At 41.7% G+C, this 144,179-nt stretch overlaps 1 protein-coding gene across 21 annotated transcripts; it reads left to right on the top strand.

Annotated features, from left to right (window-relative positions):
- Nucleotides 1–69,607: 69,607 nt before the first annotated feature.
- Nucleotides 69,608–143,825, top strand: IGF1 (insulin like growth factor 1). Of its 21 annotated transcripts, none has more exons than XM_069585181.1 (6): nucleotides 69,692–69,869; nucleotides 70,340–70,421; nucleotides 74,890–75,049; nucleotides 128,133–128,314; nucleotides 129,785–129,978; nucleotides 143,605–143,825. In XM_069585181.1, exons 2-5 carry the CDS (start codon nucleotides 70,359–70,361, stop codon nucleotides 129,932–129,934), a joined length of 555 nt encoding a protein of 184 aa, XP_069441282.1. In that variant the 5' UTR covers nucleotides 69,692–69,869; nucleotides 70,340–70,358; the 3' UTR covers nucleotides 129,935–129,978; nucleotides 143,605–143,825. The 21 variants fall into 21 exon arrangements, with proteins under 21 accessions (XP_069441300.1, XP_069441295.1, XP_069441281.1 ...); XM_069585185.1 differs by having other exon boundaries at nucleotides 69,723–69,869; nucleotides 74,893–75,049; XM_069585194.1 differs by lacking the exon at nucleotides 129,785–129,978 and having other exon boundaries at nucleotides 69,626–69,869.
- The last annotated feature ends 354 nt before the right edge of the window (nucleotides 143,826–144,179 follow it).

Genomic DNA, 144,179 nt, shown 5'->3' with positions numbered 1-144,179 from the left:
CTTATCACCACTATCCAGGAGAAAAGCTTGGCCATGCTACCAGGCCAGTCTGTTCCCTTCCTTAGTTAGGTTAACCAACTGTCCTGATTTATCTGGAAATTTCAGGATTTTAACACTGAAAGTCCCAAGTTCCAGGAACCCCCTCATCCAGGGAAAACCAGGTCAGTTAGTCACCCTGCCTTCTGATTCCTATCACTGTTAATATGAATCTCTGAGCCGGTCAACTGCTGCCCCCAGAAAGCTCTAGGCTGGAAAAGTACTCATTACCTCTAAGACCAATTTCCTCACAGGCCAAAGAATCACCCTGTAGTCCATTACCCATCTCCAGTCATGCCCAGACACTGGATCCCATGGAGCCCTTCAGAGCTCATACAATGAACCTAGCTAATACAATGAGGACTATTCCAATGTTATGTAAGAGAGACTGTCTCTAATTATTCAATTCCTAGTGAAATAAGAAACCTAAAAGTTAAAGCCCAAATGAAGTCCCCTTTTAAAGCTCATAGTGCATAAAACCAAAAATCCTCTCCTCTCCAATTTCTGTCTCTGTTTAGATTCAGCCTAATGGCATTTGGGTTCCTTGGGCATCTCCTGTATTATCTACCAAAGAATTAATAAACTCTTCTGCCTCCTAAGGTGCACAGCTTCAACTCTGCCCCCACCACCTCCAGGTGAAACCACCCCAAGCAAACCTGAACCCTGGAGCATGGGGGTCTTCTCAGCACCCATCATGTAGGTAATTCGTACCTGTGATGCTGTTGTTGGCCGTGAACCAACACAGAGACGTGATGTTGTCTAAGAGAAGGGAATTCAGAGAAAAAACAGAAACACTCAGACAGAAACTTGAAAAGTAGTTCTTCTCATCCAACCCAAAGCAAGACAGAAGGAATTATTCCAGGGGTCTTTTCTCAGTTTGTGACTCACCATTCCCAGTGTCCAGGTGCAATGATTTAACTCATTTCCTATCTTTGAAGGTTCATCCAATTTCTCCTTATATTTGAACTTGTTTCTGTGCATTCTGAGAACCTTGATTGAAGCACCTTTCTTAAGAAATTGCCTACTAGGGAAGGTACTTTTCCCTACACCAAAGAGTCCATTCATTTGGTTCCCTGAAATTAGCATCTCACACAGATGGAAGCAGCTTTCAACAAAGCCCACATTAAATACAATGTGAAAATGAGTTCTGAGGACATAACTGGGTAGATAAGAAGCCCGAGCAGAATTCCTTAAATTTTAATGACTAAATTGCATTTTTACTCATTTATCAACTTTTTAAAATATGAATGCTGTGAGATCTCTAACAGCATTTCTATTTTAGGGGGAAGCGTCCTCAGACATGGATCATGGTGTGATTTAAGATTTATGGAATTCCATATATCTGCCCAGAAATATAGCCCTTATTATGATTCCAAAACTGCAAAAAGGTGGTAGATGAACACACAACGGATGGATCCAAGCACATTAGATATCTTTTCTAAATAAAATACTTCCCCCCCCACAAAAATAAAATAAAACCCTAAATGATTCAAGGATGACAGTGAAATGACAATCTCTACATTTGAGTGTGAGTACGGAAGTTGGATTTTGTAACCACGATGCTTATATCCAAAATTCACCATGGCCATGAACTTCTCTGTCACTAAGAACAATTGCCACCACTGTGCTCGCCTAAGGAGGTGGAAAGGGGTGCTTCTTCCCCATTTCACTTTTGGTCCAAGTGCAGACACAGGAGCCTCCCTTCTAGTCGTACTGCCACTTGAAACCATGCTGGAATGTTTAAACAAGACTTTTCTAAAGGCTCGGGAATAACAAAAGGAAAGAAAATGCAGATGTAAGCTGAAGTTCTCCCTATCCTCTTGTTCTAGAAGAAATTCCTTTAAACTGCTTGCTCTGCCTGCTCCATCGCCAATTACCACAACCTGGGGAAGTCCAGAAACTTGTCAGGACCCTACTGCCCCAGGTCTCTTCTGCCCCAGGTGTCCTGCTCACAGATGCTGCTTCTGGTTTTGCATTGAATCAGACAAAACACAGAAATCAGCATCTATTCACATTCCCCAAAGAGCGTGCACACTCACACAAACGCACAGCACAGCATTGCCCAGACTACTAAAGATTCTGTACAGGAGTCCAGGGGAAATGAGGGCTTACATCACATTTTCAAGCAAGTGTAAAAACCCCTTCTTGAACATTGTTTTATCCCCGAGTTGCCTACCCACTTTGGCGCCAGCAGGCATCTCTCTATGTTGCCCTGGAGCCGTGCCCAGGCTCCTTCACTCACCTCTCTTTCCTTGCTCCTTCGTGCGGTCTCTCAACCCTTCATCCCCTCGGGGGCTGAATAAGTTCCTTTCCATGTATTATGCAGAGCACTTTAGCAATCACCTTCTGCTATTTGAACTCTCCTTGGAATCTCATCCTCCACCTCTGTGTATTTATTGAAGGGTTCCTTTCACATGGTACAGTGTATTTCTAAGGATAATTCTGCTGAATAACACTTTTGATGCATTGTACAGAAATAAACCTAGAAAATAATGTAAAGTTAGAGAATCTACTTTGCAAATATTACCTGCCTTCAGTCGTCATAGACCTGATTCTATCCCAGCTTCTGGCCTGCCTGTATTTGGGGGAAAGTGTGTAGAAACCATCCGCTTCCAGTGGCACAAATCCCTTGACATTTAGACCCAGGGGACTGCAAACAGGACGAAGAAGCTCAGGAGGTGGTGATGGTAGTTTTGTTGCTAAGTTGTGTCTCTCACGACCCCACAGTCTGTAGCCCTCCAGGCTCCTCTGTCCATGGGACTTTCCAGGCAAGAATACCAGAGTGGGTTGCCATTTCCTTCTCCATGGGGATCCTCCCGCCCCAGGGATCGAACCTATGTCTCCTCCAGGCAGTCTCCTGCATTCTTTACCACTGAACCACCAGGGATTCCCAGCTTAAGAGGTATCTTTTAGTTATCTGGCTTTCTATCTGATGATTCTCTTGACTGACTCAGGAAATCCCTCCTTCTGAGAAAACCAGGCCTTCTCAAGTGGATTCTTAAGTGGGCATGACTGTCCCCAGTAATCTATATATGGTCCCATGGTAGCGGCAGTGTCAGGACCAGGTTTCTGTGCATGTGACCTGGGCAGTCACACCGGCTCCCAGCTCAGAAGAGCACCATGCTTCGTTTAATGTTCGACAGTTCCCATCTTCAAATTCTTAATAGTCAGGACTTCCCTGGTGGTCCAATGGTTAAGAATTTGCCTTGCGATGCAGGGGGATTGGGTTTGATCCCTCGTCAGGGAGGAAAGATCCCACATGCCTCATGGCCATAGAAACCAGAACGTAAAACAGAAACAATATTGTAACAAATTCAATAATTGAAAAAAATATGGTCCACATCAAAAGAAATCTTTAAAAATATCCTTAATAGTCATTGAACATTTTATTTTGCATTGCACCCCACAAATTATGCAGCTGTTTCTGCCCAATATTTAGATAAGAGGTACACACACAGGGAACAGAGAGTTGGTCTTTCCCTTACAATGGGCTTGGAAACAGCAGCAGCAATGACCTTAGTAATCACTACATATAAAGTTTCTTTATCAGATGAGAAAATGGAACCCCAAAGATGAGAAGTAAATGGTCCCAGTTCTCAGAGCTCATTGGTGGGAAGGCCATTGCCTTGTTCAACCTCAGGAGGCCAGCTTCATTACCTTAGAGCCACAGAAGTCAATACCCACCTTATTTTCTCTCTGAATAGTGATCCCTTGGAGAAGGAAATGGAAACCCACGGCAGTACACTTGCCTGGAGAATTCAGTGGACAGAGGAGCAGGACAGGCTGTAGTCCATGGAATCGCAAAGAGTCGGACACGACTGTGCAACTAACTTTCAGTGGTCCTTAGTGATGAGGACCTAATAACTCAGAACCAGGTCTCCAAACCAATTTGCTCTCCCCCAGCACCACTCCAGCTCTGGAACACATCCTGCCTTCTGAAGCTTTTGTTCTCTTTCCTGTGTCTGCAAGAAAGAGTACTCGGGCAGAGCAAATGTCATATTGGACATCTGTAGGTACAGGTACCCAGAGTACTGGGGAGGATTCTAAATGACGAGGGAAATCAGAAATCCATAAAGAAAAGGAGGCTCAGGGAAAATTTTCTTTGTGCTGAATTAAATTTCCTAATGCTGGCAGGGAAATGAAAACACTAGAAAGGCAGAGTCAGAGTGGGTGGCTGACAGCTGTAGGCAGCTGGAATGGAGGAAAAGAATAGGAAGACCGTAACTGTGCAGCAGCGGGAAAGAACCTGGAAATAATGAATGGAAAACCCCACTGAGGAGCGAGGTGACACAATTAGAGACACATAATGGGCCAGTAACACCGTTACTTAGTGCCTTTATGCTCTGCTAAGGGGGTTTTAATTTGCTACTAAGAATTTCGATGTGCTAACTTGTGCTGCCCCAAGAAAGGAACATGCTGTTCAAATCTCAAGGCCATTGGAACCAGGTTTTGAGGCTTCTCCAAATAGGGCATATCTGAGTCCACCTCTGGCAGGAGGTTGGATGGAGAAAAAACTTGCCTCGGGGAACAATCTTCCTGTATTCAAGTGTAGTCATTGTCTGGCCCATGGGATGCCTCTGGTGTTTGGGAATTCTCTTTCTATTGGGAGATTCAAAGACAAGTTTTAAAACTTACAACCCAAATTAAAGCTTAGCCCCAGGGGTAGTATCAGATGGGAAATATGATTTAGTGAAAGAGCATCTCAACATTTGGAGTAAATTTGAAAACAGAACCATCTGTTGAATAATCGGATCCAGTAGACTCCACACTTCGTACCACCAGCTGCCGTCAAATAGGAGATTATGAAACCTCGTAATAAGTGCTCTACTAAGCCTGTTTTCTTGTTTCAGGGTTAACTTGGGGCAGAGCTGCAAGGCTGGAGGGATGAATTTCTGGGGTCTTTTCATGTCAGCATTTCTTCTAGGTGCATCTCTACTTTCAAATTGGTCATCCGTTGTAGATGTAAGAGTAATCTCAAGCCGGATATGTGAAGTTGGAAGAGCATAAAGAAATCAATATCCTCTCTCCTCTGCTCTCTCTTGAGTGTGAATTCTGGCTTCCTCTCCTACTTGCCCTTGTGTTTCTCCACCATCTTCCATTCTCTGCTCCTCCACGACCCCGCATGGTTGGGGGACACTCTCAGAAATGACCAGGGAAGGGAAGTTGAAATGGATGTAAAGAACTATATTTCAGTGCTTTTTTCTTTACTTCTGGCTTTGCCTAAAGATATGAAAAGGAGATATCAGTAATCATCTCAATGAAAAGACAAGAGGAAGAGAAGCCAGAACAGTCTCCCCACTTTGACTCCACAACTTTTATTTCCTTGGTCCATCTTTACTTCTCCAAGCCCCTGATCTGAGTAGGTCTTGCTGATGTTGATGGCTGAACTACTCAATAACTTTCCTTATTTCTTTGGTCCATCTTTAGCTGCCCAAACCCCTGATCTGAATACGTCTTGCTGATGTTGATGCTGAACTACACTGGAGTGGACACGTGAAAGGTCCCTGTGGATTTTAGTTTCACAAGACAACTCAGACTTGTGAGAATCTGAAGCAGAGAGCTTATTTCATGTAAGAGCTTTCTTATATCTGGTCAAAATGTAGGTTTGTCCTCAAAGGGTATCTCAAACTTCTCTCTGCCTCCTCTGCATTTCTGGCCTGGATGACAGTCTTCTAACTGGTCTTGCCCTCCCCGAGCTTGCTCCACCTCAACTCTGTTTTTAGCCAGTAACAAGGGGGATCGTCAGGAAGTAAATTCAAATGATGTAATCCTCTGCTTCAAAGCCTCCCATGGCTTCTTTGCACCTGGAATAAAGTTAAACTCTACATGTCGTATATGATCTGGTCTATATATGATCACTCATTTATTATCATTCTTCTGCTTGCTCACAGCAGTTGAGACACTAGCCTTCTTATTTCCTGGATAGGGTATTTTGGTTCCTAGTTCACTAATGAGGAAACCAAGGTACAAGGACATTAGCTAACTTCCCGCAAGTCTTCAAACACACAGAATGGAACTTCAACCTAAGCCTTCTGGCTTCCCAGTCTGCCAGGATGTCTCTCATTATCTCATTTGATGTTCACAATATCCCTGGGAGGTCAGAAGGGTAGGGTCATAATCCCTGTGACATTCCAGGGAAATCTTAATGTTACAGAGATGTGTGCCAACCCTGGCTGGGAAACCGTGATCTGCATGGATCAAACTGGGAAGCAAGATTTCCAGGGGTTCTCTCAATGCCACACAAGTGGTAGGATGGGCCTTTCTAAGTTGCTGGCCTGTCTGCAGCACAGACAAAAGATGAATTCATGCTTTCTCTAGCACCACGTTCCCCAGTGTCCAAGTCACCACCTTTACCTTTCTGCTACTGCTGCTAAGTCGCTTCAGTGGTGTCCAACTCTGTGCAACCCCACAGACAGCAGCCCACCAGGCTCCCCCGTCCCTGCGATTCTCCGGGCAAGAACACTGGAGTGGGTTGCCATTTCCTTCTCCAGTACATGAAAGTGAAAAGTGAAAGAGAAGTCGCTCAGTCGTGTCCGACTCTTAGTGACCCCATGGACTGCAGCCCACCAGGCTCCTCTGTCCATGGGATTTTCCAGGCAAGAGTACTGGAGTGGGGTGCCATCGCCTTACCACTGACCACCCACTTCCCACTAAGTCTCTGCACAGGCTCGGTGCTCCCTCCAACCATCATCCTCTCTCACTCCTCCACTCTTCTGCCCTGAGCTGTGAGCCAGGCTGCCACATTCATATCTCTACTCTAAAAGTACTAAGTGGTGTTGGACCTCGGCAAGTTTATTTAACTTCTCTGTGCCCCCGTTTTCTAGTCTGTAAAATGGAGGTCTTAAGGAAAGCTGATCTCGCAGGAGCATTACGAAGATGAAATCTGCCAGTATCTACAGCGTACTCGGCACGGGGCACAGAGCAAGTGCTGTGCACCTGTGGGCTGTACTCATCACCATTCGTCTTTCTAGGTCAACACTCCTCTGGATTCTCCTTTCAGCCTCCTAATAGGTCTCCTAACTTCCATCTTGCCCATGCCCTCCACTCACCACAGAGCTTCTTAACATATAAAATGGGCCATGTCACTCCTTGCTTCAGGACTCTCAAGGGTGTCCTACTGAACTTAGGATGAAATCCCGCTGCTTTGCCCCAGCCTGCAAGGTCACCACCTGGCCACTTCATCTTTCCCTCACCTCACCTTATGCCACGTCCGTTATGGTCATTTGGCTACAGCCTTACTGGCTTTCTGCCAAGTTCTAGACCATACTAAGCTCTTTTATACCCTGGGCCCTTTGCACATGCTGTTCCTGAGTCTTCAACTCTCTTCCTCTTGTTCTTCATGTCTTTCTGGCCTCAGCTCACAGCAGCCTTCCGTCTATCTTATTTCTGTCTTGGTCCTCAAATAATTTTACATAGCACTTATCACACTTCCTAATTATTGGCTGTATTTGTTTCTTTGTGTATTTCTGTTTTTGCAAATAATTTTTTCTCTTCACAAAATGAAAATATAGTGAATCCAATGACTGTGTCTACCTTATCACAGCAGTAGAACATAGTAACGCCCAGAACATAGAATGTTGAAACTGTATGATCATGAGATAGGCAATATTTTCTACTCACTTTTGGATAGATGGATTTGAATGCCAGCATGAGAACTGCTATAAACATTCAAATCCATTTGAGCTTGTCTTGAGACATGACTTATAGAAATGACAGCATGTGCTTACATCTAACACTATTTCTAATCCCAAGGATTTTATTTCTCTTGCAGTTTTTGACCACAGCTTCTATGTTCGAAAATAAATAACCAGGGAAAAGTTTCAAAGATGCTTTAAGAAACCACTTTTGAAAAAAGTCATTATTTCTTTATGCTACACACACATATGCACAGCTTTTAAGCACAAAAGCCAAATCTTCCCAGAGGAGGAAACAACAAGAGAGGAGTGATGGTTATACACATATAAATTGGCCTGAATAACGGAAATGTCACCCATTAGATTTGATAAAGAGAAATTAAAAGGGAATTTCATTAAATTTCTGTAAGTTTTGATGGGAAGGAAAATGAGACCTATTGAAATTGATCATGTTACTCAGAGTTGAAGCTTTAGCAATGTGTGTGTATACGTTTGTGTGTGTGTGACAGAAATGTCAGGCAGATTGTTAAGGCCAGAAAAACCTCATCAGACCATGATGCAGTCCTGCTGACTGGCACAGGGATTTTGAAGATTTCCTTTGTTTGTAACTCAGAAAAAGCCAGTAGGTTGGATTCCTTCCCTCCTTCTTCCCCCTAATCTTGATTGAGTGTCTGCTATACACCAGTTTTTTTTACCGCATACTATTTAATTGAAAGTGATAAAGACCTACTCCCTGCACTCAGGAGGTGGACATCTTGGTAGAGAAGGTAAATCCTTGAACAAGATGAACCCAAAACATCACAACTATAAAAGCAAGTACAAACTACAATAGTGGCATGATGAATTTCACTTAGGGGAAGCTAAAGCGCAAGGGTTGTGGTTAGGAAGGCTTCTCAGCAGTGGTGACAACCTGCATTGGGTGTTGAAGTTTCCATAGGAATTGGTGCCTGATCAGGTGAGAACAGGCCAGATGGACAGAGGCAAGAGCCAGGCAGAGACTCCGTACTACCACCCTGGATCCTGTAGTGCTCCCTTTGCCCTGGTTTCTGACCCCCTCTCTCCCTCTCTCTTGGCTCTGCAAAATTGACTCGCATCTCTGCAGTGCAAGGGAAGAGCACAGTCCTCCAAGTTCAAGGCTCTGCTGCTTCCTAGCTAGGTGATGATGCAAGCTACCTGACTTCTCAGAATCAAGATATCAATCAGTTTCTTGATTGAGTAAGGATATTATCCACCCACTTTGCAAGATTCTGTGAGCATAGTAGTAGAGATGGCAGTATGTGTAAAGCTGCATTTGCACTTGATGGGACTCTTAAAAATCTGTACTCACTACCAGAAGGCAGAAACAAGGAGAAAGGCCCATGCTGCTGCAGATGGATGACAAGGCCTGCGCTGTTCCATCCTCAATGCTAGAAGGTTGAACACCCAGAGCATGCCCTTCCAAAGGTGCCTGTCGAGCCTGTCAGCCCACGTGTCCACGCTTCTCTCTGACGCAGACTTTCTGTGGCCTGGTGGTCATGCTGCCCTGCCCTGGACGTGGATCTGCCCAGGATCACAGAGATGTCAGAGGAAGCTGCTCTGACTCTGTCCAGGCGCAACCTGACACTGGAGCTCTCTATCACCAGCCAGGGAAGAAACATGTGGGATGAATTAACGAAGCCAACCCTGGAAATCAACAGCAAGCAGACTCCAGTCAACTCCCAGATGATGCAGCGAGATGGCCCCATCTCTGCCCAGTGCTGTGGGGGCCTCAGAGCACAGCCAGCCTCCCCTCTTTGGTCAACCCTCAGGCCTCGGGATGTGGGATTTGAACCCAGGTTGTCTGGCCCCTGGCTAAGGAACTGATGGCAGGGAGAGAGAGTAACAGGGCAAGGCAGAGTCAGGACCTCATGGGAAGAGCAGTCTTGGAACTCGGCTCCATGTCTACATGTCAGAAGTACGAGGGAGCCCAAGCAGGAGAACTGTCGAAGGCCCATCGTTCATCCTCGTGGTCCAGGCAGAGTCAGGGCTGGGAGTCCCTGCATAGTCAGGGGACAGAACGCTTGTAGCTGTAACCACTCCGTCACGCTCAGAAGTGGCTCTTTGCCACCTGCCCTGGCCCACAGGTGAGTCTTTCCTCTAAGTCCTTGGGGTCTCTATAGTCAGGTATGACTTAGCAACTGAACTGCGACCACAGGTGAAGCAGTAGCTTCTTTCCAGCCACACAGTTCTCCAGGGGGAATGGAACCGAGTTTGGACGTGATACTGCTTCTTCCTCCCATCAGCCTGGATCCTCAGCACCAACTCCTCTCCTCCATTGGTTGCCCTGACAGAGGACAGGTTCCCTGCGGAGACATGTTGGTCTCCACAGGTGAAGTCCAGTGTGCAGAGTATAGTCAGTGCTACCAGGTGTCTGCCAAATGCTCACACACGCCACCCACGGGACTCCCTCTATTTTTAAGGGACATGATGGAAGAGGCTGGTTAAGGAGAAAGGATGAGTAAGAAAAAGGGTGCCCCGTGCCTAATAAAGCACTTGAAATGAAACCAGGAAAGATTTTGGCGGCTGTTTCTCCTAACCGAAGACCATGGTCTCAGACCAGGTTGGCAGACAACTGCAGCTCAGGTGCTTTGGTGACGTGCTGCTACTTTTGGTCAAGTGAGATGAGTGTCTTTCCTTCTTGGGGAGACAGATTTATCTCAAACAGACTTAAGAAAGGAAGGCGAAAAGTTTTAAAAAAGGTTCAATGCAACTGGCATTGGAGTGGAGTCTTGGATAACTTTTGGAAATTCCAGTGGGATTATTGCCTTTGCGCTCATCAGACTTCGTCACCTCTCTTTCTGCCAGAGTATGCTTCTAGCATTTTCCTGGCTCTGCCGGTTTCCCTCTGAAGGTGATGCTTCACAGTGAGGCCATCTTCATGTCCTTGTCTCTGTGCCCAATGGCCACCACCACCCATCCTGCCCTGGGAGCTTCCACATCTGGGCACACTTAATTTGGTTGTGAGATCAGGATGGTGGAGGGAACACCAGGGTAACCGAAGTGGTGAGAGATGGACCACTTTGAGTAAGGGTTCCAAGAGAGGCAGCCATACGCTTGGGCAATTTCTCCCAGACGTCTTCATGGACCCCCGACCACTGTTAACAGTGGATTTACAGTCACGCAGGGCTTCCTTTCTTTTCTTTCCCCTTTCATTTGTGGTGAGATTCACCATTTTAACCATTTTTAAATATATATAGCTCGATGACATTACATACATTCACATTGACCTACTGTGTGTTGTTGTTGTTTTTTTTTCCCACTGAAGTACAGTTGATTTACAAAGTTTCGCAGTTTCAGGTATACAGCAAAGTGATTCAGTTTTGTATACGTATATATGTATATATTCTTTTTCAGATTCTTTTCCATTATAGGTTATTACAAGATATTGAATATAGTTCCCCATGCTTTACAGTAGGTCCATGTTGTTTGCTTTATGTGTTGTACATACTGTTTTTTAAAAACACACATCTTTTTAACTTGGCATCCCCCTTCCTATTCTCTCCCTTGCAAATATCACCCTCTTAACTGCATAGCCCCTGTGAACAATCTAATGTGTATCTCCTGTCATTTCCTCCATGCATCCATAATTGTATTGAGAAATGTATGTTCATATTGCATATGGAAAGTGGTGAAAGCCTTACAAAAATAGGATGTTGTGCATGCTTTCTTGCTTTTTGGCTTTTTCACTCAGCATTGCCTCGTTGGAATTCCCTCCAAATCAAGCGGCAAGCTCTAAGTCAATCTCTGTAATGGCTTAATCCGTGGTTTGACTGTACTATAATTTATTCAACCACTCCCTCTTGGTGAGCATTCGGTTTTCCTGTGCTCCACATGGCAGCTGAAATGCTACTCACAGATTGTGACTCAACTGCTGAACGCCCTCCAGAGGCACCCTCTCACTTAAAATGAGATGCAAAGGCCTCATGACATCCTTTGAGGCCCTAAACGATCCCTCCAGCCACACTTCCCCACTGTCCTTTCTGTCCTAGCATTCTCTGTCTCACTCAATCTGCTGTGGCCACACTGGCTTCCTTGATACTCCTCAAGCATGACACTCTCACCCCGACCACTGTACCTTTGCACATGGTTCTCCGCTCACAAGTACCAGCACAGTTCACCTCCTTACCTTCTCAAGACTCTGTCTCTAGCTTCCCAGTCCAAATAAGCAACTCCCCTTCCCCTTTAATTCTGTCTCCCTTCCCTCCTTAACTATTATTCCTAGCACTTATCACTCATTTATTTGTTGGTATAGAGGAAAACAATACAATGGGAAAGACTAGAGATCTCTTAAAGAAAATTAGAGATACCAAGGGAACATTTCATGCAAAGATGGGCTTGATAAAGGACAGAAATGGTATGGACCTAACAGAAGCAGAAGATATGAAGAGGTGGCAAGAATACACAGAAGAAATGTACAAAAAAGATCTTCATGACCCAGATAATCATGATGGTGTGATCGTTCACACCTAGAGCCAGACATCCTGGAATGTGAAGTCAAGTGGGTCTTAGGAAGCATCACTATAAAAAAGCTAATGGAGGTGATGGAATTCCAGTTGAGCTATTTCAGATCCTGGAAGATGATGCTGTGAAAGTGCTGCACTCAATATGTCAGCAAATTTGGAAAACTCAGCAGGGGCCACAGGACTGGAAAAGGTCAGTTTTCATTCCAATCCCAAAGAAAGGCAACGCCAAAGAATGCTCAAACTACCGTACAATTGCACTCATCTCACATGCTAGTAAGGTAATGCTCAAAATTCTCCAAGCCAGGCTTCAGCAATACATGAACTGTGAACTTCCAGATGTTCAAGCTGGTTTTAGAAGAGGCAGAGGAACCAGAGATCAAATTGTCAACATCCACTGGATCATCAACAAAGCAAGAGAGTTCCAGAAAAACATCTCTTTCTGCTTTATTGACTATGCCAAAGCCTTTGACTGTGTGGATCACAAGAAACTGTGGAAAATTCTGAAAGAGATGGGAATACCGGACCACCTGACCTGCTTTTTGAGAAACCTGTATGCAAGTCAGGAAGCAACAGTTAGAACTGGACATGGAACAACAGACTGGTTCCAAATAAGAAAAGGAGTACGTCAAGGCTGTATATTGTCACCCTACTTATTTAACTTATATGCAGAGTACATCATGAGAAACACTGGGCCTGAGGAAGCACAATCTGGAATCAAGATTGCCAGGAGAAATATCAATAACCTCAGATGTGCAGATGACACCACCCTTATGGCAGAAAGTGAAGAGGAACTAAAAAGCCTCTTGATGAAAGTGAAAGAGGAGAGTAAAAAAGTTGGCTTAAAGCTCAACATTCAGAAAACTAAGATCATGGCATCCGGTCCCATCACTTCATGGGAAATAGATGGGGAAGCGGTGGAAACAATGGCTGACTTTATTTTGGGGGGCTCCAAAATCCCTGCAGATGGTAATTGCAGCCATGAAATTAAAAGATGCTTACTCCTTGGAAGGAAAGTTATGACCAACCTAGACAGCATATTAAAAAGCAGAGATATTGCTTTGTTTACAAAGGTCCGTCTAGTCAAGGCTATGACTTTTCCAGTAGTCATGTATGGATGTGAGAGTTGGACTATAAAAAAAGCTGAGTGCTGAAGAATTGATGCTTTTGAGCTGTGGTGTTGGAGAAGACACTTGAGAGTCCCTTGGCCTGCAAGGAGATCCAACCAGTCCATCCTGAAAGAGATCAGTTCTGGGTGTTCATTGGAAGGACTGATGTTGAAGCTGAAACTCCAATACTTTGGTCACCTGATGCGAAGAGATGACTCATTTGAAAAGACCCTGATGCTGGGAAAGATTGAGGGCAGGAAGAGAAGGGGATGACAGAGAATGAGATGGTTCGATGACAACACCGACTCAATGGACATGGGTTTGGGTGGACTCTGGGAGTTGGTGATGGACAGGGAGGCCTGGTGTGCTGCAGTTCATGGGATCGCAAAGAGTCGGACACGACTGAGCAACTAAACTGAACTATCTGACTCTCCCCATTACAATGTAGACTCTACAGGGCAAGAATCTAGTTGCTCTGCTCCTGGGTATCTACAACTGTGCCTGGTACTTAATAGGGTTTAATAAATAAGTGTGAACTAATCTACTCACTGAACTATACAGAGCTTATTCCATGGGATAAAAGAACCAGTGTTGTCCTTGTTCAATCCAGACTTATACCTCTCTGGTCCCATTATAGAGAGCTCTGTGTCCAGTAGGTTATATGAACCAATACTGTGATAATACTGCACGGTACCTGAGAGTGCTGGCTCTGGAGTCTGACTTCCTGAGCTTAGACCTCTAGCTCTTCCAATTACCTCTGTGTGAACTTGGACAAGTTACTTAATCTCTGTGGCTCAGCTTCCTTTGTGTCCAATGCAAATAAGAATACCTGCATCAAATGTCTCTTATATGTGGAATCTAAAATAAAGTGATAAAAATGAACTTAAACAGAAACAGACTCACAGACTTAGAGAAAAAACTTATGGTTACTAGCGGGAAAGTTGAGGGGGGAGAGGGATAGATTGGGAGTTGAGGATTGACATATACACACTGATATATTTAAAATAGATAGCCAATAGAGATCTACCATATATCACAGGGAACTCTGCTTGATGCTCTGTAGTAATCTAAATGGGAAAATAATTTGTAAAAGAATATCCTGGGTGTTCATTGGAAGGACTGATGTTGAAGCTGAAACTCCAATACTTTGGTCACCTGATGTGAAGAGCTGACTCATTTGAAAAGACCCTGATGCTGGGAAAGATTGAGGGCAGGAGGAGAAGGAGACGACAGAGGATAAGATGGTTGGATGGCATCACCGACTCAATGGACATGGGTTTGGGTGGACTCAGGGAGTTGGTGATGGACAGGGAGGCCTGGCGTGCTGCGGTTCATGGGATCGCAAAGAGTCGGACACGACTGAGCAACTGAACTGAACTGAACTGATATATATATGTGTGTGTGTGTGTAACTGAATCACTTTGCTGTAAACCTGAAAATAACAATACTCCAATATATTAATAAAATACATCTGAAAGTTGCTTGTTGCATATGGCAAATGGGTTAATACATGTAAAACACTTAGAACAGAACTTGGCCCATAGCAAGCACTCATAATTGTTATAGAAGTTGAGTGTAAACTTCAGAGACAGACTATCTGGGATCAGACCCAGGCTCTGCTACTTACGAGCTATGTCACCTTGAGTAAGTCGCAAGTTAACCTCTATGATTCAGTTTCATTATCTGTAAAGTAGGCGTAATCATAGTATTTCCTATCAAGAGTGCTGTGAGAATTAAATGTGTTGATATGTACAGAACTAAAAACGGCATCTGACCCATATATATAATTGCCATAAATCACGTGGATGGTTGCTGTCATCACCATCATATGTGCAGCCCAGATTCTGAGTTACAAAGAAGGAAGAGCAGACAAAAAGCACCTCCCATATAAAAGCACTTAAGGAACACCTGTCCCTTCCTGGGCCTGCCTACAGGTAGTTCTATGCTTTTCCCAGCAAATTTGTTCCTGGCACAAATCCAAAAGAAGAGGACAGAGGGAAGAATTTAGAGATAACTAATAATCTCTCTACCTCAGTGTTTTTCTCTGTAAAATGGGGTTGATAACCACACTGAGTCCATAAAGTCACTTTGAAGATTGAATGACAGGATGGGAAACATTTAGCCTGGAACCTGGTAGATAGACTGATCACCAGGAAGAGGACAAATAGGAGAATACCAGTGTGTTAGGGGCACTGAAGGGGCACAGAACACAAGTTCCACAGGGCTGAGGTGCATGCGTGTGTTGGGGCAGGGGGTGTGGTGGTGCTATAGTAAACTGTGTTACCTGCTTCTCCCTAAGGAGGATTATATCTTTTCCTGCTCCATGGAGGCAGTCTTGGCTATGTGACTCTTTTTGGCCAATAGCATGTAATACGTGGTAATACAAGTAATGTGGTACCTCTGGGCAGCAGCTTTAAAACTCTGGATTCATGGTTTGCTGGTCTCTCTTTCACTGTCTCAGCCACCATGAAGAATGTTTTGAGATGGAACCTTGATCTTTCTGGAGGGCTGAATCACTGATCAGAGTCTTTTTGCTGGCTTGCAACCAACACGTGACATGCATTAGAAATGAATTTTGCTTTAATCCACTAAAACATGGAATTATGAGTTGCATCAACCTGATAGAACCCTGGTGTCGCTGGGGTCCGAAATCAAGGAAGAGAATGTCAAGGGATGTGTCTGGTAGGTGGGAGTCAGGTCAGAGCCCTGGAGTACTCAGGTTCTGGAGCTCTGGACTGCAAATTGTTGGGAAGATGCCTCTGCCAACTCCTCTTGTGCTTAACGGGCCCAGAGTCCTGTGACATATTCTTTGTGTGGAGCCTGATCAAGAGTCACATAACAATAACCAGCTCCAAAATCCTACGTGGCTCCATCTTTGCCAAAAGAAAGACTCACAGTCCTTCCATCTAGTATTTAAAAACCCATATACATGGCCCTGCTTTTCCCACTCCTTAGCAACATGAATCGCCCACTGTAACCACAACCATCTACTTAAATGTCTGCGGAACATGTTTTGGCAATCCTATATTTTAGCCTTTGTTACCATCTTTCTCGCCCACCTGGGTTGACCCTTTTCTCTTCCCAATGTATCAAAGTCCCAGTGGGAAGTTGCAGACCTTGGAGGGACTAGAGCTCTGGTCCTGGTTTGTTTCATGGCATGCTGCTACCAATTTGTAAAAAATTCTCCTCTAACAAAAAATTAAAAAAAAAATGTCTCCCACAAAAAGAAATAAATAAAATGGTAATAGATAAAGCAAAAAAGTTTCTCTTAACCACTCTGGTCCTCATCAGTAGAATGAAGATTATTGGACCGGAGGCTGTCTCGAAGGTGCTGTTCATAATGCTTAGGATTTTACATCCCATTCAGCCAAAGTAACTCTTCCTGCCTTCAAACTCCTTTTCTCCTTATTTTGCACACATAAGGTGTTGTCTTATGTTATCTAGTATAAATGCCTTTCCCATCTCCACCCTCTTCCTGAACCTCTCCCCGCTGACCTGCAGAATTTGCAATCTAAAATGTATTTCTCTTTCCTGGATTCAGGAGAGCCTGTCTTCTCTCAGTCTCATATTTCTATGTAGAGGAGCTTCTTCAGTTAACATTCTTGGTCTCTCTGGGTGCCTCTGGTCATTTCTCCCCTGGGATAGACTACCAATCTGATTAGTGTTTGGAAGAAGGAACAGGATATCGGTGGCTCAGCCCCCTTGGAGTGTTCTCTTTTGGCATGTGTCTGCAGAGGATGCCTCTGTCCTTATCTCTAAGGGAGAGACCTGTCAGTTAAGTTCAAGTTTGGCTGAAAATGACAGAAAACCCCAAACGACTGCAGTTTAAGTTAACTAGAAGTTGATCCTTTATTTTAAGTCAATGAAATACAGAGGTAAACAGCTTAGGACTAGCATGGCACTCTTTACTGTCTTTGTCAGCTCAAGCTGTTTATAACAAAATATCATAGGCTGAGTGGTTTAAACAACAGAATTGCATTTCTCACAGTTTTGGAGGCTGGGAAGTTCAAGATCAAGATCCAGTTCAATTTCTGTGGAAGGCTCTCTTCCTGATTTACAGAGCTTGCCTTCCATCTATGTTCTCCCAGGTCAGAGAGAGAGCACCTCTCTCACGTCTCTTCTTATAAGGGCACTAATCTAATTCATGAGGGACTCCACCCTCATCATCTAATTACCTCCCCAAAACCCCATCTCCAAATACCATGGAGGTGGGAGATTAGGGCTTCAGCATGTGAATATGGAGAGGACTCAAACACTCAGTCCTCTGTCCCCTGAAATTCATGCCTTTCTCACATGTAAAATAAATTCATTCCATCCTTTAAGAACCTCCAAAGTCTTTACTTATTCCAGCATCAACTACAAAGTCTAATATCCAAAGCCTCAACTAAATATCACTCCTGTCAGACATGGACGAGACTTGGGGCACATTTCATCCTGAGGCAAAATTCCTCTCTAACTGTGAATGTGTGAAACCAAACAAATTATGTGCTTCCAAAATCCAGTGGTGGGACAGACATGAGATACACATTTCCATTCCAAGAGAAATGGGAAAGGAGGGAGGGATGATGGGTCTCAAGCAAGACCAAAGCTTAGGGCAAAATCCATGAGTTCTTATACGCTCAAGAATAATCACCTTCAGCTTGATGCTCTGCCTTACAGACCCACTGGGGCAGCAGTCTTGACTTCTAGATCATTCTCAGTATAAAAATCTGTTTTAGTTTGGGCTCTCCAGAGACAAAGAGCCATAGAAGGAAAGCGAGAAAGAGAGAACATTGGCTGAGAAGTTATCTGCAAGCTGGAGATATAGGGAAGCCAACGATGTAGTCCCAGATTGAGTTCCAAGGCCAGAAAACCAAGGAAACCAATGGTGTAAATCCCAGCTGGAGTCTGAAGACAGATGTTCCAGCCCTATCAATCAGGCAGGGATATCAAATTCTCCTTTATTCTGCCTTTTTGCTCTATTCAGGCCCTCAACAGATTCGATAATGCCCACCTATATTTGGGAGGGCAAGCTGCTTTACTAAGTCCATCAATTCAAGTGTTAATCTCATCTGGAAACACCCTCACAAACACATCCAGAAATAATGTTTGGCCAAATATGTGGGCACTTCATGGACTGGTAAAATTGACACATAAAACTAACAAGTAAAATAGCAGACTCTTTTTCTTGCTGTTTCATTGTTTTTCATTGTCAGCAGGTCTAACTACCTTCTAACTAACCTAAGGATGCAATATGGCTTTTTGAATTCCAGCCAACACCTCCACTTTTTAGTCATCAGGAAGAACAAAAGGATTAAAGAAAGACTTTCCTTTAAGGACACTTCCTAACACATATCACTTAAGGGTAAACACTGTTTAAATTGCATTGAACTACATTTAGTCATATGGCCATACTGAGCTGCAAAGGAGGCTGGGAAATATGGTTTTATTCCGGGTGACTATGTGCCCCACTAAAGTAAGGGTTTCCCTCATGGCTCAGTTGGTAGACTCATCACCTGCAATATAAGAGACTGCCTGAAATGCATGAGATGTGGGTTCAATCCATGGGTCAGGAAGATTCCCTGGAGAAGGAAATGGCAACCCACTCCAGTATTCTTGCCTCAGAAATCCCATAGACAAAGGAGGCTGGCAGGCTAAGGTCCATGTGGTCCCAAAGAGTCAGACACAACTTAGTGACAAAACCACAGGGCTCCTAAGAGTACAAAAGTGGAAGAGTCCAAGCCTTCTGAATGTTAGTCTTAGAACTGTCACAGTATCATTTCTAAAGTATGGGGATTCTTTTACTAAAGAAAGATGAATTTATATTAGAGCACTAGCAGTCTTGGCTACCTCATTTATAAGAGAAATCGTGACAGACACTTGGCCATGGTTTAAAGCCATGTTCTTGGTTTATCAATCATGGAGGAAACATCTGGACCTTCTAGACCTGTCTCTTATGAGGTGCTCCCAGTTGCTTCAAAATTATATGTGGAAGAAGAGATTTATTTATTGAAACACAATACCTTCAACATACCTTAGCATATCAATAGAGATGGCAAACTAAGTATATATACCTCAATGTTGTTCCAGAAGCAGGGTACCAATACACCAAAGAAACACCTTCCATTCCCCCTCTCAATAAAAATATTAGAAAAATGACAGATAATATGAGTATTAAAATATAAACATTTTGCTGTATAACACAAGCAGCTATATATGAGACTGCTGCTGCTGCTGCTGCTGCTGCTGCTAAGTTGCTTCAGTCGTGTCCAACTCTGTGCGACCCCATAGATGGCAGCCCACCAGGCTCCCCCATCCCTCGGATTCTCCAGGCAAGAACACTGGACTAGCATATCACAATAATGAGAGGCTGCTTTAGAAGATAAGTGGAAAAATATGTTCTTCTTATTCCCATCCATCCAATTCTAAAGTCAAAGAAAGATGCTAACCACATATTCCTAAAGAGAAAGGGGCTGATCAATACATGCAAACTTACTTAAGGGTCTTGTAGCTTTTTTTTTTTCATTATTAATGTGGTGCTAGAGCCAGCTTAATACTGAATTATCATGATATTTTTACAGAAAGAATTCTATTTTATATTAGATATGTTATTTTATATATATGACACATACTAGGTAAAGATGTATTAGATACATATTTTATGTTGGATACAGACAAATCCATTACTTCTGACAAAGCACATAAAATAAGTAAGATTGCTTCTCTTATTCACCATTCATTTCATGATTCACTTCATGTCACAAACACTTCATTTTTGACTCATAAAGTACGTCGCAACAGGGTTTGCAAGACTTATAATTATTGAGGCTATTTCTGTGCTGCTATTCACTGCCTTTTCCCAGCTTCTCTGCATTAATAGCCAGTTTTTTCCTCTTCATTATTCAGTATTCGACCAAAGAGAACTGGTGTCAGCCAATCAGCATGTTGGGTGATGACTCATTTGCATTCAAAAGCTTAAAAATATTGGGTCCTTATCAATAAAAACAAAGCCTGCTGTTACACACTAGGCTCTGAGCTAGGTCAGGGGATATGGCGGCAAATAAGACATGTTTCTGCCCCAGCAGCCTTTCACTGAAAACTGAAATGTTAGATTACCAGAGAGATTTGTGTGTTGATGCAAAATAATTACTGCTACTGACGTCACAGCTAACAAACTGCCTTGTTTTGCACTGAGCTCATTTGAGCTGCAAGACAACCTCAAGAGAGAAATGTCTCTATGATTAACTTTATTTACAGACCAGGATACTGAGCCCATGGTGAAAAAAAAAAAAACTAGTCCCCACATCAGAATTGTTTTTAGAAGTCCCACTCCGTATGTTCCTCAATTTTGCGAATGCTTTCAAAAAGTCTGAATAAAATAGCATGGAGCATTTTTCAAACTATGCCTGAATTTTCAACATCTGGATCATTTAGGGTGCTTGTCTCCAGGCAGGCTCCTGGGTCCCATCCCAGGCTGATTGAGTCAGAATCCCAGGAGGGAGCAGAGAAGTGGCAGCTTAACAAACACCTCCAGGTGATTCTCCAGCCCTCAGGAATTTGAGATCCACCAGCGAAGGCCCTTTACAGACAGAAAAGGGAAAGAAGAACATTCCAGGCAGGGAGAAGTGTGCAAGCCAAGGTGTGGGGTTATGGACGTTCATGGCTAACTCAGAACCCGCAACAGGCCAAAATTACCCATAAGTTTCTGGATGATATCATGCACTGACCACTGAGTTGAAAATCTTAAACAAGAGGCTGAAATAATTTCTCAGTCCTCGATACCCTGAGTTTCTGTGACATATTTAATTCCTTCAATCACACACAGGCTGAAGCAGCTGGAAGGTCAAAGTCTGTCTCTTTTGAAACCAGCAACATTTAATTTGATCTCAGACCCAATCTGCTGCTGGTTGCAAGGGTCTGCTTTCATCCTCTGGGAGACTTTTCTTACTGAGTTACATCCAGGTCTTAAACAAACTGCATATGAGAATAATCAGAGGACAGGACTAGAAACCGGAAGACTAAGGTTCAAATCCTGCCTCAGCCACTGTACTCATTCTGTCTCTTAGTTTGTAAGTCATTGAGCTAGTTTAAGTTAATAGGGGAATTTATCAGAGAGACACGGGTGTCTCATGGGTCCCAAAGACAGATTTGGGCCTCTGGAAAGACTATTCTTTCTCTATTTTTCTTCTCTACCTTGCTAGACACATCTATTTATCTTTCTTTGCTTTGCCAGAGTAGTTTTATCCGCTGCCCTGTTTAAGGGAGGGAACATAGCTGCCCCTCCCAGCAACAGCCAATAGTTGCTCCAGTATTCTTGCCTGGATAATCCCATGAACAGAGGAGCCTGGCAGGCTACAGTCCATGGGTCACAAAAAAGCTGGACATGATGGAATTGACTTAGCATGCATGCCTGCGTGTGCTATTCACTTACTTGGGTCAGACACTATTCTAAGCTCATTGTAAGTATTATTTTATTGAATCATTACCACCATACTTAATAGTAAGGAGAAGGCAATGGCAACCCACTCCAGTACTCTTGGCTGGAAAATCCCATGGATGAAGGAGCCTGGAGGACTGCAGTCCATGGGGTCACTAAGTTGGACATGACTGAGTGACTTCACTTTCACTTTTCGCTTTCATGCATTGGAGAAGGAAATGGCAACCCACTCCAGTGTTCTTGCCTGGATTATCCCGGGGACGGGGGAGCCTGGTGGGCTGCTGTCTATGGGGTCACACAGAGTCGGACACAACTGAAGTGACTTAGCAATAGCAATACTTTATAGTAAGAATGCCGTAACTTCTCCCTTTATACAGATGAAGAACTGAGACATAGAGAAGTCAAGTTAACTTTCTCCAGAACACATAGCTAGTTCTGTTATGGACTCCAGGCAGGTTGAACTCAGAGCCGATAGATTCAAGCCCTGCCTTGTATCCTTGCATTTCGCTTATCAAAGTTTAATGGCATCTGTCTATCTCATATTTTCAAGTAGAATCAGAGTGTCCCAGTATGGCAGTGGGTCCTGGTCTCACAGTACCATCATGAATGAGAGGGCTGTGCTCACAGAAGTGGAAGCCTAGGGAGTTCCCTGTGCACACATCCCATGTGCCTACTCATCCAGCCAAGAGATTTTCTACAAGTCTGTTCCCATCTTTGGGTTTTAAGCTCTTCTATCATAAAATGAAGGCACTGATTCTGGTCAGTGTTTTCTAGAACGTTTCATGAGGTACTGTGCACATAAAAATCTCTGTGGTCCAGTGGAAAATGCTGTTTATTCTCCTCTTGGACACTCACAGTGAAAATGGCCCTGAAAAGTCCATTGGTGAAGATAATTGCCTGACCTTTAGACAACATTTACCCAATATAGTTAACTGCAGAAAATCTCCCCCATCCTTTGTACAGATCCCGAATTTCCTGCTTTACGATAACTATGTGGTATACAATGTGCTCAGTCACTGAGTTGTGTCCAACTCTTTGCAACGCCTGGGACCATAGCCCACCAAGCTCCTCTGTCCATGGGATTCTCCAGGCAAGAATACTAGAGTGGGTTGCCATTTCCTCCTCCAGGTGATCTTCCCAACCCAGGGACTGAACCCTTGTCTCTTGCATCTTGAGCACTGGCAGGCCTGGGAAGCCCTCACAGTAACTATGAAGGATTCAAACAGGAATGCTATCAACTTCCTGCCACAGCCCCTCAAGTCCACCTACACGCATGTCCCTCCTGCTCTTCTCTGGTTACAACAGCAGAGGGGCCCTCCTCCTTTCTGAGGCTCATGGGCCTGGCTTCCATGCCCTCCTGCTTCTTCAGGAACCTTACACTATCCATTTCTAATTTCTTTCTCTCTCTACCTCCATCTTCATCTCTCCTGTGTTTCTTAAACTCTGCTCCCTTCCCCCGTAAACCGTGTAAACACACCGAAGTGTCTCTCAATCCAAAGAACTCTCCTTGGTCCTCATTTCCCCCTTCAGTTATCTTTTCCTTCCTCCACAGCCAGATGTGTCCAGGAGGAACAACTCTGTACCATGTCTTCCCCATAAGCTCTCCAGGCCTTTCCAACCTGTCTTCTGACCCCAAAACAAAGCACTTCTAAAACGGTTCTTGCTAAGGTCACCAATGGCCTCCATATTACCAGATACAACAGACAATCTTTAGGTTCTCATCTTCCATCTTCTCCCAACAGCGTATATCACTGCTTATCCAGCCCTCAGCCCTCTCTCTCAAAAAGTCCTGCTGGGAGCTAAGGAACAGAGCCCTCTCTTGGAATCCTCCCGACCCTGACTCAAGGATCTCAATCCTACCAGTGAGTGTCAGAGTCCCTCAAGGTAAGCCTATCACACCCATGGCTCCAGTTATTATCTCCAACCCTGTCTTCTCCCCTAAGCACCATACTTGTACCTCTTTCTGTCCACTTGACATTTCAACTTGGATAACTGACATGGGCCTCAAACATATTGGAACCTGATCCTTCCTTTACAATCTGATACTTTTCCAATGCTCCCCAATTCCTGAGAGGTAATATCATACACTGAAGCAAGCAAATCAGAAACCTGAATCGGCCTGTATCTTCCTTTCCTCACCCCCATATCTACTCCAGCACTACATTCTATCTAGTTTAACACTTCAAGTAATGCTCACACACATCCATTTCTATCTGCTTCTACCTCTACCACCCCAGCTGAAACATCATACTTTATCACCTGCTTTACTGCAATAACTGGTGCCCATGTTTTTCCTCCTAGGCATCTCCTTTTGTTTTTGCAGATCACAGCTAAGACTAACCTCTACTTGATGATGGCGGAGCCTGGTGGGCTGCCGTCTATGGGGTCGCACAGAGTCAGACACGACTAAAGTGACTTAGCAGCAGCAGCAATGCCTTTTGGTAGCTTCCTGGCACTTTCAGGGTATAAGTTGAAATCCTTAATATGCCCTGAAAGATCCTGCCTCATCTAGTCCCTGACCTCCTCCCAGCCTCACCTCTATCCACTCTACCCCTTTTTCTTGGCACTGTGTGGATAGAGATGAGGAACGCTGAAAACATTCGACAGTGCACAAGATAGCTCCTGCAATGAAGAATTATCCTTAGATGTCAATAGAGCAGTGCTGAAAACCCTGCTCTAACTCATCATTTCATCCCCCTTCCTCATGATCGGTTTAAAATTCCTGCAGCACGCGACGTTCTCCTGGCCACTATGATAGGTTCATGTGTATCCTGAACTGGCTCAATCTGATTGCGCAGGTGGACTTTTCTTTCCATGGCTGGAGGGAAGTGTCTCTCTCTCCCACTTTTTTCCTTACTCCATCCCTCGCCATTGGCTGGAAACAAGAAAGCATGGTGCTCTACCTACCACTGACAACACCTTATGACCACATGAAGAAAGCAGTCCAAAAACACAGCTCACACAGCAATGGTGGCATGGCAGAGAGAGAGAGAATGAACCTGAACTATATGATTGAGCCACTGGATCAACCAAACCTGAAGCCCATCTTTACTGTTAACTTCTTAATGTGTGTGTATGCTCAGTCACGTCCAACTCTTCTTATTACGTGAGATAAATAAATGTCTTAGTCCTAGAAGTTCATTTGAAATGTGTTTTCTGTTGCTTGATGCTTGAGACTTTCAGTTCATCTGTATGGTCCCTTTCAGTCCTTAAGGATTCAATGACTTTATGATTCTAAAGTCATAAGACCTAAAGTAGCTAAGATCCTTCTAGCCCTGGACATAGTAAGAGAAAAGGTAAATAATTTTAAGGAGTGCTGGTAGAAGATGGCGGGGAAGAGTACCTTTTCATCACATTAAAGAATACTTCTTTTCTTGTTTACCAGTTGGGTCTCTCCACAATTTCTATTCCTGTCAGATTTATCTCAGATATATTCAGGGCATGGCAAAAGGCAGACAATTTATTTCACTAAGATGCTGACAGGTGTGTTTGTGATCCCATCAACCTTGCCTTCTGCTTGTTCTTACAGCTCCAGCTCCAAATAGCTGCTTCTTCCCCCACTTCTGATGTGCTAGACATTCAGAAAACATCTATCACCCATCACCACCACCACCACCACCACCATCATTATCATCACTGTCATCACCCATCACAGCCACAGCTGTCTTAGTCACTTGTCATGACCACTGGGTACTTTCTTTAGGACAAACTAACCCAGATTGCAGACAGAATTTGAACAATACTAATGATAGTCAAGATGACTGGGTGCTTGTGATACCCAGGGCTTAGCATTTTATACACCTTCTAGCAGTGAACTCTCACAGCCACTCTATGATGCAGACACTATTATTAAGCCTATTTTCCAGATAGGTAATGGACCACAGAAAGGCTGAATAAATTGCCTAAGTCTGCACATCTGACGTCCCCGGTGGCTCAGAAGGTAAAGAATCCACCTGCAATGCAGGAGACCTGAGTTCGATCCCTGGGTTGAGAAGATTCCCTGGAGAAGGGAATGGCAACCCACTCCAGTATTCTTGCCTGGAAAATTATTCCAGGGACAGAGGAGCCTGGAGAGCTACAGTCCATGTACTTGAACAGAGTCAGACACAACTAACACACACACACGTCTGGTAAATGAGGCCCTTTTTCCCTGGATCATAGTAAATAAAGGTAGGATAGACAAAGCCCCTATGGTTTAGTTTGTTTGGATTATTCTTTTCTAAAGACTTGGATTAATAAACAGTAGATACATAAGATAACCTAACCAGACAATGTGGAGAATGATAAAATGAAAGTCAGAAGTCTTTTCTCCCTCACTTGCTTGTCCCTTTCTAGATGTCCTGTCCAGCTCTGTAAGGTTAACAATTGCTAAAATTTTCTGGAAATTTTTTGCTTTAATTCCCTTTGCATATGAAAAAAAGGAGTTTTTCCCTTAAGTCATATTTTCCGACTCCTTCCCCGCTTTCAGGGCAACACTCTCTTGACACATACCATCCTTTGCCCCTCTCTGAGTCTCTCCCGCCTCCCCTCAACCCCCAGGCTTTTTTGCCCGTTCCTTGAAGGCAGTAAGTGCTTGTTGCCAGCTTCAATACAGTCAGGTCATCTCAAGCACAATCATGAATGAGAAGATGAGAGCTTGGAGACAAGCACCTTGTGATGAGAGAAAGAAAAAAAGAAAGATCAAAAAAGAAAACATCCTAAAAAGCAGAAATTTCCTGAAGAATCTCCCTGCAGCCCTATTGAGCAGTTTTCTCTTTCTCCTCTCTGAGTGGTCACCCAAAATCCATGGACTCGGCCTCATTGCTGAAATGTCAGAGTGAAACTTTAGCTGGACAGTTAAATAAACACGAGGTCGCTGGCAAAGAAAGACCCTGCCAAGGATCTAAGCTCTCCAAAAGATCCCTGGTGAACGCAGCCCCAGTTTGGGAGACTACCCATTCTGCTTTCACCCTGAGCTTGTTTATATTTTTGTTGCTATTGAAATTCAAGTGAAGCTCTCCCAGAAAAACTTTAGGAAGTAACCTTTCTGACAGGGCCCTCCAAATACACTTGCTTCCAAATGCTTGCTCTGGCTAGAGATGGCACATAACCTCACCCACTGCTAATCTTAGCTCACTTTCCCTCTCTCTACAATCTTTTTCAATAGCATCAGTCTAAGTATTCATCCTTAGAAAGCCAAATGGAACTTGGGCGGTGGACAGTGGATCTCTCCAGAGCTCAATCAGTGATGCTCATGTTTGAGAAAAATGCACAGCAATAGCTCAGATAGGTGGAAGACCTCTAAGCTCACACCTGGAACACTCCATGAATTTGTGTTGACTGGACAGTGACTTTGAGAGGTTTCTTTGGCTCACAAGTAAGAGACTCAATAAGCTGGTGCAAAACAAGTACAAATAAAGTGGCCTCATAATTATATACATTGCCTGAGCCCAGAGTTTGACATGAGTTTGAGCAAGCTCCAGGAGATGGTAAAGGACAGGGAAGCCTGGCGTGCTGCAGTCCATAGGGAAGCAAAGAGTCAGACAGAACTGAGCAACTTAACAACAAAAATGAACCCAGAAGCCACTCTTCGGTTTTGATTCAGGTAACTAAGGCATCTCCTTCCTTTATTCCATACGGTAGAAAATGTTAAAGTCCAATCTTGTTTTGGACACAGCAGCTCTTTGTCTCTTTCAGTGTCCATCACCTCCACTTTGGTGCCATCTACTTCCTTAGTCTGGAGAAGGCAATGGCACCCCACTCCAGTACTCTTGCCTGGAAAATCCCATGGATGGAGGAGCCTGGTGGGCTACAGTCCATGGGGTCGCTAAGAGTCAGACACGGCTGAGCGACTTCACTCATACTCAACCCCCCAACTGCCACCAGCATCACCAGACAAGGTACCTGGTCCTCTACATTTGTATCACACCTGGACTGACATCCCAAGTTCCATCTTGTGTTTTTCTAGTCTCCAGACACCCTTCATTGATTGATAGTGCCTGACTGGTAAGTCTTGTTCATATTCAAGAGAAAACACTGATGTTTCTGACATGGGTACATAACTGGGGAGTTGGGTTCTGTGTACTTGCAACCCTAGCAAATCTTTCTTCTCCTATCAAATTAATGTGATATTTAGCTCCTCTCAGGAACTGTATTAGGTTCATTTATTCATTCATTCACTCATTCCACACATATTTATTGAGCACATATTATGTGCTTGACACTATTGTTGGCTTTGAGATAATTTAGTGAGTGATACAAAGACCTTGGCCCTTACACAGCTGACATAATACTGGGCTAGAGCATGGGGAAGAGTGAAGATAGATACAGAGAGTAAACAATAAACATGAAAAATAAGCTAAATTATACAGTATGAGAAGTACTATGAAAAAATGAGAAAAGAATAGATCAGAATAAAAGAAATCAGAAGTGATGGAGGAGGAGTCAGATTGCTATCAAAATAAAGCGTCTAGGATAGGTCTCAGGGAGAGACCAAACAGGTGGCACAAGAGTCCTTAAGACAGTGACTCTTAAATGCTTCTGCAAGAGTGAGTACAGCTGAAGCCGAATGAAACGGAGGCCAGCAGTGGGAGATGAGGTAATGAGATGTGGGGAGGGCAGATGGTACAGGTTCTTGTACTCTAAGGACAACAAGGAGCCACTGGACAGAGATAACTGTTGCTTTGCTACCTGCCCAGCATATTTTCCATCTGTCATGACTCTTCAACTTTCCCACTTCTCCCCCACTCTCAGTCCACATGACTTAGGTGGTGCCGATCAAACCTCATGATCCAGGTTTAGACACTCATGTCTGGCAAATCACTATCCTGGTCACAGTGACTGGCTCAGAGGTGAGCACTGCATCCATGTTAAGCCTGAAACTCAATTCCAAGATTTCACTGAACTAAAGGAAAAGAGGTATGGTTTTTCTATCTGGGTTGCTAAGTTGATAGAGTAAATTCAGCGCTTTCAGCACCCATTGTAGCATCATGAAGCAGCAGCTTGCCTCAGAATGATGCCAGCACAGAGCCTAAGAACGGAGAAACACAGATTCCTGTTGACATCATATGAGCACCTGGATCCAAACCTGCCTGAATCTAGTCTTTCCAGCCTTTTTAGTTATTTTACCCTTTTCAGGGAAATTACTGAGCTAATTCAAGTTGGGTTTCTCCTACTTGAATGGAAAAAACACTGACCACAAACTAGTACTGATAGAAGCAAATTAAAATTGTCATTTTATAATGGCCTCAGTGTCTTGCCTCTTCAACCAAAGAAGTAATTAATGGTGGGCATGATGGCAAGGAATACATATGAGTCATGGATAAAATTTAAGAGAACATCAAACTATACTCCTGTCCTCTAACTTTCACAGCTGAGATCATTAAATCTCCGCTTTATGCATGAAAACTTTTGGTGGCAAACATGGAAATATTGGAATCACGGGGTCAAATTAAAAATCAAATAACCCTAGAATCTGGATCCCTGTGACTTTTGTAGCCCAGCTCCCCAGATTTTTGACTTTGGCTCCTCCTCCCCTTGTGTCTTGGAGAAGGAAATGGCACCCCACTCCAGTATTCTTGCCTGGAGAATCCCATGGACGGAGGAGCTTGGTGGGCTACAGTCCACAGGTCGCAAAGAGTCAGACACAACTGAGTGACTTCACTTTCCCCTTATGTCTGAGTCCTTTCTGGGTTTGAAGGTGACAGGGGCTTCATCTCTTTCTTTTAAACCTCAGTTTCACTGTGCTTGTCTATAGTAAATAGAATTGTTCACCCCAATTCTTCACACTTCCTTCACTCACAACCTTGCCATGCTTCCTTCATGGGTGCGCTGTACTCCCCTACATTTTGACCTTGATTTTAGCTCTGTGACTTGCTTTGCCAACAGCATGTAGGCAGAAATAACAGTGTGCTAGTTCCAAGCTGGGGCCTTAAGAGGACTCATGTTTCCATTCACTCTCTTATGGCTTTGTTATCATCAGAAGTTATCCTACTGGTCCCCTGAGATGGGTGAGACATTTGTGTCAGTCCCCTCTCCTGTACCTGCAATAGCCTGAGGCTGAGCTAACACAGTCTGACTACAGACCTTCAGTTAGAGATGGAGTTACTCACCCAAGTCCAGTCTAGGAGGATAAATCACAGCTAACCTGCAAAAGCATTAGCAATTATAAATGATTATTTTAAGCCATGTAATTCTGGAGTGACTTGTTATGCAGCAGTTGTTAACTGATACACTGACTTCCTGACTTCTTTAAACTGGCTTCCAATATCACCCTCCCGGCCCATATTCTTGGATGTTCCTTGATTACCTGTACCTCCAAAACATCCTGGGCATCCTTGAATAAAATATTTAGATTCAGTATGTCTAAGAAGACCTCTCTTTTCTTCTCTGTAAAAGTATAGGATAAAATACAGGATGTCTAGTTTAATTTGCATTTCAAATTTAAAAAGAAAAAAACATTTAAGCATAAGCACATTCCAAGCAATAGTTGCAAACTTTTGTCTGAATTCAAATTTAATTGACATTGTGCCTTTTTATTTGCTTAATCTAACAATCCTACTCCTCTATTTACCCTGGTGGGCTTTGACAAAATAAAAAGATGAGCCCTCCACTCCCAAGCACACACACTGTATACACACACACTGAAGACTTCGGATCATTTATTCTATCATTTCATGAATGTTACCAGCAATGAAAGTTTAGAGCTAATTTTTTGGTAAGTCTGTTTGAACAGTTTGCCCTGTAAATATTCTCTCCAAATCCCAAGGTGCAGAGGTAAGGGAAGGCAAGAACTGTTTCCACCACATTCAGTTAACTGAATCAGTGGAAGATCTCCATTTGTTTCTGCATAACTCTCTCTAGTGAAAATCTGTCCATTCTCAACCCATCAGAGGTGAAACACAGAGTTAAATACCAGCAGCCACACATTGGGATCACAAATGCTGCTTATCATTCCTTGGTTCATAGAAGGACCCTATCTTTAATGTCAATTTGATTAAAGGCTTCAGCTTCAAAATAAAATTTGTGTCCAAGGGGCTTTCATTTTCCCTTTGATAAACGGGCAGAATTCACTTTTCTTTAATGTTATTCCAAAGAGCATTGTGTTACAATGGGGGTTTTGTGATGCCCCAAAAAACATTTTTGAAACTGTTCTTATCTTTCCAGGCTCTTGCTAACAGCCACCACAATACTGTCTTGGGTATCAGTGTCCCTACTCTAGTAGACAATCAGGAAACAAGCATCTAGCCTCTGGAAGTTGGATCTCCTGGGTGAGAGGGAGAAAAGTTTGTATATAAATTCTTTTCTGTAAAAGGCTTTTTCAAATGACTGAAACATGTAATACCAGGTAACTAGCTCCATATTCATTTTCCATCAGCATTTTGTGAGCACCAACTAGGTACCAGGTGGTTTATAGACCAGGGGTTCTTCACCTTGACTGCACATTAGAATCACCTAGGGAGCGTTTTTAAAAACACTGTTCCCTGGAGCCCACCCTTGAAGAGTCTACCTCAATTAGTTTGGGATGGAGGCTGAGCATTAGGATTTTTAAAAGCTCCCTAATGACTCTAAGGTGGAGGCAGCAGGAAGCAACACTGATATATCTAATTGTGCTTATTCTTCCTGGCAATCTGACCAGAGTGGCAGGAATATCATGCATAACACAAGAGGATCACTCACTAAAAAGCCATCTCCATCACCGCCTCCTCGAGCTTGGGTCTATTTCATGCTCAATTTCATACCACAACAGCTTAGGATAATGGGGTTTTTTTCTCTGTGTTCTTAAAATATGTATAATGCTCAGAACATCTCAGAAAATTAAACTCACCATTCTAAAACATGATAGATATATTTTAAACTTTGTATTAAATATCTAACATACAAAAAAAGGAAAAGAGCAGTATAATGAGCCCCCATTATCCATCACCCAACTTAACAATTACACATGTTTTCTTAGTCCTATTTCCTCTCTGTTTTCCAGGGTTTCTGTTTATTTTGTTTTACTCAATTGTTTCAACGTATATCCCAATCATTATATTATTTATGTGTAACTACTCTAGCATTTATCTCTAACACCTGAGGACTTACTTTGTTCTGGTAAAATAAATATAGCATAACATTTACTATTTTAACCATTTAAGTGTACAGTTTAGTGGCATTAAGTATATTCACTTTTTTATGCAACCATTACCACCATCCATCTCTAGAAATTTTTTCATCTTCTCCAGTTGAAACTCTGTACCACTTAAAGAACAACTCCTCAACCCCTCCTCTTCAAGTTTGTGGCAACCGCTATTCTACTTTTTGTCTCTGGGAATTTCACTACACTGGTGTTGCTGCTGCTGCTAAGTCGCTTCAGTCGTGTCTGACTCTGTGCGACCCTATAGATGGCAGCCCACCAGGCTCCCCCGTTCCTGGGATTCTCCGGGCAAGAACACTGGAGTGGGTTGCCATTTCCTTCTCCAGGCATGAAAGTGAAAAGTGAAAGTGAAGTCGCTCAGTCGTGTCCAACTCTCTGTGACCCCATGGACTGCAGCCTACCAGGCTCCTCAGTCCATGGGATTTTCCAGGCAAGAGTACTGGAGTGGACTACACTAGGTACCCAGAATAAGTGGACTCATACAACATTTGTCCTCTTGCATGCCTGGCTTCTTTCGCTTAGCAGAATGTCATCAAACTTCATCCATGTTGTAGCATAAAATGCCTGACGACTTTTGCCTATAGCAAAACCCAATACTATTTTCACCCTTTACAAAATTAATATGACATTAACATGATGTTTCCCTTAAAAGAGCAGTGCCTTCTCACCCCAAACCTAGCACTTTTTTGTGCCATTTGTTTGTTAAAGAAAGAAACCAGGTCATTTGTCCTATAGAATTGCCTGCATTTAATTTGTATGGCTGTATACTTGTTTCCTGGGGAGCACCAGGGCCTTCCTGGTGGCTCAGATGGTGAAGAATCTGCTTGTAATGTGGGAGACCTGGGTTCGATACTTGGATAGGGAAGATCCACTCCAGTATCATTGCTTGGAGAATTCTATGGACACAGAAGCCTGGAGGGTTACAGTCCATGGGGTCACAAAGAGTCAGACATGGCTGAGCAATTAACACCTTCACTTTCATACTTGTTCCCTGGGGAGCACTAAACATGTTCCTCCATCCCACTATTTCTGGAAAGCTGGTGGGTAGACGGAGATGCTTAACTAGACTAGTGTCCAGTTTGTTGGCAAGATGACTTCATGGGGAGTATAACACAGATCTTATTGTGCCCACTCAGGAGGCCAGTAATGTCTGTTCTACTCTTAGTAATGTTATGATTGCTCAGGTGATGTCACGCAATCTTTCTATCCAGGTTCTACGTGATAGGAATTCAACACTGAGTGAAGCCACTCTGAGTGTATGACCCCCTACCCAGGTTTTCTAATCTGTTCAAAGGGAGAAACAGGATCAAGGAAGTTTAATGATTTCTTCAACATCATCTGTTTGTCAACAAATATTCATCAAGTTCCCACTCCTGGAAGAACTCAAGTCTCTTTCCATGTAAAATTCCATCAGTCCTCCCCATGTTTCCACATGAATCAGTTCTCTAAGAACTTGGAAACTATGAAAGTTACCTAAGAGCAGACCACATGCCTCAGGAAGGTAGGTATCTTCTCTATTAATTCTCCACTGAACTCCCTGGATAGAGCATATCTCCTGGCACAGAACAGACAGCTGACAAAGATTTGTTTTATGAAAGGAAGAGGGAGTGAATGAAATGAATGTTTAATTAACCTCATCAAAAGATGCATGGATTTTGGGCACTTTTCCAAACATATGTTTCTCCATCTCCTTTACATATATACATCTTCATATAAGAGTGTCCAAATAGTTCTTATTTGATTCTGTCCATGATTCCATCCCAATATGAATCCTAGATATTCATGAAGAGCAGTGTGATCTTTTGCCAAGTGCCTTTTCTGGGATATCTCACAAGAAGTTGAGGAATGGCTTTGATTTCCCCAAAAAGCTTTGAAGTCTCTTACCTGGATGCTCTGTTGCCCCTCTACAGTTTCCAGACAGCAGCCAGGCTTAAATTTGTCAAGTGAAATTCTGATCATGCCATTCTATCACAGAAAACTTTTTAAATGTCCTTCCATTGTTCTTAAAATACAGCCGAAACTCTGAACTGGGATCCTCAAGTTCCTGCCCATCCCACCTCATGGACATCTCTCCAGCCTCATCTCTTAGCCTCCCTCTTCCCTCAAAGGTCTCCTTTCATTCCCCTGACCCCAGAACCTGCAGCCCAGTCCCATCTGAGGCCCTTATACCTGCTACTTCCTCTGCCTGGCCTCCTCCTTCGCAGCTTTTCCTAAGGTTTGTGTATCTTCACCCTTCAACTTTCTGATCTACTGCTCTGGGACAATCTTGTTTAAAATGGCCCTGCCCTGGTTACACTCCGTTCCATCAACCTGGGTATTTGCTTTATAATACTGTCACCATCTGTCACCACTGCCCAGGGGTTAACTCCCAAGGCTGTGACTTATTATTGGACCTAAATATTCATATTATTTCTCAGGTCATACATGGACTCTGCTTTGTTCTCCCTGCTTCTCCATCTGCTTTATTCTTATCCACATTCCTCCCACCCCAGAAGTTAGAGTCCTGTGCCTTATCCCAGGCCCTGTTCTAGGACCATGCTGCTGCTGCAACCTGGTGAGCTTCTTCTGGATCTATCCCATGTCTCCCATCAAAGTCTTGCCCATCCGTCTCCCCAGTCCTTTGTCCAAAGCGACCAATGCCTGGAAGACGGGTCACGTTAAAGGCTGTTACACCAAGAACAAGCAAATTTGTTCTGCTCCTCCTCCATGGAAACAGGGTAGGGTGTCCCCAAGACCTTAAAAAGGAAGAGGAAGTGGGTCTGTTGCTCACATAAACACTCCAAATGAAAAGAAATGTCAGCATTTTAGCTTTGAACTATTAAGTTAACCACATGAAACTGCTGGTTTGCTACCTACCAAAAATAGAAGATTTATGTCACTCAGCCCCACCTCTCTCGGCTCGCTTCTCCCACCCAGACATGGCACGCGAAACTATTGTCAGCTGTCCTGAACTAATTTGGAGTGAAGAAAATATGGACCATAATTAAAGGGTGAAGGCTGGGACAAAACTCGATGGAAGAGAAAGCCTTCCCAATCATTTTGCTATTGCTTAGGACACTTGAAACCAAGGATCAGAAGGAAATATTGGTCATTCATTCACTCCCTCAGCACAAATGCATTAAAGTCCTACTGTCCTATATACAGTCCTACTGTGCATAACACAGTCCTACTGTGTTATGCTTTTAACCTCACATTCTCTTTACACTTTCTTTTAAATCTCAGTCTTAGTCTTCCTTTCAAGGAAGGCCTTTGTGTTATAAGAGGAATAGCACTTGTTTAGAGTTAAAAAAAAAAAAACAAACCATGGCTCAGCTCCCAGGGGAGTTCTTAATTAGCTGGATGACTGTAGGAGAAGTTTCAGGCTTTCTCTGAGTTCTCCAGTCCCTCACTAATATGTGTTCTCAATCGCTCAGTCGTGTCTGACTCTTTGCGTCCCTAAGGATGGTAGCTCGCCAGGCTCCTCTGCCCATAGAATTTTCCAGGCAAGAAGACTGGAGTGGGGTGACACTTCCTACTCCGGGGGATCTTCCCAACCCAGGGATATAACCCGGGTCTTTTCCATCTCCTGCATTGACAGGCAGATTCTTTACCACTGCACCACCTGGGAAGCCCCTGCTCATTGATAGAATGATGTCTATTCCAACTTGAACAAACTGGTGGCTTTTAAATCAGAGGCCATAGCTGCTCTGAGGAGACTTGAAGATAAATAAAAGGTTTATGAGGAAAGGAGTGAGGGGAAGTTGTCCACAGTGAGTGTACTTGCCCTGTGGATCAACTTATTTCATCCTGAAAGTATGATGTGGGTATTTTTTTAGACCCATTTTGTCAATGAGGTCTAAAAAAAATTGATTAAATGGGTCTAAAAATATATCCACATCATACTTTCAGGATGAAATAAGTTGATCCACAGGGCAAGTACACTCACTATGGGCAAGTTCCCCTCACTCCTTTTCTCATAAACCGTTTATTTATTTTCAAGTTTCCTCAGAGCAGTTATGCCCTCTGGTTTAAAGGCCATCAGTTTGTTCAAGCTGAAACAGACATATTAAGTTGGATAAATGTCTGGGGTAAGGTTCATCGACTCCAGGTTAAGAGCTCCTGATGTATGTTTAGACGCTTCAATACTAGGTGGATGACTCTGACCCCAAATGATCAATGTCTCTGTTTGCTTTCTTGTTCTATTTTTGGATGTTGTATAAACACACCAATATCAAAGAGCAGTGTCAGAGTTGTGCTGTAACACTGGACTTTGCCACTGCCCAAAGCCCTTGGCTGGTGTTATCACTGATCATGACTAATTGTTGGCAAAGCTGCAAGGAAGAGTCCCTCTCATATCCAGCCTGAGGAAGTGTAACTTAAGAACACTTTTTGGAAGACAATTTAAAAGTCCCATTAAAAACTCAGAAATGTATATAACTTGTATATTAGAAATTCTCCATTAAGAATATCTGGTGAGATGGACTTAGAGAAGAAACTTATGGTTGCCAGGGAGGTGGAGAGGGGAAGGGATAGTTAGGGAGTCTGGGATCAATGTGTACTCACTGCTATGTTTAAAATGGATAGCCAACGAGGACCTGCTTTACAGCACAGGGAACTCTGCTCCATGTTATGCGGCAGCCTGGATGAGAGGGGAGTTTAGGGGAGAATTGATACATATGTTTGTCTGAGTCCATGTGCTGTCCACCTGAAACTATCACAGCATTGTTGGGCTTCATAAGCTATATTCCAATATAAAATTAAAAGCTTACAAAAATGAATACCTGGTGAGAAAGTAATTTATTAGATGTTTGTTTATAAAAACTTGAGAAAGAAAGTGAAGTTGCTCAGTCATGTCCGACTCTTTGCGACCCCATGGACAGTAGCCTGCACCAGGCTCTTCTGTCCATGGGATTTTCGAGGCAAGAGTACTAGAGTGGGTTGCCATTTCCTTCTCCAGGGAATCTTCCAGACCCGGGGATTGAATCCAGGTCTCCCACATTGCAGACAGATGCTTTACCGTCTGAGCCACCAGGGAAGTAGGAACCCTCAATATCCAGTCAGAGGCTTAATTAAATCAGTGATTACCTATAAAAAGTAATACAATTGGGCCCTCAGAAATCTCACAATAAAATGAGAAAGTGCAATCCATTGCTAAGTGAAGAAAGCTGATTATAAAAAAGCACAGCACAGTGGGTTTGTGTGTGTGTGTGTGGGTTTTTTTTTAAATACCAAATACACCAAAAGTTTACCAGTCTTTATGTCCATGCTGCTGCTGCTGCTGCTAAGTCGCTTCAGTTGTATCCAACTCTGTGTGACCCTGTAGATGGCAGCCCACCAGGCTCCCCCATCCCTGGGATTCTCTGGGCAAGAACACTGGAGTAGGTTGCCATTTCCTTCTCCAATGCATGAGAGTGAAAAGTGAAAGTGAAGTCCCTCAGTCGTGTCCGACTCTTAGCGACCCCGTGGACTACAGCCTACCAGGCTCCTCTGTCCATGGGATTTTCCAGGCAAGAGTACTGGAGTGGGCAATGGCCTTCTCCACCTTATGTCCCTAGGGGAGGATTATTGGTGATTTTTGTCATACTGTGTGCTTTTCTATATTTTCCAAATTTCTTGCAATCTATATAAAGTCCTTACAAAACTTTTGAAGTTAGAGGGTTGGGGGAGGGATGTATCTTTTTGTTTCTAAGTAGTTAGTTCAAAAACAACTCTTTAAATAGCACTTTAGGGGGTCCACCAGCTTCCCTGGTGGCTCAAAGGGTAAAGCGTCTGCCTGCAATGCAGGAGACCCGGTTCAATCCCTGAGTCAGGAAAATCCCCTGCAGAAGGAAGTGACAACCCATTCTAGTATTCTTGCCTGGAAAATCCCATGGTCAGAGGAGCCTGTTAGGTTACAGTCCATGGAGTTGCAGAGTCGGACACGAATAAGCAACTTCACTTTAAGGGGTCCAGTGGTCCCGTAGTGGTACAGTTGTTAAGATTTCACCTTTCAATACAGGGCATGTAGGTTCTATCCCTGGTTGGGGAGCTAAGTTCCCACATGCCTCACAGCCATTAAAAAAGAAAAATAGCACTTTAGCGAGGGGGAACAGGGCAGGGAGCAGGAACTTCTGAACTGATGGAGACAAAATGGCCACTGTTACATCATCGTTATGAAAGATTTAAGAAACAGCCTTGTTGGTATTTCCATGTTCTACATTAGTACATGTTTAAAGGATGTTGTAGTGAGATTTCCAGGCTACATGTAAAAAAGGTCATGACCAGTTGCATTCAACTCAGTGAAGTGGCTCAGATGATTAGGAATCTGCCTGCAAAGTAGGAGACCTGGGTTTGAATCCTCAGTTGGGAAGATCCCGTGGGGAAGGAAATGGCAACCCACTCTAATATTCTTACCTGGAGAATCCCACAGACAGAGGAGCCTGGTGGACTACCGTCAGACACAACAGAGTCAGACATAACTGAGCGACTAACACATACACACACACACACACACATCACACACACATCACACACACACCACACACACACACACACACACACAGTGAAGAGAACACTGCAATGTCAGGGCAGGAGGAATCTTAGAAATCAGTTAGTTTTACTTCATTTTCTAGGTGAGGCATCCAAGCTCAGAGGAGTCGAGTAACTGGTCTTAGGCTGAAGAGCTAGTCATGTTCTTATACATGGCACTATGTAGCAAGTACACTGGTGTTCATGTGATGAATGGGAAAAGATTATCACAAATTAGAAAGACCCTACACAAATCTATCCATTTGGAATAAGGTGAAATATAAAGAAGGAGTAACAGGACAAGATGAAACCGTGCTCACAGCCTTCCACTCACACAGTGTTTGTTTCAAGGAAAGGTATGAAAAGCTTGCTTGGACTAGAAACTGAAGCCTTGGGGCCATGAAATGGTTGGTGCTAGGGCTTCAAGAAAGTGGGTGCAATTCTTCTCTGTGCAAAAAGAGAATTGTATTTGTTCTTTATAAAGGGAAGGATGGGGAAAGAGGAAATGGATGAGAAAAGTTGGTCACAAATGGTGAGTAGACAGCTTTCTGTGAAGTCCATGGAACAGCTGAGTTCTGTATCCAAGTTGGGGCCACCAGTAGGCTGACTTGTCCTAGTTCAACCTAGTTTGCTTGCGACTTTCCCATTCTCGGAAAGGATGGTCTCATGTCCCAGGAACCCCTCAGTCCTGAGCAAACCAAGGTAATTAATCACGTGAGGGCAACACATGCATTATGGGAGCTGGATACTTCATCTGACTTCAGGTTACAAAATACATTTTTAAAATCCAAGAGACTGTCGAATTTTGCAAAACATTGTTGAGTTTTGTAACAGAGTAAATGAGCAAAATGAGAAAAAAAACACATTTATTCCCACATTTAAAGAATCTATAATTTCTCAAAAGCCACTTCCTAGGCTGTAACACAGCTTTATTATTTGTGAATGTGAAAACCTTCATTAGAAAGCTTTTCTCTTCCCCAAAGAACAAGGATTAAATCTCTGCCCTGCCAATTCTGTAACTCACCAGACCTGTAATATATATGTGGAAATCATATCTCTTGTAAATAAAACTCAACTTCCATGTGTAAAAATGGAGATACGCTTGTTATACTATTTCAAAGTAAGAAGCTTAAATGAGCACTTCTTTCCCATTTTTAGATCCCCTGCAAAGGTGCTAATATTAAAGTAGAAGAAAGATGCAGGTAAAAGCTCAACATCATAGTTTTTGGCTGGAAGCTGACCCTGGCTCCACGGAAGCTGCCAAGTTTTCCTCCCCCAAGTTTCCTCTTTACTTGAACAGACTAAGACAAGCTTTGTATTTTTAGCAGGCACTTGTGTTCTCAGCTACCCCCTCAGGTAATTCTGATGTATAGCCAGGGTCACGAACCTTCAGTTTAGGACATGTATGGTGCAATGAGTCACTGACTGGATGATTCTGATGCAAGGACGCAGTCTGCCCTCTGGGAAAGGTTGCGGTCATGGTTAACAAGTCTAAAGCCCAGAAGGCCTGGGTTGGAATTTCAGCTCTGCCACTATGTAATCAAACAAATTCCTTAACCTGAGTTCTCCCATTCCTTAGTCATAAATTGGGAATGAAAATCAACCCTTCCTGAGAGATGAGAGGAGAGAATGTATGTAAAAATGCTTAGAAACACAGTGAATAGTAAAAAACAATCAAAACTCTACTTTTGATTAGTCACTTAACGCTGTCTGAGCTTCAGCATCTTCATCCATAGAATGGAATTCACTCAAGATCATCTCTAAGGTGCCTCTCAGTTCCAGCTCTCTATGATTGAGTAGGGTGGAAAGCAGATATTGGGAAACTTTTTTTCTAAAAGAGCAAAGAGTGAATATTTTACTCTTTTCAGGCCATATGGTCTCTGCTGCATAAGACTCTGCCTTTGTAACGAGAAAGCAGCCAGAGTTAACACCTAAACAGATGAGTGTGGCTGTGGTCCAGGAAAACTTAATCAACAAAAATAGGTTGGGGGGTGGCAGTGGTGGGGTGGCTAGATGGACGTTGGGCTGCAGTTTGCAGAATCCTGGTATAAATGATAAAAGGAGGAACTTAGCCGGTGGTCCAGTCATTAAGATGTTGCCTTCCCCCATGCAGGGGGTGCGGGTTCAATCTCTGGTCAGGGAGCTAAGATCCCACATGCCTCGGGGACAAAAAGCCAAAATATAAAACAGGAGCAATATGCTAACAAATTCAATTAAGACTTTAAAAATGGTCCATATCCTAAAAGAAGAAAAAAAAAACTTTAAAAGAAAAAAGATAAGAGGAACAGGTAATTTCTTCTACTTACGCTAGTCAGAATTCTAGTAATGTGTCTTCTCCCAGGTCCTAAACTTTAGAAAATACCAAGGCACAGAACAGTTATATAACATGCCTTAGTAGGTTATATTTTTCAAATTGGCCATAACAATATCTCTCATTATCCTCACTCTTCATACAATGCGACTTTGACACTCTTCTCTTCAAGAGGTGGGGCCCACACTTTCTAACTTCAGCTCTGGGTAAAATTATGATTATGGTACAGTGAGTGACATTAGATCCCCTGGAGAAGGAAATGGCAACTCGCTGCAGTATTCTTGCCTGGGAAATCCCATGCACAGAGGAGCCTACAGTCCTTGGGATCACAAAAAGTCAGACACAGCTTAGCAACAGAGCACGCATGCAAAGTGACATTGGATGATTTTTGAGAAACAATAAACATTAAAAAAAAAAAATACAGCCTCCACCCGGTTCTCTTGGGATACTTGCCTTTGTAACATAGACACTGTGCTCTAAGGAAGCCCAGGTCATCCTGCAGAGAGGCCCATATGGAGAGAAACTGGAAGACTGCACCCAACTGCAAGTCATGTGAATAAGCCATCTTGGAAGTGGGTCATCCAAAACAGTTGAGCAACCCCAACCAGGAGGAGTAGAGATGAAATGGTCCTGCTGAGCACTGACCAGGTTGAAGATTCATGAATAAAATAAATAATTGTCTTTACTATAAGTCATAAGTTTGTGATGGTATGTTATGGAGCAATACATAAAGAAAGTTTGGTACTGAGAGTGGAAAAAAAAATGTGTGTATACGTATGTGTGTATATATGGCATTGACTTTAGGATTGGACAGTAGGCAGCAACCTAAAGGGTTTAGTGAAAGCCTAAAGAGTCTCATCTGAGTTAATTCACCCATTCCAGTCCATTTTAGTTTAGAAATGGAGTAGCCATCATGGTCAACAAAAGAGTCTGAAATGCAGTACTTGGATGCAATCTCAAAAACGACAGAATGATCTCTATTCTTTTCCAAGGCAAACCATTCAATATCATGGTAATCCAACCCTATGCCCCAAAGAGTAACGCTGAGAAGCTGAAGTTGAATGGTTCTATGAAGGCCTACAAGATCTTTTAGAACTAACACCCAAAAAAGATGTCCTTTTCATTATAGGGGGCTGGAATGCAAAAGTAGGAAGTCAAAACACCTGGAGTAATAGGCAAATTTGGCCTTGGAGTACGGAATGAAGCAGGGCAAAGGCTAATAGAGTTTTGCCAAGAGAACACACTGGTCATAGCAAACACCCTCTTCCAACAACACAAGAGAAGACTCTACACATGGACATCACCAGATGGTCGGTACTGAAATCATATTGATTATATTCTTTGCAGCCAAAGATGGAGAGGCTCTATACAGTCAGCAAAAACAAGACTGGCAGCTGACTGTGCCTCAGATCATGAACTCCTTATTATCAAATTCAGACTGAAATTGAAGAAAGTAGGGAAAACCACTAGACCATTCAGGTATGACCTAAATCAAATCCCTTATGATTATACAGGGGAAGTGAGAAATAGATTTAGCGGACTAGATCTAATAGATAGAGTGCCTGATGAACTATGGACAGAGGTTTGTGACATTGTACAGGAGACAGGGATCAAGACCATCCCCAATAAAAAGAAATGCAAAAAAGCAAAATGGCTGTCTGAGGAGGCTTTATAAATAGCTGTGAAAAGAAGAGAAGTGAAAAGCAAAGGAGAAAAGAAAAGATATAAGCATCTGAATGCAGAATTCCAAAGAACAGCAAGGAGAGATAAGAAAGCCTTCCTCAGCGATCAATGCAAAGAAATAGAGGGGGAAAAACAGAATGGGAAAGACTAGAGATCTCTTCAAGAAAATTAGAGATACCAAGGGAACATTTCATGCAAAGATGGGCTTGATAAAGGACAGAAATGGGATGGATCTAACAGAAGCAGAAGATATTAAGAAGAGGTGGCAAGAATACACAGAAGAAATGTACAAAAAAGATCTTCATGACCCAGATAATCACGATGGTGTGATCACTCACCTAGAGCCAGCCATCCTGGAATGTGAAGTCAAGTGGGCCTTAGAAAGCATCACTATGAACAAAGCTAGTGGAGGTGATGGGATTCCAGTTGAGCTATTTCAAATATTGGAAGATGATGCTGTGAAAGTGCTGCACTCAACATAGCAAATTTGGAAAACTCAGCAGTGGCCACAGGACTGGAAAAGGTCAGTTTTCATTCCAATCCCAAAGAAAGGCAATGCCAAAGAATGCTCAAACTACTGCACAGTTGTACTCATCTCACACACTAGTGAAGTAACACTCAAAATTCTCCAAGCCATGCTTCAGCAATATGTGAACCATGAACTTCCTGATGTTCAAGCTGGTTTTAGAAAAGGCAGAGGAACCAGAGATCAAATTGCCAACATCTGCTGGATCATCAACAAAGCAAGAGAGTTCCAGAAAAACATCTCTTTCTGCTTTATTGACTATGCCAAAGCCTTTGACTGTGGGGATCACAATAAATTGTGGAAAATTCTGAAAGAGATGGAAATACCAGAGCACCTGACCTGCCTCTTGAGAAACTTATATGCAGGTCAGGAAGCAGCAGTTGGAATTGGACATGGAAAAACAGACTGGTTCCAAATAGGAAAAGGAATATGTCAAGGCTGTATATTGTCACCCTACTTATTTAACTTATATGCAGAGTACATCATAAGAAACACTGGGCTGGAGGAAGCACAAGCTGGAATCAAGATTGCTGGGAGAAATATCAATAACCTCAGATAGGCAGATGACACCACTCTTATGGCAGAAAGTGAAGAGGAACTAAAAAGCCTTTTGTTGAAAGAGAAACTGATGTTGAGGCTGAAACTCCAGTACTTTGGCCACCTCATGTGAAGAGCTGACTCATTGGAAAAGACTACACTACACTGCTGCTGCTAAATCGCTCAGTCGTGTCCAACTCTTTGCAACCCCATGAATTGCAGTACGCCACGCCTCCCTGTCCATCACTTCCAGAGTTCGGTGATGCCATCCAGCCATCTCATCCTCTGTCGACACCTTCTCCTCCTGGCCCCAATCTCTCCCAGCATCAGGGTCTTTTCCAATGAACGTCCAGGACTGATCTCCTTTAGGATGGACTGGTTGGATCTCCTTGCAATCCAAGGGACTCACAAGAGTCTTCTCCAGCACTACCGTTCAAAAGCATCAATTCTTCGGTGCTCAGCTTTCTTCACAGTCCAACTCTCACATCCATACATGACCACTGGAAAAAGCATAGCCTTGACTAGACAGACCTTTGTTGACAAAGTAATGTCTCTGCTTTTGAATATGCTATCTAGGTTGGTCATAACTTTCCTTTCAAGGAGTAAGTATCTTTTAATTTCATGGCTGCAATCACCATCTGCAGTGATTTTGGAGCCCCCAAAAAATAAAGTCTGTTTCCCTATCTATTTGCCATGAAGTGATGGGACCAGATGTCATGATCTTAGTTTTCTGAATGTTAGAGGGAGCCAAAGATTGAGCACCTGTCTAAAATGGGTTTGTAGTGTAACTTTTGTCTAGTGGGTAAACATTAATGTGATTCATGGAAAATCCACAGTGTATTTATGATAAGTTTTCTGGTAGAAGCATTGCTAAAAAGGACAGTAACTATATAAAATTAAAAGACACATTTGGACTGGGATGTGGACTAAGAAAATGACTCAGTGATAAACATGGGCTACAGTTTATAGAAGATAAAGGGTAATTCAGAAGATGGAACCAAGAGTCAGAGGGTAGACCCAAGTGCTGTGGAAAATCACTCCAGGGAGAAGGATGAACCTTAATCAAGGATCTAAGAATATGACTCCAGAATTATTATGACCCCAAACAATTATGTCTCTTATTTTTCTCTCTCTTTGCATGGAAATGTCTATGAGGTTGTTCAATGCCTTCCAAAATCATGTGTTCAATGCCTGTCCCAAATTATACTTGCTTTAGTCACAGGTCTTCAGAATGGTACTCAGATGGTTGTACCCAATGCCATAATGGGATAAGACTTGGATTCTGAGTAAGGGGTATAAGTATATTCTGCATAAAGGATGAATATGAATTGTTGTACCTAAAAGGAAGATTATGGAAGATTGTATGTTCCAAAAATAGCCCTAAGAATAGCTCCAATTTCACTTTTTCTTTTACAATGTAGCATTGCCACCCTCTATCAAAATGTGATAATCTGTGGCTTCTGAAGCTAAGTTATTAAAGCTGATAGATCTTCTGCTTAGTTATTTTGAAATACTCCTCCTGGGTATCCAAGCACCATTCTATAAGGAAGCCCACACCTCCCAGTGGAGAGTTCCATGCTGAAATTGTTAGCCATGAAAGTGAGCCATTTTGGAAATGGCACTTTCAACCTTAGATGGGTCACCCCAGCTAACACCATGTACTGCAGAACCGAGCTGTCCCCACTGACAGCTACCAACCTGGCAGATATGCACTGTAAATAAATGATGGTTGCTTTTGAAGCCATTAAGTTTGGGAATAGTTTCAGGGAACTCAAAACTGGTTGCTCTGTGACAACCTAGGGAGGGGAATGGGTAGGGAGGTGGGAGGGAAGTTTAAGAGGGAGGGGACAATGTATATCTATGGCTGATTCATGTTTATGAAAGTAGAAACCATCACAATATAGTAAAGTAATTATCTTCCAATTAAAAATAAAATTAAAGAAAATTCAGAGGTGGTCTGTCATATAGCAACAGATCATTGGAACACTTAGCAAATGATGGAGCTCACATTTGAACCCAGGCTCAAATGGCTAACAAATACATGAAAAGATGCTCAACATTACTCATTATTAGAGAAATACAAATCAAAACTACAATGAGATATTGCCTCACACCAGTCAGAATGGCCATCATCAAAAAATCTACAAACAATAAATGCTGGAGAGGGTGTGGAGAAAAGGGACCGCTCTTGCACTGTTGGTGGGAATGTAAATTGATACAGTTACACCCTGCCCAGATCACCTGACAGGACTGAAAGGTATATTGACTCCAATGCTGGGAGTGTTTCCCACCAACAGCTCTCAGCTCTTAGGCCTCTAAAGGAATTGTCTTTGGTTAGAAATAGTCACCTTCCCCAAGGTCATGACTCCCTCCATGGGCAGCCTGCATGCAACATCTGGCTTATGCAGGGATATATGGATGAAACTGGAGCCGATTATACAGAGTGAAGTAAGCCAGAAAGAAAAACACCAATACAGTATACTAACACATATATGTGGAATTTAGGAAGATGGCAATGACAACCCTGTATGCAAGACAGGAAAAAAGACACAGATGTGTATAACGGACTTTTGGACTCAGAGGGAGAGGGAGAGGGTGGGATGATTTGGGAGAATGGCATTCTAACATGTATACTATCATGTAAGAATTGAATCGCCAGTCTATGTCTGACGCAGGATACAGCATGCTTGGGGCTGGTGCATGGGGATGACCCAGAGAGATGTTATGGGGAGGGAGGTGGGAGGGGGGTTCATGTTTGGGAACGCATGTAAGAATTAAAGATTTTAAAATTTAAAAAATAAAAAAATTAAAAATAATTAAAAATAAAAAGAAGTTAAAAAACAAACAAACAAACAAACCTCAGCCTCCTTCCCCCAACTTGGGCCAACTCTAAAGGGCCACCCCAGTTTCAGGACTCCCTGTGGGGTCATCTAAGGCCCTGTTGCTGCTGCACCACAGTCCAAATTCTCTCTTTTCCCCTTCTTCTCCTTAACACTATTCTAAACAGTCATTAAAATAGTAAGAGTAGAATTCAACATCTACAGAGGGGGTAAGCTTGAAGTATTCAAGTAGAGGCTCTTGAAGAGAGTAAGACATAAGGCAGTTAGTCTATGTAAACAACTTTTATTGAATGACTACTGCATGGAAACATAAAGATAAGGGACTGTCTATATCTAGAAATGTTTTACCATGTAATGAAGGCTATAGATAAGGAAATATGAAATTACAACATCACATAATAAATACTATAATAGAGTAGGATCCTAACTGGGCTACGGGAACTCAAAGGGCTGGGAAAGGTGTCTCTGGGCTTGGAAATACAGGAGAACCAGAGCAGCATATAAAGATCCATAGGCACTGCTGGAAATACAAACAGGTGAGAAATGGTAGGTGATGTAGGTGTGAAAGTTGGCAGGGGCTGGACCATGAAAGACTGAGCATCCTGGGTAGTAGATGTGTTTTACTTTATAGGAGTCCTGAAAAGGCTTCAAGAAATGAAATGTGGGTTATCTCCACATTCTAAAAAGATCACTATGACCACAGATGATTTTAAAAGTAGCAAGACTGGAGACAGGGAGAGCATTTAGGATTTGTTGTTGCTATGATCTTGATGAGAAATTATGACCTTTTCTATTATTATTCAATGGCTCCAACTAAGAGAAACGGGAATTTTGTACCTCTTCCCCAACTCCCTGCCAAAGACTAAACCATTTCATCTGGGCAGTCTATTCTGAATGTGGCTGCCTGTCACTGATTAAATTGAGCAATTAGCTGATTAATCCTCTTCTCCACCAGAGGCTGAGAAAACAGAAGAAACATCAGTGGTTCAGCAGTTTCATGGGGGCAAATTAGTTCCTCTATGCCACCCCACCCCAGTTCCTCTATCCCTCCAACACCCCACAGAAAAAGCACCAGTTCCTCAAAATGAAGACCTACGTTAATTAGACATTTCTGTGACATGGCACAGCCCAGCCAAATACTGAGACATTCTAGTGCCGCTAAGGACTGACTTCTCTGCCCAAGAGTGTCATGACCACTCAAAAGATTTTCCCAGAGATGATAACATTTCTGCTGGCAGTGTATTATCAAGAATATCTAGTCTGGTTTGTGCCAGAACTTATTTGTTGTTTGTGTTTGTCTTAAAAACATTCATCAACCACCATTTCTTTGGTTCCCAAGAATGGAGAGACCTGTGAAAAATGCAACAGAAAAATACCACCTGGTTAAGTCACTTTTATGACTGTCTTGAAATGGAATCATACCAGCATGAGGACATCTAAGAGCCCCAGGAAATTACTGGAATCCTTTGAGATTCAATTCCCTTGAGATTACAAGGTGGGAATGGAGGTAGGCAAAGAGGTTTCTATTTTATTAACTACTATCTACACAGGCATGCAAACTACAAGTTGCTTGAAAATTTAATTTCTTAAAATATGTTCTAGATGAACATATTTAAAAATTAGACAGGGAGTGCATGGTACGTGCTAAGTTGCTTCAGTCATGTTCGACACTTTGCAACCCTATGGACTGTAGCCTGCCAGGCTCCTCTGTCCATGGGATTCTCCATGCAAGAATACTGGAGTGGATTACCATGCTCTCCTCCAAGGGATCTTCCCAACCTAAGGATCAAACCCGAGTCTCTTATGTCTCCTGCATTGACAGGTAGGTTCTTTACCACTAGTGCCACCTGGGAAGCCCAGACAATACAAAAGATTATATTAAAAAGAAAAAAAAATATATATATATATATATATACACATTTCCCTTTCACCTTGTCTGCCTTTTATTTCATCCCAAATTTCCATGCCAGAGGAATCACTGTTCCAATTTCTTCTTCACCGTCCCAATGGTACTTTCTGCACACGTAAGTATGTATATTTCTTAGACCCACATCTCAAATCACTTACCCTCAAATCTTTGTCTCAGGGTTGACTTCTGAGGTAACTCCCTTAAAAGGTACCCTCTTCAAAGGTTGTGATAGTTTTCACTTCCAACAATTTTGTTGCCCGTCCTCACCTCAATTCCACCCCCACTCCAGCTCAACACTAGTTTTGTTGTTTATTTAATCACCTGTTCATTTATTTAGTAGAAACTTGTTGAGCATTTTCTGTGCCCAGCCCACCCATGGATGCAATACAGAGCCCTGGAGATCAGACATATCATCTCCATCACCTGCACCCCTCCTCTTTTAAAGTGTCATCTAAACATCTTTTTTAAAAGGTAAGTCCAGTATTCTTCCACAACTGGAGCAAAAGCATTAAATATGCGTAATCTTGACTAAAGCAACACACAAAGTGAAGGCTTCCAACAATCTGTAAAGGGCAACAAGCAGAGTGATGATCACATCCTTTCCAGGTTTGCTAGGGGATGGAGTTGAAGAGAATAGGAGATGTCAGACCCTTGAATTAGGTCAAGGGGACCTAGGACAGAAGATATTTTTCAGAGATTTCACATGTTGATCTAGACAAGGGTCTGGTCCAGGACAAAAAGAAGCTGTGTGCTGAGCAATTTTGTCATGAGGCTACAAATGTTCTGCCTTTGTGATTTATGGACATGTTTTTGTTTTTCAGACTGCCTGTTTTCATAGTAAAGAGCTTTATTCCCGGAGCACAAATTAATGGAGGTGTTATTGTTTTTAAAAGAACGAGAAGGAAAGTCACCCCTATCCTGGATGAATGCCACAGTCTGCCTCGTCTGCTCCTAAGCCAGGGCTGCCAAGCTCTGCTGGGAAGTCCCTCTATTCTATAATCATGGACTCCAAAAACAGCTGGGCCCCTGATGCTCTGAATAAAACTCCTATTTGTCCACAGTCAACTTTTTCTCATTTTTCTCAACAGTTCTTTTAAATCTTCTCCTTCCTCTTTAAACCTCCCGTTCTACTTTCCTCCTTGCTCTAAGCACATTAACCTCTTTTCTATTTTAGAAGGAAAACGAGGCAATCCAAACGGGGATCCTACATCCACAAACCTCTCCACATCTGCTCCCATCCCCTTTCCTCAGTTACTAGCCTCTCCACCTGAGGACCCCAGCTGTTTCCTCTGTTACTGCTGCTACTGCTAAGTCACTTCAGTCGTGTCCGACTCTGTTCGACCCCATGGAGTGCAGCCTACCAGGCTCCTCCGCCCATGGGATCTTCAAGGCAAGAGTTCTGGAGTGGGGTGCCATTGCCTTTTCCGGCTCTTTCCTCTGATCCTCTCCAATTCATCATTCTAGGGTTCACTCCCTGTATCTTCAGCTTGTTGAGGCTTCATTACAACCCTTTGTCCTCAGCAAATAAACACGCCTAAATCTCTCCTGTCTAAATAAAGAGGCTTCCCCCGTCACTCTCTCTAGCTGTTCCCTTCTCTCATTGCTTTAATAATTTAATGCCTTGAAAAAAACCATCTACTTCACTGCCTCCACTCCTTGCAATCCTTTCTAATTCCCCACACCTTCTAGTGCCTGCCACAACAGAGACACAGACACAGACAGTTTTCTCCCTTCCCCTTATCAAATCTTGCCTTACTCAAAATCTCTACAGCAGTGTTATTCAAAGGTGGTCCCTAGACCAGCAAAAATAATTACCTGGGAACTTGTTAAAGACTTGAACTCTTGGGCCCCACACAGACTTTACCCCTGAATTAGAAACTCAGGGGTGGTGTACTGCAATCTGTGCTTTAACAAGCCCTCTATGTGACTCTCGTTTATATGCTGAGTTTGAGCTCAATACTGCTAACCTCTTGTCTTCCTTAAAATTCTCTATTTGGTTTCTGTGAACTTAATACTGCTCTGACATTTCTTTTTAGCCTCCTTCTTCTGTTCATCCATAAATAAGGTGTTTTCAGCGCTCTGTTCTCACACTATCTATTCTGTCCATGTGATGTCATCTATTTACAACACTTCAGTTACAACCTGTATTCATCAGGACTCTTGGTTATAAGTGGCAGAAAATGCAATTCAACTTAAGCAAACCTGAACAAAATTAAACAAAAGACAGAATGTCTAGTCTCAGTGTAATGTGCTTGTCTTGACCCAGGATCTTAAGTAATGTCATCAGGATTTGGTCTCATTCATTTTGTCTCTTAGCACTGCTTCCTTCTGGGTTGACTTTGTAGTCCAGGTTCTTCCGTGAAGCCCCTTGAAGCTCCAAAAGCACATGCTTACAGTTCTGGGGCCATGGTGGTTTATGTGTCGATTCTAAACTAATCGTTGTCACCAATGAAGTAGAATATGACAGTTTTTCTTAAGCTTTAGCTACATTACCACACTTGAAGGCAGAAGTCAGGTCAACCTTGACCAAATTGGCACTGATTTATTTAACATACATGAAGACCTACTACTTGCCAAATGCTGCTTGGTTCTGGGAATGCAACAGTGGACAACAAAGTCCATAGGCTCATGGAGTTTATATTCCATAAGAAGACATAAGCAATAAGCAAATAAAACAAACAAATAGAGATAAGCATGGGAAGATGAAAGACATGGAAAATGATGAGGCTCCTGGGGTGGGAAAGGGGTAACTTTTCAGAGAAAATCAGAATGCTCTTAACAGGTGGATTAATGAATCCTAGGTGGGCAAAAACAATAGATACAACACATAGGTCTACATCTTTAATTATTATATCCAGTTGCCTATTAACTCTGTCACTTAATAGGGAAATTGAAATGTTCCAAATTGGAAGTAGCATATTCTCTAACTTCCTACTTAGTTTTATTTGAATTGATTTTCTTTCTAAATAAATAATTTTTTAACTAATAGAGGTTAATATCATCTCTCCACCCCTCACATTGAAGACAGTAAATAGTAAAGTGTAGTAGGATAAAAGTGAAAAAAATAGGAGTAGAGAGAAGCTACAAAGGCCTTTTTTGAGAAGTCTGAAGTAGGATGCTTATAGAATGATGGTTAGGGAAGAAAGAAGTGAATGGCCGTCCTAATAAGTTCCCTTCAGTCCCCCAGTGAAGCACTCTGAATAAAGTTCTTAAATTTAAAATGACTTCATTTGGGCATTGTTTCTAGTTTCTACCCAATGACTCATGATATGAACAAAGCTGATTACCTAACTGCCCAAGTTCAGTTTCACTCACCAAATCAGGCCAGTTCTACCTCCTAAATATTTCTGGAGAGTATGCTCTGACCTCCGTGCCTGTGACCACCTCCTTAGTCCACAGCCCATCATCTCTTCTGAATATCTCATCCAAATTCTACCCAGTTTTTTTGCATGTAGTCTTGTCCCTTCCCCCAATATTCTCCACATCATTTCTGGAAATGTCATGGTTTTCCAGGCAGTTCAGTTCTGAAGGTTGATTTGATGTTTGAGGTCAAAAACTCCAAGTGAGGCTATTCACCTGATTATGTGTTTTCTTTGGCCACGTTCAGCTGCCCAGGTGCAGGTATGGCGCAGCTGACAGAGATCTGGAGTTAGTATTTTGCCAGACAAGTACAATGGGAGGAGAGATGGACAAGGTATATGAACACAAGAGAATGGATTCAAGTGACATGTCGTGGAATTTAAGTTGCATAAAGAGGGAAGCAAAGGCATGAGGAGACAATAGACAGGAAAACATGGTAGAATGAAGGGACTAGAGATCCCAACGGGAGAAGTAATGGTGAGAGTAAGAGTACTGAAATAAGTGAGCTGGAAAGACAGAAGATGTCTTTCCATCTTCTGGAGTGAGGTACTTGGAATGAAGATTTTGGAGACAAATCTTTTTTCCTTCCCTGAGACCATGTTTATCTAGCGTATTCCAAAAACCAATGTAAAATTGAAGTGAACTTTGGTTTAAGGTAGAAGCGAGCACACTTCAGCATTGAGATTTTCATGAGACAATATTTGGTAACCTAAGGAAGGGGCAAAACCGCAACTGATTGCTAAACCAGGACTTGTGGACTGAGTTATCCAAGCTAGAAGAAATTCAGTTAACAATGGCTAAGGTATAAACCTGGAGAAGCAGATGATTGGATGCAAGGAAGTCAAGGACTTCAGAGGCCAAGTTGTCAAATAGTCTGTGCATATGAATACTAAATTCCTCAAGAATGGTGTCAGAACAGTGGTGGAAAGGAACTCAACAATATAGAGAATAAATCTTCAGCAAATGAAAGGGAATGATCAAGAAGTCAATGGATAATACCAACAAGGAGGGAGAGAAGGTGGCATATTCTGATAGACTGTGGTCCAGAAGAACTGGAAATGGAATAGCTTAGGGAACAGAGAGCAAAAATGAAGTAGCCATGTTGTGCTGTGCTAAGTCACTCCAGTCATGTCTCACTCTTTGAGATCCTATGGACTGTAGCCCTCCAGTGTCCTCAGTCCCTGGGATTCTCCAAGCGATAATACTGGAGTGGGTTGCCATGCCCTCCTCCAGGGGATCTTCCCAACCCTGGGATTGAACCTGAGTCTCATGTCTCCTGCATCGGCAGGCAGGTTCTTCACCACTAGTGCCACCTGGGAAGCCCAAGGGACATCCAAACCACCATGTCGTGTCCCTGTTGTTCATGAAATGCATGAAAAAAAAGAAAATGGTCCCAAGAGAAGGCTAGGGAAAAAAAAAAACACTGTCCTGGAGAGGCAGGTTGGAGTCTGTAGAACAAAAAGGGGAAGCAGAAGATGATGAAGAAATGGGGGATTTTACTGATGACATGTCATGAGTTCCAGAGGAAACAGCGGAAGAGGCTTAGAAGAGTAAGTCACATTAAGAGATGTATAGAGAAGTATAGAGACCCCCCACGGTGACGCGAGGCCTGGGATCAAAAGCATAGGGAAGTCAGTCCATGTGGTCTTTTAGAAGAAAGTAGCCTTCTTTCTGAAACTGGTCTCTGAAGCAGGCTTCAGTGATGACTTGGGAAGTGTTGAAAAGCAACAGTTGTTCTTGCCAAAAAGTATGAGGATCTCCATTAGCCTTATTTGGAACACCAAAGCAATTCCTATTAAGCTCTGGGTAAATGGTAATCTTTCCAGGGTTGTTTGTATTTTCAAGGGAAGTTGTTTTCCTCTAGCAGATGGGAAAAAGAGGTTTTGAGCCTCTGCACCTTGACTCCTCTGACCAACCTTTATGCATGCTCCCCACTTCACCTCAGTTAATCATCTAGAGAGGTAATACGGCAGAACAAAGATTATAACTGCAACTCTCCCATCATTAAATCACTAAAATCAGATAAATACTCATATTCGATGTCATGTTTCTCGAAATCACAGCTGGTAGATATGACAGAAAGATCAATGTAATTGCTTGTAGTTTGAATGAACTTTCAGAATCAGAAATTCTTCTGGGTAGCTATTTAGGTTGAGTTTTTAGATTTGGTTTCCACTATGGCTTGATGAAAGAGGTGGTAAATTTCATAGTAGGTGACACTTCCTAAGAACTTCGCATTATTCATGTTAGCTGGATTATTCCTCAAGTCTTAAATAAACTTGGGACTACCCAAAGCAGTTTGAAACAGGTCACCTTGACCTTCAGCCAACTTTTCTTCCAAGGAGAGGTCATTAGACAAACTGTGTGCAGATAACACAAAATATTTTCCAAGTTGGACAATTTTACAAGCCAATTGTTAATACTAAATATATACAAACATCCTCGCACTGATAACATCTAGTCTATTGGCACTTTTTGTGTGCTCAATCTGGGAAGTAGGTATTCATATCCCAATTTTATAAGTAAGTAGTATGCCAGAGAATGAATAATTTGCCCAAGGTCACACACACAATCAGTGATGCTTCTAGGATTCACATCCCAGTCTGTCTCATCCTGGGATTGTAGAAAAGGATGCTCAAGGGGAATGAATAACTTGCCAAGGACATAGAATTATTCAGTGATATTCCTATGATTTAAACCCGGGTCTTGTCTCAACTTTGATGACACTTACTTTGGGGGACGTTTATTTACTCTTTCTCACATGATGCTGCTACTCCCCATCTAGACCATCTTTAAGCTTGGCCTATCCATCCAAAAATATGTTTCTAAACTTCCTTTCTTTTAGTGTTGCCTTTCTTTTCTGAGGCACACAAATCCAGAAGAAATGCTTTTTCCAGGCAGGTGCCCAATGATATGTCCAAGAAGCCTTTCTATTTACCCTTTGACTTTTCTACAAAGTGCCATGCTAGTGAACATGTTTGTTGTTCAGTCACTCGGTCATGTCTGACTCTGTGACCCCGTGGGCTGCAGCACGCCAGGCTTCCGTGAGCATCTCCAACCTCTGGAGCTGCTCAAACGCATGCCCGTTGAGTTGGTGATGCCCTCCAACAACCCTGTCCTCTGTCATCCCCTTCTCCTCCTGCCTTCAATCTTTAGAAAAGACTGATGCCAGCACAAGGGACTTTTCTAATGAGTCAGCTCTTCACATCAGGTGGCCAATGTATTGGAGCTTCAGCTTCAGCATCAGTTCTTCCAATGAATATTCAGGGTTGATCTCCTTTAGGGTGGACTAGTTTGATCTTGCAGTCCAGGGGATTCCCAACAGTCTTCTCCAACACCACAGCTCAAAAGCATCGATTCTTCAGTGGTCAGCCTTCTTCTTGAAAAACCTTCTACTGGTTTCTCAGTAGTCATGTATGGGTGTGAGAGTTGGACATACTAGTGAACATATGTAGCAAAAATACACATTTTTTCATTCTTGTGCTCTTGCTCAGTTGGGACCACTCTACCTCATCATTCTGTACACTATCCCTTCTCAGATTTTCATTTCAATAAGATATTAAATGAATAAGCAGTTGGACCTGAGATGGTCTCTAAGGTCCCTCCCAATTCTAAAGTTCCATGAGTCTAGCAATACTGTACTCCTGATTCCTGTCTTGAAACATGGAACATAAAGCTCTAATGTTCTTATTGCTCCTCTCCTATCCCTCCCAGCAAAAATATGCATAGTGATTATTTTAAATGTTGGATTTTCATTTCTGTGGTTTCTTCTGTTAGTCAAGTAACAAGGTTTGATCTTGAAGGGAGAAGATGGTCATGGTTTTCTGTCGCTGGCCCTTCAAAGTTTTAAGTACTCAGTAGTAAGATGAAAAGATGACATTGATTGCCTTTGTCTTAGAGGCTGCTGATAGATATATATTTATCAAATAGTGCATGTTCATTTAGAAGTTTACAGATCAACTGTTTTAAAAATCGTCTTGACAGTTTACCAGTTGTCTACTGCAGCCTCTGATTTTCCATGAGTTTTCTCAAATAGCTATCTACCTACATATACCATAATTTTGGTTCAGTTCTACAGCATAAATTATTCCCTAAAAATAGACTAAAATTATTGTTATAAATCAGTTTCATAAGCACAGTACCTAATTTACCAATAATTTGTGTTCTCAATGTTCATCCACTCCAAGAAATCTGAGCTGAATGAACAAAGTTAAGTTTAGGGACACTAATCTATTTGCTAGACTATTGGCTGTGATGTCTCATTGTGGTACACAAGTCATTGATTTTATCTCAATTTTCCTTTTACTGTACCTAATTTTAAGAGCTGTCTTCTTTTTCCCTAAATGTTTTATTTCTATCCAGTTGGAACCAGACCTTTAGGAATCCTGAGTGCTAATAAACTGTGATTTCCCCTGCTCTCCATGACAATAATTTTTAAAAATTGAGTGGGAAAAAGTTCAACAAAATAATGCTTGTGGTAAAAAGGAGAGAAATGAGGTGGCAACTAGATGGGGAAGTAGAATCAAGATGGGAGAAGGGCCAGAATATTTATGTGATGATGAGAAGGATGCAGGAGAGAGAGAGAAAGAGCAGAAATACAGGAGGGGGCAGGGATTTCTAGAGTGAGGTCTTTGCATAGGCAAGAGGGGATGCAAGCAGTGGTTGGCCTCAACTAAAAGCATGGAACTTTATGTCTACTAACAGGAAAGAAAAGAATATATGACCAAAAAAAAAAAAAAAGGAATAGGTATTATGGGATGAGCTTGCCAAAAGTCTCTTATAATTGCTCCTATGCCTTTGATGAAACATGAAGTAAGGTCTTCAACTAAGAGTGAGGAGGTTGTAGAGAATTAGGGTAAGGAAAGACGATCTGAAACAATTATCTACAAAAGGAGGTGAGTGAACAGACAAGAGAAATGGAGTAAGCTCACCAGGGAGTGTCAAGGGTCCATTTTCTGCTCTCTGCCCACCACAGTAATACACATGTAACAACAATCACGTAATTTAGAAATTGATCATATGTTTAACACTTCATGGCTTTATCATCTCTGATTTGTGTGTGTGTGTGCACGTGTGTGTGTGTGTGTGTGTGTGTTTACTGTCTCTAAAGTAGATAGCAAGCTCCTCAAAGTCATTGACCATATCATGTATTTGTTCTTTATCGTGACTCCCAGGGGAGCTGGCACATAGCAGAGGTTTCATGAATACTCACCACATTCAATTAGAACCACATCTGCTACCTATATAGGATCAGAAACTGACATGGTGTGGTAAAGCTTACAATCCTGATGCCAACACAGAAAGGGAATGTGTTTTAGGATGCTTGATTTTGAGCTCCTTGACCTTTATAACATAAGAGATTTTGACTTGAGGTGGTCATTAACTAGGAGGGCACCAACTGGGATACAAATATCCACACTGGAGAGTCGTCTGCTTCACGTGGACTCAAACCACAGAGGTCACTTTGGAAGACTTACTTGTGTTTATTATAATGTTGCCAGGCAAGCATGATGAAACCTTAACTGGTTCAAGGCAAATATAGTAAAATCTTTATCTGTAGCATTTAGATGAGTTAACTGAGGTTTATTCTTAATCCATTTGCTTGCTCATTTTTCAAGAACATTTGGATATTTGTTTCCTACCTCTGTGCTTTCAATTTATAGAAACTACAGTTTCAAATGAGGAGAACATTTGATTCAGCTTATAACACTAAGCTTATTCTGCCAGCTAAGAGATTTGAAGCAACTTGAGATGTTAGTTTTTATTATTGCTGCTTTAAACCATGATTGCTGTAACAGGTAATTTTTGCATGCTCATTTTTTTTGAAAAGAACAGCCTCTAGATTCTTATATTTCTAGTCTTATGTCAACATTAAATTAACTACCATCTCTCAAGTCACCCTGCATTTAAAAAATTATTTTGGGCTCATGTTATATAGTTAAAGCCCACAATTAGTGCCCACAATACACTCACTCTTTGTGTTTCTAAGAGGCCTTTTTTTTTTAAGTGGGTCAAGGTCACAATCAATTAATCCAGGTGCTGGGTAGAAGAATACATGTAGAAAAACAGATTGTATTTCTGGTTCTTAGCCCGTTGTGTATTATGCTCAGTAACTATTTCATGAATGAAGGAGTAAATATATGAATAAAAATCTTCATATGACATAAGTGTATACAAGAGAAAAAAAGATATGGGACAAAAAGATATGGAGGTTGATAGGATGAATCATTACCTCTAGCTGGTGCAGGGGTGGAGGTGCAAAGAGATGGCAGAAAGATTGAGAAAGACGAATGCGCTGCAATTTTCAACTTAAAGAGCTGGCATTGAGGTGAGGGTGAAGACACTTCATCAGGAACTAAAGGGCCAAATGGGGCAAAGCCTGTGTAGTAAGTAGGTCCCAACTTGGCCAGAGAGGCAGACGAAGTTACGTGATGAGGTACATTTGTTCACAAAGATCAGTTCAAGCTGGATTGTAAAGGGCTTGGGAATTGTACTGACTCCATAATAACTTCAACCAGAAAGTTAGCATGATTCAATACACTGTCCTCCAGGATAAAGCACACTGTGAGGCAGATAGCTCTGGTCTAAAAGTCTGAACACTTTTTAAGAGGACGCAGTAGAGATTGCTTAGAACTAATTCTTTCTGGAGGAGATTTTGAAATGTAAGCAACGCAACAAATAAAAGCAGCTTTTTCGGACCATGCAGGACACTGAACGGTCTGATTCCTCAAAGGTCAGTTACTCAGTGATCCATTCAAGCTGATCTCCATCTGCATTCACTTTCTGTACCCCTGGACCTTTCCAGCAAAGGCTGTTTGACAGTAGAAATGAGCATAGCCCTGTGAGGCTAAACGAGAAAAGACAGGCCTCAGATGGAAAGGTCTTATAGAATTGCCTTGGCTTGCTATTTTTCTTTTTCTTTCTTCCCACTCTTTTTCACATGTTTGTTTTGTTTTGCACACATCCATCCACCCAACTGGAACTTGGGATTTAGCCTGATAATTCCAAATGTATCAGATTTCCAGTGTGTCTCTGTCTTAATTACTAAAATCAGACTTCCTGAGCAAGGAGAAAGCCTCCACTTTGCTCCTAGTGAATGATAAGGACAAAATGAACATCTGGAATGTATACTTGGCTTTTTTACATGATTACTGATAGACCCAATCCTGTCGCATTCTTCCAGGACTATAAAAACGTGTTAACACGGTTACATCACACACTTCAGCTGGTTTGTATAAGGCAAGATTTTGCCACATGATATGTATTTAAGAAAGTAAATAATAGACCCATTTAAGGTCATGCTTTAGCTCAGGGCACCCATGTTAGCCCAGCCCTGGCATTTCCTGCCCATTTTCTGGACTTAACCAAATTGCTTGACACTGAGTTGTGTAAACGTACTCCCCAGGCAACGATTTAGTAGTTCTAAGAGAATGATGTTTCCTCTAGTCGAGAGTGACCTCAGGTTTAGCATGGATAGTTGGACTGCCCCAACTCATGTATTGTATCTTTCAGTCATGTGTTTCAGAAATGGTTTCCCTTCACAAAGAAAATTCCCTCTTATGTAGGATCACACAGCTCTGGGTTTGGCCTGTTTGGGACATGGTTGCCACTGAAATTTTTCAAAGGACTCAGTGAAGATCCTGTGGAATTGTTATTTATAAAGCATAAAAACGCAGATTTATCAGCACTGGTGCTAACTGCTGATGATTGCTATTGTCTGGTTATTCTTGACTGCACTTAGTGTCTGTTCTTGGTTCTTCTCTCCCACTGAATGGATTCCTTTCATTCCACCAGGAGTTTGGGGGTTTATGTTTTGTCTGTTCTGTGTCTGGGGCTTGAGAATCACTTGGGTTTGGATCACAAGAGTCCCCTGCCCCAAAGAGGCTGTCCATAGGGGCAACACCTGGAAAATTGTCTGCAGTTTGAAAACCTTTGTTTTATCTGCAAAATACATAAAAGATAGTAGGTCAGAGAAGTCCAGATAGTGGAAGGCTTGACCTCTATAGCTCCTTGGGAACAACAGATATCCTCATTTATCCCAGTCTCTCTCCAAACTTGGCAGATGCTACAATTGCCTCTGGATTATCTCTTGCTCTCCAAAGCAGTGGAGTGAGTTTAACAAATTTGGCACCTTGCAGAGAAGCTGGACAGTCCAGAATGTGGGATTGCTACCTTGATGGGAACCCAAGCTGAAAAGGAGCCTGCCAGTTGAGTTGGCAGTGCTCTAGCCTCAGCAAGGTCCAAATCTGAAGTCACCATTTTCCTCGTGAAGAATCTTGGATGTAGAGCCAGAGAGCAGTTGATTAAAAGGAATTAGTTCAGCAAGCATCCAATAGCCGGGGAAAGAAGGGAGCAGTAAAACAAAACAAATGCACAGGATGACCAAGAGCAAAAGGCTAAAATACTAGTCAGTGAGAATATAATCTGGTCAAACCATCCTATCTTGAATTGGAGCAAAGTCAGTAAGACTTTAGGAACTGTCCCCAATCTATCATAGTTCCGTTTGGGAATTGCCAGACAGGCAAAGCAATAGCTTTTGAGAACCCCCAAGCTGTACCAGTTCTAAGGCAAACTGAGAGTAGATTAGCTATGTCATTTCTTCCACAACAACCTGTAGAGTCTTCCCTAACCTAAGGAAGTATAGACACCAAAGACTGAGCTTGCCCTAGCCTCCAGGACTCTAAGAAGCAGAGCATAAATTGTCACAGAGTGGGAAAGGTCAAAGTGGTTATGTCTTATCAGAACAAAGTATATCTAAATCAGAGTGGGGTTCAGTTGATTGATGTTTGAAAAGTGTGAATTGATTTTATTGCCGTTGCCCACATCGCAAACTCTAGGAACACTACACCCCAGAAAATCTGTCCTTTGTTCTTACTGTGATTGAAGAGGATAAGTGGTTTTCAGCTTATGAAACAAGCTCTGCCTGCTTCTGGCTTAGACTCTTGTATATCTTCTTTCTGGAGAGTAATTGTCTCTTTCTGCAGCTTTGGTTGCTTACTTTGCTTTATTAAAAGCAGCAAGGTACAGAGAAAAATTTGCAAGGACTTGATTTCCTATGTATTCTGAGGCAGTAGTTAAGGCGAGAAACGGTAGGAATGAGGACCAGTAAGTATAGTCTCTCATTGATAGTTTCCCCTAAAATGTTCCTAACATAGCTGCAACCCTAAGATGCTCCAAACATAGCTGTAACCAGACTCCATCCTAAGTGCCCATCTCTGGAATTTTCAGGTTGCCTGTTTTGAAAGTGAACTTCACAGTTATTCTAAGCTCATGTTTAGAATTAATCATCCCCTTAGCAAATACCAGTGAAAGTCCAACATGGTACTGTGGGGAATGTTGGAGGGAGTACAACAAAATATTGAAGGAGATTACCCATCTACCATGCAGTGAAGTGTATTAGACCAAACTGAATTTGAATCCTGGCTCTGTAATTTACTAACCATCAGACATCAGGTAAATCATTTAACTTTTCCCAGCTCAATTTTCTGTTCACTCACCCAACAAATATTTTTGAGAATTTGACATGCTTTCAAAACAGCAGCAGGTGCTTTAAAACAAAAGTGGAAATTGAGGTATGTGAAAATTAAGTGAAATCATTAAATAAAATAATGAATTGAATATTTTCTATTTTATAATATAAAATAAAGAATCGAATATAGTATAGACTCAATATTTTGTTGCTGTTGTTTAGTTTCTCAGAGGGGTCTGACTTTTGGGACCCCATAGACTACAGAACACCAGGTTCCCCTGTCCTTCACCATCTCTCAAAGTTTGTTCAAGCTCATGTCCATTGAATCTGTGATGTTACCCAACCATCTCATCCTCTGTTGCCTCCTTCTCTTCCCACCCTCAATCTTTGCCAGGATCAGGGTCTTTTCAAATGAGTTGGCTCTTCACATCAGATAGCCAAAGTATTGGAGCTTCAACATCAGTCCTTCCAATGAATATTCAGGACTGATTTCCTTTAGGATTGATTAATTTGATCTTCTTGCTGTCCAAGGGACTCTCAAGTCTTCTCTAGGACCACAGTTCGAAAGCATCAGTACTTCAGCACTCAGCCTTCTTTATGGTCCAACTCTCACATCCATACATGACTACTGGAAAAATCATAGCTTTAGCTAGATAGATCTTTGTCAGCAAAGTGATGTCTTTTCTTTTTAATATGCTGTCTAGGTTTGTCATAGCTTTTCTTCCAAGTAGCAAGTGTCTTTTAATTTCATGGCTGCAGTCAATGTCTGCAGTAATTTTGGAGTCTGAGAAAATACAGTCTGTCACTGTTTCCATTTATCATTATTAATTAACAAATATTTAGTAAGAACCAGTTGAAGGCCAAACACTAGGCTGGGGCAAGGAATGAACAGGTGATCGATCACAACCCTGGGTATTAGCAAAAGAAGACTGCTGAGTAAGAATGGCTGAGTTTTGAATGGCAGGAAGGGACTTAGATGTGACCAAGGGACTCTTGGGAGGTGCAACATGAATGAGGTGTTTGAAGAAGATAATTCTAGCTAACTGAATTGGCTAGATTTCATCGGTGGCTCAGATGGTAAAGAATCTGCCTACAATGCAGGAGACCAGGGTTCAATTCCTGGGTTCGGAAGATCCCCTGGAGAAGGGAATGGCAACCCACTCCAGTATTCTTGCCTGGAGAATCCCACAGACAGAGGAGCCTGTCCGCGGGGTTGCAAAGAGTAGGACACGACTGAGCGACTATCACTTTCACTTTCTTTCTTTCAATGAGGGAAGGCTGGTTAGAAGCCCATGCAATAATCCAGGGATTCATCAATCCAATCTAGAAGAATGCTGGGCAAATTGAGATGAAGAGCTGAACTTCAAAGACAAAGATATGACAAAGGAAGGTGGGGGAAATGAGGGTGAGTTTTGATGAGTAAGTGTGTGTGGATGCCACATAAACAAGCCAAGTCAGAGCCGTTAAGCATAGAGGTTTAAGCTTTGAAGAATAAAGAGGTAAACTAAGTCACTAAACATACATCCACATAAACATACACGTATAAGCTACATTTTCAGTTAATACTAAGGACAGATAGCACTATTCAATGATGTTTTTAACAACTGTTGACTATAAAAGTAATACCTGTTAAATAGAAATAATAACTAGAAATGCAGAAAAATATGAAATAAAAAGTTAAAATCACTTGTCATCCTGCTACTCAAAGGATCATGGGACCCCCCATTAGACGAGACATTGAGTGGGTCTCTCAGGACAAAAGCATGTGAGAAAGAAACCTCTCCTTCCATTTGCCAAAAAAGCAGGACATCACCCTACCTCAAACAGCACCTTATTCCTGAAACTTCTTTCTGTTGATCAAAACTGCAATTTTTCAAGTAAGGGAATGAACACACTTCTTATCTGGAGAAGTTAAGTGCAGAAGTTAAGTGTGACTGCATGCATGTGTTTGAGTGGGATGAGTGTGGATGTGCACGAGTATCACGTACACACTTGTTCCCTTAGCAGGAGGAAAAAATAAAACTTGTCACCAATGAACAGAATCCTCATAAAATATTAATGATATAGTCAAGGCAAGGTTGCTCTGACTTCTTTTTGGCAACCACCAAGGAACAGTAAGCTCAAGATCTGAAGTTTAATGTATGGGAGGAAAACAGGATTGGGAGATGAAATTGATTGAGTTTTCTTTTCTGCAACTATGCTTATTGCTCAGTTTTTGTGAGGGAGGACCAGTGAGTGTACATTTTGAGAACCACTTATGTGATGGCTAACTATATGGGTCTATTTGGCTAGGCCACAGTACCCAGATGTGTGATCAAACATTCTAGATGTTTCTGTGAAGGCGTTTTTAGATAAGATTAACATTTAAATCAGTAGACTTTGAGTAAAGCAAATTATCTTCCATAAAGAAGGTGGGCCTCATCTAGTCAGTCATTTTATTAATAGAAAAAGACCAATCACCCTGAAAGAAGAGGAAATCCTGCCAGCAGACCACCTTAGGACTCAAACTGGAATTCTTTCCTGAATCTCAAGTCTTCTGGCCTATCCTGAAGAGTTTGGACTTGCTAAACCTCCTCAATCACATGAGCTGATTCCTTAAAATACATTGATCAAGAGAAGGGTTAATAAATACACACTATTATACATAAAACAGATAATCAACAAGGATCTACTCTATAGCACAGGAAACTCTATTCAGTATTCCATAATAACCTAAATGGGAAAATAATCCGAAAAATAATGGATATATGTATAACTGAGTCACTTTGCTGTACACCTGGAACTAACACACCTTTGTAAATCAACTATGTGCTGTGCCATGCCAGGTTGCTTCAGTCGTGTCTCTTTGCAACCCTGTGGACTGTATCCCGTGCCAGGCTCCTTTTGTCCATGGGATTCTCCAGGTAAGAATACTGGAATGGGTTGCCATACCCTTCTCCAGGGGATCTTCCCAACCCAGGGATCAAACCTGCGTCTCTTATGTCTCCTGCATGGGCAGGCGGGTTCTTTACCATTAGCATCAATAAAAATTAAATTTAAAAAAGAGAGAGGAGACAGATAGATAGATATGTAGATAGATCATATTTATTCTGTTACTCTGACTAATGTAACTGGGTTTAAAGATTTATTCTGAGCTCTGGAAGAAGCTGAGGGCTTTACCAAGGTGTTATAAAAAGGAGCAAAGTGTACGTTTCTATGGCACTGAACCCTCAAGTGTCTGTGTTGGGCAGAGGATAAGGTACAGTCTCCAAGGATATATGCTCCCCAAATGGGTCACTTCCAAGGGTTCTCCTGGATTCTGTGTCTCCTCCTCAATTGATTACTCATACTTCTGTTTACTCAGGAACACTCACAGGAAGCAATCTGAAACATTTCTCAGCAGCCACCTTCAAGTAAAAAATCGAGGCTGGAGGCTGTGTGGCCTTCTCTCAAAGGGGATGATAAAACTGCCTTAATTGACCCAGAGAAAGAGTGAGATGCTCTAATGAACCAGCTTTTCCAAGAAGTTCAGGGTTCACCAGAAATAAGATCTTTTTGTCTCACCCTTTATTGTAGAGAATCTTTATCAAATGTAATTGTTTCATTTTTTCCATTAAAATCTGCTTATCAAAGATAAACACTGAAGTTAAATCATTCAAAATGGAATCTCTGGCAAGACTATTGGGTGATCAGTCTCCACCTTCATTCCCCTTTACCCAGCACTACTCAGATTGATCTGGGTTATAACGTAACCCGGGTCTGCTGGTGCCTATTTACTTTGAGGCACTGTGCCATTCCCAGAATTAATCACAGATTCAGTTACATACAGATCTTTGTTTACAAGGGAATCATGAGGGAATTAGACTGTTTTCTATTCTTGTGGGTCTGTGAAGGCTACTGATGGGGAAAGGAGAGACCAAAAAGGCCTCCACAATGCAGGAGTCTGATAGCATGCAGACTTAGCTCCCACATCACAACACTAGGAGGGCTTCCCTCATGGTCTAGTGACTAAGATTTTGCATTCCCAATGCAGGGGACCCAGGTTCAATCCCTGGTCAGGGAGCTAGAGCCCATATACTGCAACTAAGAGTTCTCATGCTGCAACCGAGACCCGGTGCAGTCAAATAGATAAATAAATGTTTACAACAACACTGAGAATCTCATTTCCATAGAAAGTGTTTCCTTTGCCTGTAAGAGGCTTTACTGTTTTTATTACCTTGGGCGTAAATTCATACCTCAGGAAACATAATTAACACATTTATAGGGTGGCATGTTTTATATACAGGGTCTCTGTTCCCTGCTTTTTTCACTGTGTCTATGTTGCTTTTTTTTTTTCTTCCTAACACATAGCATGTTACACAACAATGATGCCCAAACATCGGAATTCAAACACCAAGTATACCATTTTTTGCTGTAATTGTCTGCCATTTGTAACCTAATTTACTTACTTTAAAAATATGTTATATTAACTTGATTTTTTAAGACTTAGAAACATAGATTTAAAAACTAAGCTTTAAAATACCTACTTCAAAACCAGCATCACCAGTCCTAAATAGAAAGCATTATTAAAAAGGAATAACATAAAACAAAACAGTAGTATCAAATTCTCGATAGAGCCACTGCATGCAAAGACTTGTGACGTAAGGTTAGTTTTTTCTGTTTTTGTTTTGTCTGTGTGTTGCTGTTTTGTCAAACAAAAAAAAAAGTGATTAGCAACTGTCAGGCACTGAAGACAGATATGTACAGACTTTTCCCTCGGCAAATTCAGGCTAGAAAGAGAACTAAAAATGGAACCACTTCCACTCTTATGTGATTCTTCAATGCCGTGTCTTTGACCATCAGTGTTAAACCCACATTTTGAACACTGCTGTGGAAGAAACAGAGGAGGACAGACTAAGGGGCTGGATTTGAGCTCAGCGTGCAATCTAAATTTGTTACCTTACAAGTCACTTCTCTATTCATCACTCCCTCACCCCTCATTTTTCTTATTTATAAAAAGGAGAAATTGGTTATTTCGCTCTCAGAGAGTTTATTGCCTTTTTATGTGAAATAGTTTACCTTCATTATCATTATTTTCCAGACTTGGATTCAACCAACAATTCTTATTTGGAGCCCAAGAGTAAGCACTGAGTAGAGTCAAGGAGATGGCATCCGTTCTCTCATAAAGTTTATCATCTTTTCTTCTCCTCTTAGTACCCTTATCTTAAAAAAAAAAAACTAGAGTGAATTAAATACCTAGCTTATTTGTTTCAAAAGATTAGTGCAATTTAAAGTATATTTGAACCCAGAACTTTTCAAAACGCCCCACGCCTACCAAACTCCACGCATCAACGGTTAAAATTGCGGTGGCAGTTTCCCCACAGGCCACTAGAGGGCGCGCACATTTTTCGATTCCGAAAGAAAGCGCTCTTTGGGTACTTGCCCCAGAAATTTGGAACTGTTGTCTCCTTTCCTTACTTTCTTTTCAACTTGGGGCAGTTGTGGTGAGCCCTTGGTTCTCTCCCTCCACCACGCCATCCTCGCCCCATGCAGTGACTCCTCGTCTGCCATTACGGAGAATTCTTTTGCTCCCCAAACCACAGAAGTTTTGCTTCTGCCTGTTCTCAGCATTTGCCCTTTTGACATTTTAGAAGAAATAAGATCCAAGTTTGATGTTGAAAAGAAAGCATTGATTTCTCTAGTGGGAGGATTTCTTCTCCCTATTACTGTTTTCCCTAGCTGTGGGGAAAAAGCGCCTCTAAGGATTTAAAGCAGTTCCTTTGAGCTGAAGATTTTTCTGTGGGCTCACAGATCTGCTTCTGAGCAGTTCTGGTGCTGACATTAGTCCCCTGTTCAGCAGCATGTTGTATTTTTGAGGCCCAGCCTTTTCCTCGGAGTTTTACATTGTGAATTGACAAGATCTTGATCTCAGAAACTGGACCATACACTGCCAGACCAACCTGCCACACAAACCATGAGCCAAGAGATAGGCCCAGTAGTTGACCCCAAGTTCTCTGCCTGCTGGATGGCCCCAGAACCTTACACCTCACCCTTTATTTGGTTCCAAAGTCCTCTTACCTCCAGATACCCATCCTGAGCTTTTCTCAGGAGTCAGCACAGACATCCATGAAAAAAGCTGTAAGTCTTCCCCATCGCACGTGGATAGGAGATTACTTTTTGAATGGGGAGCTCTGCAGTTGACATGGGGAAGACTGGAAACGTGGCTCAAGCAAAAAGTGTGGAGGGTCCAGCACCTCCCATTTCTGTGAATCTCAGTCAGCTTTAAGGAGATGAACAACTTTTTTTTTTTTAAAGAAAGGTGTCAGAAGTCTTCTGAGATTGCAGCTTTATGCAAATACACTACTCAAGAAGAAGGCTTTAGGGGAGAGTTATTTATATCCCACAGGCATTGCACATGCAAAAGGTGAAGCTGTGAATCTCCGCGTTTCCAGGAGTGGATGTTCTCATGATGTGAGCACATCCTTGCTATTTTGGTGGCACACCATTCCCGTATCTAACTGTCAGGTTGTTCCAGGCAGGAGACGACATAATCATTCAGTAATTTTAGAACAACCCTGTATGTTTCTCTCCAGTAGGGCCTCTTGACCTGAACTCTTCCTGAGGATTAGATTTACTACCACTTTGGACCCTCTGGTAATAGGTGCCTTCATCTCTTTTCCCCCTAAACAGGTGCAGACTCGGTCGTTAAAGAGTCATCACATGGCACATTTATTGCCCTTTGGCTTTCAGGTTGACTCCTGGAATTAACCAAGAAAATGGTCATTTCCTTCGGAATGATTGCTCTGTTGCTGGCTCACCCTACCCAGAAATCTAGACCATTCTCCGCACTGAAGTGTACAATAATCACTTCAGGAAATTGCTTTCCCTATTGGAAACTGAGAGCTCACATCGGAATGTTTCCACAGTACAGCTGATGATAATTACGACTCACTGAAATTTCAGTTTTCTTTTGATTGTGACATAAAAACTAGGACATAAATTAAAACCCAATTATCCTTTAAGGGTAATTGGGGTTATAAAACCAAGAGACTGTGAGTCAGTGTGTCGGTAGCTCAGGAGACCTGTGTCAGATGGAACGGCGTGTGTTCTGTCTCCCGAAGCAGCCTTTCCCACAAAATGGTTGGGGATAAGGTGATCCGTGCACACGGCGTTCCAGGATAGCACATCAGACCAGCGGGAAGCCTTGGAGAGGGCAATGGGCTCCCAGGACACCTTGGAATGATTCAAACAAGTGAAAACTAAAATGGGAATGCCGTGGCCTTCTACCGGTGAAGATGCCCAGCGTTAGAGCGAGGCACTCATCACCAAGACCCGGCAGGCATGGAAATCAGAGATCTTTCAACCCATGAGACAATCTGTATTTTCAAAGTCCATTAGAGGAGGCTGGGCTTTTTTCACAAAAGGTGTGATGTGCTGAAGCTGAAGGAAATTTAAAAAAATAAATAAACCCAAACCCCAGATTTTTAGTGAACAATTCCTAAGTTAAATGCATGAAGCGGGGCTCATTAAAGGAGGTCTTGGATTCTTCTCAAAGTACAGGCCTTGCCCCCACACCTGAAGATACCCCCCCCCCACCCCGCCTACGTCTTGATGATGTGTATCTCTTCAGGTCAAAACACATCCCCTGAAACTTCCCAACTTTGCATTTCAAAGCTCCTCATGACACACCCCTCCTCCTCCATCCTGGATTCTCAGTAGTTTCACTTCCCTGTCTTTCCAGAGAAAGTGTGCACTTTTCATATTTTTAAAAGCGCATCCCACCACGTGACAGTGCTGTTTTCCTCTCTGCCTCTGCCACTTAGTTGAAAGGCCCTGTGGTGTGTGTAACTGAGCACACAGTAGGAGCGCACTCACTGAATGCTGAATATAGTGCACTGTTGGAATGGCATCACTCCTCGTGTCTAACTTGTCTTTCTCAAAGGTAAACACTGCCCCAAGTTTAATCACAGAGAAGGCTTGAGTGAACTCAACCCCCTTTCAAAACCAATCAGGTTTTCCTTTGAGGGCACCCACCTCTGCAACAGCTTCCTGGCCATGGCCATAAAAACCTAGACAAGAGTTTCAAGCAAACCTTTGTTTTTAGTCGAAGCATCAGGATCACTGTGTCCCCTGAGAATCAAGAGGGAGAAATACAAGGTCCAGGCTACTCCCACCATTCCAGAAAACCATGCCCCAGTAGACCCCAGGGAAAGTGGGATGTCTAACCTGGGCTTTTGCAATCTTATTTCATAATCCACTTTCTTATCGCCTCCTTCACAAAACTGATGAGAAATTGGTACAAACTCTATCGACAAAAGATCACAACTTGATCCTCAATGGCAAAGGCAAGTATACATTATAAATAGCAAAACAGCTGGCTTGGACCATGTTGCTGGCCACTCATCCAGCTGAGAGATTTGAATGACATCATAACCCTTGAGAGGGTATTGCTAGCCAGCTGGTGTTATTTAGAATACACAAAAAGGGGGGAAAGAAAATGCACTCACATGCACACACACACAAATACACACACACACAGGTTCAAGTTATGCAGAAAAATATGAACAGTGGGAAAATCATTTGCCTCTCAGATGCCCTTCCCCTGGTGTGGGGTGGGGGTCGGGGTGGGGGCCAAGCAGCAGAATAGAGGAAGGAAGAAAGAGATTCGATTTTATTTTTTCAGTTGGCTTTACAGCTCAGCAAAATCTTTGCCCTGTCGTGGGCAAAAAGCATGAGACAGTGTCCTGAGGGGAGCCAATTACAAAGCTGCCTGCCCCTTTCCAGGTTCTAGGAAATGAGATCATTCCCCTCACTTGGCAACCAGGACGAGGGGTCATCCCAGCGCCGTCTTCCAGTCTAGTTTACCCCAGTCGTTTGAGGGTTAAAATCATAGAGTATGCTTGAGATGGTCTTTTTTTCATTTCTTGTTTTTTAAATTTTGTGTTGGCTCTGGAATATAAAATTGCTCGCCCATCCTCCACGAATATTCCTTTCATACGGGTAAGGTGTATTAGCAGATGTGTGTGTCTTCATGCCCGGTAGAAAGTTAATCAGAGGACAGCATCAGGATTTTAATGTCTGCTCCTCTTGTCACTAACACACATTCTTTTAAGGGAAAAAAATGCTTCTGTGCTCTAGTTTTAAAATGCAAAGGTATGATGTTATTTGTCACCATGCCCAAAAAAGTCCTTACTCGATAACTTTGCCAGAAGAGGGAGAGAGAGAGAAGGCAAGCGTTCCCCCAGCTGTTTCCTGTCTACAGTGTCTGTGTTTTGTAGATAAATGTGAGGATTTTCTCTAAATCCCTCTTCTGTTTGCTAAATCTCACTGTCACTGCTAAATTCAGAGCAGATAGAGCCTGCGCAATGGAATAAAGTCCTCAAAATTGAAATGTGACATTGCTCTCAACATCTCCCATCTCCCTGGATTTCTTTTTGCCTCATTATTCCTGCTAACCAATTCATTTCCAGACTTTGCACTTCAGAAGCAATGGGAAAAATCAGCAGTCTTCCAACCCAATTATTTAAGTGCTGCTTTTGTGATTTCTTGAAGGTAAATATTTCTTACTCTTTGAAGTCATTGGGGAATTTTCTTTAAATTGTGTACTGCTTGCTTCTGCTTAGAAATGTTCTTCACTTTAGAATTTTCATTGTTTCGGCACTGGGAGTTATTTATAAATTGCTGAATATGCAATTCTGTGGGATCTGAAAAAATAGCTCCGGGAGATAAATGCCTTTGCACAGATATCTGTATGAGTAAAAACTATTGCAAGGTACTTATGCTAAATCCTCCACTTCTTCAGGGCTTGAGTGGTGTCATTATAGAAGATTCCTTTAAATCCTGTCTATGGTTAAGGGCTATAGGGCATGGATATGAACTTTCGGATTTTTTTTGCAGGTGCAGATGTTTTATTTTTAAGACCATGTTCATGTGTATGTAGGGCTGTGTGGTGTGTGTGTGTGCGTGTGTGTAACTGGCCAGGACTTTTGATTACAAGGCATGCCACATACAAAGAGTTACGTTTTAAATGATATTAAAGCTTTTAAATATGATCTTTGGAGCTAAGGTCCCGGAACTCTCTGCACTTATGCCCAGAGAGTCAAAGTTAGAGTGAAGTTTCATTTGCTCTTCTGAAAAAGAACTCCTTAAGAACTCCTGCTGACCTTGCATATTCGGATAATTTAAACAAATGCACACTGTATATGGAAAGCGGAAACTTTCTAGCAACTGCTATTCCAAGTTTTTTCTTTTGAAGAGGACTCTCAGGGGCGAAGTTTGGACTTGGGGTCTTGTGTTGTAAAACACGGGTTTTGTATTTGGGATTGTAAAGCCTCTTTAGGTGAATTTGGCTAGCGCTGTCAATGCACTGACTTCGCCTTTCCAATAACTGGCCCTAGTTCAAGTTTCCATTCTCAGCAAAATTATATCTTTCAAGACTTGTATTTTTCCAATTTGCAAGCATTTTTAAGCTGCTGTCACTGGCTCCCCGATGCAATTGCCTGTGGGCTCAATTCATGATCCGTCCCTACCGCTTAGTCCAACACTTATTTGCCGCTTTCCAGCACTCCACCACTAGGACGTTTCTTAGTCAAGTCAGTGGCTTAGGAGTTAAGAATACATCCTTGTCGGGCACCTGATCCTGCCGCCCTTGAGAAGCCAAGATGCACACTGCCTACCTTGCTTTTAAAAGAAATGAAGTCAGTATACACATATGCTATGTGGTCTGACAGCTGGGGATTTTGTCTCCCTACTTAGAGGATCCTAAAAGGGGCTGTGTAGTGTTATCTCTGCATTAATTACAAGTTTGGAAAACTCCAAATGAACTTTCCATGCTGTGTATGCTGAACTTTTCAGAAGTAGAGCTAGCTAGCCATAAGTTGTTGCTTTTTCCTGTACTTGAAGCAGGAAGTGGTTTCAGGGAGCTACGTGGTTCTTTCAAATGTAATTCAATGAGTAAAGGTGTCTGCCAGGCAGAGCTCACAAGCTGATTGTACTGTGAGTCTCAAGATATTTCCAAGTGTTTGAGTCAGAGGAAAGAGGGCACAGGGGAGGACTGGAGCTTCGGTCCCTGTCCAGGACGGCTACAATAGGCACACGATGGAAATCAGTGGCTTGATTGGGAGGAAAAGATTGACTCAGATCCCAGCCATGCAATTTGTTTATTGTCTGAATGGACAAAAGGCAGTTTACCCAGGCTCGTAGCATACCTGCCTGGGTGTCCAAATGTAACTAGATGCTTTCACAAACCCCACCCACAAAGCAGCACATGTTTTTAAGTCCTCAGTTTTCTATTCACATCAGTCTCATAATACCCACCCTGACCTGCTGTAAAAGATCTGGAACAAACAAAAATGGTTACACCTACAGTGAGTATTTTCTTATGACTATTGCCCTCAAATTTTGCTGGGCATTTTTATTATAACCCAGACATCTGGAACCAATTGATATTCCATTTATTTAAGATAAAAAGAAAGGTTTTTAAAATTTTGGATTTGTGAATGATTTTTGAGAAAGAGTGCTCTGAAATTTTTTTTTCTCGTCTCTTTCTAGTTCTTCTTTCATTTCTTTCTTTCAGATCTCTCCTTTCTCTCTCTTCATTTCTTTTGTGTTTGGAAAAATAAAAGACCAAGGAAATGATGAACATATGGGGCCACTCATTTCAAACTTTTAACTCCTAAGCAAGTTCTTCATTGTTTTCTTTTGGGGGAACATAATGTGATAAATTCTCTGGTTCTCTGTGGGTGTGATGGACTGTTTCCTGAACTAAAAGAAAATGCACTAGAGGTTCTATCTTGTCCTAGAACTATAAGTGCTGATATTTATCTGAGAACATAACTCAGCAAAAAGGGGAACAAAGGAAGAAAGATAGGGGGAAATCTGTAAAAAATAAATCTTAAATTCTTAAATGCTAGAGACTGATAGGTATTGCTGAGTTTAAATGTGTTATACAAAAGAAATAGCTATTAAAAGTATAATGTTGACATCTAACGAAGTTCTCAATTCCATAAGGCTTTAAGTTGAGTTCCTTTTTCCCTGGATTTCACAACAACTGAAGAACCTGGAGGCATCTGCAGTTGCAGGTGCTTTGCCTTAAGCTTCACCATTAACTCAACAAAGAAGGGAGCAATGGAGAAACAGGACTGGCAAAACAACATACATTCTAGAACTGGCTGGTTACCAGAGTGTGGGGTATGTTCTGTAAGATCAATTATGAGTGTTCGCTTTTGAAAAGGGCAAGGAAGTCCAGTTGGCTTGGGCTTGTTGAGATTTCCACTGGAAATACTGAAAGGGAAAACTCCCACCAATTATTTTACAACTAAGAAAGATGAGGATTGGATGACAACTTGTTTCTAGCAGTCCCTGTGGCTTTGGCTATGTGGGGGTGGAGGGTTTCCATGAACAGGTCCTATGGAGAAAATGGAAGAAATTCTCCATCAAGCTTTCACCTCCTCTTCTATTTTATGTCTGTTATTTATGATGATTTGCAAATAGAGGACGCTTTTCATCTTCAACTGTTTCACAAGCATTAACTAAATATTTATGTTGTGTTAACGAGAATCAGGGGGTTAGGGTTTTTTTCCCCAATTGCTGAACTGAAAGTCTGGCCACAAAAATGGAAATCTTAATTACAGTGATGGAGCAAACTTTGCCACTGATGTAGAGAGCCATTAAGAGTCCAGGGAGGGCAAGGAAGGTGGTCGGAAAATAAATGACTGATCCTGTTTCTTTGAAAGTGATGGAGCTGAATGGACCTGCCACCACTGGGATGTTCAGAAAAACCTCTTTTCATAATGATAGTTTCCAGTTTAACTCTATGACCTTTTGATAGGGTCCCTGGTTTAACATCCTGTCACTAACTCTGCTGATGCTGCTGAAAGTAAATGCATCTGAGAGGGATAAAGCTACTCACCTTGGGAGGTTTCCTAGAAGAAACCACATCTTTGTGCCACAAGTAGCAATGTGGAAAAACTTAATGATCACCTTTGCATTGTTTCACTGCTGAGAGCAAGGATGGAGACTTGAGCCACAGGAATCCTGCCTCTGGCAGGGCTGACAGTTGGCTGTCTGTCACTGGCTAAGTCAAGCCAACCAGGGGTCTCTGCTATAAAAAGGATACAGTGACACTCAAGTCCCTCCAACAGATGAAGTCAGAATTCCTGAGACTTAAAAAAAAAGACTTTTGCAGGTTTTGAGCCCAGTTCCCTGTTCATGGAAGGCACTGTCTACACATGTGTTGATCTGACATTGAGCTTGACACAAGGGGCTTTAGAATGCAAAAGGAGTCGGGTTTACTTACCATAAACCAGTTTCATTCTGAAATTCTCAGATGTTTCCTGTTCCTGGTTTTTAACTTTTACTTGTTGTTGTTAACTGCTGATGTTCTGCAGGTAAGAAATCTCTCAGTCTCTCTTTCTCTCCCTCTGTTTCTCTCTGTCTCTGCCTCTCTGAAGTAGAAAAAAAAAAGCTATAATGATATGTAGTATTTTCACAAGTTCTTTTTCAGCTGCAATAAATTCTGTTTAATCAGTAGCAGGGGAATGACATTCTGGTTAATTTAATATTCTGGTCAGTAATGAATGCACATGCCATCTGTGGATGGCCAATTTGAGAGAATTTAAATTAATAAAACATATCTGGTCCCAAGTCTGGACTGAGCACAAATTAACCTTTGATGATTCCAAAGGTTTACCAGGACCTCTGAGTGGTGTGCAATAAGAGCATCTTTCACCTTCACACATTAAATGTTTCAGGACATTTATCTCATTGAATTGTAATAGGAACCCATAAAGAAAGGGTTCAAGAAGGACTTCCCCAGGGTTTCACAGTAGCAAGAGGATTAAAGTCAGATAGCATGATGCCAAGACCTGCTCAGAGGTCACTCACACACCTTGTTGCACTCCTGAGGGGAGAGTTTTGATTAATAACAGGAATGCAGAGATGGGGTAAAGGCACCCTTGCCTTGCCCCCACTCCCCTGGCAAGGACCCAGGAGGAAGATGACCCTCCTTCTGCTCTTTCAGCAGGTGAAGATGCCAGTCACATCCTCCTCGCATCTCTTCTATCTGGCCCTGTGCTTGCTCGCCTTCAGCAGCTCTGCCACGGCGGGACCCGAGACCCTCTGCGGGGCTGAGTTGGTGGATGCTCTCCAGTTCGTGTGCGGAGACAGGGGCTTTTATTTCAGTAAGTAGCCTCCCTCTCACTGCTCTGTGGATTTACAACTGCGGGGAGTGTGTGAAGAGCTGAATGACCGCCTGTGGCTGGCAGCCATCCTCAGCCTCCGAGATTCCTCACCTTAATGCGAGCCTAGTGTTTCAGTGGGGCCGTGGCACGTTTTGCAGATTTTGGATGGAGTTTTCCTCCTTAGCAGTTTGTCTTTTAACTACTTCCCACTAGGCTTTCCCGCAACTGTTCTGCTCTGCCCTCACTATTCCATTTCTTCTGGGGAAAAGACAGGACAAAATGGCCCTGGGGGATTGGGGTTTTGGTTTTCCAGACCTATGGATCACGTGGCAACATATGTGAATGTGTAGGGATGTTTTAAGTGCCAGGTCACTTGGAGGAAACTAGGAAGGTGGACTTGGCAAAGGGGCACATCCCAGATGTCTCCATGTGATATGAAATCACCCGAACAGACAGAAGGTGAGAGTCGCTGAAAGGCACATTTGCAAAGACACAGGCTCTCGCTCAATGCAAACTGAAATGCTGAGTTCATTTGCCCTCGGTTCACGCTGACCTTGAGTCTTTGTTGTTGCCTTCCTTTGATGTCGCCCTTCTCTGGGGCTCTCCAGTGATGTCTCCATCTGGAAAAGAGTTTCTGACAAGTGCAAGGTCACTTATCCCATAAGTAGGTCTCAGGTGATTAAAAAGTCAACAGTCAATAAAAAGTAGACAGCCAAGTCCATGCTTGCGGATAAATAATAAACACAAACGGGAGTCCCTGCTGCCTGAGGGAATGGATCACTTAGAGAACACACCTCAGAGGCATCTGGCTCATGTATGTTACAGGACACTGAGTGATGGAAAGCCAGATGCTCGTTCTGTTTAATTCTTTGCAAGTTTAGGGAGTTTCAGGAAACTGACATTCAGGTCTTCAGGACTGTGAATCATTCTTAGAGGTTCATGTGGCTTAAGTGTAGACAGCTTACCTCAGTTACCCACTAGGCTTTGAATAGCTCCTGTGATGACTCACACACTTCCAGTCTCTTCTTCCCAGGAAGGTGTGTGTGTGAGAGAGAGAGAGACTGGAAGGAGGGGTCTGTGAGTGTAGCAGTCTGGGATGGGAAGGGGGAAAGGGAAGGAAGAGGTTGATAGGCATGCTGATGGTCTGTACTCATCGTAGATTCGGTGACAAATAGCTTTTCAACAACTAGTGACAGAGAGTGAGAAGTGCTTTCTACTCTTTGAATGGGCAAATTCCCACTCTCTGTTTCCAGCCAACGCTTTGAGTGAGTTCATTTATTTTTCTGGCAATAAGGCAATTCTATCCCATTCTCTGTTTCTGTGCAGACGAATGAGCTCATTTGGTGAGTGCTTTTCGAATAGCAGACCCGTTTCACCTTCAGAGTATCTGGCAGAAGGCAAGTGTGTGACATCGACGTCACCCAGCGATGGCTTGTCACTACTCCTTACTTTGCTACTACTGATCCACATTTTAAAAAATGAATAAGTGGGTCTCAGTTATTATGCCCAAGAGGACCTTTTTTTCGCTTTGATAATCCATTTGTGCCATTTCCTTTTATCCAGTTCACTAGGTAATGGCCGAGCCCCCAAGTGTCTTGGGTTATGTGCCAGGTTGAATTGCCACATTTGATGTGACATGCTCCAGGATTTCCATGCACAGTGCATGGAAACTGGATCTTTCTATGACTGTGATGCTTACAATTAAATGACAAAAAATGAGAAAGAAAAAAAATAATCTGATCCCAAGTTACCCTTTGATACTTATATATGTTCACACAAAGAATTAAGGGTATTGGACAACTATGATGGAAACTGATTTCAACTCATTGGAAGGCATTCTATTACTCAAATGATCAGATTTTACAAATGTGTTTTAATTCTATCTTAATAATTTGAATGGGGAAGTTTCTACATGGCAACTCTTAATGTATAGAATATAACTTTGGATAGAAAGTGGTTTTATAAATTGTGTTTTATTATTGAGAGTCTGGTTTGCAGCACTCTGTGACAATGTGAATTATTTGTCTGACCTAAACTTTCATGCACAAAACTATTCTTGTTCATTTTCTAGTCAACTGGACTAGCCTTTTTGCCCAAGAGAAGTTAACCCCTTTAAATTGTTTAATTCAGAACGTTTTTGGAACCTCTGCCATGTGTTAGACACTGTACAGGCATAAGTGAGATACCTAGAAATGAATGAGAGATTAACTTTGCCTTCAAGGAACTCACAATCTAGTCAGGAGGTTAAAAAAAATTATTATCAAGTATCATAGAGGAAAATAATCATGGAAGAAAAATGCAATCCTTTATGCTTTTCCTAAATACTTTTCCCATTTTTAAAATCAGCTGACCAAGATCTACCCTCTCAATGGGCTCCTTGATACCAAAGGCCAGATTGTTTACCATTGAATCCCAGTATCTAGCTCAATGCCTGGCTGAGATAGCTGGGGCTCAACTTTGACTGTTGAACTGGCAGGACTGAATTGAATTGAATCCCATTGAATGTAACGGCATGACTTGTTTGGGATCTTAGTCTTTAGAATCATCAAGAATTAGGTTTGTCAGGTACTTTGGACAATTCTTCCTGCCTCATATTTACCCAGCTTTTCGATAAAACTTTATCTCTTTTCAACTGAATACAATGTATGCCAACAATGACTTAGAGGCGGCATTTAGATCCTCCCTAAGCTACATTGATGGTCTGTTTCGTGTCTGAGCCAATTATTCTTAAAGGCATTAACTGTTGTCAACAAATTTTATTGAGTTTCCTTTTTGTCCCTTGAGATTTACTGTGTGTGAAGAAGTCAGCTCTAAGCATTTACAGCCTTTGAAATATTTTTTAGAGGAAAACAGTCTTCCCTACCTTTATCCCCTGTCAATTGACTCTTATTATTGTTTTTATCCCTTTCAAAGTTTTATTTTATTGTGGCTGTGTGCCTCATTTTAAGCTGCTTCAAATCCATTTTGAATGTATGGATTTTTTCTAACTGTGGAAGGGGGTTTCTGATCTTAGTTTGAAATGCAAACATCTAAAAACATGTTACCTCTATAACTATCTTTTTTACTGGGCCAGAATATTTAACAAGGGGAATTTTTAATCCTATTAAGAGACAGAACTGTCCTGAATAACTTTGGGGTGGGGGGGCGTAACACTTATTTTGTATCAATCAACTCTAAATGAGTTCCTATTTCTCTACAAGCCTAAGTTCCACTAGAGCACAGAGCCTGCCACCTTTCTTGATTATCTGTTTTGTAAACATCTTCCCAGCATAAGTGCAAAAGTTCCTCTATAATTAACACAGCTTCACCAGACATTACATGCAATGAAAGTTGCAAAGAAGAGCTAAGTTCTGATTCTTCCCTATGTATCATAGTAAGAGAGCATGTCAGCCAGTCTTATACTTCCATAGTCTTGGGAGAAAAATGGTGGCCTAATGGAGTTGGCACATTGGGAAGAGCTAGCTATTATCTTTCCAGATTGATGGAGGAGGCTCATAGAAAGCAGTTTGTCACAACCTTGCTGTGCATGGAACAGAGCAAGAGGAAAAGAGCTTCAAGAAAAATAGGGGAAGTTCAGCTTGCCATAGATACTATTTTTGACAGTCATGGTGATTAACCATTTTAACATATGCTTTAGAGGCTTGTGGAATTTCTCTCCTTGGAGATACTTTAAAAATTGACAGACAACCAACCACCTTGAATGGTTTCAATTAAGAGCAACCAAAAGAAAGCGAGTTTCTGGGGTCCTTTTTAGTTTTAAGAGTCTATAAACAGTCCCTTAAATAAACTGTATATGCTTTATCTCCGCGGTCTGGGAAAAAGGAGAAGTAAATCAATTAGAAAGGAAAGTTGGATACCCTTTTGGTTAGTCCAGATTTATAGCTTTTGTAAAATATACTTCCAATGCATACTTATTAAGAACAGGTCTGAATAAATGAATGGCATTCCTCATGTGTTAAAACATACTGTTTTATAAAGAGTTTAAGTAAAACTTTGCAATGAATTTCATTGTTATTGATTGCAACAACCTTCCTAGATTGAGGTTATTATTATTAAGTCAAGCTTCTTTCATTTGAAATATAGTGCTCAGAAAACTGCTCCCAGACCTGTCATTCATTAGCTGTATGACTTTGGCAGGCATTTAAACTTCCTGGGCCAAAATGTCCTTGTCTATAAAACAAGGGGATTTTGTTCAAGTAAATGACCTCTTCTAACTTTTAACAGACTCATAGTCTAGGTTGTAATTAACAAGGATTTGGTACTATTCAAGAAAGGAGAATCTTGGATCTAAATAGTGACCAAAGAACATTTTAGACTCCTTTATCTTCTTCACATGGTTTCTGTTCATCTCCAGATAGGGGACCCCACCTACTTAAAGCAAGAGAAGCCAGTGCCTTTGTTTTATTTTGTTTTAAGCTGAGTTCCAACCCCTCAGGGATGGAATAGAAGCTCAGACATGACCAAATACATGCAAGTCATCTGGCCAAAGAGGCACACACCTCATGAAAACAGATTGCCATTTTTCTTTGCTAGGAAGGACTAACTGACTGTTCTCATCTTTACATTTTTTTCAGTCTCCTGAAAGTAAAGGACAGTTAAGTAGGTCAGTTTTTAACTGCTCTTTATAAATTAGAGGGGCAGATTGAATCTATAGTCTTCTAAACCTTGACTGAAAACCTTTTCCCAGGCTTTTAAGACTGCCTATCCAATTAAAGAAGAGAGTACGGCGCTGGGAACACCCAAAGACACACTCAGCCACCACTAGCATTGCTTTGAGTGGGGCTGGATTTGAGCTACACCATTTGAATTCCTTGGCTTGGCACCCCTTAGGCCTCCAGCTATGCATTTGTGTGACAGCTGGTCAAAGTTAGAGGTACAGTCACTGGCTGTGACTTTCTCTTTGAAGCTAATTGGAACATGTGGGATTTGACCTTGGCCCTGGTCTCATTAGCACCACTAAGCTAACAGGCCACAAATATTCTTAAAGAGAAACAGTAAGTTTTCATATTGACCTTCACTAGTGGCTACTACTCCTTAAATATGCCCAAGAGGACTAGTCTGGGCAACCAAGGGACTTCTAAGAAAGTGATGATTTCTGTGCAAGTTTAGAAAATATTGCAATATTGCAAATGCAATAATTTGCATTTTTCTGATATGGTCAAGCATCTCAAGACCATCTTCTCCCTGATGAACAAGAAGCAAGAGAGGGAGGGAGTCAAGGCCAAGTGTGGTCTGTACTGCCAAGAATCCAGGATGTGAATTCTAGCTCTGTAACTTACTTGGTGGGTGGCATCGAGCAAGTCACTTAACCTCTTTGTTCTTCAATTTCCTCATCTCCAAAACAAGGACTACCTCACAGAACTGGTTAATCTATTTGAACATATTAAATTAGAATACTGCCTGGCACATGGTAAGCATCATAAACACATTAGCAATTATACTTATTTATTCTCTTCTGGGATCAGTCACAGAGTCTACTGCAAACGTCTGGGTAGCCCAATTCATTTACACACTCATTTCCCTTGATGTGTGCTAAGTTGCTTCAGTCATGTCCAATTCTGTGAAATCCTATAGACTGTAGCCTGCCAGACTCCTCTGTCCGTGGGATTCTCCAGACAAGAATACTGGGATGCATTGTCATTTCCTCCTCCAGGGGATCTTCCCAACCCCAGGGATCAAACCCAGGCCTCCTGCATTGCAGGCAGATTCTTTACCAACTGAGCCACCAGAGAAACCTATTTCTCTCTATAGGGGCAGCTGATAAAATCTGTTGCTAATAGTAACACTTGCAGTAGTATCAGTAGCACAAAGTATGTCTTATGCTTGACTAGCATTTTCATTTTTTCAAAATCCAATTGTAGAAGGTCTCTCACTATGTCTTTACCCCAGTCTTAGAAGGTAAAAATCATTGCTTCACTGGACAAGTGAGAAATGTGAGACACAGAGAGTTTGTGATTTATCTTACTGGATGGATCCAGAACCAAAGTCAAGGTCTCTTGTGTCCAAGAAGCATGTACCTCTGCCCATTCACATTGCTGAAAGGTCCAAAGTGTTGCAGTGTAGAGATGTGCGTCCAAAAAGCCTTGGCCTCTTCTGGGAGAGCAGGAACAAAAACCCCTGCGGGCACAGATGATTCTGAACTTCTTTGAAAGGAGACTCAAGGGAGACATCCATGGAATGACCCTTTAGTTTACCTTCTAGAAAAACTTAGGAAATACTTATAGAATTTCTTTAGGCTGCACAAGAAAAGCTTCTTTGATTAGAGGCTGCTGCCATTTGAGTCCCTTACCTTCACAGACCGGACTCCATTCAGATGGCACACTGCAGCTCCCTGCTGAGCACAGGGATATGCCTTATGATCTGGGGGACTCTTTCCTTCGGCCAACTTCAACTTTTCTTCTTTCTTGGCCACCAGACCTCCAGTGCTTCTTTCCTAGTGGCTATGAGTTCTGCTGTTTTTCCTCAGAGACCTACTGAAGAAGAACTGTTTGTTGGACCAGGCATCTCTCTCTCTCTGGGTTTTAGAAGAGAGGTGGTAAAGGAGAAGTGGTCATAAGGCAACCTAAGCCTGAGAGTAAGCCAGGCAGGAAGGGTCTTCCCCAACTTGGCATGGAAGGAGCTGCAGAAGCTTTGGCTGGGAGGCTCGCACCAGTGCAGGTGCCTCTCCGCCAGTTGCTTGAAGACCATCAGTATTGGAAGGTCTCAGATGTTCATGGCTGGTAGGCTCATAGCTCCATTTTGGATCCAGAAGAGTGTTGGTGTTTTCCAAACAGCTGGGTCTCTGTATACTTAGTCCAGACATCATGGACCATGCCAGTATTTCTCAAGGCCTCTGTAAAGAGCCAACTTCAAGCCTCTAGCTGACTTTCTTCTGATTTCAGAGCCTACACCGAAGAATCAGACACTCTGCAAACAGGCAGGAAATTTCTCCCAAGGAGATTGCTCATTGTTCTTCATAATGGGCTACGAAACCTTTGCCCTTTTATGCAGCCAGAGTCTTTGACAACCATGGTGGCAAAACATGATTCCTGTACCGAGCTGCTGCCCTGGCAGAGCTCCATCCTACACCTCTCCGTGGAACATCAGCAAGCTCTTACATCACAAAGAATTACTTTTGGTTGCCTGGAAAGTTCAAGTCCCCAGGCCTTATTAGCTGTTAGACTAAGGAGATGACAACAGAACCTTTCACTTGTCTTTATCTATATGTGAGATCATGTTTAAAACATAGCAAAGAGCTGTTATTTGACGTGTGATTCTTTAAGTGCAGTAAGTTGTATGCTTATTTAATGCATTGTTTAGTCTCACGTTGGCTAAAGCCCCTTAAAGAAGCACTTGGCAAGCTCTGGCTTTTCATTCTTGGCATAGCTGCCCCTCTTACTTTTTCACTGAACCTTAAATACCACAAAAAACCCTTCACTTACTTTACATCTGGCATATTACTTTACGCAATTGGCCAGAACTTTTGCACATGGCCCTCTGCATTTGTCCAAAGGTAATTAATGGCTTTGCAATATTTGATCAGCAGCAGCATGGATACAAAGAGAAGTTGTGCAATCAGCAGAGACCACACAGTCTTTTAAATGAAAACCTTTTTTGCATTAAATGCTCAGGCGTTGTGCAGGGATAAGGGTTTCCATGCCAAAAAAAAAAAAAGAGAGAGAGAGAGAGAATGGGCATGCTGAAGTCCCTGGGAAGATACCCAAGAACCTGATTCTTGATTAAGTATGTATCTCTGTAATAAAACTACCTAATTGTTCACAGAAAGTAAAATTGAAGACTGCTGTAAGCTTGGAAGGCCTTGAAAAATAATCTAGTCAAACATGAGAAGTTAAACTCAGAAAGAAGGGACATGTCCAAGGTCATGCCCCTGCTAATTAGTACAGAAGTAAGAATGAGGAGATACTCTTGGTTCTGTTTCCTGATTTCATGCTGTGTTCTACCTTTATCTGTGATGGACCACGCTTATGTCTAAGTTACCTGATGAATTTCAGTGACCAGGAGATGCCTTCAATCAGTCTCACCCAAATGAACATAGATCTTGGTGATGCTCTCATTCCAATAAATTTCCTGAGATTGAAGTTAGAGAGTTCAGAGAGTGAGAGACTGTTACTCCCTTGCTGTAGAAATTTGTACAAACCATAGGTATTCCCTGCCTTTTTCCTATACCATGACTTGGCCTTTCAATGTGCCTGGGGCATTCCAAATCCACTTCAGGTCATGCTTTAGAGTATTATTATATATTATATTATTCTGACTCTTTGGTCACTCTCTCCAATGTCAACTTGGGTAGGACTGCTTTGGAATGACTTAGCAAAGCTGTGCTCCTGGAAAATCTGAAACAGCCTGACGAGTCATTGGATCAGCTTCTTTTCTGGAGATTTCTCTGACAGCCCTAAGCCAAAAGAAATTTACACCTGATTTTTTTTTTGCACGTTTCCAAGCAAATACTCTATGAATCTCTTCAGATTTTTCTTCTTTCACCTGTGATCTCTCTGAGGTACTAGAAAGGCTGTTGGAAGGGTTTTTTTAAGCTTTCAGAATGGGTTAGTCATAGAGTCAATTCTGTGAGTGTTTCTGAGAAGATGGTCCTACCTCTGTGCCATTTACCCTGATGAAATGGGTCTTTCATCAGAGGCAAGTGATGAAGAAAGTCTGTGCTGAGCCAACCTACATGCAACCAACTCCTGATAATCTGTGAAACTGGGGAAAGGAGCACGAAGGGTGGGAATCCTGGATTCAGCTGACTTGGGGACACTGTACACATTTTAGCCTCCTCATTCCTCCTTCCTTCCTGTCTCCAGCCCCAGCCCTTTTGTAAGACCAAGTGGCCTGTCTTAAAATTCGACTCTATTCTCCCGCTCCCTACTCACCTCCCGCAGCAGTGCCATGGGCAACAGGATTTCTCAACCTCAGCACTGTTGACATTTTAGGCCAGATAATTTTTTGCTGGTGGAGAGGGACTGTCCTGTGCATTGTAAAATGTTTAGTGCCATACTTGATTGACTTCTACCTTCTAGATGCCAGAAGTCCCATCCTCCGAGTTGTGACAATCAAAAATCCTTCTAGGTGTTGCCAAAATCCCCTGGGGAGGGGGATGGTGCAAAATTACACTTGTTGAGCACTATTGGACTAGAGCTGGCTCCAGAAGAAAAGCAACCAGAGAGACGGGAAAGCCATGAGTGCAAGAGACACACAAACTAATTATCAGGCACTGGCTAATGGGGTCTGTGGTTCATTACCCAGAGTAAAACAATGAGAAGAATTACTGGAGGTTTGAAAGCTTCTCTCTGAAAATAAAGCTCTCTTCCTATAGGCTACCAAAAAAAAAAAAAAGGTGTTTGCAAGCCCTCCTTTTTGTCTGATAGCTATGGAACTCATTTATTTTAGTAACAGAAATATGGGAAGGCAGAAATAAGCAACATTGTGTGCTTAGAAATTTGAGTATGACAACTTGGAATAAATGAAAAAAAAAGTGGTTTTGCTTTGACTTCAGTATTTGTGGCTATTCCCTTCTTGGTCATAGACTTTCAATTCAGAGTGAAAAAGCCTGGTTCCTTTTCCCTGCTTGTGTCTTTCCTATTTGAGTATCATTATAGTCATTTTATTATCTATAAACAGGCCGACCAGAAAGCAGAAAGAGATCAATAAAGTATTACTTTGGAAATCAGAAGTTCCACATTTGGGGCTCACCCAGCCCCTTTACTTAACAGCTGTATGCTCTTGAAGAAGCCATTTAATTTCCTTGGGTCTTATATTCCTCACTTTTAAAATAAGAATTAAAAATACTATACCACAGAGTTCTTTGAAGGCTCAACTATAGAGAGGATTTGGAAACTGAAAGAGAATCCAGATATGTCACTATTAGTGGACTGAATTGAATAGTGGTTTGACTTTAGCCTTTAGTGACTTTGAACCATTAGTTCAATGGTTCTGCAATAATTACAGTGTAGAAAAGTTAATTTGGTGGTGTATCTTCTCAACCTAATTAATTAAAAATAAAAGCATGCTTGTATCTTCTGTTCATCTATCACTTTGAATTTAGACCACCCAAAAGTCTATTAATGGATCTTCAGAATGCTTACTCAGTATTACTGTTTATATCCTTATTGGAGAAAGTATTAAAAAAAAAAAAAAAAAAAACAAATGGGACCTATCACTTTACCACACTGAGCTTGCTCAAAGAGTTAGTTTCCAGATAGTGGTTAGGTAGTCACTGAGGTACCACACATAAGCAAAAAGATTTCCATTCTCCCAAGTCAGCTACTGGTGATTTTTGCTTACCCTCAAAGAAGCAATGCTCAGCAGAGGGAATATACTCAGTAATCAAAAAAGTATCTTTGTACTCGTAGTATCTTTGTCCACCTCAACTGCTTCCTTATCATAGTCTGACTTAGAAGATTTGAATTTTTTGTTTGAGCATGGCTTTGGTGAAATAAAAGTTCTGAGTCTGATCACCATATGGACATGTGAACATGTGGTTCTTCTAGCCCAGAGGCTTTACATACAGCTACTCCTGGAGACACAACATTTGATGTAGAAACCCACAGTCAAATACTGGTTACTGCCACCATGAATTATCCTTTGAGTTCTTAAAAAAAAAAAAAAAAACAGAGACTAAGTTTTGAAAGTTTTTTTCTGTCTTCTGCAGCATGCAGGGCACTTAATAACACTCCTTGACTTGATGTTTAAAAAGGCATTCCAAAAGCTATCTCCTTCTAACAGTCCCCAGGGAATACCCCATGACTTTGCATTTGATACTGCTGCCATTGTGGATCTGAGATTGAAGGTATAGAAGGAAAAAATCCCGAGGTGTCACCCCTTGGGACTCCTTAACTGTGGCCCCAGTGAAAACTTCTAGATCAGCAGTAAGCTAATTCTAGTCAATAGGGAATTTTTAAGAGCTATCATAGGATTCCGCACAAATAGATTTCACCTATGAGAATGGTTTTGAGAACAGAACCTCCATTCAATTCCTGTTTCTTACTTCAACTGAGGCAAGCATACTAAAAGGACAAGTGACAGGCGAGGGAAGATATGTAACAAGTGGTATATTCCTGGCAAATGAGTCCTAAGGTAGGTATAACAACAAGAGCACCAGCCTTTAGAGAACACAAGTGCTTTCTCCTTACCAAAGTATAACTGAAGAACTGGAGAGGTAGGAAGAACCATATAGAGCAATCTGGTTCAGTGTTCTCACTTCCCAGATGAGGGAAGCAAAAATCTAGAGAAAACATGATGTGCATGAGGTCACAAAGCATGCTGATGGGAAAGCCAGGATGGTAATTCAGTCACCTCACCCTTCTGTTTAGGGCTCTTTGCATAGCTGGATGTTTTACACTTAACCTTGATAAACCCATATGAAGGCAGCACTAGTAGCCACAGTTCATAAACTCAAAGTGAACAGCTATGTCAGATTCTTCTGGTGTCATGCATCGGAATAGTCTTTGAAAAGTTAAGCCCTTAACCACTCACAAGAACTTTTCCCCAATTTCTATCACCCATTTGGATAATATTATCAAGTCTTTTTATCCCAAATCTGATCAACCTGACTGTAGGACTATGGATCTTCACAGACTCTAGTAGTTTGATGGTTTGCAGGCTTAAAACAAACAAAAAGGGAAAGAATGAATTTCCATTTTAGAGGCCATTTTCCGTTTAGAGGCCATGTGACTGGAAAATGGCCTCTAAAACGGAAAATCATTCTCTCCCTTTTAGCAAGTTGATTGGTTGATGCATTTTGTATTGCTTGTTAACTCAGAAGCGACCCAAAACAAAAGGTATTCCTGATGCATTATTTCTGTCTCTAAACATTCCTGATTTGCTCGTCTTTCATGAAGGCCTTCCATGAAGAAGCTTAAATTTTCCTACGTATTTTGAGTTTTATGTTTCTTTCCATTAAAGTTTCCAGCCGTTCATAGACATATTTAGTTTGGCAGAAGGTAGTGGTGACTCATGGAATGAAGAAATTTGAAAGCAAAGCTACTGAAATGGATCTAATTTCTTTTTTTGGGTAATTTGGGAGTGAGCAATTGATAATTTGTCTAATTTTTCCTGGTTTCATCAGCTGCCATACTGCCAAATATTTGTTCCATATGGATGCTTTGTTATTCCTGAAACATGTAATAAATTTCAGCTGCAACTATATCTAATATGGTCAAAGGGTAAGACTATTGTTGGCTCATTTTCTCATTGTTTTTGGCTGGACACCCTCAATCAATGGCTATTGAGTGAAAAAGCAGGATCATATTGAAACCATTTTCAGCATGTTCCTTCCTATGGATCCAACCATTTCACTCTGAGTTTGTCAAGCACAGCAAATGTTCTCTATTAAAGGGATGGTTATGTTTTAGGCATAGATGCCACTGCCAGCTAATTTCATTCACCTAATAATTCCACTCTCTCCATTTGGTATAGAGATGTTTTTGGCTCTCCAAAGTGTCCTACTCTGAGTCTTGCCTCTCACTATAGAACAGATATTTGGAGATAGATTTTGAGAAGATCAGTGACCTACTCCCACTGCAGGCATTATTTCAGGGTTACTTTAAGAAAGACATCCTGAGGGCCCTGAAACATATGAATCATAAGACTTGTAAAAGTATTAGTGCCACAAATCTGGCTGGCATTTCTGTAGGTTACCAGTACTTTGCATGCAATTATGGAGATCTCCCTTACCAGAGAGATCAGACAAGGATTCAGTAACATTGTTCTCAACCACCATCAAAGTAAGTCCTTCTGGCTTATTTCTGGCTGGTTCTGAACTAGGCACTGATTACTTAGTGTCTTAAAGTCATTCCATGGGTAATTGGTTTCAGTCAATAAAAATGATTTCAATGCTGCCCTGCAAAAGTAGCTAAAATAACGAACAAAATAGTCTATTTCTTGGAAGAAGCCAGACTTCACTGAAGGCCTGGGAAAGCGTTTTGTGACAAGAAATAATCTCTTATTAATGATGGGAAAATTGGGTTTAATTAACAAATGTTACAGTGTCACATAGTAAAACTACAGGTTAGTGTAGATGGAGCTAGAGTCTTGCTACTCAAAGCCAACTGAGAGCTAGTTAGAAATTCAGAACCAGGGGCCCTACTCTCAACCAATTAAAAGAAAAGCTGCATTTTTGCAGATACCCAGGAGATTTTATGCACATGAGGGTTTGAGGAGCCCTGGTCTACCGAATCACAGGAAATAGCAAATACCTGCTGACTGATATCTCTCTCGTCTACGAGAGAGAACACAAAATATTCAGATCTAAACTTTCACTAAGGAGTTGAAAAATGGTGTTGGGGCCAAACTTGCTTGTGATGGTTAACAATGTATATGCTGATTCGACAGTATCAAGTCCTAATCCTCTGAAGTTGGTGGAGCCTTTCCTCAGAGGAAATATAGAACTGCTCCACGCATAACCCCATGGCCTGACCTTCTGTGAACTGGAAATTGGAACTCCTAATTGCTGTGGCTGCAGTTTCCAAACCCATCACTGGGGCCAGGAACTGAGATCCAGGCCTTAAGATCTTGCCAGTTTCTTTTTCAATAGTTACATTTTTAAGAACAGCCAAGCAAGAGTCCTTTAAAAAAATATTTCTAATTGCATTGAGGGGAGAAATGTGTGTTTTACTCATATCATATTGCTGCCTTTGTCATCCTCAGCCAGGTTCTAGTATTATTTCTTCTAGCTTCAAGTTGATTAGTTCCATTAGGATGCCCATTGGGATGTAAGGGAAATAGTTTTAAACTAAGAAAAAGTGGATTTCTGTCACCTACTGAGAGGTGAGGGATAAACTTTAAATCTGCTTTTCAAAGGGACAGCTGGTTCCCCAATTGATAGCCTTCACTAGACCCATTCTGGAGCTGGGCTGTTTCCCCAGGATGAGCCCCTTAGTGAAGGTCTGGTTATTTGAAAGACATGGCTTCCTCAGAAAGACATGATGCCTCAGCTGGGTAGGTAGAAGTGAGAGAAAGCCCATTTGTAACTTCTCTGCCTTGAATGACACTAAAAGAAAGGGAGGATTTGCACTGAGGAGTCAAGGAATCTTGGATTTACTCAGACCTCTTCCAGGAAATAGCTTGATAAATTTGGTGATTAGTCCCATGGGTCTTCAAACCTGTTTCCCCTGGAACAATGGTATTAGGATGAACCAAGACAGCCTGCTTCTGAAATGGGATTATTGGGATCTCTTTTCACAATTTTCCAGGGGTAAGGGAGGGGAATAAGCCATGGATAGAATGTTCATGTTTTTTCACAAACATTTTTCTTAAAATTTAAGTACCTGCCACATCTTCACTCTATTCAACTCTAGGATAAAGCGGTATTGGACTTAGCTCACACATATATATTGAATTTGTTTAGACTTAAACCCACAGCATTTTCACACAACAATATCGCTGACTCTGGCACTCTACCCATTGAAAGAATGTTGACAAGATAATTTCTAAGACCTTTCCAGAACTGACATTTATTGTAATTTTGTGGAAATCTGTAAAAATCTTTAAGGGATCTAACTGGATGTGGATCATGTATATTGCCTTATTAGCATTCTTCTTTCATTGCTGTTGTTCAGTACTTTAGTAAAATGTATGGATGTAAAATTATAGCACTAACTAATCAATTCCATTATAGCATCATTGGATAGTCATGTGCTCTGTCCTAAGCAATACTCAGGGGAGTAATATAGCCATGCCTTCAAAGAGGTTTCATAATAGCAAATAAGGACTCATTATATATCAAGTAAAAAATATGTACTAGCATCCATTTATAATCACATCCCTCAATGTGGTTCTGCAAAGACATGCACTGTAATAGTTTTTCTATCATATTCATTGTGCTATCAAATTGGTATCCCAATGGATTCTTTCTGGACTTGGACCTTTATGCATTTTCTCATTCTAATCTCTCATTATTATGGCATCATAACTGGATCCCTTCAGAATTTCATTGAACTTATTAAGAGATACTTAATATCATGGCAACTCCAGATTAAATTGCACAGGAAATCAGCACTGTAAAAGGATCTTAAATAAAGTTGTAGTAAGCAATTTAAAAAATTTTATCAATCAGACAACCCCAAGCTTGACTCAGACAGGAATAATTCTCCCCTATTTTATTCCAGTCCACTTGACTCATTGAGTGCCTTCTAGTTAGCAAAACATGAAATGATGAAAGGAATGCGTAAGCACTGCCCCTACCCTCATAGAGTTAATACTCTAGAACAGATGTCACCAAATGGTCCCAGACCCTACTCCCACCCCACCTGAACCTAGTCAACAAACACATTCTCTTTGATCTACTTGATAAGTTTTTCAAATTTTGAAATTTTAAAAATCAAGAGATTTTAAATAGAGACGAAGATTAACAGCTTCCCTTGAAAAACAGGGTGATCTAACTTTGCTGGCTGGTGTTCCTGCGTGGCAGCTATAGGCTAGAGCCTTCTAAGTGGCGTATGTGCCCCTCCAGCTGATCACAGTACCTTAGGGCAGGGATCCCCAACTTCTGGGATCTAATGCCTGATGATACAGGGTGGAGCCGATGTAATAATAATAGAAATAAAGTGCACAATAAAGGTGATACGCTTGAATCATCTCGAAACCATCCCCACCCCCTGGTCCGTGGAAAAATGATCTTCCAGGAAACCAGTCCCTGGTGCCAAAAAGGTTGGGGACCACTGCCTTACAGGCTTGATTTATTCATCTATATACCCATATGGCCTCAGCATACATTGATCCCTGACACTCTTGTTCCAGATATGCAAGATTTCCTTGGATACCAATCATCTATCCTTTTTATTCAATTCAACACTCAATTCTTGCTTGTGTACTGTCACCCAGGCACTAGGATAGCCACTGCCAATGCATATGAATAAGATACACGTCTTATTTTTAACACACTCTGCAGCTCTCCTCAAACATAGCAAGAGTACAGTTCAGGTAGCATTGAAAAGACAAGAAAATCCCCTTGGTAAAGATAAAAACTTAAATCTGAAAAACTAGACATTCAATAAGTTAGAGATCATCAAAGAGATATTTCTTCAAGAGCAAGTAGAGTTTTTGGTCAGTGACCTTGTAAAGCAGGAAAGGCCAGGTTCCCAGCCAGAGCGATGGACAAGTTGCACAATCACTCAGAGTGTTTAGGACAGTGGAGACCATCAAACCCAGCTCTTCAGACAAAGCGAGCTGTAGCATTGTAGTTTGTTTTGCACCAAGATCCAGAACAGCTGTTACCAATTCCCTGGGAGATTGCACATGTGTGCCTCCTTCCATTCCCATCACTGTTGAGGTCCCCCCTCATCACTCACTGAAACTATTGCAACAGCTTCCTCAGTGATGGCTCTGTGTCCAATAGTGCTTGACACCAGCCCTCCCACCCATGAGATTAATCTTCCTAAAGCACAGTCCTAATCACTTTATCCCTCTTCTAAACAATTTCCAGTGACCATTCATGGCTAAGTGAATTGAATCCAAACTCCCCAGCTTTATGGTAATGCATTTTATACAAGGCCTCTATCTAACTTCCCAAATGTATTTTTGTTTGTAATGTTTTGTTTCTAATGTCTAACTAGTGTTTCCCTACAGCAGTGTTCACCAACTGGCAGTCTGCAAGTGATATCTAGTCTTCAAAAGTATTTTGTTTGACAAATACAGTGTTTTCATGAAACTGAATTGTCTGTCAATATTTACTAGATGACTCTTTCCTCTAGATTGGCCCATATTTTCTGCTTTACCAAAATCCTCACCATTCTCTATTGCCTATTCTGGTCCACTTCACTCCTTTATGTGACTTGCATGGCTCTGATAGGCATCTGAATTTACACATGCCCCCTACATATTCCAACATCCGACCTAGACGATTTACTACCGCACATTTTATTTTCCAGAGTTTCCCTTCTGTTCCTCCCTTAAATGTCACCTCACCTCCTCTGTAAAATTTTCTGCCAGATGTTAACTCCTTTTCCTCTGAATAGCAATAATATTCCTCTAACAACACATAATCTATCCTATATTGTATGTGTGTGTGTGTGTGTGTTTATTGAGTATTCATGCGTGATGCCATCTAGTTCACTAAAAGCACCTCAAAGGTGAAGGCCATTGAGTCCCACCTACCCCCTTGTACACAGACGGCACAGGCTGTGTTTGCATGGAATTAATTAAGTTACCCATTTTCCTTTGGCCTGTCAAGCCTGTAGTAGTTGTGTATACCCACAAGAAGGCAGTAACTCAGTTGACAGGCAGACATGGCTGAGTTGGAAGACTCCTGGGGACTTTTAGGCATTTTCAAGTAGGGAATGAGAAAGGCTGTATCTAAACAGAACTACTGAGGGAATGTAGGTAAACAGAACATGATCCTTTTCGTTGGAAGCTGCTCTGATCGTCAGATAAAATCACTATCACATGTCTCACAAGGAACTTCAGCAAACCTTTTGTATGCTCATTTTGTGTCAGAATTACAGGAGTCCTTCCATTCCTGGGGGCCTGGCTGAAAGAGTGGATTGAGCCAGTGCCAGGTAGAGCACAAATGCCCCAGAAAAAAAAAAAAAAAAAAACACACAACGAAATAGAAAGAGCTCTGCATACTACACAGCAAAATGTCCATTTCTAAAGTTACTGAATGCCTAGAACGGTGCTCTCAGTCCTTGCCTTGGCAGAAGGGCTGTCATCAAGTTACGAGATTATGAAGTCAAAATTCAGTAACTTCAGAAATGGATCCAACCATTTTGATCAAAATGATCAGTTGTAAACTGTGAACCAAAAAATAAGAAAGCTACTCTTCTTAAGTGTAATTTAATTCAGCAGTGTGTTATGGACAACTGTGTACCCAGGATAGGGCTAGAAATCAAGAAAACTGAAACAAGAAAGCCAGTAGAGACAACTAATATTAATGGGCACTTATTAAATTCTCAAAGTATGACATCAAACCAGCCTTCAGATTGTCTTAAACCTGCTCAAGGATGTAGCACTTACCCATGTGTAGGAGTCGTCATCAAGCTAATCTGACGGCAATAAAATAAACAATAAATACAAACATGGCATTTTTTTTTTCCTATTCCTCTAGAACATGGCCGATTTCAAATCATGTCTACAAATGAAGACCAGGAATTTTAATTTTCCTCTCCCTATCTACCATCTTATGAGGTTTTCCACTGATATTTAAAAGTAAGGTGGAATTTTTCACTTTTATGTACCTTCTATCTGCCTGGGTTCTTGACTAGGTAGAGGTATGAATGAGTTATATTGCCAGAGAGAGGCCAGAAATAAGGGCAAACAAAGTGCTTTGACTTTGAGTTGATGGAAAGCTCATGAAAGAACCCTTCCTTTTGTGGAATTGCTGAACCAGTCTTTCCAACTGATGTCCAGTGACAACCCAAGGACAGCTCCATTACAAGTTCAATGCAAATTCTACCTGGAGTCATGAGTTTCCCCCTCCCACCTGATCCTCCGTATCCCCTAGTCCAGATAGGATCTGACCCAAAGAACATGGGCATCGCTGGTTCCTTTTCTTTCAGCGCAAGAACTCCTCAAAGCAGAGATTTTCTGAATTAAATAGAAATCCAACTATGAATGCCTGGGTATACTTGAATATTTCTTCTGCTACTAAAGAAATATTAGGTATTAGAAGAAGCTCTGAATTCGAGGTGAAGAGACCCTGAAGAGACTTGGCTTTGTTGATTATAACCTGGGTACCTTTGGGCAGCTCTCTTGCTTGTAAAATGGGTATAGTCAGCCCTTCCCTGCCTCCCAAAAGGGTTTTTGTGAGTATCAGTTTAGATAATACCCATGGAGTCATCACAAAATGCTCAGGGAATCAAGGCCAGCTATAAGCTTCCAGAGATACTTTGAAGGAAGTGTTGTTTGAATGGCTTTCCTGGTGGCCTGCAATATGGAAGACCTAGGTTCAATCCCTGGGTCAGGAAGATCCCCTGGAGAAGGAATGGCAATCCACTCCAGTATTCTTGTTTGGAAAATTCCATGGACAGAGAAGCCTGGCAGGCTACAATCCATAGGGTCACAAAAGCTGGACACAGCTGAGTGAAATACCTACCTGATCTAGACTGGAGTACATACTGAGGTTGCAAGTGGGTTAGCCAGGATGGCATTGAATTCCTGCATCCTCCTCGAGAGCTTCCTCTGCAGCCTTTCCTTTTTGGGGCATGTGTGCTTTCTATGGACTAGAACTACAAGGGCAGAAGCAGGAATAGCTGTATTATTGGTCAGTGCTTCTCATAATCCACCATCCCGTGAGTAAGGATAAGAGGTTAATTAAATATATCTCTCGGGCAACAGAAATGATCAAGGCTGTCCCTGGAACACAGTTGCTTCAGAAAGTAGGCTTTTGTTTCAGAGAAAATCTCCCACAGAGAAACATAGAACGCCAAAGAGAACTATAAATAGGACTATCATTTATGTCAATTATAAATAGATTTGCTCCCTTTTGATTAGAAGATTAATGCTAGCTGAAAGTCGGTAGTTGAACAGAAATGAGGGAAAAACTCCTGACAAAATATTATGACACGCTAAGAGTTAGATTTGATACCTTTTCCTCCCTGTGGTATTTTCTCTGATTTTCCCTAAATGAAGACTCTTCTCATTTGAGTTCAGAATTTAGTTGTTAGTCTTTGAAGTACATTTGTTCATACTTTATCAGCTCCTCAGGATCTCTCCTTACCATCCCGATTAGAACACACACACACACACATACCTTTTTCAAAAAATGGAAAAATTGACTATCGAAGTTAGGAATTCAAAAAGGACAAAACTCTTCCCTCAGACACCTCTCAAGAAGGTCACCAAGCTCTATTACCAAAGTTCTCCTTTTCACAAAGGAGACTCTTTCCTGAGTTACTGTGTACATGTGAATCCTCAGCTATTAACATATTAGCAGTGAGCATAATGACTAAAGGGATAAAGTAAAAAATCAGTCTATGAAGGGTCCCAAACCACAGGTTGCAGTTACTGAGCACATGGTCAGATATGCAGTCATTTTCTCTCCTTCTGGAGGGAAGAAGATGCAGAGGGATCCCAGCTCTGCAGGCCTACTTAGCCAGCTCCTTGTCCTCTACTTATGTCTATGACTCATCTCTTTCCAGGGCCAGGGAGAGAAATGGCAGCTTCCCATCCAAGCTGTCTGCCAGGTTCATCCTGGGACGAGGGTTTGTGGATGGAGCAGCAGGGTACCTCCGTGCTGTACCAGGCGCAATGGAATGCAATAGACTGCATGTCTCCCGCCTGCTAGGGTGAGGCAATGGAAAAAGTCTTACCTGAGTCCACCCACCTTGCCTCATGCAAGGTCTTGATGCCAGCTACTCCAGACTCAGCACTAAGAAAGAGGCTGTAGGGAACTCTACTCAATGCTGTGTGGTGACTTAAATGGGAAAGAAATCCAAGAAAGAGGGGATTTATGAGTAAGCCTGGCTGATTCACTTTGCTGTACAGTGAAAACTAGCACAAGATTGTAAAGCAGTTATACCTGATAAAAAGAAAGAAAGAGGCTATAGGTAGAGATAACTGGGAGGAAAGGGCAGATGTAATGAGCAGGGACCAGTCTGAGAGATTCCTCCTCTACTTCAAATGCCCAATTCTGGTTTCACTGTGGCATATTTTAAAGAGAACTTAGCTTGTCAACTGGAAATTCTTTGCCTGACCCAAGATTCAGGGGGAGATTTCTGGAAAAACACTAATCAGGGATTTTGAAAGCCTGGCTTCCAACACATAAAGACATCTATTGAATATTTTTAAAGATATAAAATTCTTAGAACCGTTGGACAGGTTTCTCTGTGTGACCACTCTCTTCCAAGTGGCATTGCTCAACAGCCCAGATCCCATCAGAAGGCTGACATCATGCAGTTGTGCAACTCACAGGCATCACAATGTCACTTTGCTCACGGCACTTGCTGTGCGTTCACCACTCAGAAGCCAAGCGGCTTTAGGTTGTAAGTCAGAAGTTCTGAGTGGGATCATTCCTGTGAAACCTGAGTCCTCGGTTCTTCTAAAAAGTCAAAATACATTTGGATCTTGCAACTCAAGAGTGTCAGAGCCAATCATTTCTTCTTTCATCAAAACCCAGGAATCGCGCGGTGGGTGGCTGGGGCCATGTTCTCCCTTCCTCTAGTTCCCTTCCCCCACCCCTTCAGGCAGGATTCTCCAGGCTGGAGAGAAAGGAATAGAAAAGAAGCTCTCAGTCCTGAACCTCTCTGTTGAGTACTGCATTGTGCTGGACTCTCTGACACAGTGGGATGTGGAAACGTGAGACTGAACATCAATTTGTTCCCAGACTGCTAGGTAAACAGAAAATAGGAAAGGCTTCTTCCCACGTATCCTGGCATTCCCCATGAAATATTTGGGGTTCTGTCCAACAGCCCAACTCAATGGCTAATGTTGACCTCTGACTCAGTTGGCCCCTTGATGGGAAATGTTTTAACCAGTTGGGTGATTTCTCAGCTTCAACTATGGAACAAATTTCAACCTTCTAAAATAGGCTGGCCTAGAATGTTCTCAGGAGCTTCATGAAGAGCTCTAAGTATTGGCTTATTTACAAAGGTGGCAGTGGGCTTCAGATTGGGTTAAGTGAAACACTGGAACACGCAGGTGGCCAGCTTTACCTTGCTCCTTCTGTGTGGCTGTCCCCTTTCAGGGAAATCTAGGACTAGCAGAAGAACAAACTGGCCCTTCCCCAGGTACATGCACTCCCCTCTAGGGAGACAGGAGGGAAAACCTTGACATTCCCCAGACCTCAGGAGTCACTCTAGAGGGTCAGTAATAGCCTTGGTTAATGGCAAGTTTCAGAAAGGGAGCTTCCAAAAATTACAGGCCACAGTGCCTGTAAAGTGTAATGAGTTTACTCCCTTTTGTCTGGAAGTCATATCTGGTATTTCACGTAGACCTTGAATAGATAGGGTTTTGACAGATGGGGAAACACTGGGTAGAGAAACAAAGTCAGTGGAAAAGCATATAAACAGAATGTAGAGGATTCTTGCAGGAGCAAACACTAGGGGACACATGTGCAGGGGTCACCTGCTAGGGGACAGTCGCTCAGGATAAGCCCCAAAAGATAGCTTAGAGCAACATTTGTATTAAAGAATAATAATGGCACTTTCTGAGCTCTTACTGTGTGCACCATCCTATTCTAAGCACTGATATGTATTAACTCTTTTCATCCTCACAGAAACCTGTGAAGTGAATTCTCTCATTCTCCTCACTTTACAAGTGAGGCCACTGAGGCACCCTGAAATATATAACGTATTTAAGGGCACATAGCTTTTTTTTAAAGACTTTTTTTTTATGTGGACCATTTTAACAGTCTTTACTGAATTTGTTAAAATATTGCTTCTATTTTATTTTTTGTATTTTGGGGTTTGTTTTTTTGGCTGAAAGGTATGTGAGATCCTAATCCCTTACCAGGGATCAAACCCCCAGCCCCTGAATTAGAAGGTAAAGTCTTTTTTTTTTTTTTAAAGAAGGTGAAGTCTTAACCACTGAACCACCAGGGAAGTTCCCACATAGCTTTTGAGTAAGACAAAACTGAAGTGTTTTTTCAGGCAGCTAATTCCAGCACCCATGGTCCTTGGCTGCCTTTTCAGCTGCCTGCCTCCAGCATGCCTTTATTCTTTGTTCCCCTCATTCCTTCTTCCCTAGCTGTGGAGACACTGGCTAACCTCTAAGGCCAAGTTCATATATTCCTCCTGAGTGAGACCTCTTCTAACTTTGTCAGCAAGAATTTATCTTTCCCTATTCCTGGCTTCTCTCTTTTACCTACAATTATTTTTTCCACTCTTTTCTACATTAGAATTCAAGATGTGCTCATTTATGAACTTCTTCAAGCCAGAGTTGACATCTTATTCCCCTTAGAATCCTCAGAACCTGAGACAGTGCTTTGCGTGTATCAAGTACTCAATTCATATTGCCTGAATTGAACTGAGTATCAGAGTCCACTGGCTGAGGACCCAAATGTCCCCTAATCCCACCACACCTCCTTAAGATCATCTTTCTAAATTCAAAACAATTTTTTAAAAAAAATCCTAAGAAATCTTACGCCTCACAGGGAACTCTCTCACTCCTGAAAACCTACAACTCATTAAAAAACCATTTGGAAAAGCATGATGTGGACTATCTCAGGCCACAGACCAAGAACACAATTCCAGGTTCAGTCCTGCTTGGCTGCAAAAGAAGGCTAATGGTAACAGAGCTTCCAAAGACAAAAATGCAGCCACCCATGGATGAAGTCTCTCACCAAGGGCTGTGGGGTTCCAAGGTTTCTGAGAAGGCTCCCTCTATCCTAATAAAGTTCTCAGCTTCTCAACCCCCCAATCCCAGCTCCCTACAGGAGACTCAAAAACATCCAATTTAATTAAAACCTCTTTTTTTTTCACATTGAGTCACAAGTTTTCACAGGGTGCAACGTGTTGCTAACCTAGCAATTTCCAGACTAGACTGTTCAGCAAGGCAGGTGCTGTTTTCTTTTTTAGGGCCCATGTCCTTAAATTGCTTTGCTACTTAGATATACCTGAGGGCCAAACTGCTCTGGCAGATTCCAGCCTATGCTCTTCCTCCTTCACCCAACTCTTTTCTGGCCTGCAAGATGTTGTTCTCCCATAGCCATAGGAAAAGAAGGTCTTATCGTCTTTTAAAATTTTACTTTTATTGTGTGTCCTTAATTACCTTGAAACTCAGTCAATGACAACAGATACTGAAAGACAGGAAAGCCTGGCATGCTGCAGTCCATGGGATCACAAAGAGTCGGACACGACTGAGTGACTGAACAACAACAAGCCCAGCACTCTGCCTTCTGGAAGGATGTCAAACAAACAAGCACATAGAATGATCTCCAATTTTCTAATTGGCAAGAACAATATGCATATTGGACATTATATTTCTGCAGAGTTGAGTGCTAAAATAAAATGTGCTCAGTGCAGAGATATTTCCTGAGCAACTATTATACACCAGACTCTGTAGCAGGTTCTAGGAATATAGTGTTGAACCAGACTGACAGGGCTTCTTGCCTTAGGTGCTTAGAGTTTTGTCAAAAAGATACAGGATGCTAGTGCTAAGGGAGAATGAGGCTTGGTGAGATCCTTGTGCCCTGGATTTTTCTGGAGGAGACTCTACAGTACCAAGTTTTCTTTCCTTACCAACTATAAGACTGTCTTTCTACTCAAGCTCCCATCTTCTTTCCCCCTTTTCTTCTTATTTTCTTCTTATTTCTCTCAACAGCATGCATTGCCACTGATATAGTTACTGGTTTTAAATTTCTTCTCTCAAGAAAGTCTCACTGTTAGGTTCAGTTTGAGCTCTTAATCTTTCCTCTTAACCCAGCCAGCCAAGAAAGGCAACTTGAATTGTGTGACATGTTGGTTTCCATCTGGAGTCAGATGCATTGGTCCTCTCTGTTTTCCTACATGTATTGAGAAATTCCAGGTACACTGCTGTCTCTTGTCCTGGGAAGGTATTAAGGAAAGGTCACCATAAAATCTCCATGGGACTATAACTTGGCATCTTGCTCTCAAACTTCTGGAAGCACTAACTTCCTAGAAATTTATTACCAACTCTACAAACAAACAAAATAGAAAATGGTTTTTTAAAAAAGGCAGTATTCCAGTTATTTGCTTGAGAAATACACAGCTGATCATGTAGAAGAAAAAGCAATGGTCTCTCTGACCCCTGAAGCTCGAGTCTGTAAGGAGCTGTTTTTGATCAAACTTCTTTCATGAACCCAATCCCCTATCTAGGAGCCAACTGGTCTCCCTGAAACAGTTCTCAGAATATAGAAGCTAGACTATGTGTGGGGAACCACTGATCAAATTCCAGATATGAAACTGACTTGATATGGCATTAGGATGTATATTTTGACATTAACTTACTTTCTTGCCAGTAACATTTCTCATTTTCGAAAATCCTTTTCTTTGTTTTCCTCTAGCACTAGTAGACTAACTTTGTACAACCAGATGATAGGAAGCTTCTTTTAAGGCTAACCCTCAGCAATTTTGTATCCCTAGATCCCAAAGCTTGCAATAAATAGGAGATTAGGAGAAATGACTCAAGACCCTTCTTCTGAAAATCTACCCAATTTGTTATTACAGCCTTACTCAAATTGGAAATAATGAATCAAAACTAGATCCACAGATAGAATAACATAATATTGACAAGCAGCATGTAGATACTGAGAAAATGAAATTTAAAATATCAATAAAATTTAAGGGCACCAAAATGAGTTTAAGAGAAAGAAAATGTGTCCTTTATCTGTATTTGCCAACATATGGTAATAATTATAGTCTCCAAATTAGACGGTACATTCCCTTGACCTTCAAATGAGGGGTGAAAATAGATTGAGGAGTCAAAAAAAAAAAAAAGACAGTATTTTATCAGATCTAATTTAGTCCTCAAGCTATCAGGAGTCCATTTGTCTCCAAGTGGAGCATTGCCTGGTGGCTGTGTTTCCGCTTATGGTGAAAAGCTGCTGGGGCCATCAGAGCAAGAGGGACTTCACAAAGAAAGCCAGAAAGCGGGGCCAAAAGGCAAATAAGGTTCCTGTCACAACCAAAATGTTTCACTTAGCTTTTTGTGCTACTCCTTTACTGTTTGTAATGGAGCAATTTCTATGAGAATTGTGTAAAAATAAGGAGATTTTTCAGCTTTGAGCAACAAATGAGTGAAATGGGCAAGAAAAGCATGAAATTTGGTGAGAGAAAGAAACAGTGATAGGAAAATAATGTAAAAGCCCTGGGAAAAAGTGCCTCCTCTTTAAAGAATCTACTGTGTAAAACTCACACACACCTGTAACACAGGTATAACATCCAGATATACTCTGGATGGATTTTCCTAGTTCTAAAGAATCCATCCCTTTACCAAAATGCTTAAGTCTTCATCTCACAACCCCTATTCAATGCTGTTGAACATTTTCCTCTGGGCACCTCTATCTATTCTACTGGAAGAGATGAAAAAGAGAATCCATGAGGTAGCATCTCTTGGAGGTCTCTGTACTACCCATGTTCATATTTTCCTTCTGCAAAGTACATATAATATGACAAAACCTAGAAAATCTAGGTAGTCCAGATGCTAAGAGTTTCTGTTAAGAATGGAGATAGAAGAACCATGGAATTATAGGGTTGGAAAATACCTTTCAACTCATAAAATCTCTCTTCTGAGAAAGCAGTCCCATCGTCAATGTCCTGACAGAAAGCCTCTGCTGAAATCCCACAATAGTGTAGACATCAGTGGTAGAACAACTCCACTGCCTCCTCTATTCTGCAAGCAGAAAACCACAGCAATGGAGTACTAAAGGAATCCATGAGATAGTCGTCTCTCTTGTGAGTGGAGATTCAGCAGTGTTTCTTCTCTGACCTTCATTGTATCTGTACCTGTTATGTCACTTATACTCATTCTGCTTTATATGATGGGCTATCTCATCCCGCTGCAGAATCAGAAACTCTGTGAAGGCCAGGGCTTTGCCTTACCCAGCCATTGTCACATACTCCACAACACTTAGGACGGTGCCTTACACATGGTAGGTTACTAACAGTTTTGTTTGCTTTTTAAAGTGATTTGTATTTAAACTGGATTTTAACTTTGCAGAAGACTATTTAGATTAGAAATTATTTTGTCACCATAGATTTGAATTTCCTTAATATTTTCTAATATTTAATCCATCAAAAGTATGCCTACCAAATAGTATTCAGTAAATACATTTGTTGCATGAATTTCTGAGCAAATACATCCATGAATAACTGCTTACAGAGGTTTCTCTCTTTTTTCCCTGTGAAACTGAGGCAGTGTTGGGAGAACGCTTTATTTGTATGACCATAACTCTCCTGTTTCAGTCTGCTGCTGCTGCTGCTGCTGCTAAGTTGCTTTAGTCGTGTCCGACTCTGTGCAACCCCATATACGGCAGCCCACCAGGCACCCCCATCCCTGGGATTCTCCAGGCAAGAACACTGGAGTGGGTTGCCATTTCCTTCTCCAATGCATGAAAGTGAAGTCGCTCAGTTGTGTCTGTCTCTTCACGACCCCATGGACTGCAGCCTACCAGGCTCCTCTGTCCGTGGGATTTTCCAGGCAAAAGTACTGGAGTGGGTTGCCATTGCCTTCTCCAAGAAGCCCAGTATAAGTATACCCTAATCCAAATGAACAAAGCTATAATAGGGACATTTGAGGCAGCAGGAGTCATTCGGTGACCAGCGAATTTTGTTCATTCAAGAAGTGGTTATCATTAAGATACTCTGCAAGTAACAGAGTTCTAGGATTATACTGGCTTAAACAACATGGAAGTTTATTTCTCTCTCATGCAGACATCCCAAGATACATAGATCAGGGCTGTTGAACACCAGCTCTGTTTCACAAAGTCCTAAGAGATCTAGGCTCCTTCTATTAATAGCTTGCTATGTCATCATCCTTACATTTTGGCCCCATCTTTATGGCCCACACTAGCTCCTGGAGCATCTAGGAACAGCATTCCAGTCAGCAAGATTTTCAAAAAGTAAAAAAAAAAAATTGTTGTCTTTTAAGGGAGAATTCTAGAAGCTGTCACATAATACTTTCACTTATGTGCCATTGTCTAGAATGTCAGCAAATGGCCATACATAGCTGCAAGGGAGTCTGAGAAACACGGTTAACTGAAAATTCAGATTTCTGTTATTATGGAAAAAGGGAAAATGGGTATTGAGCAATGAGTAGGAATCCCTGCCAGAAGGACCACCCCAAAATACAAGTCATACTGCTAGGTGCTCACGTACGCACCACAGAATCAAAGGTTGATCTAGCATCAGCCAGGTCCAGATGCCAGTCCTGACAGTGTTCCTTGATGAGCTCTGTGATCTCTGGACTATTTTCCATGCTATCAAGCACAGGTATAGGGACACTCTCTTTGTTCCTATAAGATGATACGAAGTGACCAGTGGTGCTCAGACTAGCACCTGGCACATAGTAGATGCTCAGCTAACATTTATTATTATTTTTATCATTCTGCTTGCATATGAAGCTGGCTTCGCTCCAGATTTTAAACTATTTGAACTTGGGTATAAAGCATCTGTCTACAATGTGGGAGACCTGGGTTCGATCCCTGGGTCGGGAAATTCCCTGGAGAAGGAAATGGCAACCCACTCCAGTACTCTTGCCTAGAAAATCCCATGGACGGAGGACACGACTGAGCGATTTCACTTTCACTTTTCACTTTCAAAGTTGGTTATAGAAAATATTAACAAAATTCCCAGTGGCCATGTTTCTTGAGCAATTTCATGCCCTATCTATTAATCAGTTGTATTAGAGCAAATGAATGGCTACCCAAGAGAATGACTTTATCCTCAGTTGTCCTTTCCTTTCTGCCTTTGTTAGATGGTGTTGAACAAGACAAAAGCAATTAACAAGCTTCTCAGCACCTTAAGAGATAACAATTAGGATCAGCAGAACTTAAAAAGGAGCCTAAAATGATGGAAGGAGGGAGTATATTTTCATAATGCAAAGATCATTTGTTTTCACATAATTTTATTAGGCCAAGCGAAATAATGTTAGAAGTCACTCTGGAAAAGGGTAAATAAAAATATATCTCTTTTGGTACTATCCATGCTGCTGTATCAAGTAAATGGATTAACAGGTATACTAGGCTTTATTTTCTAGTGTTTCATTCAGTGCCTCTTTGAGAATACTCTAAGATGCTCTAGGCAGGATTACTGTGGTAGAATGATTCAGTGCTTAGACAGACCTGAGTTTGAATTCTGGCTTGGCCACTTAGTAGGTAAATGGTCTTGAGATATCAATAAACTTTTATAATGCTCACTGTTTTCACTGGTAAGATGGGAAGAATAGAATTATTACAGAATTATTATCCTATAGAATTGTTTCAAGAATTAAATGATAAACCAGACGTCCCCAAGTTTTCTAGTCTACTTGGGTTACTGTTTTATCTAATATCTATACAAAATGTCTTGTGACCTCCTTTCCACGTTCTGTGGGAAATCCATATACTGCCCAACCTCTGAGGATTTGTGGTGCCACGCTTCTCCCAAGTTAGTTCAAGCCATAGTCTGTTTTCCAACTATTTCCCTCTCCCAGTTATCGCTCTTGACTTCTGAAACTGCAATCCTCTGTCACCTGCCTCATTTGCTCTAGTTCAGCTGAAAGATAAACAAGGGCAGAAAAAAGCTGGAGACAGAACAGTCATGAGTGCCTGGAATTTTCCAGGAATAGTGGGAATGGGCAGAAATTGGGAAATCTGTCAGCTATGATAGAGGAAGACTTGATACAAAATGTTGCCTCTCTGGACAAAAGGAAAAAGGGTGAGAAAGTAGTCAAAGATAATTGTAGGATTTCAGGTCTGGATAAGCAAGAGGATGATGGTGCAGACATGGGCAAGTCCAGAGGAATATTTGACTTGGGTTGACTTTTGTTAATGGCAAGGACTTTCACTTTGGTTCTAGAGATACTGAATAATAATGGGGCATTCAGAAGATAATCCCCAGGCTCATGAGTGGTGGTGGTCTGAAGCTCAGAAAGGACAGTCCAGAGGAACAGGTTTGGAAATTTCTTTGCACAGGTGACAGCTGAAGCTTGACCATCCCCCACCCCAATGTAAAAATTTTAAGTTATTTTTTAAATAAAAAGAAAGAAAACTGCCATCTTGGAGTCTCGAATAAACTGAGCAACTATCTTATTACATCACAAATAATCTTCCCCCCAAACTCATTCCTTCAGTCCAGCAACTGAGTTTCTATTCACTATTATTTGGTAACAAAAATTTAAAATCACAGAATCATAACATATTGCAGTGGAATAAGCCTTAAAATATTCCTGGTCCACTGACCTCACTAACCGGAGACGGTGACCTACTAGAGAGTAAGGGTGACCTGTATATACTCATTCCAGTTGAATGATATTCCCAGGTATCCATAACCTGCCAGAGGAGTTTCTGCTCTTCCTTTCCTATCTTTTCACCTACAGTTAAGCTACTGCAGATATGGTTTTAGACATTCTATCTGCATTTAAAATATTCCTTCCAACTAAGATACAAACAATTAGAGAGGAGCCACTGCGGAATAAAGAAAAATAGGTGTATATTTTAGTCCCAAGCAGAGAGAACTGGCTGCATGACCTGAAGACAGTCATTGCAGCTTTTGAAGTCTCCTCACTTGAGCAGCAGGTGATTGGACTGGATTAGCTCTGAAATGTCTTGCAGCTCCAATGTTCCTTGATTCTTGGAGGTATCAACTGTCTCCAACTGGATGCACATCTTCCAGTCCCACACAAGATGGAGAGCAGACCCATCCCAGTATTTGGGGAGGCCCATCAGGACAAGAGCTGGCCTCTCTCTGTGGGGGCTGGAGAAGGGAAGCAGCTGAAGCAACACTATCAGTTTCCTTCCTATTCAGAAGAGAACAATTGAGCTCCTCCCGGGGGGAAGCCTTTCGGATTTTGACAGTGTGGGGTCTGTCTTATGACGGGAATGGAGGATTAGTGTAGAATGGGGTGCTTAGTGGCTGGGATTCTGAACACAGAATCAAAGATGGAAGGAAAGCCAAGAGGTCCTTAGGTCCAGTCCCCTGCTTCTATCTAAGCCTTCCAAGGCAGATGGTTGTCATCCTACATTTAAAGATCTCCAGGGCAGCTTCCCACAGCACACTGGGTCAGCATGTTTCCCCCTTACAATCAAGAAATTCTTCCTGATGCTAAAGTAGAAACACTTTCAAAGCAGCACAAGTCTGTTTACCCTTGTCTGGTCCTCAGTGGAGATGAGAAGGAATACTCCATGTAATAACCCTTATTATACCTAGTGGTGAAGATTAAGCCACCTCTTAGTCTTTCCTTTTTTGGGCTGAATTTTCATTCTATTTTCCAGCTAGTTAATCTTTTTTTTTACTCCTATCTGGATCCTTTCCAGATTCTCCAAATGAGTCTTAAAATAGGAGAATGAAATCTGCGTTCCCACTCTAATTAAAACCTCAGCAACGCCAAGTTTTGTGGAAAGATTAGTCTCCAGGCTTTCATTTCATAATTCTTGACATACGTCCGCGTTATATTACAGCTTTGTTGCTGAACTTTCTCACTCAGAGTCCACAGGTATCTTGCTGTAGTGCTTGTCTCTGCCAACTGGAGCCTGTTTTTGTTCACTTTAAACATCTTCCTGTTTTTAACGACCACCCCCTTCTAAACGATTAAAGGTCACTTTAAATTGTAATCCTGTCTCCTAATGCTTGAGAACCTTTCCCTGCCTTCGTACAATCTGAAAAACATTCTAAGTATATTATTTCCGTCACTGAGAAAGGAAAATTTATATCAATCCTATATGAATCTGATGGCGAAGGAAATGCCAAGCCCCTCCAGTACTGTTGCCTGGAAAATTCCATGGATGGAGGAGCCTGGTGGGCTACAGTCCATGGGGTCACGAAGAGTGGACACGACTGAGCAACTTCACTCACATATGAATCTGAATATCACTCACTTCTCCCAATACCCACAAGCATGGTTTGAGCATGATAAGCAATACACACCACTTCTCTCCATCCATTTGACTCAATATCTTTTTGAGCCTTAATGAAAGGCACTGGGGATACAGCAGTGAACAAATCACAATTTCTCTGTTCATTCAGTAGCATGTCCATACAGTGTATACCACCAAAATGTATTCCTTAAGCTCGTACTGTTCGCAGGCCTGCAGTGGGTGTTGAGGCTATAGCAGTGAACAGAATCTTATGGATCTTGCATTCCAGTGGGAGTGGGGAGGAAGGAGATAAATACAAGTCAGGCAATAAAGAAACAGAACCCAATCAAATCTTGATAAATGTTCTGAAAGAAACAGTGGAATGATAGATGTCCAGATGGTAGCTGTTTTCAATGTGGTAGATTCCCCAAGGAGAAAGCTTCCCAGGGGGTGGGGGTGGCTCTGAAGATCTTATAATGTAACAGAGGTCTGCTATTCTGAACCAATCCCCCTTAGCAAACCAACCCTCTTTATAGTCTATTCTCCTAGCCCTAGACTTCACTTTTGCTGGTATGTCGACGGCTGATAATGTTTTGAAGTGAAGTGAAAGTTGTTCAGTCATGTCCGACTCTTTGCGACCACATGGGTAAAATCCATGGAATTCTCTAAGCCAGAATACTGGAGTGGATAGTCTTTCCCTTCTCCAGGGGATCTTCTCAACTCAGGGATCGAACCCAGGTCTCCCGTATTACAGGTGGATTCTTTACCAGCTGAGCCACAAAGGAAGCCTGATAATGCATTGCTGCTGCTGCTGCTAAGTCACTTCAGTCGTGTCCGACTCTGTGTGACCCCATAGATGGCAGCCCACCAGGCTCCCCTGTCCCTGGGATTCTCCAGGCCAGAGTACTGGAGTAGTGTGCCATTGCCTCCTCTGTGATAATGCATCATTCCTTAGTAAATTATTGACATTTCCAAAAGACTCTTTCATTTGCTTTAATCAAAAGCAGTGATAAATGGAAGGAATTTCAGGATACAGTTGCCTTAGTTCCGTAGGAATCTGATAGACATTTCTGGAAAATAGAAGTCCAATGGTCCATTAAATATAGAGAGAGTGGACTTCAGTACTATCAGATAGGTTTCTTCACTATCGAATCTCTCACAAGCTTGAACAGGCTGGTGAACTTTCAGACTCTCTAAAATGGGATAACACATATAGCTGTTTCCTAAGCTTTTTGCGTGGCTTTTTGGTGAACACTGGGCTGAAGGGGAGTCTTAGATCCTATGATGTCTTTTGACATTGACTGCAGCACTTGGTATATGCTGTGCAGGCCAGCTGGATGTTTGTGAAAAGCAAAATAGGAACACGACTGGCTTCTCTGCAAGCCTGGGCATGTATTTCCCTACTTTCCTCAGATCATGGGACCTTCTGAGTGTCTGAATTTCCACTTTCCAGGAAAATCCACAAACACACATAATTACACACCCTGTAGAGGATTCACAGGCCTCTTACCAGAACTCATCTCTGGACTAAAGGATTTCTAAGGACCTGTTTGGTGCTAAAGTTCTACTAAGTTTTTGCTCTCATGTTGACCTGTTGGTTCATGTTTCTTATTAACTTCTGAGTTTCTTGGGGCTAGACCAAGTGTTATACCTCTTCCCAAGCTCCTTCAGCCTTGATGGAATGCTCAATTCGCAAAGGATGCTGATAAGTAACAGCCAGGGAGGGTGGGGAGACCCCTCAACACAGAAGTACCAGCCAACCCTGGGGATACCCAATTGGCTTCCCAATTAGTGAATGAGGTCATTTTCCCTCTGATGTTTTCCAGAAATAGATCTGTGAAGAAGGCGTGCACTGAAATGACCTCGCAAGGCAACGGGAAGGAAGTGACTAGAAAGGGAATCATTAAAAACCCAACTTCTTCTTTAAAGGGAAATGGAAACAGGGACCTGGAGGAAGGTTATAATTGTCAAGCCAGCAGTGGCCCCTGCTTTCCTCCCCCTGCTCCCGATATGGATTTCCTGCCTGCGGGGCACCATTTGATTTAAAGCTATGGGAGCCTCACAGACGCTCTCATGAGAAGAGCTCAGCAAAGAAATAGAGCAGCGTTTGTCCTCTTCCTGCCACTTCTGCATGGAAGCAGTTGGATTAATTAACCCTGTTTCCTCAGCAGGGTTGATCCTGACACTTGCTCAAGAAATGCTGATGCGTATGTGTAGCCTAACTGACAAATAACAAATTATGATTTTTTTCCTTTTTTGCAAAATTGGATGCCCTCTGGTAGATATAACCACCTGGTTCTGTATTTCCCTTGCACACTCCTTTGCCATGAGTTTTGAATGACCCCTGAAAAGAGGTTTTGATGATGTGGTCCTGAGAGTGTGCCAAAAATCCGACCCTCTGTTCGGCTTCTCTACATTAGCCTGGGAGGTTAAAGGGTGAGGACATAGAAACGATAGATGTGGATCCTTGGGAAAGCTGTCATCTAGAAATAAGTTTTACAATTGAGCAGACTGGCTTGAATACCCACCTGACAATTTGGAAGTGTAAAAATAAATTGAACCTGGTCCTTGGAAAAGGCAGCTTTCCATATCAGAGGACGTTCCTGTGTTTCCAGCTTTCTGCATGGCCAGGGAATATGTTAGGGCTCTAATTTCCCTCCCTGCAACCTGGCTTGTTGTCTTTCAGGTGCTAGCTACAGTCAGAATGACACAGGCCATGCAAATAAAAAAGGCAGGGAAGGGAAAAAGGTCAACATGTGGTTTTTGTTTCAGTGTAGTTTCTTACTTTGAAGGGTTATGATTTTTTTTTTCCTTCTTGCAGTAAAACTAGATCTGCTACCAGACTAACATATGGTTACCTTTATTGGCCAATTATCAAAAGAGGTAGGAAGTCTTTATGGAGTCCTGAAAGGGTAAGGGGTCCTTCTCTGGATGTCAGTCCTCATTGGCCCTTTCCTCCTAAGCAGCGCTCCGCCACTTAGTCATATATGACATCCTTATGTTAGATGCCTATATCCCACGGAGACCAGAAACACAAGGGCATCATCTGAAGACTTGGAAATACAGGTTTTCAGGCACCAGCTCACACTTCCTGATATACAAACTGAGGGTGGACCCCAACAGTGTTGTTTTAACCAGAATTCTGGATGATACTGATAGATGCACAACCTGAGACGCACTGATACATATCACTGTGTAACCACCCACCACATGACATCTGAGTCACCTTGGGCCCTGGCGGCTTCAAGAGTCCCCACAGGCATATGAACCTGAAGCTGGTCTTTTCAGTGGGGTTTAGGAGGCAGTTATGTGGATGGAGAATGTTTACCATTTGAAATAAAACAGAAAATAAAGACGAATGTATAGAGTAAGTGCTAGTTTGTGATGCACAAAACAATCATTTTGCACTTTCAAAGAGGTTAGAGGGAATGAAACCCTCAGACAAGAGTTCTCTCAGGGGCTGGAAGGAAACTCCCTTGCCAGACTCAGACTCCAGCCACTCTGGGCAGTGATCTTTGAAGTGCTGAGGCCAGCATCTCTGCACCATAGCTTCCTTTCAGGTTGTCACAGGAACTAGGGTCATTGAGGGCATGGCCACCTGTGATCCCGTTTTCATCTGTTTTGTTCGTGTTTTATTCTCAGGACTGAGAGCAGTGTCTAGAATACAGTAGGTGTTCAATGAACATTTGTGATGGAATGATTATAAGGAAAAGAAGAATAATGTAGTGAAAGGAGGACAGACGTGGTCAAATCTAGAATTAGACGGGCTGTCAGGTTGAGAGACTCCAGGCTGGGCAGGACAAGGTATTCCAGAGAGGACCTGAGTTCAGAAGGATCATGAGAGCAGAGCCTTTGCTATTCGGACCACAAACTCCTCTTCTCCCTATGGGGGTATGATGCTGTCAGCGGCTATGCTCCTGGGGATCCCCTCCCCCCACCCCAGAGAAGGAAACTCTTAGGCACTTGATGATTTTGAAAACTGAGAACCAAGGTCTCTTCTCATCAATTTCATTTTTCCTGGTATTTCTTCTACTTGGCAAACTTTTGGACGCACTAGAAACTGCAGTCCAATTACTGCACTAGTAATTGAAAACAGAAATTGGTTCTTTTATTCTAATTTATGGGATGCAGGTAAGATTCCTGTTTATGTTTCACCTTGATGGTCTTTTTTCTAATTCTGGGGGGAAATCTGGATATAATTCTCTGTTTTAGTCCTTATAAGAAACTGTGGGCTTTCATCAAATTAGGATTGTCTGATAATATTATTTGGGAATTTATTCTTACAAATAATCTAGAAGTAGAAAGTTATGTTCACAGAGACACTTATTGTTGCATTAGTTAAAATAGTGATAAAGCTGGACATAGCCTAAATGTCTAGCAACAGGAAAATGGTTTAAAAATAAATGGTGGCAAATCTACTCAAGAAAATATTCTTTGGCTTTAAAATTATAATTATAAAGATTATATAACACTATGAAAAATGCCTACAATATAATGTTAAGTGAAAAAAACACAAAAATACTACCTTGAATTTAGGCTGACTGTACCTGTGTCAAACTGCTGCGTGCATCTGGGTGAGAACTAAAAATAAAATTTTACTTATGATATTTGATTTGTTAGGATAGCAAGAGTCTGGTTAAGTTTTCTCTTTTCAATTTCTGCTAAAGTTGTTATGACTTTGTGCAATTCAAGGGGGTTGGAAATAAGATGGTCTGGCTGCATGACAGAGCTGACTGCCCCTTTTGAAAGTGGAAAGAATCGCAGTGTACTGGGTGAGATGTGAACGCCAAGCCATGCCTTAAACCGCAGGGCTGCCCAGACTTTTTTCTCGAGGGCAAAAGCCATGCATGACATTCCTTCTGGCACTCTCTGGAATACATAGGCTAAACCTCTGTCTGCCGCATGAGCTCTACCTAACCCTGGAGTTGGCGGGCTAATTTAGATACCCTTCCCCATATCCATCATGGATTTTAGCATGATGTGCCTTTGAGGATCCCAGTAATGGTATCAGCTTCAGGATTTTTCCTCATCTGAGAATTCTCCCACTTTCAAGGCATCCCCAGTTGAGGTGAACTGGCTTGGTAATCTCCTAGTTATATAATTTGGGTCAAGTTACTTATCCTTGCTAAATCTCAGTTTCCTCCTCTGTAAAATAGATATAGTACTAATGCCTACTTCATGCAGATGCTGTAAATGAAATAAGACAAGAAAAGTAATATTTACTACACAATTTTAATAGAAAGTATACAACAAAGGGAAACTGTTGGTAATATATTATTGCAAAGGCATCCATCTGTACATATACACAGTGGAGTATTACTCAGCCGTAAAAAAGAATTCATTTGAATCAGTTCTGATGAGATGGATGAAACTGGAGCCGATTATACAGAGTGAAGTAAGCCAAAAAGAAAAACACCAATACAGTATCCTAAAACATATATATGGAATTTAGGAAGATGGCAATGACGACCCTGTATGCAAGACAGGGAAAGAGACACAGATGTGTATAACGGACCTTTGGACTCAGAGGGAGAGGGAGAGGGTGGGATGATTTGGGAGAATGACATTCTAACATGTATACTATCATGTAAGAATTGAATCGCCAGTCTATGTCTGACGCAGGATGCAGCATGCTTGGGGCTGGTGCATGGGGATGACCCAGAGAGATGTTATGGGGAAGGAGGTGGGAGGGGGGTTCATGTTTGGGAATGCATGTAAGAATTAAAGATATTAAAATTTAAAATAAATAAATAAATAAATAAATAAATGTGAAAGAAATAGGTTTAAACGTAAAATGGACAGAAGAATGAAATGCCCCTTTCAATCTCCAGAGAAACTTGCATTTAATGGAAAAGGTTCAAACTTCATTTTGTTATACCTTTAGGTCTTAATAGAGCTCCTACTTTCTCTCTAGCTAATAAATAGCCTCTGGGTTTTAGTGTTCCCAAGTATTCTTGACATGAAGATGTTGTCTGTACCACTGTTTTTAAGTCAAGGAAAGGAAGCTTCAGTTCAGTTCAGTTGCTCAGTCGTGTCCGACTCTTTGTGACCCCATGAATCGCAGCACGCCAGGCCTCCCGGTCCATCACCAACTCCCGGAGTTCACTCAAACTCATGTCCATCGAGTCGGTGATGCCATCCAGCCATCTCATCCTCTGTCTTCCCCTTCTCCTCCTGCGCCCAGTCCCTCCCAGCATCAGAGTCTTTTCCAATGAGTCAACTCTTCACATGAGGTGGCCAAAGTACTGGAGTTTCAGCTTTAGCATCATTCCTTCCAAAGAACACCCAGGGCTGATCTCCTTTAGAATGGACTGGTTGGATCTCCTTGCAGTCCAAGGGACTCTCAAGAGTCTTCTCCAACACCACAGTTCAAAAGCATCAATTCTTCGGTGCTCAGCTTTCTTCACAGTCCAATTCTCACATCCATACATGACCACTGGAAAAACCATAGCCTTGACTAGACGGACCTTTGTTGGCAAAGTAATGTCTCTGCTTTTGAATATGCTATCTAGGTTGGTCATAACTTTTCTTCCAAGGAGTAAGCATCTTTTAATTTCATGGCTGCAATCACCATCTGCAGTGATTTTGGAGCCCCAATAAAGTCTGACACTGTTTCCATTCTTTCCCCATCTATTTCCCATGAAGTGATGGGACCGGATTCCATGATCTTCATTTTCTGAATGTTGAACTTTAAACCAACTTTTTCACTCTCCACTTTCACTTTCATCAAGAGGCTTTTTAGTTCCTCTTCACTTTCTGCCATAAGGGTGATGTCATCTGCCTATCTGAGGTTACTGATATTTCTCCTGGCAATCTTGATTCCAGCTTTTGTTTCTTCTACTCCAGCGTTTCTCATGATGTACTCTGCATATAAGTTAAAGAAGCAGGGTGACAATATACAGCCTTGATGTACTCCTTTTCCTATTTGGAACCAGTCTGTTGTTCCATGTTCAGTTCTAACTGTTGCTTCCTGATCTGCATATAGGTTTCTCAAGAGGGAGGTCAGGTGCTCTGGTGTTCCCATCTCTTTCAGAATTTCCCACAGTTTATTGTGATCCACACAGTCAAAGGCTTTGGCATACTCAATAAAGCAGAAATAGATGTTTTTCTGGAACTCTCTTGCTTTTTCCATGATCCAGGAGATGTTGGCAATTTGATCTCTGGTTCCTCTGCCTTTTCTAAACCCAGCTTGAACATCTGAAAGTTCACGGTTCACATATTGCTGAAGCATGGCTTGGAGAATTTTGCGCATTACTTTAGTAGTGTGTGAGATGAGTGCAATTGTGCAGTAGTTTGAGCATTCTTTGGCATTGCCTTTCTTTGGGATTGGGATGAAAACTGACCTTTTCCAGTCCTGTGGCCACTGCTGAGTTTTCTGAATTTCCTGGCATATTGAGTGCAGCACTTTCACAGTATCATCTTTCAGGATTTGAAATAGCTCAGCTGGAATGCCATCACCTCCACTAGCTTTGTTCATACTGATGCTTTCTAAGGCCCACTTGACTTCACAGTCCAGGATGTCTGGCTCTAGGTGAGTGATCACACCATTGTGATTATCTTGGTCGTGAAGTTTTTTTTTTTTTTTTCCTGTGTATTCTTGCCACCTCTTCTTAATATCTTCTGCTTCTGTTAGGTCCAAACCATTTCTGTCATTTATCAAGCATATCTTTGCATGAAATGTTCCCTTGGTATCTCTAATTTTCTTGAAGAGATCTCTAGTCTTTCCCATTCTGTTCTTTTCCTCTATTTCTTTGCATTGATCTCTGAGGAAGGCTTTCTTATCTCTCCTTGCTATTCTTTGAAACTCTGCATTCAGATGCTAATATCTTTCCTTTTCTCCTTTGCTTTTTGCCTCTCTTCTTTTCACAGCTACTTGTAAGACCTCCTCAGACAGCCATTTTGCTTTTTTGCATTTTTTTTTCCATGGGGATGGTCTTGATCCCTGCCTCCTGTACAATGCCACAAACCTCCGTCCATAGTTCATCAGGCACTCTATCTATCAGATCTAGTTCCTTAAATCTATTTCTCACTTCCACTGTATAATCATAAGGGATTTGATTTAGGTCATACCTGAATGGTCTAGTGGTTTTCTCCACTTTCTTCAATTTCAGTCTGAATTTAGCAATAAGGAAGCTTAACTAAGCATCAAACCAGGTAGTATGGTCTGCCTAGTAACTTTGACACTTGAAGAAATGCATCATTTCAGGCCAGATAGAAGGCAAGGAGAAAGAACCACAGGTGGTGATGCCACAGATGACTAACCCAGATGGGGGAGATGAGAAGGCTGGAAAGCCAAGAGCCACAGCCAAGGACAAGAGAGGAATTTGGTTTGAAAGGAGAGTGTTAAGACATCAACAGCCTGGAAGAAGAAGTCCAGCGTGATTTGTGGCCTGTTGAGTACCAGGAAAAAAGATGTGGCAAAAGAAGGCACAGATGTTCTGAAGAATGCAAGGAATTTATGATGGTTCGTAGTCTGACCGCGGGAAATGCCTGTAGAGGGCAGATCTCAGTGGGCCGTGGGAGCACTGGTTCATTGAGAAGATACAGGAAGATTAGGAACACCTTTCTCAGAGTATCATCCTGAACCAAGAGCAAAGGAGGATGAAGAGGAAGGCAAGAACTTGCTTGAGAAGAAAAATTAATAAATTCAGCAAGTCTTTAGAAGTAGATGAAAATATTTCTAAAGCAACAGCCCTCTTTTTCCTGTCACTCCTTCTTGTGAAAATCATTATCAAAGACTTGAACTGATATCTCAACAATGAGAATGTTTGTAACTCTGTCTACATTTTCTTATCAGAATTCCTGCTACTCAGAGTCAAAACGCTGCACTTCTCCTCCCATCCCTATTACACAGAAGGTGCTGCAAGACCTTGACAATCATTTCTTCTCATCATCGTAAAGGTTTACACATGCAGTTATACAAATATTATAGAAATAACGTTATACAAATAGGTAGTTAACTGACATTGTGGTGATTATGGAGACCATACCCATTAAGAGGTCACTGGATTTTATATTTTCCTTTCTCAGACATGTAAGAGGCTAGTTATAGGATTATAAGGAAACAGGTACTTGCTTGAAGTCTGGAAAGAGAGAATAGAGGCTGCTCTGTTTGACAGATATGCAGTCTGCTCCTGAACTTGAGCCCTGACTTTCCAGTAGAGTTAGGTCAGAGCTAATCATGGTGATTCAGTGGTAAAGAATCTGCCCGCCAATGCAGGAGACACAGGTTCGATCCTTGGGTTGAGAAGATCGCCTGGAGAAGGAAATGGCACCCCCACTCTAGTATTCTTTCCTGGGAGATCCCATGGCCAGAGGAGCCTGGCAGACTACAGTCCATGGGGTTCCAAAAAAGTCGGATATGGCTTAGCAACTAAACAACAACAATCATGCCAAATATTAGCATCAGCAGTGCCTTCATGCAGGCTTCCCAAATCCAGACCTGAGCCAAAGCGAGCAGACAGAAGGCAAGTGTTGAGGGAAATAAAATATCCCACAAGCAGTTACCCTGGCCCAGTGTCCCTGCACAAAGGAGCCTCTGCAGCTGTAGGACACATCAGGCCTCACGTTGCTTGCTTCTAGTGAGGCCAACTAATTCTGCAGCCATGGACAGGTTTTGTGATAAATTGGGAAATGACTTCTGGGGCAATTGTCTCCAGTTCTCAGAAAGAAAATTCACAGAAGTGAGTGACTGGCTCAAAGGCCAAGAGGCCATTGCCTCTGAGCGGGGTCCCAGAGTAGAGTAATGTGGTCATTCACAAGTGTGTTTGAGTATGTGAGAAAAAATAAAAATGAAAATGTTTGGTTTCTCCAGCCAAAATTACAAGCTAAAAATGTTTTCCGTTAGTAAAATAAATAAGAGAAGCAGAGATTTTTCTTGATTGATAATAATATTTGCTAAAAGCATTGAATGAGGTTTGGAGATAACAGACATGATGTTGATCCCAGAAGAAGAAAAGAGGAAAACAGGCTTTAGCTTGGAGATGAGCCGCAACCTAGCCACATCTCTCTCTTTATTCATATTTCACTTGTTTAATTCAGAAAAATAATATTTGGGGGTAGGGAAGGAGGTTTGGAGGAGTGGGGTGGCTAAAACTGAGTTCTTTGATTGTCAGATGACTAAGATACTTCTTAGTTGACCTTGAAGTCAATTTCAAGGACAGCTATCATATCCAAAGATACAAGAACTTCTAAAATACAATAATTTGACGAAAACTGTTGAAGTCTTAGTCATGTTTAAGCAAGTAAACATTAAGGAGGAGGGAAGAAAATTATAATGGCAAAATTCTATAGAAAAAAAAGAAAAACAGAATGATGGGTTGAGTCCAGATTTTAGCTGAAAGTTTCTGAGATAATATAGAAAGAAAGAAAGTAGAAGTGAAAATCACTCAGTCATGTCCAACTCTTTGTGAACCCATGGACTGTACAATCCATGGAGTTCTCCGGGACAGAATACTGGAGTGGGTAGCCTTTCCCTTCTCCAGGGGATCTTCCCAACTGAGGGATCTAACCCAGATCTCCTGTGCTGCACATGAGTTCATTATCAACTGAGTCATCAAGGAAGCCCAAGAATACTGGAGTGGGTAGTCCATCCCTTCTCTAGCGGATCTTCCTGACCCAGGAATCAAACCCAAGTCTCCTGCATTGCAGGCAGATTCTTTACCAGCTGAGCTACTAGGGAAGCCCCTAGTTAATATAATCACTCTCCAAAGGAAACATTCAGCCTCAGTCTGCATACTTGCTTAATATTCTGATGAATCATATTAATATTATCACTTGCTTGAGAACTCCCTGTACAGGTTTCAAAATTTTAACAAGCTCAGCATTAGTTTATTTTATCAAAAAAAAGTGCAACTTTTGTAAAACCATGTTTATAATGGTCCTCTTTTTATTTTGTCCTCTGGACAGATGTTGGATACGAATGACAGAGATGATGACCTATCTGGATGCCCATTCATGTTATCAGATAAAATAACATGCAATTGTAGATGGAATTTTCTGGGGATTCTGCACCTGTCCCCTCAGGAAGGAATTGAATATCACACAGAGGATTCATATACCATAGACAGACACTCAGGAAGCCAGTGAAATAAAGTGTTACCCATACTGAATACTAGGAAGTTCAGTGCTCTGGTCAACAATATTAACAACCCTTCTAGGACTTATCACTTACCTTTAGAAGATACAGCTTTGTGAAATGTTAAAAGACCATGTCCAGTGATTTCTAGAAAGACTTTTCTCATACTCATTCTGATTTCCAAGTGCCCACACAAGCGAGGCCACTTCCTCATGCCTTAAAACCTTTAGGATCTCAGTTTTTGAGATGGAAATTGTTTCTGTTTCAACAGCTCCAGCAGATGACTCCGTTAACTTTCTTAGCCTCCTAACTCACACCTGTATCGTGCCTTTGATCTGGCTTCTGCAGTCCCCCTACATGGTCTTGTCCCCTTTCCTTACTCAAACCCACCTCTATATTGAACATTTCCTCTGTTTTCCTCCATCATACTCAATGCTGATCCCTACTTTTCTTAAGTTATTCTGAAATATCAATCTTGTTTTTGTCTAAAATTAAACCTGACAAAGAGGAAAGTCCTAGTTCTTTCATCAGACTTTTCTTCAGTAGATTCTTCTCTATCATTAAGGAAAAGCAGGCTTCCCTCATAGCTCAGTTGGTAAAGAATCTGCCTGCAATACAGGTGACCCTGGTTCAATTCCCTGGGTTGGGAAGATCCGCTGGAAAAGGGATGGGATACCCACTCCAGTCTTCTTGGGCTTCCCTTGTGGCTCAACTGGTAAAGAATCCTCCTGCAATGTGGGAGACCTGGGTTTGATCCCTGGGTTGGGAAGATCCCCTGGAGAAGGGAAAGGCTACCCACTCCAGTATTCTGGCCTGGAGAATTCCACGGACTGTATAGTCCATGGGGTCGTAAAGAGTTGGACATGACTGAGCGACTTTCACTTTCAGGGAAAAGCACTTATGTGCCATATATGCATTGTTGATTAAAAAGTGGGTCCCAGGGCCATCTAGATAATCCTTAGAGTCACGTTGTTAGGGAGTGCTTGATGTTACCCAGTACTTTGTCTGCATGAGAAAACTGAATCTCAGAGAATCTGTGCGACTTGTGAGTTTGCACAAAAAATCTGCGGCTGGAAGCCAATGTTGTTTTCAGTATACCATATTGCCTGCTTTCTTATTTCCTCTCTACATATGGCACAGTGCTAGGTGCTATAGAAACACTCCCCAGGACTTTTCAATTCAGGAACAACGCTGTTGACACAGCAGCATGAAAGGGACATCACATACAACCCAACTGGCACTGAAGTGCACACACTGCAGTTATTTATATCCCGTAATGCTCTAACCACCTCTCCCTCCCCCTCTCCCTCCCTGCTTCTCTCCTGTGTTCAACCTGTCGCTGACTCTGGCTGTTGCTTCTCTGCAGTGATGCCAAGGGCTGTCTCTGCTGCCATGGAGGCTGTTTTCCAACAGCTCACTCCCTGATGCAGGCCCGGATGCCTCTCCCTACAGGGCCTCCACCTCCCAACACTCTCCCTCAGACCCGCCAGACTGCCCTGGCAGCCGCCACCCCTTCACCTGCCATGCTGACCGTGTCACACCCACCCCTGGGAAAATCTCCAGATGTACCCTACGCAAAACACAGAGGCCTGAGCGAGGAGACGGATAGGGAGTAGGGCCCCTGAGAACACAGGGCAGGTGCCAAATTGAAAAGAAAAGAGAGATGATAGACTTTAGAGTGAAACTGAAAATAAAGAGAATGTGTTTTAATACCCCTTTGGCTGATTCATCTTCCTGTGGCACCAGAAAGAGGGGCGTTGCCCTCTATTCATGAATGCCTTATGTTTTGCCTACGAGGCCTCTCTTCCCACACCTGAAAGGGTAAACTGACAATAACAGTGTAAGTATCGGAGATAATGCTGGTTGTGGCATGGCTACAATCTCTACGTTGGAGCCTGATTCATCTTACAATTTCCGTCACAGTCTTTCTCAAAAAAGTGAGATAACTCAGGTCCATACATGTGATTCCTCAACATCCCTTCTTATCCTTTCTCTTGTTTTGTCTGTTTTCATCTCATTCAGGCATGGGTCCAAGGTGGAGTAGTGATTAAGTGGGACTGGTGACATTGTATACTTGGTGGCTGCTTATTTCCAAAGCATGGTTGGCAGGAAAGGGAGCCTTAGATTTCAGTCATTTCAGAAAGGGAACTAAACTCTAATTCTTACCCTACTATGAACTCTGCATAATATGAGCTTTCGCCCTAAAGTGCACCAGTGAGAAAAAGAATGTCAGTGATTGTCGATAGCAGAAGAGGAATAGATATAGAGGAAGAAGAGAAAGAAAGAAGGGAGGAGTACATACACTGGTGTACAGTGATTGGGGGTACTTTCCTGGTGGTCCAGTAGCTAAGACTCCCCAGTGCAGGGAGGCCTGGATTCAATCTCTGGTCAGGGAATTAGATCCCACATGCCACAACTAAGACCCAGCCCAGCCAAATAAGTAAATTTGTAAAGGTAAAAAAAAAAAAAAGAAAGTGATTGGGGAACTACTTCTGACCATGTATTTTGTCTACACTTATCCCATGCCTTGCAGCATTGTTTTGAAATAAGTAAATAGTTACTAATGCTGAAAAACCAATTATTTTAGTGAGTGGATTATTTGGGAGACATCAAAGGTGACAAGAGTTCAAGATAAGCCCACATAACTTGTTTGACTCAGTTGGAGGATTTGTTCTTGTAAAGTGCCTATTCCAGGTTAAAACTATTCACTTTAATAGAGAATAGTCCTGTTTTATGTAGAAAAGCCATCTCTTAACAAAGCTTTGGAAAGACACATTTTTAAAAGGAAGAAAGGAGGAGCATTCCTTCCCAGCTAGCCCTGTTGACCAACTCAACTCCATAACAATAGTAATTATAACAGCTAACATTTATGAGAATTCCCTGGTGGTCCAGTGGGTAAGATTCTGCACTTCCAGTGCAAGGCATGCAAGTTCAATCCCTGATTTCACATGCTGTGTCGTGTGGCCATAAATAAATAAACCCCAATTAAAAAAACAATTGCTCTGGCTCAGTTCCTCATTGAAAAAAAAAAAAAGGAACTAATGGAGTTTATTGCATACCAGACATTGTACAAAACATTTTACATACATTCTCATCTAGCCTTCACAACAGTCTTTTTTACATAAAAGGATTTAAGTCTTAGAAGATTTGGTGCCTTGCCCAAGGTGAATGATGAATAAGTGGCAGATTCCAGATTTGTCTGACTCCAAAACCTGTGCTTTTAGCCTCATGTTGCCTCCTTCGTTGGTATGACAGATGTCACGGGCAGATCATACTCAAATCCTGCAGTATGTCCTAAATAATGAAAACTATGTAGCTGGAAAATGGTAGCTAATTTATATAGCAGGCCCAACTGAAATAATTCAGACATAAAAAATGACCTCCTGGCATTTGATTATCTTCTACCTTAGACATTGATAAACCAAACCATTCCCTTAGGACAACATTTCTGTCCAGCAAAGCATTTCTCTTGCCAAAGTATAATTTTGCTGGCTACATCTGTCTCCTCCAAGCCCTGGAATCAAACCTAAACTAGTAAATTCTGCTGACCTGGCAAGACGCTCGCCCTCCAGGGCATTGTCTCAGGCTAAAGTAATACATCACGTTGCTTCCCACTCTGTCGGCCCATTTCTCCAAAGAGCCCTAAAACAGTAATGTTTCTTCTTTGAATCTCTAGTTTTCTTGCCTGTAGGCCTTACGCTTTAGTTCCCTGGCCTTTGGGACACAGGCAGACTGAACAGCACTAGTTTCACACCTGCCCTTGAGTTGGGGCTTCCAAAAGAAAAGCAGATTTGGAGAAAGGAGCAGCCTCACCAAGCTCTGCTTCATTCCTTTCCTGCCCAGAGATACACAAACATTGACTTGATTGGGTAATGGGAAGACTTTGGTCTTTGGGGTTATGGGGATTTAGTAGCTGGGAATGAGTTGCTGAGTTGTGGGGGTGGTGGCAGGTCGAATAGGGCCACAGTTCCTAGAAAAGATGACCTCGTCCAATTGAGAAGTAGTGGGACCAGCAAACTGGCAATTAAAAATTAACACAGGCCAAAGTGAAATCAATGATGAAATTTGATAGGCTTTCAAGAAAAGTTTATGACATGCTGTTCATAGAAAAGAGGACATTTTCTCAGTGTTCACTTTTATAAATGCCAAAGGCCAGACCTACTTGGAAAGACCTACAGAAAAGGCAGAAATGTGCAGAGTCCACAAGCAACATATGAGGCAGGCAATAGGTATATATTTTGAAAATTTTCTTCAAAAACAATCCTAATTTTAAAATATTTTCACAATAGTCTTGATAGTGACAGGTGCTTACTTCCCCAATATGTGTTTGAGTATGTGTGTGTATAGACTCTTGCTATTATAAATGCGTTATGATGTGTATAATCTTAACAGCAGTGAAGGCATCTTTCCATACCTTTACTAAGTACATGACCACATATATCTCAATATTTGTTTCAACTCAAGTGTAATTTCTGCGGAATTTTTAAAGGCAAATATTGACTCATCAAAAGGCTTTAATAAATGCAAATCCTATGAACTCAGGAAATACTGACCATTCAATGTATTTCAGTTGGGATCTAGGTAATGGCCCTATCACAATTTTCCTTATGTTAGGAATTCATGAAAGGAGTTGCTTTCCCACATAAAGCCATAAAACAGGAAAGACTGAGAAGTGAATCTCACGTTTCCACACAGGCAAATAGCAGTTAAAATGCTAACTTGGAGATAAATTTAAGATTACTCACATTTTACCAAACTTTCCTACTAGCACCCCACACAGAATTATGTCAACTGGATGAATTTTTATTAGATAAGGTGGTTCCATGGAGCATTGTTGCCTAAGAAACTAATCATTCTGTATTATCCTAAATTGTGTAAATTTAGAATTTTCTAAGTTTTAAAAACATCTAGAGGTTTTGGATAGATAGTTGGTGTAGGAAACCTAACTGTCTGACTTCTACACGTATTAATTGTAGTGTTTGATTGTGTGATCAAAGTTAAATGCAAATTTGTTTTGTATTAGTTAATAATCCATGTGTGTTTTCTACCAGACACATAAAAGTGAATTTTCTAGAAATAGCTCTGAAAATACAACTTGAACCATCTTACTTCTTTCTTTAAAAAAATTTTTGGAGTATAGTTACTATACAATGTTGTGTTAGTTTCTGCTGTATAGCAAAGTGAATCAGCTATATCTTATACATAAATCCACTCTTTTTTGGATTTTCTTCCCATTTAGGTCATCACAGAGCACTAAGTAGAGTTCTCTGTGCTACATAGTAGGTTCTCATTAGTTATCTGTTTTATGCATAGTATCACTCATGTATATATCTTAATTCCAATTTCCTAATTCATCCCACCCCCGCTTTCTCCCTTGGTATACATAGGTTTGTCCTCTATGTCTGTGTCTCTATTTCTGCCTTGTAACTAAGATCATCTATGTCAATTTTTTCCAGATTCTACATATACACATTAATATACAATATTTGATTTTCTGATTTGCTTCACTCTGTATGTGAACTGTCTTACTTTTTCCTATTTTCAAAATACAATCAACTTTTCAGCTTTCTTCTTTTAGCAGTTTCTAGAGAACAGTTTTAGTCCTTGGAACTCAAAGAGTAACAAGTGTATGTCTTCAGAATTGAATATTTCCCTATTTGAAAAATGTTTGCTTTTTTCATTATTTAAATACTGATTTTTCAAATCAATGTCTCTTCTTTCTAATGATATAGTTAAAATAATTAAAGGAAAGCTTTCTCAATAACCAAGAGGGGAAGTTTTAAAGGAAATTAAAGTTGAGTACGATGTCCCAACTACATTCTCAGAAAGCTATAAGAAACACCAGTTTATGTAGCATCAATAAAAGCAGTACTGTTTTGTTTTGTTTTGTTTTTACCCAATGATGAATGACCAGAGTTCTTTGTTCTAGAAGTGATGACCCCAGTTTAATCTCAGTATTAGCCCTTCTCCTTCAGAGATGGAAGGAAGCATCTTGCATCCATGACAAAATGTGACACTCAGCTAATTGGGATGGTTTTGATGATGCCGCAATTCTGCCCCAAACCCTTATAACTAGCAAGTTTGCCCTGAAGATTATTGAATTACTCCACTGACCATGCATTATTTAAAAGGAAGTGCTATAATTATAGGAGCCAGCTGTTTAATCATTGGAATTCTGTCTGTTGGCCAACTTTCAAGATAGAGTAAAATGCTTTGATGGTACTTTGTGTCAGCTAATGGAGGATTCAGGCCTAGTTAGGTGGTAGCCAACTTGTCTGCTAAGCAGGCTTTGGTCTGTGTGCTCTGAAGCAAATCTACTGAAAAATAAATACATAAATATATAGATTTCCAAAGTCAATACTTCATCATCAAGGAAAATTCTGTGAAATTCTATACATGCTTGTTCACTCTAACAGTTAAGGAAGTATATGGACCTTTCAAAATGTTGGCATAACAGAACTCTGGGAGTATACTTAGTTGTAGAAAATATTTATTATCCCAGTCACCTGTTTTTTGTTATAGTATTGAGTACAGAAAAATAGTTTGAGCATCTTCAGGAACTCAAGTGACAAATAGAAAACAAATTTTAACCTTCTAACTTAGAAAATATTTGGACCTTTTTCTTGAAGACAATGTAAGTGGCTTCCAATCATACTGAACATTTAGTTGGCCTTGATGAGTTTTCTCCATTTCTTTACATATTGCCGAATGTTTGGAATAGAAAGGACCATAGCAGTCAGGCGCTGTTCAATACAGGAATATGCTCCTAGGATCTCTACCAGGTGTTCATACAGCCTTTACATAATGGGACATTCATTACCTTTAAAAGAAGTCAGTACCATTTTTTAACACTTTTGAGTTCAAATTGTTAAACATTTTTTCCTTATATCAATTCAACATTTGTTTCCTGTTCACCTAACAATTCTGCCCTGCTGCTGCTGCTGCTAAGTCACTTCAGTTGTGTCCAACTCTGTGCGACCCGGGAGATGGCAGCCCACCAGGCTCCCCTGTCCCTGGGATTCTCCAGGCAAGAACACTGGAGTGGGTTGCCATTTCCTTCTCCAATGCATGAAAGTGAAAAGTGAAAGTGAAGTCACTGAGTTGTGTCCAACTCTCAGCGACCCTATGGACTGCAGCCTACCAGGCTCCTCTGTCCATGGGAGTTTCCAGGCAAGAGTACTGGAGTGGGGTGCCATTGCCTTCTCCACAGTTCTGCCCACTGGAGCACAATTATTGATAACAAGTGCTTAATGAAGAGTTTTTAAATGTAAGGATCCCTTTAAAACTGTTCATTCCATCTCATTTAAAAATTGCCCATAATGACAATAGGTGCAATTTTGAGATCATTAGAAATCTCTATTTTTCTCAAAATTGATACTGTTGCAAATTATTTTACTGCTTTCCTGGTAAACCACATTGCATCAGGCTCCCAGTTCTAGCCCATAGCAACAAATATCTTTATTTTGGTTCTGGAAAAATAAGAAATATGAGGCATTTGAAGATAAAGAGAAAAACTTTGACCCTCTAACACTAGCCTCTCAATTGGTGAGAAATTTTTCTGTTGTTATTAAATATCTTGATGTAAACCAGAAATCAAGTCTATAAGATACTTCAAAGGATCAATTAAACTTTAAAAGGCAAGGTAAACACTTGTTATATTCATATATTTTCAATGAAGTACAATTAGTCCACGGTAGACATTATGAGTAGACAAAGCATCTTTCTAGGATTGCGGTGGCTAGAGATAACTGGTAGTTACATTTACGTCAAAATCCAAGTCTATAATATTTCAACAATATTAAAAAACAGATATAGACATAATGTAAGCTTTCTTTTTAGAGCATTACAGAAGAGTCCTACATTTCTCTGTTCCTAAATTCACTGATCTATGGACTGAAAAGCACAGCTATTTCATAGACTGAGCCATGTCGAACTCTGAGCTCATCTAAGAGGTGACAAACCAGATGCCTGGTGTGTGCTATTATTTTTTGCTGTGCTGATGATTACCTTCTGTCTCACAAAAGGAAATAGACCTGTGGTGAGTTTCATGCCTGTCAACAGTCACAAAAAGGGAATATGCAATATACACAACATTTAATGTTATTCTCAGATGAAGGTTAGTGTCTTCCTCCAGCGGCATGCAAGGAGTTCCAGAACCTATGGAGTGTCAGGAGGAAAACAGAAGGGATGCTTAAAACAGAGGTGCTAAGTAGGTCCTCGGATCACAGAGGTTATCCTTCCCCATCTTCAATCCATAAGGATGAATTTTGAAATTAGTCATTTCTAAGTTAGCCAAGTTTGAAGGTTTCTGAAACCACTCCTGCCACTTTACCTCTAAACCTCAAATTACCATTCCAAAGTCAACAAGTGAATCTCAGTTATATCCCATTAAGAAATGTATTGTTTCAGCAAAAAGCAATTGTTACCTGTGGTGGATGATGAGGACAGTTACCTCAAAGTAGGCTGAGTCACCTTGCCCTCTCTCCCACCCCAAGAGAAAACCAAAGTGTATCAGCTACTCTCCACTGGCTGACCCCTTCAGCCTCTTGAAATGGCCACTGAGCTAAAAGTATGTAGAAGTCCTTTGTGGGTCACAAAGAACCATGTAAGCCCATTTGTGTCTTTAATTTATAGTTCCAGGAAAATATTATATAAACAAACAAACAAAAAACAACAACAGCAAAAAAGCATTGTTTACATTGCTCAAGGGACCATATGAGCCCTGGTTTGCCCCGGCTGGCAAGCAGAGGCAGAGAGTCTTCTGCACTGGGCAGTCCTCCGATGGCAAGTGAAAGCACCATTGAGGTTCCAACTGGGCACAGCTGCCCCATTGCTTCCAAATCCCTCAACCATGAGGAGCCCACAGGGTTTGCCCTGAGCAAAAGCAGCACACCCCACCCAGAGAGACCATAATTGAGCCCTCGCTGAGTTCTATCCCCAGCTGCCCTAAGAATGACAATAAACCTGCCTTAAAGGGAGGAGGCATCCTCATGTTCCAGTGCCAAGCATCAGGAACACATTTGGATTCTCAGAAGATTCAATGAATGGCTGGCCCCTTGGGCTGCAAGGCGGCCAAACTAGTTTGGTAGCAGGCCATGACCACGGGTCTGATCTCCTTCCACCAGGGAGTTCAAAATATATATAGGGATTTTGACTCTCAAAACTCCATCCTGAAGTACAGCATCATTATTACATGAATGTAAGAATTTCTGTTTAAAATATAATGCTGTCTTCTGTGTCAGAAATTGAGATTGAACATACATCACATTGACTAATTGGATCCTTCTGGGTCAATGGTTCACAAATTTTTTTCCATGAAGCCTGGACATCAGTGAAGAAGACTGAGGCCCTCCACCTCCCAAGGGAGGAACAGGAGGCAGAGAAAGCCAAGCTCCATGTCTTGCATAAGCCATAGCAGTTTCACTTTCGTCTATTTTGCATACTGATGTATAAGATTTGGTGTAACAAAAGTCCTACTATGACAAAAAGTTTACAAAGAATTCAAGTACCTTTTTAATTTAGTTTCGTATAACTTGTTTTGCCCTCTTTTTAATTCTAGAGCCAGGAAAAGTGTGTCCAAGTCAAAACAAAACAAAACAGAATCAAACTAAAACCTACTTGCCAAATAAAGAGGCCTAATTGATTTGCAAATATCAAAAGAAATTTGATTCATGGTGTTCCCTCTGGGCAATCAGAATCAAATGAAAGGTAGACATTTAGTTCATTCTTAGTCTAGTGATTATTCTATAAGAAAACAGAGCTAATGGTTCTGATCCCTCTAAGGTGATAGAAGAAGTCCTATCACATTGGTATTGTTATCAGTTCAAGTTCCAAAGCTTCTAGATGTGGTCAGTAGCAATGCTGTCTCTTCATAGACCCTATATGATCCTAGAAAGTGATGTTCAAAGCAAACTAACGTATATTTAGGATCCAGTAGATGTCAAGTGATGCACTTAGTACTTTTAATACAGTATGCCATGTAATCCTTAAGCGATCATTAGAAAGAACATATTAACTCTCCTTTACAAATGGGTAAACTGAGGCCCAGGAAACTTAAATGACTTGTCATTTGTTTATGTCATTCCCATCTCTGAGTCTAGGTTTCCACATCAGTTAAGTGATGAGACCTTCCCAGATTTAAAACCTCTTTGATTTTCAGTCTGATGTTATAATGGAAGCAGATAAGACAAAGAACAAACACTCGAGCCATCCTATGCACAAAAACCATGCAGATTTGCTAAAAAGATTAAGAAAATGGAAAATATGATCTTTTAATTAATTTTCCTAGCAGTCTCTCAATTAAGCCAATATATAAGGAGAGGTGAGGATTGGGCATAGACAAGACCCTCGACTACAGGTGGCTAAGAATTTGAGGACAATTAATACAAATAAATGAATGATGAATGAGCTATTGCCAATGAGAGTGGCACTGACTGCTGGAGATATACTGGAATCTGGGAAAATCTGGGAGGGTCAAGAGTTGTCAGAGGAGCTTCAAAAGAAGACTAACTTATGAAGGTGTGGGTTGACATGGTGTGGGGAGAGTTTTCAGGGGCTGGGTGTAGCAGTGAACACAGCCTATTATCCCACTCTAAAACTAGGCCTCTCTCTTATCTGCACAGACAAGCCCACGGGGTACGGCTCGAGCAGTCGGAGGGCGCCCCAGACAGGAATCGTGGATGAGTGCTGCTTCCGGAGCTGTGATCTGAGGAGGCTGGAGATGTACTGTGCGCCTCTCAAGGCCGCCAAGTCGGCCCGCTCAGTCCGTGCCCAGCGCCACACCGACATGCCCAAGGCTCAGAAGGTAAGCCCACCAGGGGCGGCGGTGAGGGTCGGCCATCTTCGCGAGATCTGAGTTATGTGGCTGTAGCAACTTAGCAGCAGCAGCATCCGAATAGTAATTCATACCCTAATAGACTTCTGGCTCATAGGGTCAAAAGAGCTCCATTCTCCCCTGAGAGGTTCATCTTTTCTGTCACTCCACATTATAAATTCTCCCTTCCACCGCTGTGGCCCATCTGATCACCAGAAGATGGTGGAGAAGAGTGACTAAACCTGGGCTTTGGCATCAGACAAAACTGGGATCCTAGCTTTTCCAATCACCAGCTGAGAGCCCTTGGCCAAATAATGCAGCCTCCCAAGGCTTTGCTGATGAAACTCTCAGTAAAGATGGGATAGCAGTACCATTTACCTCATCAGGTCATTAATGTGCCTGCAATGCTTTCCACACTGGACAAAGTAACTGTCAGACAAGTGTTAAGCTCTGTCATAACTGTATGAACAAAGCATGTGACCTTTCAAGTCCTGATATTCTGTAAACATGCAAAGAAAAATAACACTCTAAAATTGGAACTAATAGAAATTCACATTTAGTGGCAAACACAAAGAATAAAATAGAAATTTCAGTTTGGCTCTAAGAACAGCAAGAAAATTCTAACGATCAAAATCTGCAGGTGTCAGTACTAAGAGTGAGACTTTAAACAAGCCTTAGAGGTACTGTCTATGCCATCAAAAATATGTAAATCATCTGACCTGATGCACATTGATCACTTGATAAACCTTTGTTGAGTGAGTGAATAAATGGGTGAACAAATGTATGTAAGTGATTACATTTTCGTCACTAAGTAGAAAGAATGAGAACTAAAGAGAAGGTGAAGAAAATGAGGAAGAGTGAATAAGGAAAGTTAAATGCTCTCAGATTTCCCTGTGGACTCTCTTGAAAAACAACCAACTAGTGGTTTTAATCTTTGGAGTTAAAACTAGCATCGTGCAGAGGGCACATGATAAGAGATCAAGAAGCTCATAATGACAGCTTGGCTGCTTTCTGGTCCTCATTTGCAGCTGAGGCTGGATCAGGGGCCTTAGCAGAGATGTGACCCCAGGGAGCCACCCTGAGTGATGGAAAGGGACTGGGCACAATATGATTCAGAGAGAACACAGGAGCCAGTCGATGTGTCAGGGAGCAAGCCCCACATACCTTTTAGGGGAATGTGACTGGGAAGTGTGCTCAAGGTAAGCAGAGGCAGGTTAAATCTTTCTCTTTCCAGGTGACCCAATGCCTTTCAATTTCTACTTTGGGAGGGGGTGGGTTGTGTCAGAGATGAGTCCATAAGTTCTGGAATGGCAGGTTTGATAGTGACTGAGGTCCAGACACCTCTCCAGCACCAGTGCTGTCTTCTGCATCTATGGAGCCAAGGCATTCAAAGGCTCTGGTCTTCCGGGACACCAAGGGGACCACCTGTTCTCAATGCAATTATTTTTGTGATGTTTACAGTATCAGCTCCCATCTACCAACAAGAAAATGAAGTCTCAGAGGAGAAGGAAAGGTGGGCCAAAGAAACATCCAGGAGGGGAACAGAAGGAGGGGACGGAAGCAAGTCAGCAGATGAAAGAGCAGAGGAGAGAGACTGGAGCTAGAAACTGAACACAGGCAAGAAAGGAACACGGAGGAAAGAAAGACTAAGACAGGTGAGGAGGATGAGAGAGAAGCAGACAGCAAGAGAGAAAAGTGGGAGATGCTATAAAGGAAATGAAGAAAAGTAGGCCAGCTGGAGCTAGAGAATGCATGAGACAGAAGGAGGAGAAGAAACCTGTTGTAGGAAGTGGCTGATAAACATGGAGAAATGGAAAAGTGACATATAATGCCTGAGAAAATCCAAAGACAGTGGCAAGAATGAAAACCTGAGCAAAAATCACAAAAGAGGGAAATAAAGCAATATTCCCTTCCCCATGGAAAAATAAGAATTAAAATAAAAATCAAGGTTTTTATATGCATTTTAATTTTTTGTGTGAATTTTACAAGAATTTCCATGTCAACAAATGTCCAGAGTTAAATATTAGCCCCAAATTTTCAGCAAGACTGAATTGTGTCATAAACATTCCCAGATTTCCTTCCCTACAGGGTGACTGGAGGCTGCATTTCTTAGTCAAGCTCAGGCCAAAGGGCACCCAGTATTTGCTTAAAGGCCCGTGAGGCCTGAGAGCTTACCTATGAAAGGAGGTCACTGAACTTTTTGTGTGTGCACTTTGGAATCAGATATAAAAGATGTATTAATGTGCTAGGGCTGCCTGAATAAAGTACCACACCACAGACTAGGTGGCTTACACAACAGAAATTCGTTTTCACACATTCCCGGAGGCGGGAAGTCCAAAGTCGGAGTATTGGCAGGATCAGTTCCTTCTGGGAGCTGTGAGCAAAGGATCTGTTTCAGGTCTCTTTCCTCCACTTGGAATTGGCCTTCTTTTCCCTGTGTTTTCACATCATCTTCCCTCTGTACAAATCTCTGTACCCAGATTTCCTCTTCTTATAAAGACACTAGTTATACTGGATTAAAATATGATCATCATGATCTTATTTTCACTTAAGTTATCTGTATAAAGACCCCATCTCCAAATACAGTAACATTCTGAGGTACTAGGGGTTAGGGCTTCAACTTGTGGATTTGGGGTGGGGTGGGGGACACAAGTCAGCCCCAAACCAAAGACTCCTGATGTCTGACTACTGCCCTATGATTCCATCACCTATAAACTTCTCTCTCTCACACATGCCGACCCCTCCCCCCTCCCCCTAGATATTTAGACCTGAAATCCTATGAGTTTATGTTCCATGAAATACCAAGGCCATGTTATGTTAGGGCTGCAAAAGGACTCAAATCATTTGCTTCAGTCCCTTCATTTTAAAGATAAGGATAGTGAGATCTAGAAATGGCTGAAGGATGGCTGAAAATGGCTTGGTTTTTAAGCCACACCCTCTTTCTGGCCAGCAGAGAACAGCACAAAATCAACATGGACTAAGAAAGAATTCCAAAAGGAAAAGATGGGAGTGAATGAGAACAAAAGCACTCAATTTTCTTGAGGGTAAAGAAACACCAGGTAGAATCACAGAATATGAGTCTTAAAGATTTTCTTCCTTCAGTTTCCTTGATTTAAGTAGTAGGATTAGTATCTTCATAGATAATAAAGCAAAAAGTCTCAAGATCATTCAAATTGTGAATTATAAGAGCTAAGGGAGGATGCAAGAGAGAAGTGCTCAGCTAAGCAAATGACGGCACAGGGTAAGAAGATGATAAGCCAAACAGTGAAGCATTTCATCCAAATAGCCCACTTTGAAGATGTCAAGGTATAAAGGAACATCCTTTCTACTTGTCCTTCATGCCCCAGCCATGCTTTCTACTTCAGGGTTATCCTTTGTCTATGGTTCACTGAAAACCCAGGATATATGATATATAGATATGCTCAAGTCTCAAGCCAGGAGGAAAAATTATGATCACGAGCTTGTCACAGTATCGTATGGGAGCCAAAACATTGCTGTTGTGGTTGCAAAGTGGGTCCTGGCTTATCAGAAAAGATAAAAGCCAGGCTGGAGCCTGAGCCCATCTGGCCAGCCACCTTCTTCAGGAGACTCCCAGTTCTCCTGTTAATACATCTATGGTTTGGAACCAGGCTCAGGCATAAGCCTCAAGCATAAGCCAACACCTACTGTTTCTACCACCTGAGAGTAACCTACAAACTGAGATGGCTTTTCAAGGGACCACAGTTTGGCAGAAAAGTCAGTGTCCTGTGGGATTTCTTAGAGGATTATCCTTTCCCTTTTTCATTGATGATTGGATCAATGCCATTATAACACAGGGATAAATGACAATTATACCCAATAATGAACTTCATTCAAGAAAAAAGGCAAAGACCTTAAAAGGAAAAGAAAGCAATAAAACTTTCCAGTTAAAGAATGCTTCACCATCAAACTATTAGTTAAAACCCTGCTTCCCTGGTGGCTCAGACAGTAAAACATCTGCCTGCATTGCGGGAGACTGGGTTCGATCCCTGGGTCAGGAAGATCCCCTGGACAAGGAAATGGCAACCCACTCCAGTACTCTTGCCTGGAAAATTCCATGGATGGAGGAGTCTGGTGGACTACAGTCCATGGGGCTGCAAAGAGTTGGACAAAACTGAGCGACTTCACTTTCTTTCTTTCTTTTTGTAATGGGTTATATTAACTCTAAAGCAGTCATCTTGAATGCCTACATGTGATTTCTAAATAACATAAATTAAGTGAACAGAAAGAATCTATTGATGTCTTTCATCCCTTTTACTATTAGAAGAAGCACTAGTGATACATGGCATATAATGATGAATGAAAGGATGGATGGTCAAATGAGTGAGACGGGGAGGGGAAGCGTGGTAGGGAAATAGACCATAAAAGCTAAGTAGCACTGTGTATGTGTCAGACGATCAGTCATGTCTGACTCTTAGCAAACCCGTGGACTGTCGCCCACCAGGCTCCTCTGTCCGTGGAATTCTCCAGGCAAGAATACTGAAGTCGTTGGCCATTCCTTTCTCCAAGGGATCTTCCCAACCCAGGGAAGAAACCTAGGGTTCTTGCATTGCAGGTGGATTCTTTACTGTCTGAGCCACCAGGGAAGCACTGCTGAGATGAAATAATTCCTCTTGTCCTCGCCTAAGACGGTGATGCAAGTGCAGAGTAAACGAGGGAAGGCAGAGGAGCTGTGCTTGCACAAATTTTGCATGTTTGGAATTTCCTATACTCAAGCCAAGATTGAATTCATTCAAGGACTTATTGCTAAAGGTGGAAACCACCTGAGTGAGTACTGTATAGTGAACGTTACGTTCCCTATTTATCCCCTCAATGCTTTCTTGAAGTAGGCAGAGTATTCATTATAATTTAAAAGCCCTCTGTTTCAACTCTTTCTTTTAGGGCAAATTGATGATTGTGTGTAAAACTAACAGGAATATGTAAGGATTCATGATCCTTAAATTGTTGAAAAATATTTTTACTGAGTACCCACGATATGTAAACCTCTGTACAAGGCATGAAGGAGAATGATAAAGATAAGAGAGGCAATAAAACATAGTGGTTAAGAGTACAGAATCTAGACTCAGACTGCTTGGTTTCAGACCCTGGCTATCTCACTTAATAGCTGTATGTACTTGGGAAAATAATGTAATTTACCTGTACCTCAGATTCCTCATCTGCCAAATGGGAGTAATAATTGAATCTACCTCATAAGAGTTGTGAGGATTTATTGAGATTGTGTGTGTATGTACAAATATAAATTATAGTGTTTAAAATGGTACCTGGCACATAGTAAGCACTATTAAGGTTTTAGTTGATATTATTTTTCTTAGTTTTTAAAATTAGAGCCATCTGAAAAAGAAACAGGTCTCATCAAGTGGAAGTGAGTCCCCTGTCACCAAAAACTTCAAGCTTAAGCTTACCAACACTTTCCAGTGATGTGGTAGTGTCTTTCAAGCACATGATAAGAGAAAGAGAATTCAGTGACCTAAGACCCCTTCCAACCCAGAGAACCCCAGTTCTATGAATTATTCCAACTTCAGTGGAAGCTCGACTGTCCTGTATGAGGAACTGCTAACTTTTATTTTGAGGTTGTAGAAAAGAACTTTCAGAAAACCACCATTTTTCTCAACCAGTTAAAATCAAATGTAATATGTGTTTTCATTTCACAGTGCCTGAGGAAAATTTAATTGTAGCATGAACTCCAGCCCTTACTAGTTTAAAGTAAAATTGCCAAAATAAATAAAAATGTGGGATATTTCCGGGCTCACACAGCTTCCGGGACATTTCGGTTTCTAGGGCTGCCGATTCAGTGCCTCTCACAAGCATTTGATCTTCTTTCAAACATCTCTTGAAAACAAACAAAACCTCATACAGCTTCTCATGTGCGTGCTGTTAGGATGTAAGGGTGGAAAAGGAGGCAGAGAAAGCAGCTCCGGGAGAGCCCCTCCTCCCTCTCCCCTCCAACTCCTGACCCTCTCCCTCCCACCACTCACGGACAGGAAACAATGTTTTCCTAACTAACAAGGCTTGCCATTTCTCAAGTCCAGTTACACACCATGGAGGAAGATGAAGTCTGTTCTCTTTGCTTGCCTGTATGAAGGGAATAGGGCTTTGAGCAACGTTTATTAGACAATAGAGAGCTGACTTTCAATCCAGGACAAAACTGATAGTCTAGAGGTAAAGTGGAAGCCTTTGCTGACAATGAAAAGATAAATCATTTACAGTGATCTGTGGTGACCTAAATGGGACAGAAATCTAAAAGAGAGGGGATATGTGCATACATATAGCTGATTCACTTGGCTGTACAGTAAAAACTAACACAACATTATAAAGCAACTATACTCCAATAGAAAATAATTATAAAAAATAAAAATAAATTGTTTTAAAAGAAGCAGAGTGCCTTTACGAGTTTTTAAATATCTACTATAGAATTCTCCAGTGATTAAAAGCCCAGCTCCTGAATCCTTTGAAAATCAGTGACAATATGTATTGACCTAGGCAAGATAAGTCCATTTTTAAAGAAGGACCAGGCAAGGTTAGGAAAAGTTTTTCAGTGGCCATTAAATTTCCAGATCTGCAAGGTCAAAATCAGTTTTTTCATCCTCAGAGCTCTAACTGAAATCTGAGTACCACTCCCTGATACTCATCTATTTAGGACTCCTTCTTTAATGGGACTGCTTTAACCCCCTTAAGGGGGGCTTCCCTGGTGGCTCAGATGGTAAAGAATCTGCCTGCAATACGGAAGACCTGGGTTCGATATCTGGGTCAGGAAGATCCCCTGGAGGAGGGCACGACAACCCACTCCAGTATTCTTGCCTGGAGAATTCCATGGACAGAGGAGCTAGTGGGCTATAGTCCATGAGGTCACAAAGAGTCAGACACAACTGAGCGACTAACACTTTAATACCCTTAGGGCTACCTTGTTTTTATCCTGCAACCAAAAGAGATGGTTTAGAAATATAGACTTACATTTAAACTCAAGTAGAGAGAAATGGAAATTGAGAACAGCAAGGAAGTTATGAGAGATGTGGGACAATGGGCATATGAGCTCATGTCTGGTACTAATAGAGAGCAGCAAAGAAACTTCTCACCACACTAGGAACTCAATCATAGCTCAGTGGGCTACTGCTCCATCAGTAATAAGAGCTAGAAAACATTTCCAAACATTCCCATCTATTTTATTCACTGATGAGATTATAGTTTTAAGATCCATTTGGTCAGAAAACTAAGTCTTGAAAAAGTGGAGGTTTGATAGAAATAAGAATGCTAAAGGTCCATCCAACTTTAATTCCAAATATCCTTGGTGGTAACTTACAATCTGTAGTTAACTACAGCAAATAGTTTTGGGAGAAAGAAGATTATTTTCTCTTTACTTGTGTGTGTGTGTGTGTGTGTGTGTGTGTGCGTGCACGTACACAGTGGGATTCACATGCCAGAATTTCTTACAAAATACTCTGTAAAATATATAAACATTCACATGGAGCTTTCTGTCTGGCCAGCTCCAAGAGGTCATGTAATCAAAGACCAGCCAGCTCTGCCATCCATGAAAATATGATGTGGTATTTTCACAGCTGTAGATGACAATTATGGCAAGACAAAAATTCTAAATGATTAGGAGTAAGACCGTGGCAGGTTGAGGGTTAGATAAGGAATCCTATTGTAGACTTGAGAATATGTAATATTTATGTCACAGTCTGAGTGTGGCAAACTTGAATCATTCATAAGGCATTGGAGGACTAGAGAAAAATGAAAAATATAAAAGGGATCAATAAATACATAGGATTATTTTGTCAGTATTGATGGACCAAGGCCACTGTTGGGTGCTCTGGTTTGTCTCTGTCAATAATGATACTTGTTTCCTTCTTCCAAGAACACTAGGATGGAAGTAAAACTACTTTGGGCACAATTCTGATTTTTTTTAAACTGTATAAACACGTGAATTGTTCTTGCACCATTTTCTGTCTTGGAAAAGCACTGGCTGGCACCATACATGTTTACTTTTATATGCTGAAGACTCACGTCAACCTCCAACAGATGCAAATCACTTTAACTCGTCGTAGTGTTATTTTGTTCATCCTAAAAGTTCAGAAAAGCCTTCCAAACTTGCAAAATTTCTCTCAATTCAGAGGAGGAAAATTCAGAACACAGTATTTGAATGTTCTGCCCAGATTTGTCACACACACAAAGCATGAGTGAAAGAGGGTAACACCCTTTCCGACTAATCTCTGAACTCATCACTATTGCATTGAAATGATACCAAAAGGTAACAACCTTGAGCCTCACATCTCTCCAGAATATTAGAATATAAATTACTGCATACATGAGTTTAAGGACTCCAACATATGTTTTATGTCAGATGAAACAATGCTATTTTGGAGGCTAAAGAGAAAAAAAATAATCAAATCCAGTTTTTAGGTAAAAATATGCTGAATCTTTAGCACATATCAGTGAAATTGCTAGAATCTGGTGTTTCACTTTTTTAAATACCACAACAGTTGAACCTTTCAGCAATTCCAAAATCAACTCCCTCTGGGAAAGATAGTGTGCTTAAAGTGTAGTTTTTTTGTTTTTTGGTTTTTTTTTTTTTTAATTTAAAAATGTAACACAAACAGCTAACAAAACAGGCTGCCCATAAAATCAACAGCCTAAGCAGCCCTGGAGTATTTTACAACATCCTTCAAGACTATTAAAGGCAACATAAATAACTCTTGCCAGCAAGGGCAAATACCCTTCAGCTCTTTTTTCCCTTTCCTTTTTCTTTTTTCAGGCTTTTAAACCATTTTGGTAGTGATTTGTTACATCACAGACAAAAATACTTCAAACAGAGTCAGGTGGTATCCTTTGAAAAGTAAGGAATTGCCAAGACAGGATAATCTGTGAATAGTTACAGGATAAACACATTCCCTAAACTGGGGGGTTCCTAGGGATGGACCTGTCACTAGAAACAAGAGGTACGCGTCTGCTAGTGCATCAGTCAAGGGCACCCTGGGCACCCGGTAGGTAACTATTACCCCCCAATCAGAGAAAGGGCAGTACTCAAGCATGGGGTGTGCTCTCCCAACAGAAACTATTTCTAAAAAGGCAATAATAACAGCTGTTATTTATTAGGCACATGCCCTGAAGTAAAGGCTGTCACAAATCACCTCCTTAATCTTCACCATTAGCCTGAAGGGTAAATGTTATAATTATGCCCCCTCCCCCACTGTACGATTGGAAAACCTGGACTAAGGGGGCTAAATGTCTTGCCAAGGTCTTGCCCCAACAAGTGGTCAGACCAGAATCCAAACTCAAGATGGACTCCAGCATGTGAACTTCCCTGGTGGCTCAGACGGTAAAGCGTCTGTCTACAATGCTGGAGACCCGGGTTCGACTCCTGGGTCGAGAAGATCCCCTGGAGAAGGAAATGGCAATCCACTCCAGTACTACTGCCTGGAAAGCCCCATGGAGGGAGGAGCGTGGCAGGCTACAGTCCATGGGGTCGCGAAGAGTCAGACACGACTGAGCGACTTCACTCACTCACTCGCTTGCATGTGAACTCTCGTCTCCATCTCTTCACTGATACTGACTGTACTGCAATCTGCCAGCTGTAAGTTCCAAGACAGGACAGGGGCTCTGTGCTCAGCAAGAAGTAGGAAGCCATGTAAGGCTTGCTGTTAACCTGAACTCTATTCCACCACTCCTGCAGGAAATGCAAATCAATTTGACAAGCATTTCCTGGTTCACCACTTTGCTCACACATCCAAGGAGGACATAGAGGTGAAGAGGCCATGCTACCTGCCCTCAAGGAGTTTACTTTTTAGTGGGAAAGCAAACACTTAGCTAATTTATTCCACAACACATCAGTGCTCTAACAAAGGCAGACCCAGAGTGGATTCTGACAGCACAGAAGCCAGAACAGACAGCTGTTGCCATCAAATTCACAAAAGAGAGCTAAACCAAGGGCCCTTGAAACAGCTGGCTCTCTTGCACACAACTACGGTAGGCAGATGTGTAAGAGTGATCACATGTAATCATAACAACATTATGAGGTGGGTTCTCTTACTCCCCCCCTTCATTTTACAGAACAGGAGACTGAGAAGGAGAGGACAACGTAACAATTGTCAAAGGTCACACAATTCTGTGTTGGAAGCTGGGATCCAAGCTAGGTATATAAATCCAGGTTCTCTGAGAAATATATATGATCCTGGGTTAAAGGAGCAAGGGTTTGATGAGGGGAAATACCCATGTGAAAAACAATAGGAGAGGGTCAGGGAAGCCTGAGCAAGCCAGCAGAAAGCAAGTGCAAGTCTGACCTCAGTGCAAGCGAGGAGGAGAGATGACTGGGGAGAAGCATCCTAGATGGCTGTACCGTCTAAAGAAAAATCAGCAAAGCCGCTGAGGAGTCCTTGAGCCAAAGATGGCCAATAAAGAAATCTTGGGTTTCCCCGAAATTAGGTCTGCCCTGATGTCCCCACTACACTCTTGAGCTATGGGAGGGGGCTGTGGGGCCCATCTACCATGCATGGTCAGAGGAGATGATCATGTTGGAAAAAATGTCTTTTCCCACCCTAACCACGTAAAAGATAGAGTGAGGTCATTTCCAGAAAAACATAAATAGAAAGGGGGTTGGGCAGACCAACACTGTGCCCAGACTGTTACACCTATCTCCTTGCTGAAGAGGCAGTTACTCTACCAGGAGCATACATCTCTTGTCCTTTGGTTTTAAAAGTCACATCCCAGAGCACTGAGTTGACCCCATGACACTCACTCTACTTGGCTCCCAGAGATGAAAGACTGACCTCACTCTCCTGGAATTTGGACTTGTAATCCCCCAAAATAATGTGATATCAAAGTTGATAGTGAGACATTTAAATCATCATCCAATATTTCACATTTCTCCAGGCTAAGCCAGCAAAATAGCCAGGGCACATCCCTTTCAACAAGTTGACATCTGGGCCATCTCTTCAATCATCCATTGCCTTTTTTTTCTTTTTTTTTTCCTATTTTGCCCTTTTTAGGAGAAAGTCAATGCTGAGTTAGAACTTTAGGCTGTACAATAGGCTATTAACATTCCATGATGGGCAGTATTTTCCCAGCATTTTTTATAGGGTTCCAGGCTTTTCTTAGAGTTTATGTCATACAATACTTAACTTGTTTGTAGTGGGTGGAGATGGAAACATAGTCTATTGAAAACATCACTGCTTCCTCTCTAAAATTTAAAGGGGCTATTATCATCCTTTTAGATTCTGCCTCTCAGGCAATGTCTCACAAAGATAGGCGGGGAGAAAATAAGGGCTTATCATATTCACAGGGTTAGCTTTTGCTAAATGAATATTGTGCTATTAGACCTCCATTAATAGCATACAAATGGAACTCAGCTCATACTGGGATAAGGGAGGGTACCCACTTCCCTAGTTTAGAGTCTTGCCTTACCCTCTAAACCAGCATCTGCCACCACCTGGGATCATGGGTACCTCATGACATAATCAGTTACTGTTACTGGAAAGAGACTTGGGTTTTGCAACACCAGATACTGGTCTACCTCTGGGAGGCACCGTGGTCGAGTATCTATCTGGTGAGCTCCAGGATCAGAAGCGACTGATACAAATCCCAAACATGGCTACATCTTCACTGGAAGAAATCAGGCACGTTGTTTTTTATTCATATTTCATGAAGGTAAAATGGGTAAGACACTAGTACCCATCTCTGAGAGAACTGTGAGAATCAAATAGGAAAATGTCTACAATTAGCACTTATAAGACAGTGACCAGCACATACACATGTTCAACTGGTAGAATTGTTATTCTTTTATGAAAATAATAGGTGGTTTTAGTTCTAGGTCTATCAGTTTGTTCCTATGTGACCTCAAGCAAGTCACTAAGTCTTCAGGAGCTTTAGATTGTGAATGATATCAATGCAAACAACGTCATCTCCTGAGGTTGTTGGGAGGATTCACGGAGATTACTGTATAAACTGTAAAATGTGTGCAAATTTTAATCAAGATAACTATTATTGCCATTGTTGTTAGCTCTCAGGGAACTTAAAAAGTTTGTGGACAGTTTTCCATTGGAAAACTAAGAGCTAGGATTGCCAAGAGAAAATGGGGGAATGTGAATGATCCCTTCATGGCATTTTCTAGCTTCCTATATATCTGTGTATGGCATACACTGTATTACTGTATAATAATGTATATCACAAATGAACCCCTATCAAACCTATTCCCTCATGAGTCAGTTAACCCTTCCTTCAGAGGGTATGTTTCCTCAGCCAACCCCAGTGAGCTTGAGGACCAACTTTTTTTTTTGGTAAATAATCTTACCTTCTCTGGTGTCAATAGGAAACAGTATTTACTCACTACTGTTTTTCTTTCAAAAATCTGTCTAGTTGCATACTAGACACAGTTTTAGCTGGTTTGTTTGTCTTGGACAGGCTGTTGAAGTGAAAAGTTTTTGCTTGGCTGAATGTGGGACAGTTTCATAACCCCTTCAAGAAGTGCACTGAAGGAGGGTGCCAGCTCCGACGGCTGCTTCTAGCATGCCTCCACTTGCCACCCATTGTCAAGTGTGGCCCGCGTCATTAAATTAAAACAATGAGCAAAGCAACAGATGCAACTGAGACTAAATCCCTGAGTGCTTTTGTTTTGTCACTGTCATTGTCTGCAACAAAGAAGTCACATGTGAGAGCCTGGGAAGAGAGCCAAATGCAAACCAGACGACATCCCAGCTGGTTCTGAATGGCCTCCATCATACACCTGTGTGCATGGGAACCATGCTACTTGGAGCGGTGTCAGCTTTATCAAGTGAGCTTCTGCCCAGGACTTTGCTGTGATGCCGAGACAGACCCCGAAGAAACAGTCCAGAAGATCCCTCCACTCGGACTTCACACCTTCCACTTCTGCTTTGAGAGAAAAGAAAGAATCTCTGAATTGGGGAAAGGGATAAGATCTATATGGTTGGCCAAACTAACCTCAATCCTTTTTGCTACAGCAATCATGAATGTGAAGAGAGAGGTATAGAAGATACCTGAACTTTTTCATCTGGAAACCTGTGATTAATTTGGCTTGAGAAGAAGACTGGAGATTAAATACCTCATGTGCTTTCTTTTTACTTGTGATTGTTTCATTCTGGAGTATTTCCTTAGAATGGTCTTTATTCAGATTCTTTAAAATCCTTTTTCTAAGCTGTCATACCTTGTAAACAAAAAAGAGGTTAAAACCCAAATTAGGGTATTTTTAGTCCTGTTAATTAATTCGGTTATTAGTTTGATAGAGCAATAGTGTTCTTAATAATAGTGATCATGGGGGTTTGATGATCCATATACCATCAGCAGGGTCTATTGAGAACTGAACAGAAATATTTCAAGGAGTTTGGGACAATAGTATGTCTACTCTGTAGCTGCATATGTCTTTCTTCCATTTTCCAGAGAACTCCTTTAAGGAAGCAGAATAAGATGTAAGGTTAGAAATAAAAACTTTACCGGGAGCTTAACAGCAGAGGCTTTGTAGAGCAACAAGTGCATGTGAGGTGACCCTGGTAAAAGCTGTATGATATTAGAGGGGAAAGTGCCAGGATTGTAAACAGAGCGCATCTCAAGCTCTCCTACATGAATGCCCGTTTTCTTCCCACAAAGGTTTTTTTTCAGTGGCCACTGAGCTAGATATTTTAATAAACATTTTTACACAATGATGTCATTCTCCTTCTATTCAGGAGGTATAAGACATTTTCACCATCAACGTACAAAGTACTAATTTGCTTTTATAAAGGGCTTGTTGATCACTCTGATGTTCCAGGTAGAGCTGAAAACACGTGTAAGAAAAATGATCAAATCCCAATGGGTCTGAGTCAATAGGTATCATTTCCAGTGATTAGTAGTTGACTCTGCCCCAGTTTCTCACCCTCTCCAGTTCTCAGGTCTGAGTGATCTCCAAAGTCCCTCACAATGATCTTGAAATGTCTTACGATGATTGGGAGAGTGATCATTTCCTTAGCCAGAAGGAAGGATTTGGAGATTCCAGTGCTCCTGATGAGAACCCTTGGTTTTGGTCTGGATGGAAAATGTTCCTGGGAAAAAGGAATCCTTAAACCTCATTCTGCACCAATAATTATCCATTACATCCTTCTCTAAGGGCCTCCTGACTAGAAGGAAAATCAAGAGAAGCAGCACCTGATGTTTATGCATGTAAATGTCATTTCCTTCTGGATTTTATTTTATAGCTTATTTGTCTAAATAAATGTTGCTATTTAAGTATGTTCAAGGATAAATTAATAATTACGGAAGAAGTATAATGACTTGATCCTGCACATTATCAGAGGGTTCATTATATTCATTCAACAGGTACTTATTGAGCACCTGAAATGTTTTGGGCACTGCTGTAGACATGGAGCTGTAACAGTGAGCAGAGACATGTCCCTATTATCATAGGGTTTCTATTCTAAGCAAAACTCAGTATTCCTTGGATAACAGAATTGGTTGTTGACAGGTGAATGGTAGCACCAAAACAAGGAACCCAGATTGTTTAATCCAAGAATAGTTCCTTTCCAATAAAGATTGAATAATAATAATAATAGCAAATAACGGTAATACTTATGTAGTGTTCATGGTGTTCCAGGCCTGTTATAAGTGATTTTATGTTCTAATTTTTTAATCCTTAGTCCTAAAAGGTAAAAACCATTATTATCCCAGTTTATGGATGAAATTGAGACACAGGAGATTGTCACTTACACAAGTTCACATAGCTAGAAAATAGAAGAACCAGGATTTGAGCACAGACATTTTGTAGATTCCAAATCAGCTACAAAGCTTCCCAATCTTCTACTTCAAAACCTCTGCCTCTCTCCAGAGGAGAAAAAGAAAAAAATGAAAAGTTAATCTCCTTTTTACAGAAACTAAAACAGAACCAAAAGCAATAAAACAATGGAGGATGATCCCAGGATGTGATTGTTTTTCTCACTAGAAAAAGATGTTCCAAGCCAGAAGACTGGATTTTAAAGGATTCCCTTCCTATCAAGGAACCTGTGATAGTGGCAGATGAATAAACACATATTTTTATATGATTACAAAGCAATTTATGGTCCCCATGCCATCAAGGGTAAATATAAGTAGCTTTAGTGAGGTCTGTCTAAATTAAAAACCCAAGGCCATCCACTTGGTTATGTCTTTCTCAGAAAACCCTGGCCCAAGTTGTCTATTAAACTGACTGGTGAGACATAAGGTATGACGGTTGAGATCCAGTGTTAGAAATAGATAGGTTGGATACATAAACATTCATCAAATTAATGTCACTTTTTCTCCCTTATTTTTAGGAAGTACATTTGAAGAACACAAGCAGAGGGAGTGCAGGAAACAAGAACTACAGAATGTAGGAAGCCCTTCCTAAAGAGCGAAGAATGACATGCCACCGGCAGGATCCTTCGCTCTGCACGAGTTACCTGTTCAACACCAGAAGACCTACCAAAAATAAGTTTGATAACATTTCAAAAGATGGGCATTTCCCCCAATGAAATAAGTAAACATTCCAACATTGTCTTTAGGAGTGATTGTTCAAAGCTTTGCACCTTGCAAAAATGACCCTGGAGTTGGTAGATTGCTGTTGATCCTTTATCAATAATGTTCTATAGAGAAAATATATATATAGATCTTAGTCCCTGCCTCTCAAGAGCCACAAATGCATGGGTGTTGTATAGATCCAGTTGCACTAAATTTATCTCTGAATCTTGGCTGCTAGTGACATTCATTCAGCAGGCTTGTCTAAGTGGTTTATTAATTTTTTATTTGCACTTCTTTCTACGCAACACAGGCTGTTTGTTTTACAGTGTCTGATAATCTTGTTCCTCTATCCCGCTCCCTTCTCCATCCCCTTTATATTTGCTGAATTTGG

Source organism: Ovis canadensis, chromosome 3 (assembly GCF_042477335.2).
Source record: "Ovis canadensis isolate MfBH-ARS-UI-01 breed Bighorn chromosome 3, ARS-UI_OviCan_v2, whole genome shotgun sequence".
Lineage (NCBI taxonomy): Eukaryota > Metazoa > Chordata > Mammalia > Artiodactyla > Bovidae > Ovis > Ovis canadensis.
Note: the sequence above shows the minus strand (reverse complement) of the source record. Positions and strands in the feature narration are given on the sequence as shown.

What these genes read in the sequence shown, in the direction of transcription:
- IGF1 (XM_069585177.1), top strand. Translation starts at nt 69,991, where the DNA reads ATGCTTCTGTGCTCTAGTTTTAAAATGCAAAG. An exon ending in GCTTTTGTGATTTCTTGAAG is followed by an intron (nt 70,422 to 74,889) that starts GTAAATATTTCT and finishes CTGCTCTTTCAG; the next exon opens with CAGGTGAAGATGCCAGTCAC. An exon ending in ACATGCCCAAGGCTCAGAAG is followed by an intron (nt 128,315 to 129,784) that starts GTAAGCCCACCA and finishes TGATGTTTACAG; the next exon opens with TATCAGCTCCCATCTACCAA.